The sequence below is a fragment of the Pezoporus wallicus genome, unplaced genomic scaffold (assembly GCF_028554395.1).
Source record: "Pezoporus wallicus isolate ANWC-B61680 ecotype Strahan unplaced genomic scaffold, APGP_CSIRO_Pwel_v1 contig_8333, whole genome shotgun sequence".
NCBI classification, from domain to species: Eukaryota; Metazoa; Chordata; class Aves; order Psittaciformes; family Psittacidae; genus Pezoporus; species Pezoporus wallicus.
The window spans coordinates 2,482,278-2,596,013 of record NW_026637037.1 but is presented as its reverse complement, the minus strand read 5'-3'; the positions used below and the strand labels follow the sequence as shown (position 1 = coordinate 2,596,013).

Sequence of the window (113,736 nt, the reverse complement as noted above, 5' to 3'; positions counted from 1 at the left end):
TATTGATGGAAATGGGAAAAATCCTTTGCTGAGTGTAATGATAAAGCTTTTGGACTGATTATATATTAACATCTGGAAACACACAAGTCCCCTCAATGCTCTTGCATTCAGCTTTTGTGACAGTTATTAGAAACTATGAGAGTGATTCAAATTTACCTTGTTGCTCTAGAAGTATGAGCAGTCTTCAAATGGGTTCATCATACATTTATGTCCTTACGAAATTCCCTCAGCGTTGATATGACAGGGTGGAATGGGTTATGTGTAAATGAATGTATTGGGTTTGCATGGCAAGGGTTGGGGGACACAGAGGTGGCTTCTGTTATAAGCTAAGGCTTCTTCTCTTTCCCATAGAGCCAATGCCAGCTCCGAGATGGACCCGCCACTGACCAAGGCCCACTCCATCAGCAGTGGTGGCAGTGCCTCTGGGGTAATGGGCTGAAGAAGGGAGGAAAAACCAAACAGCAACTTCAGCTGGAGAAAGGAGTGAGAATGTGTAAGAAACAGCCCTGCAGACACCAAGGTCAGTGCAGGAGGAGGCAGGAGGTCCTACAGGCACCGTAGCAGAAATTGCCCTGCAGTCCATGAAGGTTAACAAGGGAGAAGATGTGTACCTGCAGCCCATGGAAGTTAACAAGGGAGCACCTGCAGCCCATGGAGGTTAACAAGGGAGCAGATACCCACCTGCAGCCCATGGAGGACCCTATATACCACCTGGGGCTGTTAGATGTTTGCATTAAGCTGTTGTCCCATTGGAAGCTTGTGCTGGAGCAGGTTTGCTGGTGAGAGTTGGGAGCTGTGCTGGGGTAGCCTGTTCCTGAAGGGTTACCCCCTGCTGAAGGGAAGTACACTGAAGCAGTTCATGAAGAACTGCGGCACATGGGAAGGACTCATGGAAAAGTCCATGGAAGACTGTCTGCTATGGGAGGGACCACACTGGAGATGGGAGGAGTGTAAGGAGTCCTCCCCCAGAGAGGAAGGAGCTGCAGAGACAGCATGAGATGAACTGATGTCAACCCCCATTCCCTATCCCCCTGTGATGCTCAGGTAGGAGGGGGTGGGGAATTTGGGAGTGAAGTTAAGTCTGGAAAGAAGGGGGTGAGGAGATGTATTAAAAGATTTGGTTGTATTTCTCATTCTCTTGTTCTGATTTGACTGGTGATAAATTAATTTCCCTGGGTTGAATCTGTTTGACTGTGACTAATTGTTGAATGATCTCTCTGTCCTTATCTCAGCCCATGAGCCTCTCCTTACATTTTCTCTCCCTTGTCCAGCTGAGGAGGAGGGGTCGTAGAACAGCTTTGGTGGGTGTCTGGCATCCAGCCTGGTCAGCCCACCACAGTGAGTATCTCATCTGTCCCCATCCCCTACAGGGAAATATGTTGGTGATAAAAAAACTCAGGAAATGCCTCCCATCCTTTTTAGTCAAGAGTCTTAGGAGGCAGTGTGGTGCATGATGCACGATTTATGTGTTTAGGGCCAGGCAACCTGCTCTAGGGTGAGGTGTCCATGCCCATGGCAGGGGTTTGGAACTGGATGAGCTTAAGGTCCTTTCCAACCCAAACTAGTCTGTGATTATCTATGTGCAGGACAGTCATGTACAAGATCTGCACTCATGCTGACAGCTCTTATTTTACCCACTTTCAAGCAATCTCTGTAACAGGAAAATGTCATGGAAACATGTTAGCACAAAGCATAAATCCTTTTGGTTATGCTTTCCTTCAGCCAAACCCATCGAGTTTGTGGAAAAATGTAAAGAACTAGAAGCTAAAATACATAGATCTCGAGCACAGGCCTCTTATGACCCATCAGGAATGGGATTTTAAGAAGAGAGATTGGTTCTTCAACAAAACCAAACTGTGGCCATTTGGTGGGTGCCCCTGGTGATTCCAAGTGGATTGCCAAGCTGAGTTCTTAAAGCTTTGCCCCCCCCCCCCCCAAAGAAGTACTATCAGAGGAGCTTCTCTAGGTGAAGATCACCCCTTCCTTTGCACTCGTCAGGCAGACAGCAGCTTCCACAGCTACTAGAAGCATGGTTTGCCATCACTTTCAGCACAGCCCAGTGTGTTGGCAGAGCTGCAATGCATAAAACATGACTGCAGGTCCTTAGCTCTTTACCCAGGTGCTCTCTTCCCCTTGCGGCAAAGTCTGCCTGTATTCCCAGGCTGCGGCAAAGTCTGCCTGTATTCCCAGGCTTTGGCAAATGCTGGGCACAGGCAGTGACTGTGGTTTCACTGTGCCATGGGAACAGAAAGCACACTGCATAAGCAGGGCTGTGTCACTGAATAACCCCCCTTGCAAAAGCAGGGTGGAATCATTTGGGGAAGAACTGGAATTGGCTGAGAGTTGGTGGGTCTGTGGCTGGTCAGAGAGTGGCACTGGGGTTGTAGCAAGCAGAGGCTGCAGCAGCAGCTGCAGTGGCTATTACTGTTGTTTAATAGCATAAGAAAATTCCCTTTCCCCTGGTCGCCACCATTTCCCTCCACAAGTGCCATTTCTGGGAATGTACATGGATGAGAGTTAGTTCTTTCTTATTACATAGATGGATGGTTTGGGTTCATTTTGCCCACTGAGCATGGAATAAATGATGTGAACTCAGCATATTGAAACAGTAATACTCTTCTGGAGAAACAGTGGCATATGGGCACTAGGTTCTGCTGTGTGGAACTGACAGATGATTTTTGTTCTGCTTTGCTTGCCATATCAGAATGTAGAAATGTGGCTCTGTGTGGTGTGTGTGTGTGTATATGTGTATGTATATATATATATTATTATAATTATTATTTATTTCCCCACTCCCTCAGGAAAATAGCTGGCTGGGGGAATTTGGATTTTTTCCTTTTCCATGTTTCCAGTGCAAGTTTTCCTCTTTGACCCATCTGTAGCTCCCGTGTGAGCCGCACAGAGCACGCTTGGATAGATGGCATGTGACAGCACTGGGAGATTCCTAGTAGAACAAGCTCCAAACATACAACAGAGATCCACAGTGCAAATGGGAGGGCTCAATTCTGCTGGGAAGCTGTAATTGCATCGAGCAATTGTTTCCTCACTATGCCTAATCTCCTGTTGCTGTAAAGCTGTGTCTTCTAATGTCTTTGGCTACTAGATATAGGTCACTGCTTTAAAGTAGCAGATGAGTGACTGATTCCTGGCTTTTCTGCTGCCTTTTACACTGCAGTGTTTGGTCTAGAAAATGAATTTTGCATGAGTCATGCTAGGATCATTCTTCTGAATCTGTGGTTTTAAATACTACTTAGGAACACATCTACACAGTGTGTTTCACACACAAGTGCCTGTGCTTTCTGGCCTAGGGCAAGTTTTGGGTTGCAAGCTATGTGGCTGCATAGTGCTGGACTGTGGTTTGTATGAACTGCTTCCTCTTAAGTCAGCATCAGGCTGAATGGCTACATGGCGCTTTAATGAAGCTGCCTCGTGGCTGGCTAATGTAGAATGTGGGAAAAGGAGACTGTTGTGTACTATGCCCACTATGCTTTTATTTTGATGCTGATAATGGTTACCTGGATACATCTGCATTTAAGATTTTAGTCACAGGCATGAAACCAGCAGAATCCCAGACTGTTTCTACAATGCTGGTGCTTATCAATGGTTTAAAGAACCAGTGGCTCTTTTAAAGCAGCTTTGTGGAGATATCAATAAGGCACAAATCTGGATTTTTATGTGGTTAAATGTCACAGAGGTTTTGCTTGAATCTGAAGAACAGAGATTTGCTTGAATCTAGGCCAGCTGCTCATCACCAGCTAATTAAACATCAGCCTCTTGGTGCCTGAGACGAGGCAGAGGTCGAGTGACAAACTGCATCATGCAATTACCAGTAGTACCCATTTGACTCGATGGGAATGCAGAGTTCCCAGCAGGAATCCTGTTTGCCCTGCAGTCTGTATGAAATACCATGTCAGAAAGGGGCTGATGTACATATCTGACATTTTGAGCACTCCTGCTGCAATAGCCTGTTGATATTAATCCATCCTTATCTAACCAGTGCATGTATTTGCTTCTAAACTTAGTTTTGCCGTTTCCAAGTCTGATGTCATGCTTTTTCCTTCTCATTTTTTTAACTTAAAGTAACATGCATGAGCACAACGTGGTTCCATACCTCTTAATGGAAAATATGTACTTCAAATCCTGTGAACAAGACTTTATAGCTTTCAGAGGGGAAGTTAGCAAGTGAATAGCAAAAACACAAGGTGGTGACTTACAGGAAATAGCAAGTAAACTGCTTAAAATACAGAAATATGTATTTTGTGGAGTGTTCTGAGGTGTTTCAAATTCACAATAGACCAAAATGTGTTGGATTTGCAATATTGAAGTCCGATGTTAACTTTCCTACAAGGATAACAATTCTTCTGGAAGTCTATGATCCCAGTGCTAAGGGCGCAAATGAGATGACCTCAGGAGAAGAAAACTTCTGTCCCCCACCATTTTATGCTCATTTTCACTGTTAGTTACTAAAACCAAGGCATAAGAACCTACCCTATGTGTACCTATGCACATAAATATGTTTTTAGTACCTGGGTGATTATTCCTTGGTATAAATAAAGATATAACTGTACAGTTTGCAACATCATGAGTGAGAATAGCTGAGGATTTAGCACTTGATTTTAAAAGATGATGCTTAGCAGTAGTGCCTTAATAGAGGTGAGCCCATCAGGCAGGCTGCTTTGATATCCCTCATTCTCTGGACAGCTCAGAATCTGGCAGAATAGCTTAAAATGTTTCTACAACCTCAGAGAAAGATCTTCTGTGACTCGAACATGTGAAGGTGGCTCAGCAGAGGCTCTCCAGTCAGCCTTGGTATCCTATGCTTTGGTATCCAAATTATCCTATTATTTGGATAATTGCATCCAAATGGGAACAGACAAGAAAGCGGGAAGCCTTAACTCTGCTCCTGGCAAACTCTGTATCTAGAATGGAAGTTAAACTGAACATAGATGTACACAATCAAGAGGCAAAAAAGTGACTTCATCCAACCACTTGTAAATCCATGAAAAGCAAGGCAATCTTCCCTTGAAATACTGCTTTAAAAAGCCCACAGCATTTCTCATACTAGCTTCTCAAATGAATATGAAGTTTAATGAGATACCAGGAACTGTTTAAAATCTCTTTTTCCCCACTGTGGACAGATGGATGTCACCTTACCTGGTTTTCAGCTGTACCCCTGAATCATGCTGGAACAGAGTTATTGATAGTTTTAATCTAACTCGAGTTAAAAAGCACACTGTTGGATTTGGAGGAAGCAAAAGCCTTACAGGAATGTTCTTAATTCCAAATTAACACAAACATACAATAGTGCAGTTTCCTTCATCTTTCCCAAGAGTCCATTTATGCTGATTGAGGGATTTATTTGTTTGGGATTTAAAAGGCTTTGAAAACAGCACATTAACATAAGCACTTATTTGGTAGAGTGTGGTTTTCTTGTGTGTTTCATTAGTATTATTTGCCTTCCTGCCTTAGCACAATGCTCTCAAGATACAAATTCTAATGATAAATAGGGAACTGTGACCAATTGCAAATTACATGTCTAAAAAGAGGGAAGCACATATGAAAGAGGTGATATTTTTTGTTCTGGCTTACTGAATTTTCCTGTTGTTTGGATGTCGTCATCAATCTACTTCATGGCAATAATTTGTTTTTACTGTTTTTTCCCTGCACCTAACCCATCACTTGGACAATAGTAAAGTTTACTGTTTTGATGGAAAATTCTGCATTTAATTGATCATGATTCAATAAGGGTATGGGAATGTGTCCTTTCATTCATACTGAGGTTAAATTCAGCTAGTCTGACCTGCTGTTAGAAGATCCTAATGGTTATGAATGTCACTAGAGTAGAAGTAGGGCAAGTAATCAGCAGACCTTTCTTATTTATGTACATGCCACGTGATGAATATGCAGATGAACTCTGTTACTCTCTTGAATACCAGATGGAAATTGTTTATGACTCTGAGATATGATTGGCTGGTTTAATTATGGTGCAAAAGAAGATGAAGCCCAGTGACTGCATCCATCATCTTAATTGTACACGTTAAAATGCTACATTTTTAATCACTGTGATGTCAAGATTACAACAGCTCTTAAGAGGATAGAAATTATTAACACCTTCCTATGCGTTAAAGTATATCCATTAATCTGTTAATGGATTGGTGGCTGAATCGGGGATTATTGCTTTGTCTTGGGATAGAGATGTAAGGTTTGGAGATTGCAGGAAGGATGTGATGCTCCAGAAGCGGGTATCACTGCCCGTAATACAGGCTACACATTTTTGTTATGTTCTCCTTTCACTTTATGCTCTCCAGATGTGTATCTCTTGTGTCTCTTCCATATAATTTTCCTTGCCATTTCATCATCTCAGTTCTAGAGCTCCATTTTCTACACACTTTATCTTTCTTCTGTCTTCATGCCTTTGCTCCCTCCTACATAGTTTCTTACTTTTCTTGCCTCCTCCCCCATCCTCCTTTCCTTCTCCTTTTCTCTAATCCAGCTCTTTCAGTTTTCCACTTTAATCTTCTCACCCTCTTTCGTTTGCTTTCCCCATGGCTATTTCCAGACTCCCTGCTCCTTTCTCCACAGGGCTCCACTTTGCTTTTGTCTGTCCTGCTCCCTCCTGGGTACTGCCAGCCAACCAGCCTTGCTTAGGGCAAGAGTTCATTGTGTCAGTAAGCAGAAACCAGGAGACTGAGCCTGAAGAGCAATACAACACCTTTCTCTTTACTTTGTGTGCCCTGAGCTCACCATACCCCTCTTGGCGTTACCCGTACCAAGGTCATTGTGACATCGTGCTGTTTGCACAGGCAGAAGAAACGCTGAGGAGCTGTCCAAGGTATGTCTGGTGGTCCCATCTGTCCTGTTCCATCCCATCCTGTCCTACTTTTTCCTGCTTTAGTATTTTAGCACTGAGCCGCTCAGAAGCGTGCCTGCAGACATAGCCAGGAAGACTCTTATCCTAGTAACTCCATTGCAGTTTGTGGGGAGGTATCTGTTGATCCCAAATGGCAGTCACAAGGTGCTGGAGTCAGTAGGATGTTATGTGCAGGCAGCTCAGACCCTGTTTTAGCTGAAGATGAGGGACAGAGTGGAAAGCAGTATCTCTTGTTGCAAAGTGTGGCAGAAAGAGCATGTTTTTACATGGAGATGGAATTACAGATCACCAGTGTCCTGCATCCCTAAACACTTGCCTAGATAGAGTCCTCTGCATATGCAGGTATGTTTTCTTCTATATTCAATTCATATAATTGGATTGTTTTCAAATGTCTGGGAAAACGCATTTAAAATGAGCTTCTGTGTATTGCTGTCAGTGTCATGAACTGACACCTAAGCACAGTCCGTTCACCTTTTGTTTAGAATGTATGTAATGGATATCTGGTGTATCAAAGCTGTGGTGAGAGACATTGGCAGGTACAAAAGATGAACCTTTACCTCTCCCTGCTCCAAGCAATACCTTGTTTTCATGGACGCTCTCAACTAAGTCACCACATTCCTTGCCTGGAATATTTTCAGCATCTGTTTCAGGGAGCAGTATGTCTACCCAGAGGGCTAGAGAGAGTTTGTCTGTGGTCTAGTTTGCTTAATGTGTATATCTGACACTTCTTTGTGTGAAGTGAGCTTGTTTCCCCAGTGACTCAGTTTCCCCACTTATGCTACTCTGTCCAAGAGTTATTGGAGAGGGACTATACCCGAAACGCAGAAAAATGAGCTTATAACATCCCCCTCCAAAAAGCAGGAGGGTGCCACTGGGACAGCGCATTAAACCTGTGTTGTTCTTTCATTAACTTTGTTCCATGCTTTTGTTGGATCTCTCATGAGCTCTCTGTGCCGAAGTTACATGTTGTACCATGAGGACAACATCCCTTTCAGCCGTAGGTGATATAGACGTTCTGTAAACCATAGTTAAACCCAGTGCTGTGAGATCATTACAAGAAAGTCTCTTTGTGCTGTAACTCTGAGGATACCCAGGTGCAATTTCTAACAACGCTGATGGGAATTGGAATTTTTCAGGAACAGCTAAAGATGTGCCATGGGTTAGGGGTGGCCTTGGCAGTGCTGGGGAATGGCTGGACTTAAAGGTCTTTTCTGACCTGGTTGATTCTGTGATTCTATGTTGGAGACCTAGAATGAATACTTAAAATCTCTGCCTCTGTGCATTCTGATTATAGAGAGAGTCCTCTTTGCAGGGGAGCTATCAGAATCCTCTGCTGTCCCTAGAAGTTTTGGAATCAGGTGTGATAATAGGAGGTTCACACTCTACTCCATCTAACCTCTTCCAATCACACTGTCACAAAATAGTTATACAGGAGTTGTTAGCTACTGCTGTGTCTGCAGAGGAAATATCCCTATAATATATAAGGTTCCTCTGGGAGACAGTGAGCCTGAGGTGATGCCTTTAAATAGGTATTTTCCATGGCTGATGTCTTCTTTTTTTTTAATACAGTGACCCTTTTTCAATGACACGAAGGGATTAATGTAGAAACGTCACAGAAAGCCAGAAATCTGGGTTATTATTAGTACTGTGCTAAGAATTCCAGCACAGGTTTTCCTTTTAAATATACACAGAAGATTCCTATATATAAATGTAATGATTTATCATCTGTTGCTATACTTGAATTCTGAAGCACTTTTTTCCTCAGTCTTTTCTGGGGCTCCAAGGAATGTTTTAAAATGTAAAAGGGCAAATAAAAAAACCTGAAGGTTGGCAAAGCATTGCTGAACTCTTCCAGTTTGTTCCCATGCTGGAAATGTGGTGAAACAGTAGTGTGAGGAGTGCAGTGATCAAATGTCATGGCAGTTGGCTCTGAGAAATATCAGCTTTTGTGGTTTGGAGAATTACTGAACAGCAGAGAGATGGAAACTGATTCTTGTGTAGTTTATAACAAAGTGTTATAATCGCCCATGTCCTGGGCTTCATCCCCAGCAGCGTGACCAGCAGGTCAAAGCAGGCGATCCTGCTCCTCTGCTCTGCTCTGGCGAGACCCCACTTGCTGTACTGTGCGCAGTGCTGGTGTCCCCAACATCAGAAGGACATGGAGCTGTTGGAGCAAGTCCAGAGGAGGCCACGAGGATGATGAGGGGCTGGAGCACCTCCTGTATGGAGACAGGCTGAGAACATTGGGGCTGTTCAGCCTGGAGAAGAGAAGCTGCGTGGAAACCTCAGGGTACCTGCCAGTGTCTGAAGGGAGCTACATGGATGCTGGAGAAGGACTCCTCATCAGGGACTGTAATGACAGGACAAGGGGTGATGGGTTCAAACTGAAACAGGGGAAGTTCAGGTTAGATCTAAGGCAGAAGCTCTTCCCTGTGAGGGTGCTGCGGCGCTGGCACAGGGTGCCCAGAGAAGCTGTGTCTGCCCCATCCTTGGCAGTGTTCAAGGCCAGGTTGGACACAGGGGCTTGGAGCAAACTGCTCTAGGGGTTGGAACTGGATGAGCTTAAGGTCCTTTCCAACCCAAACCAGTCTGGGATTCTGTCATTTCTAAAAAGTGCATCTATAAACATACCTCTGACATGTGCAGGAGGGCAAAAAAGAATGTGTATTTGGAAAGGAGTTTGCACTTTATATATAATACTCCTCAGTGGGTTTTTACTTCAGGAGTTGTGTGAACTTCAAGAATAGGATGGAGGAGCACCCGTAGGTGCAAGTTGCATAGATGTTCAGGACAGCCCTGTTACCACAAGTTCTGTAGTGAACAAGCTGCTTCACAAGAAAAGGAAAAGAGAAAGCATTTGTCTGAGTAACTTGCTGCTAGATAATCTCATCTCAGCAAGAACAATTGCAGTAAGATACAGAGCAGAGAGGTGCACTTTATGCCTCATTTAATGTGTCGTCATTGATTTTGCATTCAATGCAAGAGCTTAAAGTATTGATGTGTGTTCCTCACCCCTTCCCTTTCCCACCTCCTTCAAGTAACCTACTCAGCCTCCTGGGAGTGGAATGTTCCTCTAACTGCCACATTGCCCTGAACTAGATTTTGCAGTAATTGGCATAGCAGGACAATAGCTTTCCCTTCAGGAGTCTCCCTGTAAACACTGCTGAAAACTAGCAGCAGTATTTTGTCCTCACTTCCAGCTCTGAGTACTTCACCTTGGATGATGGGAAAATCATGCCAAGTCTTTTCCTCCAAAGAATCCCCACCTGCAATTAAGATGAGGCAGATTAGAATTAGTTACTCACTTATGCCTGGTAACATCAGTGCCTTCAAATGACATTGAGCTGACCCCTGTGCTGTGCCCCTTGCCTTCTGCTTGTCTGTGGGAGAGTGATGAGCATTAGGCCCAAGCAGTTTGCTCTGTATAAGTGACCTGCTCAGCCATGCCTTCTGCTAAGTCTGGCTTGACTTGGCTTGGCTTGCCTTGGTTTATCAACTGGGTTACAGTTTCATGGAATCATAGAATTGTTGGAAAGGACCTTAAGATCATCCAGTTCCAGTCCCTGCTGTGGGCAGGGATGCCTCACACTAGAGCAGGTTGCGCAAGGCTCTGTCCAACCTGACCTTGAACACTGCCAGGGATGGGGCATTCACAGCTTCCTTGGGCAGATTTCCATGGCTAAATGGCTCCAGGAAGACAAAAATGAAGCTTGTCCATGTTCTGGCCTTGCTCCTTTGACCAGTTCCGTTAAGTTGTATTTAATGAGGTGGTGGAGGTTTCACTGAGATAACCCTACCCCCAGACTTTTCAGGCCGTTATATTGTATTTGGGACCTGGGGGACACTAATGGTATTTAGCAAAACAGCCCCAATCTCTTTGAAAATGTGTTGTTTAGCAAACGATTGTGCTGATCCAAACCAGCCAACCAAGCTAAAAGATATTGGCTTCCTTCATGTTTTCTTAGGAGTTAAATAGAAGTAAAGGCAACAGTTTTGTGGCTGTGGTCAACAGAAGTTACCCAGTCCTAGAATCATGGAATCAACTAGGTTGGAAAAGAACCTTAAGATCATCAAGTCCAGCCTTTAGTATTTCAATAGAGATGATATCTACTGCGTAAAAACCCGACTATATTAACATAATCCTCTTTCAGATTAATACTGCACTTAAGAGGGGAAAATTTGGGCCCAACTGAAGTTCATAACTTGAAACAAACTGTAATTTCTGGTATTTCCTGAGGACCTGCACTCCTTTGTCCCTCTAAGGAAATAGCTTCCTGGAATGAAGCTGTATACATTTCTTTTAAGGAGGAAAACTATTAAATGATGCCTCCATAAAGCTCACATTGATCTGTTGTACACACAGGGCAGTCCTGTCCAGAATTGCCCAAGACTTTTTAAGCTACCTTTTGAACAGTCTTTTTAAAGCCTTGACTCATCTTTCAAATCTTCAAACCTTGCTGTACCAATATTGCTATTTCTTGCTGTGCTGCTATGGCTTCCATGCAGCTGCATTCTGAACCAAGGAATAGCCTGATTCTGGCTTCATTCTTATTGCAAGCCAGTAAAACTAGCATATGGCTGAGGTCAATGGATCTAATGAAGCTTTCAAACTATCTGCCTGAGAACATAACCACCTTGTGTGCAAAACCCATCAGAAGCAAATATTACTTCCTGGTGTTTCAGAGGAGTGCCTTTTGTTTTCAGGAGGATTTGGGAACATACCTTAGTGCTTTGGGTTTATGTCTTTCCAAACTTACATGTTACAGAAGGAAAAGGTTGTCAATAAAGCATATTTGTAGAGCTTCACCCAACAAAAGGCCTTGACTTAGTGTATTTGTAATGCATGAAGTCCATTTGGGATGCTTTGTGGGAACAAAATACATGTTCCCTTCCAGTATGGATTTGGGGCATTTATTTACTGTATAAGTCAAGTTGTCTCATATTAATTTTCAAATTGGAAGTAAGCCGAGAGTAGTTCTCTGAATGTCCTGCGTGCTTGTCCCAAACTTTAGAACTGGGAAAACCTGGAGTTGGCCTGAAGATGCAGTGCCAAAGGGAATATGTACTTTAAAACAGAGTTGTCTTCACCTTCCTCTCTGACAGTTTTCCCCTCCTGCTTGGAAAAGCAAGGTTATTTTGGCACCTAGATCATTGCAGTTACCAGGGATATGTGTTGTGGTGAAAATACATGAAGATGCTTGGAGAAAAGCTGGTTTTTGTCAGTTATACAAAGTCTAGCAATTCTGGAAGAAAAATTGTCATTATGGAGTGTCCTGTGGTCAACTGATCATTTTTATTCTGTTGGCAGCTCAGAAGTGCAGTGATCTGCGTTTAATGACAATAGCTGTATAAGGAGAAAAGAACTTGTGGTAAAGGTGTATTAAATGTCTTGCACGGGATTAGAGGGGGTGATTTTGCTACCTCACCAGTGAGCTGGGTAGTGCATTAGCTGCATTCTCATGGTGACTGTGATGTGTCTGTTCTATTATTCTTTGTATGTCAATGCTCTCCCTTAGTGCTGTATTCTTCGATGTCACGTGGAGGCCACAGACAGCTAAGCCAGGTATCTGGGCACAGATTAGTTCTGCCCGTGTAGGCACTCAGTCCCCAGCTTTCCCATGGAGTACATTTGGATAAATCCAGGCCTTGGTATGTATTTTATACCCCTGCTATGCCAGGGAAAAGGCATCTCTTTGAGTACCAGAATTAATTAGAAAAGAATGCATCTTACACATAGAGCATTAAGCTAAGACCCACTGTGAGTTGCATGCTTTAGAATGGACCATCAATAAATGTAACTCCAAGTCATGTTTGTGGTGGAAACATGAAATCACAACCTCGTATTTCATGAAGTGGAGCACTCCTTGTCACAGCAGCTCGTGTTTATCAAGGTCTATCTGTGCTCCAATTGCTAAAGCGCACCAGGCAGGGCTGAACTGATGGTGGTCTTCGCTCCATCATGTAACTGGTAAACCTGGCTCCATGCAGAGACTTCTGCCTTTTCCTAAAATGGAGTCATTTATTCCCCATAGACTTCACTGGGATAAAAGAGGTGCTAAACCTGCAGAGGTTGAGCTTCCTATTTCTTGGTAAGGTCTGTTTTAACTGCGCTCTAACATTAAACTCCCGGTTACTAAATCTCCGCATTCTATGATGCAGGGTTTCAGTGCAGAGCTACATTTGTTCTGAAAGAGCTAATAAACTGTTACATTTCTTTCTCAGTAATAGAGTCATGAAAACGACTAGCTTAGCACTGAGAGTGTTTTATTATTTAATAGGGAGAAGAAACTCTAACTCCCATTAGCTCAGAAACCAAGCAAACCAAAGAGGAGAGCCTGCAAGGAATGGCACTTCTCCTTAGCTCTAAAGTACACATTTTCTATTTCAAATTGCTGGGGGTGTAATTAAAGTAGATAGATAGTTTTACTGAGATTACATACTTTTTTTTTTTACAGTGATAAGGTACTTTAGCAGATGACAGTCTTAAGTCCTGAATGTACTACCTTGTAAAAGCTGTTATGACTATATTCATTCCAACTCCCATTTCTGCGCGCATAACTCACTGCATACACTTCTCCTGGCCTACTCCTGATCTCCCTTGCTGCTTCAGAAAAACAAGTCAGAGAAGGGTAGGGATGCATATTTTAAGAATGGTGTTTTGCAAATCTCTCTGATTTAAAATAGATTTCTTGAAATTAGAGGAATTTTCAGGCAAAAGAGTGAGGATTCCCTGTTTATACTAAATTAGACGTATGGAAGGTGTGCAGTGTTCCCTTAAGGAAGCTCTTTACTGGGAGGGTGGTGAGGCCCTGGCATGGGTTGCTCAGAGAAGTGGTAAATGCTCCATCCCTAGCAGTGGGATGTCTAGTAGATGGCTCCCTGCCCATGGCAGGGGTTGGAACTGGATGAGCTCTAAGGTCCCTTCCAACCCAGACCAGTCTGGGACTCTATGAACTTCACTCTCATCCTGATGCTGCATTTTATCCTTTCTGGATGTTTTTTTCTTTCTGAGCTTTCAAATTCATCAGGGAAATAAATGTACAATCATCATCTACCTATAGTTGAAAAGCAAAGGAATGGTAACAATCCCAGGCATTGCATGGGTACGTACATGGATGGCTGTCCTGAGAAACCCTCATATTTCTGGCTTGTTCCATATTGCAGTTTGCTGGCAATTACAGTTATGAGACCAGGGCATCTACTGTTGGCATGTTCGTGCTTTCCAGCACCACCAGTAGAGTGCTCTCTCATATTACATACAGCATTAGGGCAGTTCTCTCTCCCTTTGGATGTTTCTACTGAGTGAACAAATGAATATTTGTGGCACAGAACATCATGAGAAGCAAAATCTTGGGGTTTTGGCCAACATCTCTACCAAAGCAAACCTTCAACTCCAGGGTACCCGTCATAAATGGAGAGTTTCTGTGATTTCAGCCTTGCTAGAATGTTTGCTCAGCTGGGGAGGGTAGCTTTCTTACAATAAATACTGAGGAATGAAAATCTTACTGATAATAGAGATCCCTTATGCAAAATTCTCTACATTTGGAGAAAGCTGAAAACATTTATTTATCAGTGGACAAGATTTTAGAGAAATGGCATAAAGATCTTAAAGGCCTGAAAAGCAAATAGGAGCATTGCTGTCCTATAGTAACTACTACAGAACAGTACAACACGTGTTGGTGCATGTTAAGGATGTACAGCTGTCCTCTAGTCTACCATGCAAGACCACAAAATCGATGTAGTCTGTACCACTGGGTCAATAGACAGTGCCAAGCACAAAGAAACCTTGCTTTATTTTTTTGACCATTCAAATATGACTGTAATAAAAAGGAAATGATAATTGTATGACTTCTAGACAACGTATGTTAGAAAGCACTACATAAAGGGTGGGTTACAGACTCTGGATCTTTTTGCAAAGAGGGTTTAATTTAGAATAAGAACTGATCTACTGGCAGTGGCATACTTTAGGAGAAGAGCTCTTCTGTGCTGAAAGTAGTTGTTGGTGCTGTTGGTAGTTGACTTCTTCAGTGTTTTCTCTATAGCCTAGAAAGCACTCGGTAAAGGAGAAGGTGGGAGCAGAGACTGACATGTGGTCTGAGACCACACCGGAGTACTGTGTCCTGCTCTGGAGTCCTCGGTACAGGAAAGACCCAGACCTGCTGGAGAGGGTCCAGAGAAAGGCCACAAAAATGATCAGGGGCTGGAGCACCTCTGCTATGAGGAAAGGCTGAGAAGGTTGGGGTTGTTCAGCCTGGACAAGGCTCTGCGGAGACCTTATTGCAGCCTTTCAGCTCTTAAAAGGGGCCTGGGAGAAAGATGGGGAGAGGCTTTTGAGCAGGGCCCATCAGGGGTGATGGGTTTAAATTGACAGAGGGGATTCAGGCTGGATGTGAAGAAGAAATTCTTTACAGTGAGGGTGTTGAAACCCTGGTACAGATAGCCCAGAGAGGTGGTGGATGCCCCATCCCTGGAGACATTCCAGGCCAAGCATGATGTGGTTCTGGGCAAAGGACTTCTGAAGGTTCCTTCCAACCCAAACTGTTCTATGGCACCCAGATGCGTTTTTAAGGATATCTTTAATGAGAGAGAACAAGTATTTTGCTCTGTTGACTCCAGCAGAACAAGTTATGGTATGTCACTAATACAGAGTGCCCGGGCACACAAACCCAGTCATGGTGCCTGCTCTGCTGTCTGCTTTTTAATGTGTGCTGGATGTTTCACAGAAACTAAAAGGATGCGAGGCATTTTATTTCGGTCTTTGCAGCCCTTCAGTGTAGAAACACCATTGATTTTTCTGTTCTGTGAGGAATAACAATAATCTCCAGATAATGGAATAAGCAGAAAACATGAAACCTATTTCTTCTCCTTTTAATCCACCAAATAACTGTTAATTACAAGACAGAGGTTTAAATTCCCTGTGACTGGACAAACTGCAGTTTTCCTCTTGTGTGTGGGTGCCTGCAGTGAACTGTGCATGCAGGGCTGGAGCCCTCTGCTGAGCACTGCTGATGATGGTGAGGACGCTGGTCTCCTCCCTGCACTTATCTGCACGTTTGTTGTCGTCTCAGGCTCTGCTCCTTTTCAGTTCTTTTCATGGTGCCAGAATGTGTCACTAGTATTTTTACCCGGGTTCTCATCTGTGGGATCCATGAGGAAAGAGGGCCACATCCAATTCTAGTCCTGGTATCCCAACAGCAAACCAGGAATTCTGTTATAGGAGATAGAAATGTGTTGTTTTCTGAGCGTAATTGATCTGTAAAAATCAATCAGCAGTGATTTGCTTTGCTTCTTCCTTAGCTGTGAGGGGCTGCCAGTCATGTGTACATAATCCTGATTCAGCTGGCAATCCCTGCTGGGATTTTCCACTTGATCGACACAGTGCAATGTGAAATTCAGCAGTGAATATGCATCAAAGTTGCTTCAAAACTCCCCCAAAACATTTTGGCTTTTCTTTCCTTCAGTGAGTCCATGTAATCTAGAAGCAATCAGAAGCTATCAGAGCTTTTCATTTTTATCTTGTTATTTCTCTTACTGCTGGCAGCAGCTGTAAGGAGGCAGAAAACTCCTCTTACTTTGCACCTGATTCTGCTGATGTTGATTTAACAGGCAGAAAGAGTAAAACTAAGGTTGCTAAGAAGACCAGTTATACTTTTTTAGTTACCTAAATTATCTGTTCTCTGGAAGAAATGAACCAAAGAGACTCAAATATGCAATGTAATGCACTGGGGAACTGAATATATTATAAGAACTCACGTAGATGAAATGCTGATTAGTATTTAGGAATATTAATTACAGTTAAAGACTGCTCTACTGAGCACAGGCTAAAATGTAACCTTTGCTGTGTCTTCAGAATCCATGGGAGTGTATAAGACAAACCAGCCTACCTGGAATCTGGTACATGTGTATTTGTGTGGCTCACATCTGTACGCGCTGAGTGGCGGATTGGCATGTAAATCAGGAAAACGAGCATCTCACAGCTGCAACAGAGCTGGATACAACACCCCTGGAAAAATGGAATCTGATTTCTAGAGGTGTTCATCTAACAGGATGAATCTGTGCAGAGCTTTCAGGATGTGAACAGGGAGGGATTTGCTGATGTCGAGGGCTTACTGGGTGGAGAATAAAGTACTAGAAGGCAATAGCTGGGATTTAAAAATAAACTGCTCTATATTTGCCTGGTTTTTTTTCAGGTTGGTTTTTCTTCTAATACACAATTCCCATCTCACAAATGACTTGTGGATGTTGACAGAAGATATTTTCTGCACTAGAGGTGTTCAGTTCAACCTATGAGGGATATGGTGCTTTTCCATACTGAACTTTACATATGTTAGCTGGGGCGTGCTCTGCATGTGCTGCAGCACCAAGAATGTTGAAGCTTTGGGGCACAAAATGATCAGCTACTCAGAAAGGGAAGAAAGGCATCCTTCTATCAGTGCATTCCTGGAGTTTAATGTTTTGGGGAGTAGTAGTGGTTGTTCAGAAAAGACATAAAACTAGATGGATCTTTGCTCTGTTCCTCTATGGTGCTTCTAATGTTCCTAAATTGCTATGGACAACTAAAATGGAAAGAAATTTTGCAGATGTCCACACAAAACTTTCTTCCTTCACAGTGTTCCACAGAAGCAGTTGTCTGTGTTGCCCAAGTAGTAGTATTTGGTGCAGAATGGGAATGTTTTAATGAAAATGGAGAATATTAAATAGGTGCTGGGCAATATCAGAACAAACTGATCAAGCAGATACCATTCTCCAGCCACCAGAAACCCCCTTGCACGGAAGCTTTTCCTCTGAGAATAGAAGAGAGACAGCAATTCCATTAAATGCAGTGACCAGTTCATGTTAAATGTAAGGCAGAAGTTCTTCGCTTTGAGGGTGGTGAGGTGCTTGATTTCCATGAATCAAGCACAAATTCCTGGTTGTCTTCCAGGAATTATAACCTTCAGTTTCCCATTGTCTTTCTACTACCTATTTACTCTGAGGTTTCTTCTGTGTACGTGAGAAATACTGTTTACATTGGGGCCTATAAGAATGCTGGGGAGAGACCCTTCATTAGGGACTGTAGTGATAGGACAAGGGGTGATGGGTTCACACTGAAACAGGGGAAGTTCAGGTTAGATCTGAGGCAGAAGCTCTTCCCTGTGATGGTGATGAGGCACTGGAATGGGTTGCCCAGGGAAGTTGTGAATGCTCCGAATGTACAGTTATGTACCTTGGGATAGTTTGAAGAGGGGAATTGTAGAAAGAAAAATGGAGAGACTTCTTGTTATGCTTATAGGGTGTGACCAGCAGTGTAAGGTCATCAGAGAACACTCAACCTGGTGGACCAGTGATGTCAGCACTACTTATTCCTGCGTGAGGAGATTCTAATTTCCTTTCTTCTGTCTTTTTAGCCCTATGAGTTGTTTAAAATGAGATGTTAAGTGACAGAGCTTAATGGACTGTAGTTTGCTGTGGTGGTACTCATATACATGTTCGTATAGGTGCTCCTGCCATTGAGTGCTGTAATTGAGCAGCCCAGCTCTCTCTCTAGTCTACCAGTGATATTGCCCAGTAAAATGAGACATAGGCAAATTCACAGTACAAGGAGGTTGAGTGCACTTTAGAAATCACTGGATAGATAAATAATTAGCAGATGCTGAGAGCACCTGAAGCTAGCACTTCACCAACTAGTGAGTCTGGATGCCATCGGTGTCAACAGCTCCAAAGGCCATTTTTAGAAAAGTATAAATGCCATCTCAAGAAATGGTATCATCAGGTATTGGAAGTTATGCACAGAAGGATAAAGTGATAGGCCCAAGGGAAAGGCACAAACCTCTTCAGAAAATAGCAGGATGCTGAGATTTGGTTTTACTGCATATTAAGGCCAAAAGTCCCGTTCATTTCAGCAGAGAAAGGAAGGGTCATTAGTCTTCTTTCTATCCTTTCTTTTTCCTTTTTTTTTTTTTTTTTTGAGCATGGTAAGAACTGAGAACACCAAAAATAAATCTTTCTCAAGAAGCATTAAATGCTCTTCCAGAATCTTTCCAAGAGCACAATTCAAGTGATCCTTCAAATGTCAGTGTCAAATCTCAGTGTCAGGTAGTCACCGCCTGTTCTATTATTACTACTGCTGCCTTTGACAAAAGTCTTTTCACAATAGGTGCCTTTTTAAAGATATGCAGCAAGATGTTAATGTGTCTTTCCATCTATGTCATGTACTGGTTTAATTGCAGTACCATCTGGGCCTCAGGAACAGGCACTATATTAATAATAAAGAGAAACATGGAAGAAAATCTTTGACTGGCTGAGACAACAGGATGCATTTGACCCCTTTTCTGCTATGTTGTGCTTACCTATTTGTGCATTTCTGTAAGGGAAATTAGCCAGAAGCCCAGCAGAACTAGGAGTCATAGCTGTAGCTAAGCTGAAGGCGGATCATGGCTATATCCATAGGCCAAAACTTTTTCAAAGTTCAGTTTTCAATACAGTGTGTGCTAAATAAAGAACTGTGATTGTGCAGAGGTCATTTTTGCTTGCATTCCTCTTTGCCCAAATGGATGTTCTTCCAGAGTATGTCTCTCCCTACAAGAGGGACACTGAGGTGCTGGAGTGGGGCCAGAGAAGGGCAACGGAGCTGGTGCAGGGTCTGGAGCACAAGTGTGATGGGGAATGGCTGAGGGACCTCCTTTCTTAATAAGAAAAAGAAGTAATCCAGGTGAAATAGGTTACCATTGTTTTTTTGCCATAGTGCATGAACTTTGGTTTTCAGTAACTTCTATGAATGATGCATATATTCCAGGATGTTCCTTTAGACTGCACTGTTGCTTCATGGAGTAAAGTCCTGGAAGTAGCCATGGATAAGACTGTAACTTCCATGCACTTTCCAACTCTCAAGTAGTCTTCTGTCCAAGAGTGTGGAGTTGAAGTTATTACCATATCAAACTAAGCCCTCTGGCTCTTTGCCTGCAAAAAGGGTAGGGAGTGAAGGCTCCTCATGTGATCACTGTGTCCCAATCTGTACTCCATAAGATAAAGAAGTCAGACAACCAGTAACAGGGATGCCAAATGTTCTTATTCCCTCTTGTTACATTACAGAGGTATGTTTCAATATCAAACTCGAAGCACAGGTGCAGTGAGTTAGACCAGAGGGCCATCTAGCCTGATTCCTGCTTCTGACTATGACCATTAAAAGATGCTTAAGGAAGAAACAGAAGTAGTAGAGAGTATATCTTAATGATCCTTCCCCTGGAAAGGCATTCCGGATTTAATGCTTTATAACCTGAAGGTTCAGCTGGATCATCATGTTTAAAAGCTGATCACGTCCTCAGTGAATGCATCTGAGCAGGTAACCCTGTATTTTCTGGTAAGTGCTTTGAGCTAAGAACACTTACATGGACGTTTACTGCAACTGATCTCACAACAAAGATCCAAAGAGGCAGTTGAGGGAATCACACACTTCTGACACTACCCAGCAGAACTGATTTTGGCCTACCTAGGTTCTGCTTCAGCCACAGTAGCCCTTCTTACTTCTTTAGAGTCTGTCACACCTTTCCTGTAAAATGACATCTCACTATATTTAAGTTCATATCCCTCTCCTGGCCACCAAGTTCTTTGTGATGCTGGTGTCCTTGTCATAACTGCTATCTCAACATGCTTTCCCCCAGAGGTTCTTCTCATTTATGCACATAGATTTCAAGTTATAAATAACCTGTTTTGGGAGCTATTTTAGCTACTTTTGGAACCTGTGTCACTGACTCAGCTGATGTTTTCTTTAATATTATCCTTTGTATTTCTTTACTGTCCCTTCCTTAAAAAGTCCTCCCTTCTGAAAAGTCCTCTATTTGAGTGGCCAAGCAACCTGAAGTCTTCCTTCTAAGATCAGTCTTTATCTCCCAGTTTATTTAACTTTGTATTTCATGTTTCTTCTCTTGAGGCTGGAATAATTCTATCACAGACTAGATAAGCCAGTCTTTCCCATCTGGCATTGATGGAATTTTGCAGTGACATTTTTCACCATGAAGTAGGATTAGTGGATTCTTCTGGTGTCCCAAACATCAGCAGGACATGGAGCTGTTGGAGCAAGTCCAGAGGAGACCATGAGGATGATTAGGGGCTGGAGCAGCTCCTGTATGGAGACAGGCTGAGAAAGTTGGGGCTGTTCAGCCTAGAGAAGAGAAGCTGCATGGAGACCTCGGAGCAGCTTCCAGTGTCTGAAGGGGGGCTACAAGGATGCTGGGGAGGGACTCTTCATCAGGGACTGTAGCGATAGGACAAGGGGTGATGGGTTCACACTGAAACAGGGGAAGTTCAGGTTAGATCTAAGGCAGAAACTCTTCCCTGTGAGGGTGCTGAGGCACTGGCACAGGGTGCCCAGAGAAGCTGTGGCTGCCCCATCCCTGGCAGTGTTCAAAGCCAGGTTGGACACAGGGGCTTGGAGCAACCTGCTCTAGTATGAGGTGGAACTGGATGAGCTTTAAGGTCCCTTCCAACCAAAACCAGTCTGTGATGATGACTTCTTGTAGTGTATTCTTGCTCACACCACACCACATATCTTTCTTTCCTCCAGATAAGCTCTGACTTGCTTTTTGACTCTAATGGCAATCTTCAGTCATCCACATCTGTCTGGTTTTCATGTTGCAAATGAGCTTTTCCCGTTATCCCTCATCTGTTATTCCCTTATCTGTTATTTTTCTCCTTTTCTGATCTCTGTCATGATCTTTTGTATAATGTAATGCGTTGTCCTCATGATCCAGTCTCTGCTTATTTTCATTGCCCCTCCCTCTCTCATGGAGCTTATTGCTCTTCTTTGCCCCTCACTGCGTCTACCAATTTCTTCTCCTTGTTTCAATGGGCTGTCTTTGCTCTTACCTTGTCTTCATGGCATGAATAGCTACTTTTCTTTCCGGGAACACTGTGTTTCAGATCCTCATTTTCTTCAAGAGATCTGCAATTCCTGAATCTTCCATGCTGCCTTTTCTCCTCTATCGCGTCCTTAAATCCCCTTTAGAAACTTGATTCTATGTACCCATGGCAACAGTCGCCTCAGATTCCGTGACCAAAGCCAGCACTGAATTAATTGTGCAGAGCTTTTCTTGTTTACCAGATCACATAAAAATTGGTTGAGCTGAATTTTCTCATCTGATGACTCATAACTCTCCAATAGAGCTGATGTTAGAACCCTTTTCTGTAGAGCTGAGTGAACGTCTCCTAAGGAACAGCTCCTTTGGGGAAAGTCACCCTTTTTTGTTTCCTTCTTTTCTAGCTCTTGTGAAACAGAATCTGTTGGATTTTGACAAAAAGGGAATCTTGAATGGTTCATTAGGGTGTGCTGAGCTCTGGAATATTCTTCCCAAAACCTTTGGTGAAGAAAGCTAGCAATGGGCTGTACGTTTTTGGAATGGTGAGGGAGGAAGTAGGGTAAACCAACTTTGTTAGCAGCCATCTGTTACTCCCACAGACACTGCCGCCTTGTGCATGAGTGATTAAAAGCAATTCAGTAGTTCAGTCTGAGGGAACAGCTTTGCAAACCTTTGGCAAACACTACTAGGAAGCTACAAGGGCCCCTCAGTCAATAAGAACTGATAAGCTCATCACAACATAGGATTGAAAGCTTCATAGGTTCAGAGCACCAACTAGCATGTTAGGGAAACTGCATGGCTGCTACATGTGTAACATGCACGTTGTCCACTACAAACGAGCAGTGAAATGCCAAGGTGGCTGTGACACGTAGAAGGATGCTTAATAGTGAAACAGGGATGTAGCTGTATATAGGTTGATGGATCTTGTAAGATAAGGTACTGGTGTGGTTTCTCATGTCAGTAATACTAGAAAGAAGCTGCTTATCTGATTATACAGATTGTGGAAAGAACTAGTTCTTTAGCAGAAGACTCTCCTACAGATAAGATGCATCTTGACCATCTGTTGCCAGATGGAAGTGTTCTACTTCTGAATCACTGGCTGCAATGGCATATTTAGAAAATGAATCTGTCATGGGTAGATCCGCAGCACAAACTGTTTGTGATGAGCCTCCCATACACATACCGAGGTTATATTTTCTGTTTACTTGGCCTTCAGTTATAGTATGGGATTTAGCAGAACCCTGCAGCTCACACCCACCCTTTGTGCGGTATCCCGGTTGCCTGAATAAGAAGGATATAATTTATCATCAGAAGATGCAAACACAACCTGGAAGTCCTGTTTCACTTGGATTTTGAAATCTATACCTGTATTTGAGGAGTCTGTAGGATTCAGCAGATGTCCTCAGGTGGCCAGTGTGGGCAGAACACAGCCAGTCAACTCCTGTACCTTCACCTATGGGTCTGTACTTTAATATATCCTGTGGGGGAAAAAACCCTCATGTTTTCTTTCTTCTGCTTTTTTTTCCTCCAAGATGTTTACTATGATTATTTTTAGTGAATAGAGGGAAAGAAGAAAAAAAAACCCATACATCAACTAATGGAGATCTTTACAATTCTGCAGGAAAATGTGAAGTCATTACTGGTTTAATGAAGTAGAAAGATGATTATCATGCTGAAGTTCTTTGAAGTTTAATTGTGGCTTTTTACAGTCATTATTAGGCATAAATTAGGTCTTAGCAGAAGCTGAGAACTGTCAGTGAATTTGATCTTAACAGAAATAATGCCAGGTTTTAGTCTTCCATGAGCTGAAATGATCTGACTTTATTTGGCCAGAAGGAAATAGGACAAATAAGTAGAAACTGAAGAAACAGCATATAGAGATGTATCCATGCCAGCTTCCATCACGCTGGACTAAGGGAGAAATGGTTGGTAAGCAGACTGTTGCCGTATCATGGGGACCCTCTCACCAGTGACATGGTGACCTCTGGTTTTGAGGAAAGAATCGGATCCGCTCCCATCTGGGAAAAGATCCAACACATTTTTTTGGCAATACAGAATTTGCTCAGAGAGACATGTGAGGAAAGTCCTTAACCTATGAAAGAAAGGCAGGGAATAAAACCATTCCAGTGTGTTCAGCCCAGCTGCCCAAAAATCAGCATTGGGAATCCTGCAGATCAGCAGTTCAAGACAACTTGAAATGCAGCTGTTAACTACAAACTAGTTCTGATATGCATGTTCCTGCAGTGGCTTCTGCTGCTTCTTTGTGTGTACTTTTGGTGAACATCAGCACTGCTCATTTCTTTCTTTTTCTGGCCAAAAAAAAAAAAAATTTAGAAATAGCAGATTTCACAGGTTGAGTTTTAACTTTGAACACAAGCTGAAATTGGTCTTTAACAGAAGCAGTAATGAATGATATTTGCATCTACCAAAACTAATCAGCACCTCTCAAAATTTGGATATTTGGCAATAATGAGAATTAAAAAATCAGAAGAGAAATGTTAATACTGAATAAAGAAGAGGAAATCACAATCTGACCCTGCTTAGTTGTTGTTTTGCTCTAATAATGCTGTTAATGCTGTGAAGCACACGCAAAGTACATCAGTCACTTGGGTAAGTTTTATCAGTAGCAGTTTCAGATCAGAGACTCACAGGATCATCGGTGTTGGCAGGACCCTCTGTAGATCATCCAGTCCAACCCCTGACAAGGCAGGGCCACCCAGAGCAGGGCACACAGGAACATGTCCATGGTGGGTTTGGGATGGCTCCAGAAAGGGAGACTCCACACCCCCCTGGGCAGCCTGTGCCAGGGCTCTGACACCCTCACGTAAAGCAGCTCTTCCTCATGTTGAGGTGACACTTGTTGTGTTTCAGTTTATGGTCATTGCTCCTCGTCCTGTCACTGGGCACCACTGGAAAGAGTCTGGCACCATCCTCCTGGCACTCACCTTTGAGCTATTGATCTGCATTGATGAGATCCCCTCACAGGCTGCTCTTCTCCAGGTCAGACAGGCCCAGCTCCTGCAACTCTACTGAGCATTGAGTGAGGCAGTGAAAAGTGGGACAAAAGATGCTTCTTATCTGTAGATCCAATCATGGATGTGTCACACAAGCTTGACTCACCCCCTGCCTCCACAGCCCTACCAGCCTTGACTGTGTGGGGCTCTTGGCAGCAGCACTGTAGTGTCATCAAGAAGTTTAAAATCACATAATTATGTTTTATTTGTGAGTTATTTGTTCAGAGCTTTAAGGACTCAATGCTTAATTACGCTGGGTTTAAAACATACCCAGTATTGCTACCCCATCGCATTGCCTGTGTCATTCATAGTCCAGCTCACTACAACCTCCTGTCAGGTAAGCTGTAGAGAGCAATAGAAGACAATGAGGTTCCACAATCCATATGGGAATTACTCGCTGTACGGGCCATTTCAGTGAGTATCTCTGCAGAGATTCCCCAGTCAGCTGCCCGGCTGTGGGAAGGTGCCTTTGTAGGTACCTTCTGAGTGGCAGGGGCTTCCTGTTGGTGTTATAAGAAGGTTGTTGTTGTATCTGTGTTGGATGGGATTTCACGTCAGAGCTAGGATTTTGCTCCTTCACTTCAGTGGGGACTTGTTTTAAATACAAAACTAGGATTAAATTTGCCTTGATTTCACAACTGAAGTAATTGTGTGGAATTCTTTTATTGGTTAATCCCATATTAATTTGCCTGCTTGCAAAAGAAGTTCATTCTTCCCTCATCTTCTTAATGTAAAAATGACCTTGTTATTTCTGATAATGCAGCTTGTTGGGCAAAACTTAATCCCGTTGCTACAGACGTAATCCAGTGAATCCTCTTCTTGCTGCTAACAGTTTCTACTGTTTGAACTCCTGTGGGGAGCTTTTGATCTGGTGTTTGACAGGCTTCCAGGTCCTCCTCATGTTAATCTTCAGAAAATGAGTAATCTAAGAAAGAGAAGGATAGTTTCTCTGATTCTTAGCTTTCATCTTTCCTGCTAATAAGATTGTTTCTTTATAAAATTTCAGCTGGTTTATGTTTAATTCCAAGACAGGAGAGCATGAATTAGCTTTCAATATCATCCCAGATGTGCAGCCATCAGAAGGGCAGCAAAGAATGAAGAACCAAGAAAGATTTGTGCAATGTATGTGGAAATCACTGGGGAAAATAGCGTGTTGGTAAATGTTTCAGTGCCTCCAACCCGCTGGTAACATTCTCCTCCACGTTGCACTTACTCTTAACATAGATGTTGCTGTCTGTTGGCAGTCACTGATGGCGCAGGGGGTATTTGTTGGCTGGGGTTAATACACTTGTCAGGTGAAGTGGTATTTGGAGGGAGTGGCAAAGTGAGTGACTGCCCTGGGCTTCAGAGGGAAAGAGCATCGGAGCTCATTACTGAGGTTCACCAGTTAGTGGCACTCTTGAATTTTCAGGTAGCAAAAGCAGCCAAGCCTTTTCCTGTTCTCATCAGGGCAATTTGCAGTTGTGCTTCTCTTATGTGTGTCTCAGCTGATAGCAACCTATTCTTGCAGTTTGTATTTCACTGGCTTCACACTTTGCTTTTCAATATACATGAAAACGTTGACTTTGATCTGTACAGTCTGTACCCAGGTTATCTTACACAGTAATTTCTCCTGCAGCATCTTTACTATCTTTATGAGCTGTGTTACTTCTGTACCTTATCCCTGTTATGTGCATAAGAGAGACGTTCTCTCTCCTGTTTGGGAGAATTGGCTCTCATGTATTTCTTTCCATACTCTGACAGATCTGGAGCCTGAAAGGATCATCAGTCCTATTTTCTAATCGTACAGGATTTTTATTGAAGAAAAGCAATTTGAAAGAATGTCACACACTTGGCTGAGAGCAAACTCCTAGAATTTACACCAAAAAGGTATCAATTTTAGCATACAAAATTCCCTATTTTATCACTCCTATCAAAGATGAGTTCTTTGTTATTCTGCAGTTCAGTTTGATATTCAGGTTATATTAGATATCAGGCTTATCTCTATTCTGTCAGTTATTCAAAGCACCCGTTTATTGTTAGAGTTTAGTTTCCCCTTGCTTTAACTGTCCTCTCTTCTCTCACCCCAACCTCATCACTAATATCAGCATCAGGAAAAAAGAGACTTTTAATTCCGGCAGCACCAAAGCTTAGTCAGAGAAATCCCATTGAAGAAAGAGGAAGAATAGTGTGAAAATGTGGCAAACCCAATGAACTGTGGTGTTCTTCAGATTTCTCTGTATTTCCACCACAAATATGGTTCAGGTTATTACAGTGGTTTTCTGTGATGAGTTTCCTCAGCCTTAGAGAAGTTAAAATATCAGCTGAAGCTGATTTTTCTCAGCTTTATATCATGTTCTTTCTGATAGAACAGAGACTTCATTCTGTGGAAGCCTGAGGAGAGGTTGAAAAAGCAGCTGCCTCTGTGCAGATGCATGGAGCAGAGAGGTAGCTAGAACATAGTGAATATTTCTCCTGTTTTCAACCTATCCGGTGATAAATAGGATAGATGCAAATGGTTGATATTGAATGTCAGTGTCTCGGATTAAAGTATCTTCATTGTTTTTCTCTTTTTCTTCATTAAAATGTTATTCTCTCCATTCTCCATTCCCTCTATGAAGACTACATAGATTTGGCACATAAAAATGGGTTCCTATCACACAAATCTGTTTTCTTCATAGCACAGTGACCTTATTTTCCTGTTTTCTTGACAAATCCAACATTCCCCAGACAGATTCTCTCTTTACCTTCTGGCAAGCCTCTTCATTTTTACCACACTGGGGAGTCTGAGTGCTACAGATAGTTCCAGTGAGCTTTATTTGCATTTTAGAAGGATTTTTTTAGTTCAGAGCATATCTTTACATCTCCTGAATTATTGATAAGTACTTTTTACTTGGTAGGTGTAGGTGAACTTCACCCATAGCTGGAAAGAGACAAATGAAATAGAATATGCTATTTGCATTTCTAGGTGAATCCTCGGTTACAGGGAAACCTGTAATGGAATACCCATAATGATACAGAACTGTCTTAGATCTGCTTGGCACTTGCATAGCAAGATACGGAAGATGGGCAGCACCAGATTCTCTTCAAACTGGCTTTCACCAACAAAGGGACATAGGCAGTCATACAAATGGCAAGCGTGGGTAATACAAGTAGTAAAATAATGAGAAGATCAGGGGATGCCCTTTCAGAACTAAGGCTATTTGAGTTCATTTTGTGGCTCTGGTAGAAATGTGATATTAAGGAAATCACTTGAAGTCGTATTCAAGCTGTGAGCCTGAGTACTTCTGTTTCTGAGTAACTCTGGAAGTGCGTAAACTCCAGGCATCTTACATGGTTTACATTAAAAGCTTTTGTAGAGTTTCCCCAGCTTCTTGCTGATGTCTCATCCAAAGGGGAGGTCTCCCTGTGAACTGAAGTACTGGAGCTGGTAGGCATGCCTAGAAACCACCCGCAGGATGTAAAAACATTCTGCTGTTTTGGCCATGGTCTTGCCACCAAGAATACACAGAAACGAAAAGCTAACAAACCCACTAAAAAATCCACCAACAAACATGAATGCAATTCTTTCCTGTTGAGAAGTGCTGAGACTTCTTCTCTTGAACAGATCTTGGTCCAAATGGGATCAGAAGCATTGAGAGCATGTTTGCAACAGCTGTATGCATTGAGGATGTTCACCCCACAGCTGCCAAGTGTAAAATCCAGCTGTGGCTTATCACCAGCCATCCCTCAGAGGTTAAGGGGGTACCACTGCTCAGTCACACACTGTTGCCCAAGCTCCTCCTGGAGGTGTGTGCAGGCTGCCTCGTGCATGCAGTGGTGTACTGCCAGAGGAGCTGTCTCATAGGCTGCCTAGTTACTGGTTACAGAAAAAGACTTCATATTGCTAAAACAGAGCCAGTTCTCTACCAACAGCTTTTTATAGGGATGCTTGTAGCATTTCAGCTATGCCCTTGCAGATGGCTTCTTCATGCCGCACTCCAGCTCACTCATCTTCCTCCAAACTCATAGCAGCAACCTCTGGAAAGGCAATTTCACACGACATGTATTTACCCTGTGTAATGGGTGTTCCTGGCTCTAACCAATGTCTGTCTCCATGTTATGGAAAAGGGAATTCTGGGGGACACCTCAGGTTCTCCAGTTCATCCCCATTTTGGTGCATGGAGGGCTTTAAGCATTGGCAGACACCCATCTGCAGTACTTATAACAATGTGGTTCTGGGCAGCCTGATCCGGTTGAAGGTGTCCCTGCTCATTGTGGGGGGTTGAATTGGATGAGCTTTGAAAGTCCCTCCCAACCTCTAGGATTCTGTGATTAATAAGACCATGTCTCTCCATGAAGAAGACAAGTCTTAGGCCCTTTTTTGAGCTAACAGCTGAAGAGGGGTCATGTATTGGTCCTGGATAAACACAAGCTGAATGCAGGTAACTACTGCTGTGCTTCATAGCACCAAAGACTGGGTCTGAAACTGCCCAGAGTGACAAAGTCCCAGCAGAGAAGCAGTTTGTCTGCTATTCCTCAGAAGCATCTGCTTTATCTTCTCTCTTCAGCATCCTGCTAACCGGCCTGGTCAGCCTCAAGCCCTGTATGAGACATGCACGTGCACAGGAGGGAGAGAGAGAGAGAGGTGTCAGCTGCAGCGTACTAAAGCATTAGAGGAAGAAAGGGAGTCAAAGATAGATTTGGGAACCATGGAAGAGACAGAGAAGGAGATGCAGGATGTTGGAAGAGGCGCTACATCAGCGAAGCTGAAGTAGGGAAAGGGATGATGTGAAAAGGATAAAGAGAAACTGGCAGAAGAACACAGGAAGAGCAGGAGGAGAGAACACAAAGGAGGGAATGGTGAGATGAGGAAGAGTAAGGGCACAGTTGAGAAAGAAGAGAGCTAAAGGGCTCTTTGTGAATCTTTTTGGAAGGGCCTAGAGAAAAGCTTTGAAAACCAGAGCTTTACAAATGAAATAAGCAAAGCAATAGTGTTGGGGTTTGAGGTTTTTAGAAGGAAGAAGAGAGCAATCTAGAGAGGATTTCCAGCATTTAGAAGTTTCCTAATTCTTAGAGATGCAAAGTCCTCTATAGATTTGAGTCAGTTGCAGTGATGGGCTGATTTCTGGCATCATTGCACCCAGTGTGTTGTTTTCTGCTCTTCTTTTCCTATGGCAGAGATGAGAAGTGCAGGTTTTTATTCCAGGTGGTTATTACTCTTCTGGTTTGTCTTAGTTTTAACAACAGATCTTGGTATTCTTGCAAGGGATTAGGAAAGTGGTTGTAGCTGTGATGCTGAGAGCAAACATTCCTTGGAGCCTTCAGAACCAGGCATCTACGGTACTGTGAGTGCAAGACACAACTTCTAAGCCTTCAACTAATGCCCCTTCAGCAGAGCCCTCTAACATAAGCTGTAGAACATGCTAAAGCTTCTTTGAAGTCATTAGAAAAGTTCTGAAAAGAGAGCAAGGATTTGTTTTGTTGAAGTATGGAGGGATAGAGTGAAAACAAATCGTTGCATAAATACTGTTGTTTGGAACAAAAATCAATTTAACAAAATAAGAAAGCTTAAATTAACGTGAAATTCTTTCATAATGGAATGAAGGAGGACACGTGACCAGTCCTCATCCCTCCTGTAATTTTCACCATTCCTTATTCTGATACAAATATATGTTTTAAGTATGCCTTAAACAATCGGTACTTCTTACAGATGGACACAGTCGACTTTGTTTCTGTCATAGGTGAACATGATTTCAAAGAGCAGGCATCAGTCTCGGAGAAGCTACGCATCATTGCTGTGCTTCGTGTTAGCTGAGGTAAGAAAACACCGTAGGTGAACTGATAAGTTTTGATTTCTATTTTCCCAACATGTTTCTGTTTGTCTCCCCATGGGGTGCTGTGCTTGGTGGCAATCCCGTATGGCAGCACTCATGAACATTGCTGTCCCCATACTGTGTTTTATTTCCCCAGTTCTTTCATGAGAAGGGATGAAGGGGGTCCCTGTGCCTGCAATTTCATTGTAAGCAGATGTGATGTTCTGAAGGGCAAAGGGCCAGGATCCAGGAGAGTGAAGCTGTGGCTGCCCCATCCCTGGCAGTGCTCAAGGCCAGGCTGGTGGGGGCTTGGAGCAACCTGCTCTAGTGTAAGGTGTCCCTGCCTGTGGCAGGGGTTGGAGCTGGATGAGCTTAAGGCCCCTTCCAACACAAACCAGTCTGGGGTTCTGTGATTCTATTATCTCTGAGCTGGACCCATAGAGATATTGGTGATTAAATCTTGATAATACTGTGCCATCAGTCTAGAATTCTTTCTGTTCATCAGTCTTACTCCACCTTTCACTTGAAAGTGAAGATCATAATTTTAATTATAAAGACAAGGACAGTGGAGCAGAAAGTTGCTTTAGTTGTTCAAGGTCGTTCAGTCTGTCAGGAACAGAAGGCATTTTGTAATAATACATATTGAGTAACTTAAGCACCACCCAAAGCAGTTTGCATCTCTTTTGCTTATATTTTTGAGCCTCTTCTGAGGCCCCATAAAAAATTTCCATTTCTTTATCCTGATGCTTATAGATTGTGCTCATAAGAGAACTGACCCTAGTTATGACCCAAGTACAGCAGAACTGACCCCAGCTCCAGCCCTGCAGTGGAGCTGGAGCTGCAGCACAGCAGGGATCACTTTGGCTCTGTTTAATATGACTTTAAGGTGGGTTGCTTCAGCCCCACCATGAACTCAGCAGAACTTGCCACCTTGCAGGGGTTTTGGAGGGCCTGGATGCTGTGGCTGTATCCCCATTTTGGTTAACCTCATTATGGCTGTGTGGAAATGCTCCATTTCCTGCTAGGTGCAAGCTCACTTCTGGAGAATGGACTAAACTGTATTGTAACAAATAATATAACACATAACAACATATATCTTGTGGAACCTGATAAAATCTTGGTGTGAAGGAAACAAAGCTTCCTCATAGGGCAGGTTTTGCTCAACTCAGTTTAGGGTAGTTGTGCCCATTTATATTGGCAGAGGTTTAGTTTCTCTTAAGGCATTTCTACATCCAAAGCATTTGGATCACGTATGAAATGGTAGAATCCCCGACTGGTTTGGGTTGGAAAGGACCTTAAGATAATCCAGCTCCAACCCCCTGCCACGGGCAGGGACACCTCACACTAGAGCAGGTTGCTCCAAGCCCTTGTGTCCAACCTGGCCTTGAACACTGCCAGGGATGGGGCAGCCACAGCTTCTCTGGGCACCCTGTGCCAGCGCCTCAGCACCCTCACAGGGAAGAGCTTCTGCCTTAGATCTAACCTGAACTTCCCCTGGTTCAGTGTGAACCCATCACCCCTTGTCCTGTTGCTACAGTCCCTGATGCAGAGTCCCTCTCCAGCATCCTTGTAGCCCCCTTCAGACACTGGAAGCTGCCCTGAGGTCTCTATCAGCTTCTCTTCTCCAGGCTGAACAGCCCCAGTGTTCTCTGCCTGCCTCCATACGGGAAGGCACCATTTTGCTTATCTTTTAATGCATGCTACTTATAATGAAGTGTTCTAATGGTTCTCCCTGGGTTGCCAGCTGGGTTGGTGTAAGGGAACCTGAGGGGCGATGATTGAGTTATATTTTGAGCACGGTCTTTCCTGACTTGTGCACATTGGTATCAACTGGATTCTGTGGACTGCAGATGGAAGCAGAACATCCTCAGATGCATATTGTTTAGGCTGAGGGAGAGTGGGGGATTTGCATTCAGTTTTCTGCTCAGCCAGACTTGCCACTTGAACCTTACTGCACAGGCAACTGGTCATTTTTACACTGGATTTTAGGCCATCTCTTTGGTAGCAGTTTTTCTGGGGGCGGGGGTCAGTGGTGCTTGGCATTGGACTTCAGAAGTAAAAGTTGAGGAGCATTAGGATTCCCCTGTGGATCTAGTTCCTGGACTCACTGTGTCTTGGTACCCACCTCCTTACCTCACACTGGGCCTGGGAAACCAGCATTTTGGTCACTGTAGGATGCTTAGATCCTCCTGTGATAACATTTAGAGATACCTGATAATTGCAGAGCCTCATAAATTGAAGGAGAATATAGCAACATGCCCAAGAAAAGTTATTTATGGTGTAAACATCATGATTTGAGTGCCCTTTCCTGAAGAAAATTATTACCCTCCTTGGTGTCTTTCTCTTTGCCTTTTAAATGACAGTGGGGTTTTATCAGCACATTTCAGAAGTTGCTTCCAAGTGGATAGAAATGTGCTTCATTGTCTGGCATGATTTCTGTCACACTGTTTTAGCTAGCTGTGTAACTTGCCAATTCAGGTTCATTGCTTTCAGGTCATGTTGGTGATCGACAGCGACACACATAGCTGCAGATCCACTGTCTTTCCTTGCTTGTGCTGTGTCACACTGAGACAGCATCAAGATACGTGACCTCTGTATCATCACAACTCATGGCATTGGGGATCCAGAACTCTGATGATGTCGTGATACTGTTGTATGAATTTATGTCTTGGAATCCACTATGGACATTGCATATAGCCCCTGGAGATGTAGATGGGGATCAGGAGACATGATTCCTGTGCCTGAATATTGGGGAAATCATAGAATGGTTTGCTTTGGAAAGGACCTTAAGACCACGGGCAGGGACACCTTCCACTAGAGCAGGTTGCTTAAAGCCTTGAACGCTGCCAGGGGTGGGGCTGAGCCATATTCAGCTTCTGGGTCATTTGTTTGTAAAGCCTGAATAACAATTCTATGCTCACATTTGATAAGATCCACGGATAGAACCACAGAGTGGTTGAAGCTGGAAGGGGCCACTGGAGGTCCAACCTCCCCACTAAGGCAGCGTCACCTATGGTACGTTGATCAGAATTGTGTCCACACAGCTCTTGAATACCTCCAGGGAAGGAGACTCTGCAACCTCTCTGGGCAACCTCTTCCAATGCTCAGTCATCCTCACAGTAAAGGAGTTTTTGCTCATGTTCAGGTGGAACATCCTGACAGCAGACATGTTGCAGTAACACTGTGTTCTGTAATCACTTGTTATTGTCGTTGCTCTCCAGTATCAAAAGGTGATTCAAATGTTCTAAGAGCTGTAATTCTTTGTTAAAGCAACTGGGTGAGAGAAGTCTGCAGTATTTGAGTATCTGGGTGGTGAAAAGGGCCATGAGCTTTCTCAGCCTTCCTTTAAAAGTCTCATTGTACATTATATCTCTGGAAGAAGAAATCAGTCCACTCCTATACATAAAAGACATGATAAGGCAACAGTTTTGCTTACACTTAGGTTGTAAGTGGAGAGCAAAAGAAGATACCAGGTAAAGGTTCAAGGATCTGCAGCCACACAGCCACAAAACCAAGTCCTCCATACTGATAAAAGGGAATGGAAATGATGAGGTACCAGTGGCAGTAGTGGTGATTGTCATTTGGTGGTGATTGGCTGTAGAGACCTGGCTTATCCACATAGTTCATTGGACTGGGCTGTCAGCTGTTTATTTCTAGAGGCACAGTGAATAGTTACATACATGTTAGGTTCTGTTTCGCCCTCTCCAGGAAAATGTGCCTTTATCATGAGCAGCCTGCAGGTTAGCAGCAAAAGAAAAGGTGGAGATTGGAGGCATTTACATTAGGGGAATGCCAAGAGTAGTTTCACTCTTGCAACAAGAGATACTGAGGTTTCCTTCGCTTCCTAGAGCTTGCTCCCAAGCATGGACTTGATACTGCTAAGCAATGAGATGTGTTACATCACATTTATTTGGTAGATGTAGGTTCTCTGCTCTTGGCCTTTCTTGCAGTATTTAGCAGAGGTTTTTTCCTAACTTACTTCTAACCTTGTGAGAAAAATGGTCTGAACAGATGAAATGCACATAAACTTCCACAATAAGAACACCAGGGTATCTGCAGATGTCATCCTTCTGGTGACACTGAGCTCTCTGCCTTCCCAAATGTCAGCTTTTCCCTACCGAGCAGCCTTGTAAGCTATTGCTGTCAGCCTTTGCAAAAACCTCTGTCCCCTTCAATCCAGAACTGAGAGCAAAGATGCACCTGGGTGTTCTGTCACCTGCTCCAGATACTTTCATCAGTCTAATTCAAAGAGATAAACACCTTTTTATCTGTCAGTCCTAGGGGATGGAACCAGGAGCTTGCACATGACTACCCGTGGACCAAAACGTGTGAAATCTGTAAGACTTTGAAAGCTCCAAACCTGAATCTGCTTGGCAGAACTTGAGCTGTGCCAGCATCTGTTACATGCTACTGCTGTCAAGAGCCTCTGCTGGTTCAAGGCATCATTTACACTTTGTTTTCTGCAGCAGACATTGAATTCTGCACTTGTTTCTGTATTGTTTTCCTGCTAGTACCTTTAGGTGTTTGAACCCATTTCTTGTTTAGTGGTTTTAGTATCTTTCTAATGTGTGCTGAAAACAGCTATGAGGTAACCTCAGCTGTCTCTCTTGGACTGAGATACTCTGCACATGGCAGTTAGCTGTCAAAAATGCCTGTGGGACTTAGTCTTAACTAACCTAAACCTAACTGTACTGATCTTGTAACTGGTTAATATCACCAGCTGCGCACTTTCTGTAATCTTGCACAGTTGTGCAGTTGTAGGCTTAGGCATTCTCCTACTAAAAGCATTATGTGGTACTATTTAAATGATCTGTTTAATCTGTTTTTTCTGCTTTGCTTTTCTTTTTGCCCCCCTTGTACACATAAATATCCTCACTGGAATCTCTAGAGAACTTTTAGAAATTGCTAAACTTACCTTTTTTGAATGCAGGAATCAGAACATTACTGACTCTGGCAGTGGGCACATCCCTTAATGTATAGAATCATAGAATAGTTTGGGTTGGAAAGGACCTTAAGGTAATCCAGTTCCAACCCCCTGCCACAGGCAGGGACACCTCACACTAGAGCAGGTTGCTCCAAGCCCCTGTGTCCAACCTGACCTTGAACACTGCCAGGGATGGGGCAGCCACAGCTTCTCTGGGCACCCTGTGCCAGCGCCTCAGCACCCTCACAGGGAAGAACTTCTGCCTTAGATCTAACCTGAACTTCCCCTGTTTCAGTTTGAACCCATCACCCCTTGTCCAACCGCTGCAGTCCCTTATAAAGAGTCCCCTTCCAGCATCCTTGTAGGCCCCAAAGACTTCTTCTTTCTTAGCACAGAGCTCTAAATTGTGCTCCCAGGCTTTGTTCTTTCTTAGTTTTGGTTGGGCATATGTTTTGTAGCAACACAGCACTGGCTTTTTTTCATGCTTCTCAGGAGATCCTGGCTGACATTTATCTCTGCCTTGGTTCTGACTCTGCAGAGCTCTTTATGCAATTTATTCTCCATTGAGTTGTGAGCTTTCTCATAGCTGAAAATGAAGATGACTCAGACAATTTACAGCTGATTCAACAGTAGAAGGTCAATTTTAGCTTCTCCTTTACCCTTTGGGTGCTAAGGATTTATTTTCTGCCCAAGAAGGACATTATTTGTAATCTCTCTCTTGTGTCATTTTCTCAGCTTCCCATTTTCTTCTCCTCTTTTTATTTGTTTGGTTTCCAGTATCAAAGAGTAGCTTGTCAGAAGTCTTAAAAACTGGCCAGGAAGGCATTTACTATTAGTATGTAGGATGCAGAAACTGGTTGCATGTGAATGACTGAACTGCAGTTGTTCGAATTTATAGTGAGACTGAAAAGCCAGCAAGGAAGTAAGTAAAAAGTATTTCACATCTCCCATCAAAACATCCATTCTTCACATCTCAACTTGTCAGACAATCTTTAGTGTCATTTCTAACTCTCAAAATACGTTCTTTCTTTAAATCTAGGCTTTTTCGTGGTTTTATTTCAATGAATCTTAAAGATACTGCACTGAGGTGAAACACTAGATGTGGATCCTGGAGTCTGCTCTTAGATGAATAGAATGTGGTTTCTGCTTTTACTAACTATATATGTTGAAATTCCCCTGTTTCAGTGTGAACCCATCACCCCTTGTCCTGTCGCTACAGTCCCTGATGCAGAGTCCCTCTCCAGCATCCTTGGAGCCCCCTTCAGATACTGGAAGCTGCTCTGAGGTCTCCATGCAACTTCTCTTCTCCAGGCCCCAATGTTCTCAGCCTGTCTTTCTGCATAAATAATACAGAAATAAACAAAGCGTAGCTGAAACCCCCGCTCCATAGCGTTCAGTGCCTTTGGCTGTCCTTGGCTTGCTGCTTGGTGGAAAGCTGTTCCTTCCATTCCTTCCTTTTGACTCATTTTCACATAGGGAAAATAGACTTGTGACTGTCCTGTGTATTTCTTGGAGCATCTAGACTGGGAGAGACAATTGTTTTTACTAATCTTGCATCCCATTAACTACTCCTGGCTTATGACCTCAGATACAAATACAATCCTAACAGGAGGCACAAAGATTTATTGCTTTAGGGTAATAACATGAGCTTTGAACTAGGAAGGGAATTGCTTAGGCAGTCTTTGTCATTGAATTTGTCCAGGATGTTATGGATAGATCATCTTCCAGAGCAGTTGTCATGGCTGACTGTTCTCTAACCCCATTCCAAAAACAGGAAGAAAAAAGTTGGTCCCTTTAAAATCTTGCTGAATTAGATATATTAATTATTTGACAAAGAGCATGGAGGGAAATGCACCTCTACAAATGGTGTGTCGGGGTCTCATTCCAGTAGATTCTTCTCTTCCTTTGTGAAAAGAGAAAACTATCTGCTCGGAATCTGAGCCTTATGGATGTTATTGCCATGTATTGATTAACCTGCATTTACTGTTCTGATCATTCAAATAGCTTGTGGAAAAGCAGTTCTTTCACAGTTCTTTTCAGTTGCTAATTTCTGTAATTCATTTTGGTAACACTTTGCAATGGAAAATGTATGTGCCACAATACCTCTCTGTTCTGTCTTTGCTAGGCAGGAATAGTCCACTGTTAGCCAGAGACCCCTGTGGGCTGTTTCTATCTGTGTAGTATTTTACTTTCAAGAACAGGAACATGTTTTACTTGACAATGCCCTGAAAAATTCAACTTCCAACCATATCTAACAGGATGCTAAACATTTATAGAAAAGATTTCCACACTAATCATTCACTGAGAGCAATGCAACAGAGAGAGAAGCGACCAATGCAGATGAAAAACACTAATTGTGCTAATGAAACTTTTTAATGTCTTCTACTGACAAGGCAAGCATTGGAAAGCTGCTGCCTCTTTGAAATGGATAAAGCACTGTCATTCAATAAATGTTCCTTATTTGTCATGGCATCTTTCCAAGCAGTTTCTGAGCTTAGTTCTCAAAGCCAGGAACACCCTAGTAAGCAGTTTCAGTGTAGCAGGTAATAATAGAGAACCAGATGCAAGTAAACATAAGGGTTGTGTTAGTCTCCCCTGGCAGTGCAGGAATGAGCCACATCCCCTTCTTTGTTCATTTTCACCTGCTGGTACTGACCAGGATTGTGATAGTCGATACCAGGAACCAGGTACCGTTCCTCCTCGTTTTCCTGATGCCTGTTTCACACAGAAGAAAAGTCAAAGCACAAGGCAGCAGGAAGAGAAGATACCAAAGCCAGCAGGAGCCATGGAAGCTATGATCTGAGTGAAACTAATCCATCAATGATGATTTTTTTCTGCCATTGTCTTGAAGTCTAAAGAGATTTCCAGAATTTCGGCTCTTCTCTGTGCTGTAATGACTTTTCCAGCCCCGACTGTGAGAAACTCGGGGAGAAGAAAACCACCTGGCATCCAGTGAAAAGGTTGTGGTTTACCTTTCCTGCTGACTATCCTAGAGGAAGGGAGGGCATCGTGAGTTCTGGACCTACTGGGCATGAACAAGGAGTTGAACTTCCCTTTCTCTGTGGGATATTTTCAGTATGCTTAAGGGTATTTTTAGGCAGTGAGAGTCTTTTCTAAGAGCTTGTATAGAATAACTATCCTCATTGGTTTCTAAGCTTTAATACTCTGTCTTGAAAATACCCACACTGGTGATATTTTTCTTGAGAACTGAAATGAAAAGATGATGTAGAAGTACCTATTCATTTCATAAAACTAGTAAGATCCAGCTACTGGTGCAGGATTCAATTGCTGTGTATCAACTGCAATGAAAATTTCTACTTCCAAGGGTTTTTTTCTACCTTTGGGGAAGATTCTATGACCTAAGCTGCTCTGCAGCCCCATTTCAATGAACCTGCTTTCTGGAATTGCTACATGCAACATTATTGTAAGGCAGGTGGGATGCTCAGTGGAGAGTGCATGATGAAAACCTGTGTGGATGCTATGCAGTTTTTAGATTCCTACATAATACGCCATAGGTAGTTTCATGGTTTTCCTAATATTTGGCTGTGTAATGTCAAGGTCAGCTGCTGTTGTTCCCGTTTCTGTAAGATGACCTTTCTTTTCTTTTTAAATGTTCCTAATGGAATTAAACACTGGACATGAGCATAATAATAAGCTAAATAATTTGCTTACATCCAATTTGGAGACTGGCCTAGTTACTGTAAAAGTGGTATTAAGCATGCTGGCTACTGGCATTGCTCTATGAAGAAAAGGTTAATGCCATAAAAATTATGCGTCCTCAGATGGTTGTATCCTGTTAGCAACTGCTCACACCATTTCCCAAAGGTCAGGTTTCGTGCTGCTGAGTGAGAATCTGCTTCTGCAGCCCTTACGTTCTGTACTCGGAGCTCCTACTGATTTTAATCTCTCTAAATCAACAGAAATTTTATGGGAGGGAGAGGGAGGGGAGAGCAACCACTACTAATGTTTTAATGCCTCTCTATTTCGGAGGTAGTTGTACTTCATATTTACAACATGAGCACACGGCAGTCAGTTCAAAGGAAATGAGCCTTATGTGCTTCTAAGAACAATAGCTTCTGGCAACGTGAAGAGTATAAAAGTCTGCATGATGCTTGCAGGGACGGTGACTCCAGCCCTGCCCTGGGCAGCCTGTTCCAATGCCTGAGCACCCTCTGGGGAAGGAATTGTTCCTCAGCTCCATCTAAACCTGCCCTGGTGCAGCTTGAGGCTGTTTCCTCTTGTCCCATCCCTTGTTCCTTGGGAACTTCTCTCCATTGAACCACTTGCTGAAGGTATCCTGAACTTGCTCATTCTATGCTTTTCATCTTAATTTTATGAAGCAATGGATAACACCCAACTTGGGAATGGGATTTCAGGTGTAATGCTAATGAGAAATGTCTGGTATCATTTGTAAGAACATAAGTAGTTCTGCTGCACAACTGTGTGAGCTTATCCAGCAGAAAATACAGAGTTACAGAGGATGTACTGGACTCCTGCCAGGATGAGCTGCATACATTAAGTGATAACCAGAGCTTGAATATGCAGTGATTATGGTGCATAATTTATGATATTAGCCTATTTGTCTTTCCCTTTTGAGAGGAAGGCTAGTAAGTGGCTTAATTTCGTCTTATGTAGAGACGTGCTTCAAAGTATCTTTGGGGTCTTGTATACCTTACCTGTTTGTGATACAATTGCTTAAGGGCCAAGCTTGGTTATGGAAAGAGATGACTGCAGGTTTTACTATGCAGCTGCCCCTGAATTGAGGAATCCTCAGTCTTTGAAGGAAGACCTCAGAATTCCATGCAGAATGCCATGTCAAAGTGACAATCTGGTATCTTTTACACACCTGGGGATGGCTTTGCCTTTCACCTCCTCAGTATCCCAGGATAGTTTACTCACCAGTCATGGTAGAAGCAAAAGATAATGATGGCAAATGTGCAGAGCTAAGAATCAGTCTCTCTTCTGTTTAAGTGTGGAGTTTAAAAATGAGAGGGTGGATCCATCCAGATAGAGACCACATGGTAAAACAACAGCCCTGCAAGTAGACAGGGAATGGTTTTTCACACAGGTTTTCCTGCTAACGGCAAAGGTTTCCTTCAGTTAAAACTAAGCTTATCACCATCTCTCTGGTACCTTCAACTGTTGCTCATGGATCTTAGAGCAATGTGTTCCCAGCATGCATGAAAGCACTGGAGAATGCTGGAACCCAGCTTCTATAGATGGTAGCCACAGAAAGGGCTGGCCATATACTTCCTTCATACTTCTGTGCTTTTAGATTGGTGACAGTTTTATACTGAAAACATAGAATCTTGAGGAGTGGGCAAGTGCATGCCCTTAATGGCTAAATACAGAATATTTAGCTGATAAGTTGTATGTCCTCAACATAAAAAGGACATGGAGCTGTTGGAGCAAGTCCAGAGGAGGCCATGAGGATGATCAGGGGTTGGAGCACCTCCTGTATGGAGACAGGCTGAGAACATTGGGGCTGTTCAGCCTGGAGAAGAGAAGGCTGCGTGGAGACCTCAGAGCAGCTTCCAGTGTCTGAAGGGGGTCTATAGGGATGCTGGGGATGAATTCCTTAGTAGGGACTGTAGTGACAGGACAAGGGGTAATGGGTTAAAACTTAAACAGGGGAAGTTTAGATTGGATATAAGGAGGAAATTCTTTCCTGTTAGGGTGGTGAGGCACTGGAATGGGTTGCCCAGGGAAGCTGTGAATGCTCCATCCCTGGCAGTGTTCAAGGCCGGGTTGGACAGAGCCTTGGGTGACACGGTTTAGTGTGAGGTGTCCCTGCCCATGGCATGTGGGCTGGAACTAGCTGATCTTAAGGTCCTTTCCAACCCTAACTATTCTATGATTCTGTAAGTTGTATTATTAGCCTCACTCTTTGTAATGAAAAGGTACAAAAAAGAAGGCAAACTACAACACAGAAAACCACTGTATTCAAATGATTGAAATTAATTCAGTAAAGGGAGTTTCAGGATTGGGCTGTAAAACCTTCAGGCGTTCTACAAATGTCTGAGCTAATGTTGGATTATGTACAAAATGGGCTGCACAGATACATACACTTTACTGCACAGGGCAGGTCTTTGTGACTCCACTTGCCTACCGTACATAGGAAAGGCAGCAGTGCTCTGCTGCTGTTCAGTGTCTGTTGCATCAGTCTTCCAAGGAATCACTGATTACCTTGGAAAGGAGTTTTCTTTCATCAAAAGCAAGGATAACAATGCTGGTATTTTTGGTGAATGAGATGAGGAAATTTATTCCAAAATCCTGAGTTTAGTCAGACCCTTTCCAGTGGTGCCCTGCGGCAACACGAGGAGCACTGGCCATAAACTAACACACACCAAGTGTCACCTCAACATGAGGACGAACTTCTTTACGTGAGTGTGTCAGAGCCTTGGCACAGGCTGCCCAGGGGGTTGGACTGGGTGATCTCCAGAGGCCCCTTCAGTCACTCCTGTGAGTCTGTGGTTTTTATTGAGCCAGTTATGCCAAAGGTTCCAAGTTTTCTGTCAGTTTGTACAGCGCTGCAGTTGCTGAAGATGTGTCTACCAATGAAGATAACCTCAGAGCTGCAGTGATCATTTTCCAAATAGGCTGTTTTCCTAAGTTTATCTTGGGTAAGATTAAATAATCACTATTTGAGGTTTCAGATGTGAATGTTTCATTTCGATTGACAAAACTGTGTTCTGTAGCATTTTATTTTGGCTATGTCGTGGTAGATGTGCGTGTATAGGTTTTAGTTCTGAGGATATACAGCCCAGAGGTACATGGTGTCCCTCTGGCATAGCAAATTTCAGTTCTCACCTATAAAGAACTCCCTGCAAGAATACTTAATCTGAAGATAGCAAGCAGATTTAAGAAGATTAATTCTCTTATTGATGTAAACACTAAGTAACTAATGTGCTATAACTGCTGTTCATTATATCAAACTCAATCATTTCATTGTTGCCTTGTTCCCCTCCTCCTCCTTTATTTCATCTCCATCTGCTCACTCTCTCTGGTATTTGCACTGTGTCGTATGAGGGGCCCAAGCTTACTAGGGCAAAATGTTACCTTCTGTGGAAACAGGGTTTAGCTGCACATAAAACTGCAATACAAATGTAATGTTAATGCTTGTGCTGCCGCTATTTTGACTGTTTTTCTTCTCTCTGTGTAACTCTTGAAAAGTACCGTTCCTATTATGGAGCTAGTTGAGCTACGTGCCAGTGAATGTTAAGGGTAAAATTGATCATATCTCACTAGAGCCCTTTAAAAGAAGAGTGCTAGTCAAAGCCAGTCATCAGCACTCAATTCGTTATTGTTGCAAGTGCTATCTTCAGAAATTGGTATTTCTTAGGATGGATTGAATGACATTTTCAGAGGATGACTCATCCTGCCCCAATGTAGTGGCGCTTAGTCACCTACTAGAGTTGTCTCTCTCCATCAACTAGGTATTAAGACCATATGAAAAGCTTCTATTTGGTGCCTAACTTGTTTGAATCATACTGCAAGTGTTCTGGGCACAGCCCCCATTTCTGACTCTGTCCTGCTTCTGCTCCAACTGCTAGAAAGTGATTTTTCTCTTGCATTATGATGGTACTACAAGCATAGATCTTAGCATTTACATGCCCTGGCCTTTAGGACTTAAATCACTGCATATCATGAAACAATTTAATTAAACAAATGTCCTTTTAGTTATCTCTTAACAGTATCTGCCATTAAATATATTAAATACGTTGTGTATTGGCAGAGTAAAGCCAAATTTTATCAAATAACGAAGTACTACCTTGCCTGCTGTTTGCCAAATTAGGGGGCTTTTCCCAGTTTCCTTCCTGGATAAAGCCAGGAGGTATCTAGAGATTTTGGTTCATTCTGTTTCTTCCTTGCTTCTGTGCCATCAACACGGATGCAGCATTCCCTTCAGAAATGCTTGGTTTATTGTAGTAGTGTGGAGATGTAGCAGGGAAGCAGCCACGGCGTTCCCATGACAGCTGCTGGCACTCTGGGAAAGCATGAAAGAGGTAAATAGAAAGGGAAAAGCAGTGGATTATTTGATACCAGTTCTTAGTTTCCTTCCCATTGAGGAGGTTTTCTTGGATTGTCTTTGTTGCTTTATTCCCTTTTGCCATAGCAATATAGAACTAGAAAATTCTGTGAAAGGTGCTGATGTAAGCACATGAAAGGGTAGTGAATGTGGTTTGAAATTGGAAAGATCCCCTTGTAATGAAGGTCATTATTTCAAAGTATTGTGGAACAGTGCACCTAAGGTTTCCCTTTGTCTGCACTGCTTACACTTGTGTCTCTTGAGCTGGTATTTCACTTAAAATTAGGTAGGAAATGAAAAGAACAAGATAAATCCATGAGGAATATCAGGAGGACTCCCGCTCTGAGATCAATGGTGGTCTTCCCAAAAAAGGTGCTTTCCAAACCCTGTCTGTCACTTGAGTTTCAACTGACAATTCTACCGATAGCCTTCTGAAACAGAACTTGTGGGTTCTGGGCTTTTCTCTGCCATTCTGCTGTCATTGCATAGAACGGACATAAAGCAGCAGGGAATACTGTGATATTATTTAGCAGAATATATTTAGCTGGCTGCATTAGTCACTGGGGACTGTGTTCTTGCTTCTGTTTGTTTGATTTAATACATGATTGCGTATTGAACCATGCAGCAGATAAACATCATGTTCATTATAATAAAAAGTAAAGCTCTGGTTTTACTTGATCAGGCACCTGCATGTCCAGGAAGGCAAGAGCAGGCCTTGTGTAAAAGTATTAAAAAAAAGCAATATGATTGTCTTTTTGCTTTCGTCTAAGCAGCTTGGAGCTTTGACCTGCCTCCCCTATGCATTGCCAAGCATTTCTGCCCCTCTTTGTTGAAACAAATAGCAGCCTACATCGTGCAACAGTCAACTTCTATGAGGAGAGCAGCAGCAAGGATCAAGTGCATGTATGTTTTTCAAGTGGGGCAAGTCAGATAGGAGGAATCCAGGTTTGAACTTCATCACCTGCAAGAAACCAAGCCTTGCAGACTTGTCCTAAGGCAAGAAAATGCTTTAAATGGGAGTGGAGGAAGAAGGGGCTGAGAAAGAATAGGACAGGAGGTGATAGGTTCACACTGAAACGGGGAGTTCAGGTTAGATCTAAGGCAGAAGCTCTTCCCTGTGAGGGTGCTGAGACGCTGGCACAGGGTGCCCAGAGAAGCTGTGGCTGCCCCATCCCTGGCAGTGTTCAAGGCCAGGTTGGACACAGGGGCTTGGAGCAACCGGCTCTAGTGTGAGGTGTCCCTGCTCTGGCAGGAGTTGGAACTGGGTGATATTAAGGTCCTTTCCAACCCAGACCAGTCTAGGATTCTATGACTCTGTAGGGGATGACAGTACCAGGGCAGGTCTTACCTCTATAAAAAGAAATAAAAGTCCACCAGTATTTTCAGAAACAGTAAGTTTACAGGGCTTTCAAAGAAAGAAAATACAGATTTGTTTTTTTTATATATATACCTTCTGCTTTAAAGCTTTTTGGCGTCTGCTCATTTACTCCATAGTTGAGCCCCTCGCTACTCAATAAGGTGACCTCATTGCTTTTCTCACCTAATGATCTTTACTCTAAAACCTGGAGGTTTGAGAAGGGGAATAATTAATTACCTTAATTCCTCAGTGAAGCACCAAGTTGATAATCAATCCATTTCCCATGGAGCACCACTTTTTTGGGGATGAAAACCAGAGCCTGACATTTTGGTGCCTTATTTTTTTTTTCCGCAGTGACCTGTGTTGACTCAGATAGCTCTGAGATGACTACCAAGGAAGGTGACTTTAAACCTCCTCTTGGCCTTATATCCTGTATTCTTTGGTTTGTAACTCTACTAAATGGCCAGTCCACCTGGAGTATTTGAAGCATGGGAACCAGACTGAGCCAAATAATACAAGTGAATCTTGTATCCAATAGATTGTTAGTTGCACACCATGTTTTTAAATGCTTTCAAGTTAAATATTAGAGGCTAAATAGTGCCAGCGTTGTAGAGTAACAGAAAAGCATAAAGACAAACTCTCTTCTTTGTCATGCCCCTTAATAATTCCTTTAAGTCTTGTGCTTCACTTAGTGGCAGCCAACATACACTTGCTAACGTTTGTGTCTCAAGTACAAAGCAAAACTGCTCTCTCCATGTCAGTGGTTGGACATTCAGGGTGGTTCTGGGATCTCCATCCTTTGAGCTACTTGGCAGTTGACTGGACTGAGCACCAGCAGGAGCTGTGTTGAGCAGGTGGTTGGACTATGTGACCTGCAGAGATTCCTTCCGAAACCTGCCATCCCAAATCCATCAGAGGTTCTGACAGCAGCTTCAAACAGGTTTTGTAAAACCAGGACTTTTATACCCTCTAACTCCTACGTGCAGTAGCTCCATTGGTGTAGTTGTAATAGCAGTTGGCTTGTAATAGCAAAGTGCAGGAGTACTTTATTAGCTGGTTACTGGGAAAGGTTCGATTCCTTCCAGTGCCTGTTTTTGACAGAAACGCCAGTTTCTCTGGTCCATCCACTCAAACAGAACAGAAGAGCTGAGCCTAGTGCTCACTGCAGTCCTGCTGTTGACTTTGGTCTTTGGATCAGGCCTTAGGTCCTAACACTTGAGGGGGGGGGGTTGGTTTCTGTTCAATCTCTGGGATGAAATTTAGGTTTTTATGTGTATGGTAATGGCTACCGGGCTGTGCTAAAGAAATAAGGACGATAAGCTCTGTGCTAGGCAGAGTTGACCACCAGATGTCTCATGTCTCACTACATACTGTTCACAGTGTAAGGGAGCTACCCAAGGAAGTCTGGAGAGTGCCATGTAAATGGAACACTTTGGCTGCTTCTGGGGAGTATGTTAAGAACACATAAAAATAGCCTGGATGTGGAATCCAGGCATGAAGAGTGTGTTCTGCTAGGCCTGGTTAAAAATAAATGCAGAGAGACTAGCATCACTGAATGGGAACAGGATTCTTCAGAGGGGAGAGGGAAATGAACACTTAAAGGCCAAGTACAGCACTGGAAGAACGATTACACATTACGAACCATTTGATTATAAATCAGGTCTCATTTGTTGTTTCTAACAGCCTTTGCTAAGTAGCCAAATGGAATCTTTAAGGTGAAGGTGTCCCTTTGAAGACTGTTTCCTGGCCATATAATGTTTTGGGGCAGGCGGGGATGACCTTTAAGTGACTTTTTAACTCTTGGCTTTGGGAATCCAGAATAAAGCCTGCACACAGTGAAGCTGTACAAGCATTGGGCACAGCCGACTATCCCTAAGTGTATATGTATGAGCTATAGACGTATTTTCAAATGGAACTCTTTTGTGTTTGTATATACTCCCACTTGCAGCACTGTGTGCAGTTCTGGTGTCTTCAACATAAGAAGGACATGGAGCTGTTGGGGCAAGTCCAGAGGAGGCCACAAGGATGAGCAGGTGCTGGAGCACCTCCTGTATAGAGACAGGCTGAGAACATGGGGGCTGTTGAGCCTGGAGAAGAGAAGCTGTGTGGAGATCTCAGAGCAGCTTCCAGTGTCTGAAGGGATGCTGGAGAGGGACTTTTCATCAGGGCCTGTAGCGATAGGACAAGGGGTGATGGGTTCAAAGTTAAACAGGGGAAGTTCAGGTTAGACCTAAGGCAGAAGCTCTTCCCTGTGAGGGTGCTGAGGCGCTGGCACAGGGTGCCCAGAGAAGCTGTGGCTGCCCCATCCCTGGCAGTGTTCAAGGCCAGGTTGGACACAGGGGCTTGGAGCAACCTGCTCTGGTGTGAGGTGTCCCTGCCCAGGGCAGGGAGTTGGGACTGGATGATCTTAAGGTCCTTTCCAACCCAGACCAGTCTGGGATTCTGTGATTCTATGCATAATTCTTCCCAGCCCTGGAGCAGACTACCCTCTTACTCTGGGACGTCACTTGGCTGAGGATAGCTTCATGTCCAGCTACCCGTTTTCTTTACAGCTCTTACATGAAGGCTTTAAACATCGCTTCCTTTCATAGCTACCCATATATTTCAGAGTCTGTATTTCCAGTTGGAGCCATTTACAAACAGCCACGATCCGGGTACATCCCAGTGCTCCGGGAGCATCCTTTGCCCCTCGCACGGGCTCGTGCACGTCGGTGTCCAGCGAAGAACCCGCAGCAGGGTGGGGGGGGGTCCTTAACCACGTCCTCCGGGTGGGGCTGCTCCGACTCTGCCCCCGGCCGCCCCTTCCCTCCTCCTCCTCCTCTTCCTCCTCCCGCCCGGGCCGGGGTCCGGCTGCCGCGGCTGCTCCGGGGCGGGGCGAAGCCGCCTCCTCCCGCCGCCGCGCTCCGCCCGCTGCAGGAGCCGGAGCCGGTGGCGGAGCGGCGGGCAGGGCCCCCGCTGCCCTGTGCCCAGCGCTGCCGACCGCCGCCGTGGATGCCGCCGGGGAGCGGGCGGAGCGCGGCGGCCGCCGGAGCCCACGTACATGCGAGTGCCCTCTCCGCTCAGCAGCATGCTTTACTTCCAGATGGTGATCATGGCAGGGACCGTGATGCTGGCTTACTACTTCGAGTACACGGACACCTTCGCCGTCAACGTGCAAGGCTTCTTCTGCTACGACGGCGCGTACCGGAAGCCCTACCCGGGCCCGGAGGACCGCAGCGCCGTGCCCCCGGTGCTGCTCTACTCGCTCACCGCAGGCGTGCCCGTGCTGGTGGTAAGAAGGGGCCAACCGCGACCCACTCGGGCGACTTGTTGGGCTCCGGAGCGGCTGCGGCCGGTGGGGACCCGACCCCGGCCCCGCTGCCCACCCCGCGCCTCCGGAGGTTATTTTTAGCACGGTTTATGTAACTGCTGGTGTCGGGATTTCCAGCCCCGTTTGGGGCTTTTTGGTGAAAATAACGTTTTCAAAACCGTGTGTCGGTGGTCGGTGGGTGCGCTGGAGGGGACGCGGTTGTGAGCAGCCGCTTTGCTGATATTTCACCCAGTGCTGACCAGAAAACCCCTTCTCAGCCTGGGCTTTTGAGGGTGAAGTGGTACGTGCGAGGCGCAGGGAGCAGTTCTGCTGGATTGAGTTGTCTCCGTATGTCACGGTTACTGATGTGTGTGCGAACTAAACCTGTGTGTCTCTAATGGAATGTGATCGTCTGTCAGTCAGGTTTAAGTAGGTGTAGCTAAAAGGAGATCTGTTTCATTGATTTTCTTTGGGGCTTGGGGAAAATAGCCAAGAGGGAAAAGCAGCGAGATGTGTTCCCTTTGAGTCTCTGTATGCGCTGGTTGTGTGGTCAGATAACAAGGACATGAGCATCGTTTAATAATCCTTGACCATACTGTGGAGTAAAGGCTAAGAGAGGGAATGAGATGGGAATGTTTAACCATCAGGAATGGGTTATATATAGACTGTCCAGGTGCATACACAGTTACATGTATAGAAACTCTTTGTAAAGAGTTTATTTTAATCAGCTGTAAGCATTAGAATGATAAAAAAAAAAAGATAAAATAAGGCCTCTTAAGAGAGTAAGTATTAGTTTCACAGATTAATTCCTTTTCAGGAAAATATAACAAATACAAGAAGAAAAAGCTTCAGGGTGATCCCAGCCACAGTTCCCTTCTGCATCGTAGTACCATGAGGTCTCAGATGGTATCCAACGTAAAACCTCATGGTCAGGCTCAGCCTTGGCATTTCAGACTTGGTTCTTTTTTCCTAAGGGTTAAAGGGCATCATTTGGCAAACCATGTTCTGTAGCCGTTTGATTTCCTTTTTATTTTAACGTCAATTAGTTGACCATTTGATTGACCTGTTTGTTCTTTGGAACCCCCAGTAGCACTGAGATGTTAAAGGTTTGCTTTGGGTGGTGATGTTTTTCCTGTCATTCCCATATGATGTTTGTTCTGCTTTTAATTCTATTTCTTTTGTTTGGCTCAGGAAGCCATAAAGATTATGTCAGCTATTCATGATGAGCACCTTCTTTTCCTAATCTGTGTCACCAGAATGGATTGGGAGTTTCCATTCATTTCCTAGGTGCCTGATGATTACATCAGAGAAATCACCATGACATTTTGGGTTGGCTGTCTCGTAATGAGCCTTGCTGGAAAGAGAAGAATGTAATGCCATAGAAGTGTGCTTGCTCCCCCAGTCAGACAGATGGCATGCACGGGGAGGTCAGTGCGTAGCAGACCATGATGCTGGTGCCTGTGTTGCACTTTCTTCTTTTAATTATAATTTTATGAACTGGAGAATTCAGCCCCATGGAATCTCATGGGTTCAACAGCATTAAAGCCTCATCATTCATGTTACTTAATAACGGCAACATGTTTCAGGCTTCAGGTAGGATTCTGCTCTGATTCTCCTTGGCCAATGCTCCTGGACTTAGTGTTTGCATGGGACAGCTCGTGCTTGGTTGTGCCAGATATAGACATTGCCTTTGCTTGTTCTTTTCATTGGAAGAAATGCTGAAGGCAACATTCCTTCACCAGAGTAACTTGTCTGCTTTTAGCAGTTGTTCAGCATCCTTCCCAAGATTACAGGGATTAATTAGGTTCTCTTAATTTCATTTTTCTGCTCTGTGATGGCTTGAATATAGCTGTTTTGTGTAACTTGAGTTCTTTTCCTATAACTATTGTATCCAGATGAACCATGTAACAAAGCCGAATTTCTGCCTGTAAAGATACAAACATTGACCAGTGGAGGAAATGGATCTCTATGAATGAAATTGGGTGGGACTTAAGTGAATTGTCATGGAATAGAGTTTATTAAATGCTATGATTGTGAGAGCTTTTTTTTACCACCTCCCTTTCCTTTTTTTTCTTTCTTTCTGTTAGTTTGGTGCATGAGGTTAATGTTGTTTCTGGAGTTTTGAGATAGAGCAACAAAGAGGTTTTACTGTGGGCTTTGGAGGAACTCGGGTTTGTTTTGGCTTTCTAAGGGATGTTGATTTGGAGCCAAGTGCTTCAAGGACATTCACGTTCTTTTAATGCAACTCAACTGATGGCTCCGTTGCATTGAGTTTAAATGAAGTTGCTCTTAAATCAGAGACTAAATTAGTTCTTTTCAGTTACTTTCCTCCTTCCACAACTAAAGTACCAGTAGCTGGATCTGTCTTGACTATCATCTCGTCAGCAGTGGGTCTCTTGCTGCTGGGAGGCTGTCACAGAGCTGGCTATGCAAAGGACTTGTGCCACCCCAGAGCCACAGTGGCATACCCGAGTGTCAAGCCATGATGTAGAGCTGAGTGTGTCTGGTCACAGGGCAGCAACTGGGCCAGGTTGAACACAGGGGCTTGGAGCAACCTGCTCTAGTGGAAGGTGTCCCTGCCTGTGGCAGGAGGTTGGAACTGGATGAGCTTTAAGGTCCTTTCCAGCCCAACCCAAACCTTTCTATGATTCACAAATAGCATCTGTAGGAAACCCCTATAGGCAGCCATTCTGTAGTATGAGAAGAGCTTCATCTTTTCCCTTTTTCCAGTTAGTTTCCCAGCTTTTTAATGCAGGTTCCATGAATGAAGCAGCATACATTAAAACATTGGTTTTCTGTGTTCTGTGGATATCTCTAAAGGGTGTATGCACTGTTTCTTATCTGCTAAATCTGAGTAGCTTCTGAGTTCTTCCACTGGGGAATTTTGAGGGCCCAAATGTTTGGGTTGGTTTGTGGGGGTTTGGTGGGGTTTTTTGTTGTTTGGTTGGGGTTTGTTTATTAAACAAAAGCTGAAACCAACAGCATATTAACATATAACAAAATACATGGTTCATTCCAATGTTAGACTATTATTTATGGGAGGTCTCCTAAGTCATAGGAGACTTTAGGCATAGGTAAAGTAATGCCTTAGGTGAGTGGATGTATTTGCTTAGGAGCAGCCTAAGAGTAAAGTGCTCTACAAAATGTAGATGAGGTTGAAATTGCCATTGGAAAAATGTAAAAGCCCTAAGTAGGAGATGCTGTGATGGAAAAATGAGCCTCCTGCAGAGGCAGAACCCTGTGGGCTCACTTCCTTGCATTTGTCTTTGTGACTCAGGATTGAAAGTGTACTGCTGGCTTTGCACTCCCATCCTTTTACTCTCCATAGCACTAATGTCCAGAAATCCCTGGTGTACTGAGGAATTCTCAAGTCACTTTTTCTCACCCCCTTTTTTTTTTGTCTTCCTTTTTCTATTTCATTCTTTGAGCCAAATGTGAAAGTGAGAAGAAACACACTCGATTTGAGTCTATTCAGATATGTAAGAAGCATAGAAGTGCTAGTTGAGAGCTCAGAGCTATTTAAGCCATTTCCCAAAGTGCCAGTTCTTGCTCAGTGGGCTGGTTGCTTTTTTAGACTCGTGATGACAGATGTAGCTTGGGAAATATACGTCAGTCAAATCCTTTAGCTTCCAGTAGAAGTGATTTGTAGATCTGTGAGGCCCATTTCTTGTGTTCTCAGAATCTACAGGGTGATCAGGTTTGCATTATTTCTTTCTGGTAGATCCTAATAAGTTTGATAGCTCTAAAATACTGTTAACTGTATTTAAGGATTCTTTTAATGAGTCCAGTGCTAATATGGATTACTTAAAATGTCAGAAGTGTTTAAGCAATGACTGGTGTAAAGCTCAATGTATTGGACCTAAGATGTACACTGACTGTGTAGGAAAGCCAGGAGGGGATAATGGCACACGTTCATTAAGATCTGCAAACAGTTTTATTATGCAAATGTTGTTTGTTCTTATTTTAAAGTAACAAGTGGATGATTACGGTATTTATGCATAAAATAGACACTGTTTGCTTAAGTGAATTCTTAGCATATTCCTGTTTTCTCTGTAAACCAATTAAAGACTAATTTGGTTGAGGCTAATCCTCTTAATATCATCATAGAAAAAAAAAGCTGCCATTCAGACATAAAGTAGCGTAGTCTGTTGGTTTTTAGTAGACTGGATGAATCTTTAAATGGGCACAGCCAACCAAAGAGTGGATGTGTGAAATCAGGCATTCTGCTTCGGCTTAGCTTTAGTCAGTCACTTTCTCCTTTCTGATGGAATCATAAGATCCACCAGGTTGGAAAAGCCCTTTAAGCTCATCCAGTCCAACCCCTACCCCAGCATTGCCAAGGCCACCACTAATCCATGGCACTGAGGCCTCGTCTCCACGGTGTGTGAGCACTTGCAGGGACGGTGACTCCACCAATATTTGAGGAAGGAATTTTGATACCTGGTAGAAAACACTGTAGAGTGAGAGATGCACTATCATTGTGCAGGTATCAAACTTGCTCTACACTCATGCTTTAAGAAAACCAGGCTCATTCTGTGAATAGTGAGAAAGAGAAGCTGCCTTTCGAAGGATCAGCACAGATTTCATAAGCCCCTTTCTTCTTTAGTGCTGGTCTCTTGATAGTTCCAGGTCTGAGCAGCTCACGAGTTGTTGAAGGATATGCAGAGACCTGGAAGAGGTGCTCTGCTGGTTTCCAGCACATAGATCTGGCTGATGTGATTGGGCATGCTCCTATCTTGTTTTCCTTCTGGCACCTATGATTCCTTGTGCTGTGGCATCAGGGACTGACTGGCTTTTATCAGGTTGAGTTTTCCAAATGCTCTTGTCAGCATAGCTTTTAGTTAACCTGTAGTTCACTGAAACTGTTCTACTCTGGTATAACTTAGTGCTGTACATGAAAAAGGGTGCTGGGTTGTGATCTGTTTCTGGGACATCCCAGTATTCTGTTATCTGTTTGTCATATCTTCAGGAGAAACACAATCTGGAATTAAAGTTCTGAGAAATAAGTATCTCTGGAAATGTCCTTTCTGAAGTTGCCATGCCAGGAATATGTCAATTTACCTCATACCTGAGGGCTCGAGATGCTTTTCATTCCTTAGTCAGAACAAAGCACTGCCTTCACCAATGCATCTTCCATCTATTTTAGGCTGATTATTTTCTTTCTACCTGCCAGGAGGTTGCAGTGAGGTGGGATTGGTCTCTGGTCCCAAGGAGCAAGGGATGGGACAAGAGGAAACGGCCTCAAGCTGCACCAGGGGAGGTTTAGATGGAGCTGAGGAACAATTCCTTCCCCACAGGGTGCTCAGGCATTGGAACAGGCTGCCCAGGGCAGGGCTGGAGTCACCGTCCCTGCAAGTGTTCACACACTGTGGAGACGAGGCCTCAGTGCCATGGGTTAGTGGTGGCCTTGGCAGTGCTGGGGAACGGTTGGACTGGATGAGCTTAAAGGGCTTTTCCAGCCCTCCTAATTCCATGATTCTGTGGTTGATATTCAAATGGAAATTCCTGTGTTTCAACTTGTGCCCATTCCCCATGAGAACCAGGGCCTGTGATTGTGAGGCTACTTCCAGCTGTCTGCAGAAGGTCTCATTGACTTCCTGACCACAACAGTGTCACCCATGTTTAGCTGTTACTTAATCCTTACCCAGGAGCTCTTGGCTTGCTCTTCCTCCACCCCTAGTCAGAGCTTGATGTATTCCAGCTGCTCTCTCACCTAAAAAGCAATTCCACCACCTCACCTTGCTGGCCTGTGTCTCCTAAAAAGTAGATAGCTGTCCATGGCAGCACTGCAGTCATGCGAGCTATCCCACCATGTCTAATTGCAGTGAGGTCACGGCCCTGTGACTGTACTCACATCTGTAATTCTCTGTGTTTAGTCCCCATGTTGTGTGTGTTGGCGTATTCCCCAATTGGATGTGATGGTGTGAGCATTGCCACTTTGGACCCTGCTCCCCAAGCCCTTCACTTTAAAGCCCATCTCACCAAGTTGGCCATCCTGCTGCCAAAGATTCCCTTGCTTCTTCTATGCAGGTGGATCCCATCCTTCCCTAACAGGCTGTAGTCATCAAAGAATGGCCGCTTGTCATACAAGCCATGACATGGCTGGTACTGAGTTGCTTTAGCTTCTGTAGGCAGTTTGATACTTCAAGGCCAGGTTGGACACAGCCTTGGGCAACATGGTCTAGTGTGAGGTGTCCCTGCCCATTGCAGGGGGTTGGAACTGGGTGATGTTAAGGTCCTTTCCACCCCAAACTAGTCAGGGATTCTATACTGTTGGAAAAAACTAAAGCACAGGGGCAAAGTCAACCAGACATTTCTCGTGCTCTGCTGCTTGAAATAGAAATGGCCTCGGTGCATCCTGGAGGAGACTGAGCTGTTTTGTCACTTTTGCCACAAAGAAATCAAGGCAACTTGATAATAATACAAGGGTGCAGAGTTGCCAGTAGCTTGCTGTTACAAGGCAAAGCAATTCCAAGTGTATGTAGTGCAGTATTCATTTTTCCTTTTTTATGTCCATCTTCTAGAGCAAGTTAAAGGAATCATCCAGCAAAGTGTTCAGGCTGTGCTGTTGCTCTTTTTTGGAGAGCCAGTAAGCTTCTTTGGCTAGGTAGTCAAATCTTGCAGCTGCCTATCTCCCAATACTCTTTTGGAAATGACAATGGCAATGCAACAGAAGATTAGAACTGCACATCAATACACTTTGCCTTCTTGATTTATGACCTATTTCAGTAATCTGGGAGCATCTTTGATTAGCTAAAGTGTCTTTCTGTGTCCTTCTCTTGTTGGCACATTTACAGCTTTTATGACTACCTGAAGAAGGAATTGCCAGAGTGGTTTGCTCTGTGATCGCGCTGTTCTTGAGGAGCCCATTTGGCCTTTGTCTTCATAGTTTCAACCAGTTGGTGCAGCTGCAACTTCTTTTCCTTGGTCCTTCTTTTTCCTTGCTTGTTTTTTTTCTTCCATTCTCACATTTAGGGGGGAGGGACAAGAGAAAAAAGACAAAAGATGTGTAAAAATTGCTGCCCTTCTCTTTGGATGTGCAGGTGCTGGGGGCTCCAGCAAGGGGGGAGTGCCAGCAGGAGGTATGAAAGCTAAGAGCCAATTTATGTCCCGTCCTTCCTTTGAGAAGGGATAATTGCATTGTGGCTTTATTGAAGAATGAGAACTAAATCACACTGTTAAAGTCTGCAGCGACTTTGTGTACCAGATGTCACGATTGGCCTGTTGGGACACATAGCAAGATAAATACATGGTTTAATAGTCTGATGGTGTTTTCATCCCAGCATAAAACCACTAATCCAAGAGAGCTGTAACTAGGAGGAATGATAAAAGATTCAGAACCACTGTGGGTTTTCTTGGGAATTCTTTGGCTGTCTTCCTCTTGTGCTGTGATGGTTGATATGAACAGGGCCTGCAGAAGTTATGTCTGCACTTCAAACTGAATGTATAACTTCTGCTGTGCTTCCTATGATGCTATTTACAAACACCAGCGCTATTGAGGCCATATGCTTCATCTCTTGATGGCCTCTCTGGAAGGAAAGTGGCAAGCAGATGTGAACAAGGCTGTTTGCAGCAGCTGAATGCCTGCTTGTCCTCTAAACGATGCACTTAATGTTGAAGTGAGAAGTTGTTAATCCACCTAATCCTGCATGATGGGGGCATTTGTCTGCATCGTTTGTAATCTGAAAGAGCAGGCTTGGAGTAAGAATGGGTTTTTCAAGCAAACAATTCTTGTACATCATGCAGGACTGGGGAGATGGGGGTCCATATGATACATAATGAATGACAGCCAAAGCAGAACTGTAAGTAGCTTTAGCTGTTATGTTTTTCAGCCTTAAAAGCAGTGTGATGTTTAAAGAGCTTTACAGTGCCCTTGCAGCATCTCTGGGATGGACTGGAGTGAGTGATGGCCCAGCTGTCATCATAAATGGTGCTTATTTAGCTCACCCATCGCATATAAAAAGCCTAGCTGAGGTGGATGTACCCCATCACCAACACATGTACAAGTGGTGTGCTGCTTCAGTGATTAAGATCTGTTGTAAATATACTAGTGCTTAATATTCACCCATGGTACAGTGAACATGGTAGTGGAGAGGGCCCAGGAAAGCCGAAGTTACAGCACCTGCTATCTCTGATCAGCAACGGGGCTTTGCTAAGGTCACTTCTGTTCATCTGCAAGTGAGAATATATTTATTTTCAGTGGAAAACACTAAGAAATCTGCTGTAGAAAACTTACTATGTGTGTGTATATATATAAAAAATATATATTATCTGCTGTTAATCTAATAAATCATTTAGTACTGCTTCCCAGTTGACTTCCAATCCTGGATGCCATTTCCTGGGGTATGAAGCACCATAAAACTCCTCTCTGGTTATACTCGGTCAACTGTGGATTACACTTCTGCTTCCCATGCTGGACCACGTACACTGTTCCCTGTCATTTTGCATGTACTGTATAAATGTATCGTAATTACCTATTGTATAATTATGATCCATTATATATTTCTATGAAAATGTCATTAACCTTACGTACTTACTAATGTACAACCAGTTATAAATGCAGTAGAGCTCTATTTTCATAGAATCACAGAATGGTTTGGGTTGGAAGGGACCTTCAAAGCTCATCCAGTCCAACCCCCTGCAATGTGTAGGGACACCTTCAACTAGATCAGGTTGCCCAGAACCACATTTAAGGGCTTTTTCTTTACAAATAGTATTATTCCTTCCTGCATCTCACCCATGTAAGAGTTAGAGTATGGCTGAAGGCATTCATTCCAAAACTAGAGGCTTTTGTTTTCTAAATGATATATAGAAAACCTGTCATGATCAGAAGTCAGCTCAGTAGTATCCTGCTGTTCTGATTCTTTTTTCCTTTCTCTGTATAACATTTTGAAATACCCCTTGGTTTAGGCTGGTAGGTCTCATGCTGGCTCTAAGAGGGATCTGAATCATACTTTGTTGTTGTTCAAACTCTGAATAATATTATGAGGACTTTCTTTGGTCAATTTGTAGTTTGCCTCTTTATAAATTAAGTATTAAATATGAGAACGAGTAAGTGGAACCCAGCTTCCCAGCACACTTATTTTGGGTGGTACGAGGCATTTCTGTGACCTATCCATAGCGAGTTAGGGCTCAGACATGACTGAATTAATTCTGCTTGAAGATTTGTTAATCATGGGTCAGCAGAGTTGCAGTAACCATGTGCAACTTATAGCCTGTGGGGGGCACGAGGTGAAGTATTTGAGCTTGACCTGCTTTAATTATGGCTCAGGATAATATGTGGTACCTTACTTCACACAGTGGGTGCACAGATTGTCCGTAACATGGCTCTACTGACTGATGGGACCTCATATGGTCACACTGCTCCCGGCTGATGTCTGAAGTGCAGAAGTTCTTCTCTATACAGAACAACATGTGGACACGCCGGAGTTTCAGCATATACTCATCAGTAGTTTGATCATATTTACACAGATTGATTTTAGCGTCCAGAACCTCTTCACTGCTTAGTTCCTGCTTCTCCTGTTCCTGGGGGGGGGGGGGGGGGGTTTGTCCTTGGACCTGTTGGGGCATATCTGGGCTTGGCCAGGCTTGAGGCTGCTGCCTTGGTGCTTTCAAACTGCGCAGAGTCTGAGCATCCAAAGGGCCCGAGGGAGGAATGAGGAGCTTGTGCTGCATTTGACTGAAGGACATGAGCGGGCTCATGTGAATGGTGGTGAGGACAGTCTGGCTGTTACAATGGTTCTTTTTGCCCTCTTTGCCGAACGCTCACACTTGACTGAAGTCAGTGCTTCATTGCAGGAGCCCTTTCCAGAGCATTTAGCAAAGGCAGATGAGATCTGTAGGCAGACTGGCCTTGGGGTATGTGAGGAGTTCGTGGACATCTGCAGCTGGCAGGATAAATGCATGGAGCTCTGTCAGGCTTTGCCTTGATAAAAGGATGTGGCCACCCAAGCAGGATGTTCATTTAGCCTTTACTGCCTAGCTGTCATGTGGCAATTGTGAAACCAGGCTTCTCTGTAAAGCACTGGGAGATTTGGGCGTGAAAAGAGTTAAACAAGAGCTAGGTATGTAGTAATTTTGAATTGATTATCTCGGTGCTGGGGAGTTCTAATCGCAAGCTTCAGTGCTACTTGAACCAGCAAGGCTTTCCTGAGGTGGAACAGTATATGGGAATGAGCGTGATGCTGATTGAATCTTTGTATTGTGATGCTGACTGATCCTTTGTATGGAGCCATGTTCATTTCAAAGAGTCAGTATTGCAGTTGTACTCTGAATTTCTTTTGCTTCTGTATGGACTGTGATTGCTGCATGATCAGAAGTAGAAGGAAATCATAAAGCAGAACCTATTCCTTTAAAAACTCAAGATGTGGGTACGCACAACACCCTGCCCCAAAATAGTCACGTTTCCATGGTCAGTTTGTAGCTCACCTGTGTTGTTAACCTCAAATGCAATGGCAAAAAAGTAATGCCTGAAAGAATGAGTTCACACACCAGAGTATCTAAACAGGGGTCATATCGCTGAGCTTGTGAAGGCACCTTTCAACACAGCGTGCTTTGAACTTCTCTTTCTAGTAATAACTTCAATTGCTCCAATAATGAGAGATTACATCCACCGCTAATTAAAAGCCAGTGTTCACGCATTTACATAATGATCATGTATTTTATGTAATACCCCTTTACTGTCTTCACAGAGAAGACCAAATGCCAGCTCTTCTCAAGTCTGCCTTGAAGACAGCCAGTGTCAAAGCTTCCCAAGATCTGAAATTCTTAAATAGCCTCATTCATCCTTAAAACACTTTTCTCACCACTTGAGCTTTTCTTAAGGTATTTTATTAAACCAGCAGCATGTTTGCTAGTATTTTACAGTGCGAAGGAGGTGATCCTTTGGTAAGCTTTAAGGTAAAGCGTTACACCCTAGTTTATGAGTGGAAGGAGATACAGTCACATAGTGAAGAAGAGTAGCTGGGCTTACTTCAGCCTGTAGTCTTCACAATTAGTTTTCAGAATACCACTGCATGCCTAAAAGAGCTGTTTTTATGCTCTGCTGTCTTCACAGCAAAGCGTACAATCTCCCCTCTGTCTTGGAGGCATTTCCTGTACAAGGGATTTTTTGCTAAGATTTCCCACTCTTGCTGCTCCTATTTCAGCTCATTGGCTGCTGTGCTAATGAGGGCACTTGGGACTTCCTCTCCATTCAAGCACTACATTGTGTAAACTCCTAACCAGGGTCAGACAACATAGTGTTGCCAGCTGCACATCTGCAGCCATCTGGATTCGTGGCAGGAGCAGTAAAATGGACAGTGTGTAGCAGAGTTGAAAGAGTGATGAGAGTGGTACAGATCATATTTGCAGAAAACCATAAAATAAATGCCCCATATTTGATCTGCAGGATGTACAGAATCATTCCTGAAGCAGTCTTTCAACGTGTAGAGATGTCAAATAAAGACAAATGGGACATGCTGCGGCTCCAAAGTGTTCTGTGAAGAAGCTGCTTAATTCAGTGCCGTTGCATTGTTAAGAGGCAAGCAATTATTAAAACTTGTGATGCTCATAAACAGTTCTCTGCTCCCACTTCTGTGCCTTCATTAAGATTCTGTTTCTAATAAACACCACTTCAGTGTCTTAATTAATTATAATAACATTCTTAAGGAGAAATAATTGCACACTGTGAAAGTACAGTTTTCGAGTCTGAGGGAATAGGTGCAGGTGAATGGTCACACGTTGGTTCGCATCTGGGCTGCTTGGGGCAGGCCTGGAAGAGGAACTTCTGATCTCTTTTTCTCTCTCATCCTTTCTCACTGACCAGCGTCTCTAGTGACCATGCCAGGAATAACATCAGGGAAGTCAGGGAAGCTTCGGAAGTTACTTTTGGTAGAGCCGTAGATTCATTGCTTTGACTGTGTTACTGTCAATACAAGTCACGGTCTCTGCTTTTTCTTTTAAAGCTTTTATTTGGTCATTTGCTTTCTGGCTTTCACGGGCACCAGAAATGTGGGTTAAGGCTCTCAGGGTTTGTTACTCAGTAGTTTTTCTGCTGGTTTTATGCTGAGTGTACATATTACGCACAAGTAACCCCAGTGTGAGATGGCTCAGATTAAAGTCAGAGTTCTAGATCAGATCCCTTGTGGTAATGCTTGCAATGTGAAGATGAGAAAGTATTCGCTAAGAATAATATTATGGTAATACAGTCAGCAGTAAGCATTACAGTTGTAGACTTTTCTGTCTGATTTATTGGACCTGTTAAACCTCTTTCCTAACTATTTAGTACTACTCCCTTGTAAAATTGGTTTAGCTTTCCAGTTTTGTTTTCTTATCTTCTTGGGATGGCATTCATCGCTAAGATGCATTTCCCCACTTTGGCTGAAGTGTTGGTTTTAACCTGGAGTGCCATAGGTTTTCACAGCTAATCCAGCCCCTTTGCATTTAGTGGGGATATTACCTTTGATTTCAACTAGAAGATGATAATGACCTTAGTGTATGTGATGGGTTGGCAGTTAGCCTAAGAGAATTGTAAAGGTAGAGATGCTTGTACAGAGGCCATTATAGGAGTTGAGCTAGTTATGTGCTTTCAATGAAAGCTATTGTACTGTGAAGATTATTTTTAATAGAAAAGTGTAGAATTGTTTCATTGAGCTACCTACTTAGCATCATGAATCCAATCCTAATTGACAGTAACAAATATGAGTGAAAACCAATCCCGTGTGTATGTTTTGCAGACATGTTTTGCGACAAAAATCCAGATTTCATTTTTGTGGCATTAATCATATGTGCAACATGGTTTTCTCATGATTATATTAAAACACAGGGTGCTTACGCTGATACAATGGCCCTTCAGTTTCAGTTGTTTGGTGGGGATGGCATTCCTGATTGCAAGGAGTAGTGTATCTCCAAAACGCGTGTGGCCTGGAGTAGAAGTGAGATAGAAGTAAAACAGTGTGAAAAGCAGGAAAGGATCTTCTCCTTCCTCTGAGCCTCTGGGAACAGTTGGCTCCAGTCACATGCTGACTGTAAAATCACTACTTTGTGAGCAGAATCTTTAAGAGATGCCTTTTATGTGATCAGTTTTTATTCAAACAGGGATGAAAGCCCGTTTATATTGAATTTTGCAACTGAATGTTCATGCTGGGTAGAAAAGTGCAGTTGTGCAGATCATTTAAGGTTTAAAGCATTAAGTAACATTTCTATTGGAGGTGATTGTTGCTATGGGTATCATAAGCATTGGGATTGTGCTCATCAAGGAATGATGTTTTCAAGATGTGCAGAAGAGTTAAGAAACCAATCTCTCTCAACAGACAGAACAAAGTACTGCTTTCTTGGACTGGCAAGAAACAAAGGGGTTTACCAAGGCCAGGCCATAAGGAACTGCAGTCTTTTTCACATGGATCACTTGATGTCCAATAGAAGACTTCCTTAATACAGCTGAGTGCAGAGCTGAGCATGCCATATGGAATTCATCTTCTGATGGGGGAGATAAGTGGTAGTAGGGCTTGGAATGTTTTGTTTCTCCTTCTCCAACATTATGGTGTTTTAAAGGTTGAAGCTAAGCACCTGCAAAAAACCTCCACATTTGATAAATAGTTCTCTTTCAAAATCCTTAATGAAATACTTGTATGTAACAACAGCCCTTTTCAGGTATCATTCAGAGATCAGTAGACTGAAATCAGTAGATCTCTGGTCATATTACAGTCCATCTTCGTGTTTGTAGCGTGAATTGTGGAGCTTGGAAACTGGATAATGGCATCCTTGTTTTTGTAAAAAGAAAATGAGAACAACTTCAAACCTATTCGAAGAACCTTGTGTGGAGTCTTTCAGCCTGAAGTAACTTTATCTTCTGAAACATGAATTGATGCTTTTTGAATGCAGGTTTGAATTCATTCTTTACTCTTCCTCTCACCATTTTCAGATCAAAATTACTTGATTTGGGGTTGGTTTTTTAGGTTGTGTTTTTTTTTTTTTAATGTGAAGGATTTTCTCCAGATTAATAATTTTTTTCCCTAGCTTTTGGATGTTAGTTTCTAAAATGAGAAAAGCCCAAAGTTCTCACCACAATCTGTTACCCACTGCCTCTTGGAATGTGCTCACTGAGAATACTTGTCTCAGCATCGTGAAGCCATGCCAGCAGTTAGATAATTTTGGAGTCAGGTACCAGACACTTCGTTTTCCCAGACATGTTAGCATTACTGAGGCTTATTTTCCTAGTGTCCAGGCCATTTCTAACCCCCTGGAGAACTGCAGTGGATACTCCTTGTCTCACAGCAATATAAAAGGTTTAGGAGACATGAGGAGGGGATGGGATGACAAGCACAGTGGGTAAAGTGGGCTGAATCTGGAGCAAATGGTCCCATCAAGGCAGGGCCAGAGCACCCCATGGGGCTGCTTGCTTGTCCCTCAGCTGCTGTTGCAGATCATCAGTTGGTCCAGAGAAGGGCCACAACATGATCAGGGGCTGGAGCACATCTGTTGTGAGGAAAGGCTGAGAGGGTTGGGGTTGTTCAGCCTGGAGAGGGCTTTGGGGAGACCTTATTGCAGCCTTTCACCTCTTAAAAGGGGCCTGAAGAAAGATGGGGAGAGACTTTTGAGCAGGGCCCATCAGGGGTGATGGGTTTAAATTGACAGGGGATTCAGGCTGGATGTGAGGAAGAAATTCTCCACCATGAGGGTGCTGAAACCCTGGCACAGGTTGCTCAGAGAGGTGGTGGATGCCCCATCCCTGGAGACATTCCAGGCCAGGCTGGATGTGGTTCTGGGCAACCTGCTCTGGTTGAAGGTGTCCCTGCTCATTGCAGGAGGTTGGGCAAAATGAGCTTTGAGGGTCCATCCGACCCAAACTAGTCTGTGATGCTGCTCTATGTTTCAAATTAAGGACCTGCTGTCACATGCCAGCATTCGCCCTCTGTGGTGATGGCACAAGGCCCTTCTCTTAGATACTCACAATAGCAGGGTCCTGGTAACTGCTTCTCTAAATGATCTTTTAGATAACCAGGTTTTGCTCTAGCACTGTGTGATTCCAGCCCTGGAGGCAGTGTGCTGCTGTACAGAGGCTTTGCTTGCTGGGTAAGGCAGGCATGTTCTGAAGGAGATGCTGTTTACATACACGAGCAACTGCTCGGTTAGGAAAAAATAAAAAGAAGGGAGAAAAAGACAAAAGGACTGTTTCTGAGACACTGGACTTAAAAATATTTAATTTTTTTCTGTTATATGGTAGTGAATTAAGTTAATTCGGTGAATGATGCGGTTGTCTATGTTTCTGTGATTGTCACAGAACCCCAGCCTCGTTTTTGTTGGAAGGGACCTTAAAGCTCATCCAGCTCCAGCCCCTGCCACGGGCAGGGACACCTCACACTAGAGCAGGTTGCTCCAAGCCCCTGTGTCCAACCTGGCCTTGAACACTGCCAGGGATGGGGCAGCCACAGCTTCCTCACAGGGAAGAGCTTCTGCCTTGTATGTGCTTGAAGCTCCCTGGTTATCTAGTGCTTGGGGTTTATGTGCCTTTTGTTTTCAGATAGCAACAAAGGCTTCATGAAGTGAGCAACCTTTACTGTTGTTATGTACTCACTACATGTGCTCTGTATGGCAAAGAGCAGTAAAGAATATTTCTCCCTGTCAGAAGTAATATTAGTGTTCAGTAATGTATAGCCATAGTCTGCAACACAGAGAAAGCAGCAGATAATATTTGACTATTAGATGTGGAACCTTATATTGCTGTTTTTCTTTTGTAAATGGCCATGACCAAATATATACCAACAAAAAAGGTGTATGTATTTTGAAAACAGAATTGATTGGAAAAAAAGGCTGAGTATTTTACCCCATCTTTCTCTAGAAAAGCAATTTTCTTTTCAGAACTCTTCTCCAGACCTTCAGAAGCTGCTATGCCACATGGTCCTATACGTCCATGCTGAATGCAAGGGGGGATATTTTGTATTTCATCAATAGCAGACAGATTTCTCCAGGATTTATTTTTTCATTTTCCTCAAAACTACAGGTCATTTTTTTTTCCCATAGAAAAATGCAGTTCTGTGAAAATCAACCAGGGCACTTGCTGTCAGCTTTAAGCAAGCAAGAAGCAATGGGAACAAGAAAAACACAAAGAAAATGGCCTCGAGGGAAAGCTTCGCATAATGAACTTGAAATTGCTACTGCTGTGAATACTGTTACTGCTTTTCCTGCCAGAGCTGTCACCTCACACAGCAATTTTAGCTTAAAGCAGACTGCGGAGCTTAGCTACACATCACTAAAGACCAAGGTTTCTCCTGCTCCGTTCTCCAAACTCTTGAGACCACTGTGCTCTGGGGTATCTTGGTGGCATTTTTCAAGGAGAAACAGGCCAGAAATAGCCCATTGCTTAAAGTTAAGAAGGGAAAATAAAGACCAGGAACCACAAAGCCTGTGGAAACCAGATTTGACAAAGAAATCTACACCACGCTTTCACAATGAGACCTTGTAAGTGAAATGAGTGGGGCGCCCATGCAACTGAAATGATAACGATTTGCCTAGAGATGCAGAGAGCATCCCCCAGATTTTTAGCTCCAGTTCCCAGCTTCCCTTCCTGACTGTTAAGGAAGCATGAGGAAGTTCATCCTAGAAAGAAAGGCAGCACTGTGGACTGCCCAAGATGCACATTCCCCAAAGCAACAATCCCTTGCCATGTTGTTTCTTGACAATGGCCTCACAAAACCCTTGTTTAGGGTTCAAGTCATGCCAATACGAGAGAGACACAATAAATGACAAGTCCAAAGAGAAGTTGCAGTGCACAGTATTGTCAGCTCTTCTTAACTTGGATAAATTCAGAACATGGATGAGTATTTAGTGGCCTTTTTAGCGCAAGAGCTGTTTTTCAGCGTTACTCATCCAAGTGGTTGCTGTAGCTACAGCATAACCCTGAGAATTGGCAGAGAGGGAGTCGTGTGCTCTACCACGTTCCTTGGCCCCTATGAACGTTTGTATGCCCAAATCTTTAGGTGTTATCTGGGAAGATCTGTGAATGTTTGTGCAGAAATTTCATTGCTCATCCCAAGCAGAGATTATCAACCTTAAACTTCTGGATTGATCTTGTTTAAATGCATGCCTGTGCCCTCAGATAGCTTATCACCCAAATGAATGTTTGATTTTTCACTTGAATCCCGCATTTTGATAGGCAGTAACATCATGCATGAGAAGGCAATCCATACAATAAATCTTATTAGGATTTCAGAAGTACAGATTTTAGGTCATATATTTATATAGGTGCTAGCTGTTGTAAACCATGCTTGACACGAGGGGAAGTTTGTTCAGGGAGCCAGTTCACTGGAAAATCAACAAGGTCAGAGTTGCTCTGGCGCTGAGGTTTGGGATGAGTCAGGGTTGACATTTCAAGTTGAAAAAGAGCTTGGAATTTCGAACCCAGTTAAGAGCATACTTGATAGATGATTTTGGGAAGGACAGATTCGGTTTCCGAATTGACACGCAGTGTTAAAACTAAGAACAGCTTGCCTGAATTCAGGAAAATGACTAATACAGAGAAAACCTGAACTTATTTGGGAGGAAGGAATCAGTGTAGGGAATGAGTGCTCAACGCTGTAAGTATCCTGCGTGGAAAACAAGGAAAGGGGGACCGGCATTGGGTGGTTGGCAGTGAATGTATTATTACTGCAGAACCACCATGGAAATCACTCAGCTCATATATGAATCAGGAGCTAAGAGGTGAAATAAGAAGAAATATTAATTTTAGATCCCATTCCTCCCACTGTTCCTGACTGTTGAATGGGTTGTCACATCGCAGACAGGATGCGATTGCCATGGAGATGGATACGAGAACTTTTCCTGGAATTTAGATTCTGCTGCGTTAATATTTCTTTTCTGTGCTTCCATGAAAAGAAATGATTATCTAAAGGCTAGTTATGAAGGATGTATTAACAATAAATATCGTTATATAGGGTGATTTTTATGGTGTTCCTGTTACGCTTTATACTGTGTACCAGGTCTAAGGGCCTTCCCTGCTGCTATAGAGGGAAGCTGTAGTAGATCAAGGGCCTGATCATCACCCATCAGAGCTTAGGCCAGTGCTTGTAGGGTGATCATTCTTGTCTTATTCCTTCTTGTAACAGTTATATACACTGTATTTTTATCTAAGGACTGTGAATATAATTCATATGTATGGTCTTTAGAAAATCAAAAAGCCTGCAACTTGTATTGTTAGTCTTCAGGTGAAAATTGCTCTTTTCATTATACTTTACATGCTATAATTATATATGAGAAGGTTTTTTCAGCCTTGGGGATAGATGGCCTCTGCTTTTAACAGCTGTTAAAATATCTGTTAAGCTAGGGATTTTCATACAGATAATGCTTCAGGAGATACATACAGTGATCTAAAGTAGTATGACCGTGTTAGAATAAGGTAACAGACGCTTCTAATACCTTCACTTCTTCCATTGCAAATTCTGTTTCTGTAGCTGAGCTTGTGTAGCTCTGTCCAAAAGTTGATATTGTCAGAGCTGTCAGATTCTCCATAGCAATTCTTCACTGTCAGGTTTGGCATACTGCAAAAACTTGTTGCCCCAAGACTTGGTCAAGAGGCATACAAGTAATCCTGTTCTATTAAATGGCATTTGTTGACTGGCTGCAACTTGCGTATGTAGTGGAAGGGGTTAATGGTGGTCCCTGTGCTGGGGGAATGCAGAAATTGTTCCTTCCTGGAATATAGCAGGCACATGGATTATGTTAATGGGCAAGAAGGAGATTGCTGTCCCTTTCTGCTGCCCTGTAGAGCTGATTATTGCCAGTAGTGCCGGAAAGAAGAATTGCGCTAGGAAACAGAACCTCTCCTGGGACTTAGGAGATTGAAAAAGATTTTCCTTTCATTTCTGAAGCCTCAATAGGCTGATGACTGAGATAAGCAGTGCTTGTGCTGAAGGATGGAGGAGGAACAGTTGCCAGTGCAGAAAAACACAGAACCTGTATGTATTGCCAAATTCCAGAAGGATTCTATCAAAGCCAAGCCACAAAATGATAGAGATGAATACCTGTTGTGCTCAGTGGCATATCCCACTCTGATTACTGCTGAGGGTAGAGCACTAGGCCTAATATAGCAACGATTTTGTCTTTAGCCAAGTTCTGCATCGTTCTGACCCTTGCACCTCCGTATCCACTCTGAGGGTATTTTTGCTCCACTCAGAACTTGAACACTGCTCCCTCCTGTTCCCTGCAGCAGAGCGTTTCCTTCATCCAGCTCCCCATCAAAGACAGCGGACTGTAAGGAAGGACTGCTGCCAGCAGCACAGACCTGCTGAAGGTGGGTTGCTGCAGGTTTGGAAGTGAGGATCTCCTTTCCTATAGCTGAATGAACAGTTCTCCTAACTTCCCCACCTGCCAACAAGAAGACCTGTATTCCTAGATCAGCAGATCCGGACTCCACTCAGAGCTGGAGAGCTGAGCTTCCTGGCACACTTGCTCTTGGTGTTCTTGCCTAGGTTGAGCACTGTATATCACAGATGCTTGACGGTTCATTATTCCAGAGGAAAGGAGGGTGTTCCTATGACTCTCAGTGAAAACAGTAGTATTTCAGTTCTCACCTATATGAATCTTACTGGAACTGGGCTTGTGTTTATTTGTTTTCATGAAAGCTGAAGGGATCATTGGGCTGAATTCTCCTTATTAGTGTCAGAATGATGACCGTGATTTCAAGGTTATGTTTCATACATGTACCCATCATTTGCTGATAATAGATGAAGGAATGTACTTCAGTATGCTAAAATTTGCTTGTACTAAAGTAGAAGGAGGATAGTTGTTACTTCAGGTATTGACATTTGGTTTTCATCTAAAAATGCCACTAGGATCTAAAGCCGGTCTGAAGTAATGGATGATGCCTGGTTCTGTAACAAACTGGCTTTTGCTTTGCACATGCTTGCCACCACAGTGATTTTTGCTATTTGTGCCTTGTTATGTGTAAGAAGCACTTTCTTCCTCTGTGTGTCACGATTTAGCCCAAAGTCATCTGTGTAGATCTACAAATAAGTAAGGCCATTAATCATATTCTTCCTGTTGACAACAATCTGTGCTTATGAGCCATCACCCATAGTTGTTCTACATCTTGGTTTTGGGGGTTTTGTTGGGGTTTTGTTTTTGTAACCAGTGCTGTGTGTAGAACTGTTCAGACCTATTGTCATCTATGCAAAGGTTTCTCATTTCCTGCTAGGTCAAAGGGTTAGGAAAACCTGGGCACTGAATGAAATTTGATGGCATTATTTCTTGTATAATATGTATAATATGAAGACTTTCAGTTTGATGGTCTTCATTACTGTTCATCACAGTGTGATGTACCTAGCAATAAGCTTTCCTGGTTACTGGAAGAGCCTTGCCTTTAAGTCCCACAGTGCATCAGAGTTGGAATAAAGTGGTCAGTATCTGACCCTTCTGGTCCTTTTAATCATGCCTACTGTAAAGCTTCATTGTCATGGGTTTAGGTAGATCCATGCTTAGGGCTTGCCTTTGGCTAATGAATCTCAATACCGTAACTATCATAAGGAAATTAAAGGTCATGTTTTCTTGCACATCTTAGAGGGGATATTTTACATTCAAATTCTGTACTTTTCCATTTCTTTTCTTTTTTGACAACTGGAATGTGAATGATCTACAGAGAACTTTATTCATTTTGGTGTCGTGAATGTGAACCAGGCCATGCTTAACGTTAAAATATCAGTGGTGACACTTTGCTCAAGCGTGAGGAACAAAGCTAAAGCCAGACCTGATAAACTGAGCTGACAAAATCTGCATCAAACCCTGTTAAACACCTCCTGGCAAACCAGTCCTCTGATGTGAACAGGAACTCTGTTGTGATTTGCTCCTGTAGACCCTATGGTTCAGAATTCAGAGCCCTGTGAAGTGCTGGGTGTCAGTGAAAGCCATGTGGGAACTGAAATGTTCACCATTTCCCAGGGTGAGGCCTTTGCTTTGGTCCACATCTTGTGTGTTGTGTGATCTGATGGTGTTGAACCGACAGATTTCTTTCTCTTTCCCCTCATTCTGGAAACTCATTTATGTTAATTCCAAGTCTTGGTTATAGAAGTTTATTCTCTTCTAATGCAAATAAAGTAAAGCCATAATGCATGTTTTCCTCATAAGAAGATTAACATTTGGTTCACTTATGTTATCTTTTTGTGCTGGTTTGGTCTTGTTTCTGTAAGATGCGATAGCTATCTCTGTAACACCAGTATGTTTGACTTGCTGTAACCTGATGTACCATTTCTCTCCCCTTTTTTCTCCTTCCCTAAGATTATCGTTGGAGAAACTGCAGTGTTTTGTCTACAGTTAGCTACAAAGGATTTTGAAAACCAAGAGAAAACAATATTAACTGGAGACTGTTGTTATATAAATCCACTGGTGCGCAGGACCATCAGATTCCTTGGTATGAGCAAAACTAATGCTTTCCTTTTCTGAATGCTGACAGTGATCGGTTGTGTCGTAATTTTGACCCAGGGAGAATATTCACATAGCCATACACCATTTCATGTGTAGTCTTAACTCAGGTGCAGCGAGTTCTCTCCTTTTGGGTAGCAACTGAAGCTTCTTGGAAGTTGGGATAAAGACCAGTTGCAGAAGCAGCAGTAAAAAGAGAAGAAATTGGGATCACAAGGAGGAGTAACAACCAGCAGGCCCAGAGAAAGGAGATATCCTTGTGCCATAGCTATAGTTGATAGTTTTCTTTTGGTTATGCACACACATAGCAGACAAAGTTGAAGACATGGGGGTGTTTGAAGCACAGTTTAGGTACTTTCTGAGCCTAGAGATTATTTTACAGTCCCTAGTAGAAAACTGAACAAAGTCTGTGCTCCACTGAAGTTGGCTGTAACTCTCCCCTTGACCTTAGTATATATGTCATCCTTTCAACTTAGCTCATTGTAAATGTGTTCAGAGGGAGAAGTACTGCTGCTCCAAATGGCTGTTGAACATTCCCGGATGCTGCTTTTCAGTACGTGCAGGGCTGCCATAGCAGGGCTCACTGATGTTTGCTGATGGTTGTATCTAAGCAAAGCAGCTGGAGGAAGGAAGCCTTGGGGCATCTAATCCTCCTGCGTGCCCCAGTCGCAGGGGAAAGGAGGGGATGGGCAGCTGTGTCTGTATTTGCAGTGTTTGTGTAACAGCTGGGCCTGCCTTTGAGAGCCCATTGCTTGCTGGACTGCTAAAAGTCATTAAGAATCAGACTGTCTTGCATAGGTCCAGAGGAGGTGGGGGGTGATGATGAGGAGCTCCTCCTGCCCCATTTGTTCTGTGTGCAATCAGTGCCCTCGTTTCCTTCCCATTTGGTGGGCTCTCCTTGCTCACAGGAGTTAAAGCACTGTTGTACGAGATGAGGCATCACCACCCATTGCGCTCACACCAAGTGATGGATGTGGCCACCTATGGTGGGGCAGTGCACACCCTCAGGGCTTGCTGAAAGGGCCCTTCTGTGCAGCCACTTGGCCAGGCACAGTCCGCTGCTCACCAGTGTCAAGCAGCTCAAAGTGAATTAATGTAAGTGTGATGCTGCTGACCAGCCAGGATCTCGGAGCTCATCCACAGTCCACCCTCCCTTTGCTGAGGGAAACAACTGGCCTGTTAGAAACATGCATGTTTCTGTGGGATCATGTCTGCTGTGGTGTACCTCTTGGAAGAGCCCTCATGGTGCCCTGTGTAGTTGGGAATGGCCAGAATTTACAGTGAGTTGAAATATGGGAAAGGTAAAGTGATTTGCCCATGGAAATCCATGAGGAAATCTGTAGCTCAGGTGGGATTTGAGCACGGAGCTGCTGACTTTGCCTCCCAGTCAGGGTGCTGTGTTTGCATTTTGTTCTAGAGCTCATTTTCTGCTTCCAAAAGAGTAGGAAGGGACCTCATCTGTTTTCTTTTAAGTGATCAGATACATTCATTTCCATTCTAATGAATGACTACATGTGTTTAATGTCTTGCTGATAGGTCTCAGAAAACAAACCCTCTTTAGCATAAGTAGCTCCTCCGATATACAGATCTTTAGCTCGCTGTGTTGATCTTGTGATTAATATGCTCTGCATAGAGATGTACCCCGTAGCAGGCAAGATGAAGACAACTCATGCATGGCACTATTAAATTATTCAGTACTTCAGCTTCTTTACAGCTGCAGGGGAAGAGAAAATGATGTCCAGTCTGTGTTGTGACTTTTCAGGTTACTTCTCCATCGTGGCCTGGCTTCCTTGGTTCTCCAGCAGATTTATAGGGTGAAGAATTTGCCTCTGTCACTCTTGTTCAGTGAACATGGGTGAAAATTAGATACCAGTATAGCTAGCTATCCTGAACAAGGGAGATCCGTGCCTATGAGGCCTGGGGAAGCAGGCTGCTTGTACAAGAGCTGAGCATGCTCCTCTGAAGGGTGCAGAGACATCAGGTGTGTAGGTACATGCAGTGTGGTTGCTGTGGTTGTGAAGGTACATCTCCAACATGAGCCGGGATCTTTAGGGTATGGTACGTGTGAGGGGTTTTCGTGTTCTTAAATGGAGGGAGCTGGTCTTTACAATGATAAATCCTATAATATGTTGCCCTGGAGTGAAATTGTCACTAAATGTAACTCTTTGTTTCCCTCCTTAGGAATTTACGCATTTGGACTGTTTGCTACGGACATCTTTGTAAATGCTGGACAAGTAGTAACAGGGAATCTTGCACCACATTTTCTTGCACTTTGTAAACCCAACTATACAGCACTTGGATGTAAACAGTATACACAGTTCATCAGTAGCGTACATGCCTGTACTGGAAATCCAGACCTTATCATGAAAGCCAGAAAGACATTCCCATCCAAAGAAGCAGCACTAAGCGTATATGCAGCTATGTATCTGGCTGTAAGTATATTGTACTATTTAATATCACTGTATTTGTTGGGAGCAAACAGCTCACAGTGAGGGGAGGAGGGAGGAATGGGGAGAAGATGCAACAGCTGTTGGCTGATTTTATGTGTGCAAACCTGCTATGAGTTACTGTGAGGCCTTGGAGAACTTGATTCGTTGGACTTCATTCTGAGCATCACACACGTAGTGGTTCTCTGAGCTTTGAAAGCTAAGGCAATGCTGAGAGAGAGATAATTGTCCAAAAGGGGTGAGAGATTTAGGATAACCAGGTTTGTTGGGTGGTAAAGAATAAGGGTGAGGATTGCTTGTGACTGGTAGTTGTACCTCTCCAATTTTAAATCAGTACAGATTAGTAGAATTGCACATTCTTTGGTGGGGTAAAGCAGAAGAGTGGGTGTATGTAAGTGTCTGATCTCTGGAGGTTTCCCCAGATCCGTGTATGTCTCTGCATGCCAGAATTGGTATTTACAGGTACCTCAGTGCTCATGCAAAGTCCGTTTGGCTCTTATTCTGCAACGAGGTGGGCTACAAGACAATACAGCTCTTCTTCTCTCTGATACAGGGAGTGATGAGCAGGGATGGGATAGAAGGTGTTTACTAGCTGGTATTAGAAGTGGTTTAGAGGCTACTGAGAACTGTGGGGAGGCAGAGTGACTAATGAATCCCACAGAAGTAGCTCTGTGCCTGGCTCAGTTGGGAGTGCATGTCATTCTAGTCTTAGGCAGAAGCATGACTTGTTCTCAAGTAAACAGCACGTGCCTGTGGGAGTCTGTTCCCTGACCTGTGCTTCTCATTGTAGCCCTTTGGATGGGCTGAGGGCTGCCCTAATAGTGTCAGTGGGAAATGAGACAGTGCGTAACTCTGGCCAGCCTTATCCTCTCACTCAGTTCATAGAATCATGGACTGGTTTGGATTGGAAAGGAACTTAAGATCGTTCAGTTCCAACCCCCTGCCACAGGCAGGGACACCTCACACTAGAGCAGGTTGCTCCAAGCCCCTGTGTCCAACCTGGCCTTGAACACTGCCAGGGATGGGGCAGCCACAGCTTCTCTGGGCACCCTGTGCCAGCGCCTCAGCACCCTCACAGGGAAGAGCTTCTGCCTTAGATCTAACCTGAACTTCCCCTGGTTCAGTTTGAACCCATCACCCCTTGTCCTATCGCTACATTGGCCACCTCTCCGGTGTGTTCAGTTTCCTCTGGATCCCATCCCTTCCCTCCAGCGTCTTGACCGCACCACACGGCTCGGTGCCATTACAGACACCTTAATCCCACTGTCCACGTCTCCGACCAAGATGTTGACCAGGATTGTACAGTTATTGCATGATGAGCAGAAAGGTCACCACAAACAGCATTCCATGTTATTGCAACACAGAAGATGAACTACCAGAACAACACTGATGCCATCTTCAACCAGCTGGTTTTAATGTAAACCAGAACATAAACTGAGTATGTTATTCTGGATTACTGCAATAGTTGTTGCCTTTAAGGAAGGCTAATTGCTCTTCAAATTGGGTTGAAGAATTTAAATGTTACCTCATGCTCCTGTTTAGTCATCTTCCATATAGCTTTGTACCAGCTTTGGGATCTTTAGTGCCCTTTGGCCAGATGCTGAAAGGAGCAAAACTTGGAAGTAATTAGTTTTGAAATACTGCCTTTTTATTAACCCAACATGTATGAATTCTTTAGCCTGGCAGACAAGTCAGGATTTTAAACCAGAAAATATATGACCAGGAAAAAACCCCAAACATAACCACAAGCAAGATCCAAGTTTCTAGAGTGTGTATTTCTACCTCTGATTGTTCCAAACCCAGTTCTCTGATCCAAGTGTGGAGAAGCAATAAAGAGTAATAGGAGGAAATACAAAGCAGGAGATACAGAGAAGTCAAGGTTTTGTAGGTAATCACAAGAAGAACTTTTTATTGCTTTCACTCTTGGCAGGGTGGGAAGAGACAGAATGGTTCCTTGTTAACGTTTGAAAGGTTGGATGGGGCTTAGAGCAACCTGCTCTAGTGGAAGGTGTCCCTGCCCGTGGCAGGGGTTGGAACTGGATGAGCTTTAAGGTCCTTTCCAACCCAAGCCATTCTATGATTCTATATATGGATGTGTGCATATATATATGCATATATATATATGTGTGTGTGTGTTGCTTTTGAACATATATTTAATGAGCTGACTTTTAATTCCTGATCAATCTGGAAACTGATCCTTGGCAACATGGCAAAGATCCCAACCCCATCCACAGACTGCCAACTCCATGAACTTCCGAATATGGTCTTAGAACCACTTGCTTCAAATCTGCAGTACTGACAGTAACATTTACCAAAGGTTCCTTGTGAGCAATGTCTATTTAAGAGATTTGGATCTTGAGTTAATACAAGCAAGTGCTATCTGCAAATAAGAGATGAGCAATGAACTTCTAACTTGAGGCAAGTGTAAGACTCCTCATAGTATTGTCTTTATTTGGGGAGATATCTAAGGCTTTGCTTCACTGAAACATACCTCTAAATTTGGCAAAAACTATTTTAGACAATATCCAGCATTCTTCATTTTAGTTGCTCCTATTTTTCTCATCCATCTGTAAAGTTGGATTTCCACTGTTGCCATGAATCATAGTAACCGAAGGAAACCAACTGTTCAGCTACTGCAAAGCAGGAAGGAAAAGAGTATTAATGCATTTTAAAAATAAGAAGTAGGCATTATCTGTCAGTGGTAATCAATGCCTATAGTATCTACAGCTTTTGACATGAACAAGAGTATGCAAACCTTATGCTGTCTGTAGTCATTGTAGTTAGCAGCATCAACCATTAGAACTGTTGTGATCTGTCTCGTGACTTTATACACAACACTGTCATAATTTAACTAAAGCGCTAGAAACTGCTCTCAGGACTTATGAATTCTTATACGCTGCTTAATAACTGCTATTATGTATTAGCTGGGTTGTAGCCTGCAAAATAGGTCCTTGATGCAATATTGGCAGTCCTTAAGATTTTTAATCCTATTGCATGGTTGAAGCTAAAAATCAGGGAAGGAAGTTCCATGTTCCTATATTTGGGGTCATGTCCTTACACTGTCATTTTATCAGGATAGCTGGCCCTGAATAACAGCTTCCTCATCACTGTTCTCTTGAGTAGAAGTTTTAAAGAGTACCCTGCTCATTGTGTGAGCCGTGGTACAACAGTTACTGAGAGCACAGTCACATATTAGCTAGGATTTCATGAACATGGAATCTCTGGTACAAAATGCATGTTCTTTTCGGTTAGCAGAAATGTTTGGAAGAGAGGGAGGGATTGTTCCTGAATCCTCCCTGGGCGTTTCAGCCAGCTGTGCACAAAACACCAGCTTAGAGCCATAAACAGGCAACAAGCTGATCTTGCTGGGAGTAAACAATGTCAGACTTATGTGTTTTCACTCATCAACCCATTTAGAAGCAAAGCCTATACTTTATCTACTAATTCCCCTATCTCGTTCCATCTAAGTGCAGCCAGGTCCTTATCTCCTGGCATCTGTGCACATTGTCTTGTTAACAATAAGCTCCTTTTTTTTCATCTAAGTTCTTGAGTCTTCCCCTTTTTCCCCCTCCCTCCTTTCAAGAGTGGGTGGCTGCTATGGTAACTCTGAATTCCTCTCTTGCTCAAAGTACAGCCTTTTGCCAACAATTGTATTCCTGTCTTCTTCAGGCTTTCAGGATTATTTTTCACAGGGTACCACAGTCTTCAAAATGAAATGTTTTAAATCTCTCCCAGAATGTCCAACTGGGCTGGATGCTACTTGGATTTCTCCTTAGGTGGCTGCCCAACTCATCTTAGGTCTTCTGTTTGCTCTGTTTTGCTTGAGTCGGGTTAATAACTTGAGTGCATCTGCTTTCATTTCCTCTCAGCATTGCAGTTCACCCTTTCTCAGCTGGAACAACATCTGCTAACATAGGTATTAAGGAAAATACTGCAAGTTTATAACATAGAATATAATTGGATGTGCCACACTTTGATAGACGTAAGCGGACACAGCCTGGACAGTTAGAGGTCTATTCTGAAGCAGCCAATTATGCACATACTTGTTTTTTTTCCACAACTGAGACATAGAAATGAGAAGTCATGAGTCTTTTTTTTTAGTAGGATTTCTAAAGTGATATATGAAGATTTAGTCACTCTATTCCCATGGATTGAATTACAAGACTTGCGACTAACAGCAGCCCTTTGTTGTTGCAGACCTAGGGGATTGCTACTTGGAGTTTAGGACAAATCTCAATTCATTCTATGAAATCTTGCTCTTTTGTTGTTTTATTCTTATTGCAATGGACAAGAGAAGTTGGCAGCCAACCTCTGTAGGCTGATGTTCGAACTCAGTGCTACTGCCTACATTTCAGTCCTGCTTTGGATTTGTAATGACAGAGGGGTAGGTTTAATGTCTTCATAATTGACATAGCCCTTAGCTCTGTAGCCTGCTTATGTGGCTTTGTAAATGTGAACCCTTTCTTCAGCTGCAGCCTCAGGCAGGGCTAGCAGGTAAAGCTGACATTTTCCTCACTGCAGAGCTCTTGTTGGGGCTGTGATCATCTTTCTGCAAGGTTCTAGCTCCTGGCATTCTGCTGTATCATATTTGCTGTTTACTGTGTTTATAGGTCACTGGGAAAAGACAGCAAGGCAGTGTGGGTCACAGTGCTGGCAGCCTGGTGGCATTCTGCTCCCTGTCACTCCTTCATCCAGCCTTGTCTCACCTCTCCTTCATCTTGAAGTGCCTGTTTGGGCAGCTGGTGGAGAGGCATGACAGGCCTTTCTTTGATAAGCTTTAGGGAGTGTTCAGGAGGAAAAGGAGCAGCAGAGGCACCTTATTGTAGAGTCAGCTTTGTTGTCCATTTCCTTCAATTTCCAGGAAATTGAAGAATTAACGGATTCTCTTGGCTGCTTTTCAGGGGCAGTGTTAGGAATGGGGAATTTCTTTGCAGTGTCTGCCACAGCAAATGAAAGTGTCCCTCGACACTGCTTGTACAGCATATATCATGGGCTTCATGTATTGGATGTATTAGTTACTTGCCAGCTGGATAGTAAACTAACATTGCAGGGATTTATCTAAAGACATTGGGGTATTCCCTGTCAGTCAATTCTTCATTACAATTCAGTTTTGCTCAAGATAATGACCTCTGGAGACTGAATTAGCTTTAATTAGTATTTGGATGTATCTTACAGTCCTGGTACATTGAAGGATGCTTCTTTCCTTCTCCAGTTGTTTAGAGTTACAGCTGTGGGGAACTCCTAGTGGGAAACTTTATAGTAAGGTCCAGCATTTATAGAGCTTTCTTTTCCCTTTGCCAACCCTGACATTGAAAGCACATCATAAAAGCAAAACAAAACACGACAGACCTTATATTTGTAGCGCTGCCGGGGATAGGTGCCTGGACCGTGATTCCTTCCTCTTCCTGCTTGTGGCTTCATGAGTCACTGTTCTCTGCCCACTAATGGACTGGTCTGTCTCTTTGACAGTCCCCCAGACCATCTGCTTCAGGGAGGACTGAAATAGCAAGCACAGAGGGCATCTTTGTACCTGCATCCCTGGGCTCCAGGCTGTTGGAATCATCTAGGAAAACTAACCTCCCTCCTGACTGGGGCAGCCAGCCTGACAACTAGCACTGCTCTAACTAGAACAGGGCTCTGGGACCTGTTACTTGTGTGTTTGTGGGCACAGGCATTTGTGTTGGTGAGCATACTTGACATACACGTCCTGTTCTCCTCTTAACAAGTTTTGGAATGATTTTGGTTGCACTAGGTTTAGGACATACTTCATGTGAGTCAGACGTGCAACATGACGCTTCGAGAAGCTTTCCCACTACAAGCTAAATTCCAACACTGCGATTATTCCTTAAATTGTGACCTGAGACAGTCATGTCAGCAGCCTCAAGTTAAGGGTAGCTTTATCTTTGGGGTGCTGGTGGTGATTCTGACTCTTTCAAATACCTGTTTTCAAACACACTTCCAGTAAAATTGTTCTTTCGGTTTATGAGGTTCTCTGAAGATTTCACTTTCCATCACCTTGAGGATTGAAGGACAAATGTGTTTTCCTGAAAATCCAGTTAATATTGGTATATAGATGATCTTAAGGTCTTTCCAACCCTAACCATTCTGACTCTATGCCCCTATAGACAGATCAGATAACATGCACCTCCTTACATGGCTCTCTGCCACTGTCTGCTTGCTGTTATCACCTTTTATATCTATTCATACTAAAATCTTACTTCAGGAAGAAGGAAAAGCAATAGCAGAAGTTCGTCAAGAGAAGCTTCACCACTGACCTGATGTCACAGGACAATGTGCAGACTGCAAAATCAATTCCAACTACTGTATCGATCCTTGACTTTACATACAAAATCTCTGCTGTTGGTCTTGCATTGGCTAATTCCAACAATTTCTTTGATTAGATTCTTCCTCTCCCAGTTTCTGTCCTTAAAAGGAACTGAGACAGATTTGTAAAGATGGACTTGTAATGATGGACTTGTAACAATGGACTTGCCATTCCTTCTCACTCATATTTTAAATCACTGAGCTACTTTCTTTTGTTGATACTGCATTTAATATTTATGAAAAGTAAGAGAGGAAAAATGCTGTCATCTTTCAAGATGTTTCTTTGCCGTCAGTTACTGATTGTGCTGGTTTATAGCTTTCCTTCCAGCATCAAGAAGAAAATAGCTGCTTACTTATATTTTATTCTTAGTGCAAATCAGATCTTTGAATGAATTGACAGTGTTAATGTATTGTACTAGAGCTGCAAGGGGTGAAGTTTAAGAATAGACATCTATGAATCCTGCCTTGGAAAAGTCTGCATTTGCTGTGTAGAGTTTTGCAAATGTACAGAATTTTCACTTTCAGGAAAAGTTTACCCTGTTTCTATTGATTCTTTAATAATATCTTAATTTAATACTATTATTACTGTCAGTGGTGTCTGTTCTTTGAAGAAAAGAACTGAGACAGGGGAAGTTCAGGTTAGATCTAAAGCAGAAGCTCTTCCCTGTGAGGGTGCTGAGGCGCTGGCACAGGGTGCCCAGAGAAGCTGTGGCAGCCCCATCCCTGGCAGTGTTCAAAGCCAGGTTGGACACAGGGGCTTGGAGCAACCTGCTCTAGTGTGAGGTGTCCCTGCCCATGGCAGGGGGTTGGAACTGGATGAGCTTTAAGGTCTCTTCCAACCCAAACCATTCTGTGTTTCTATAAAAGAAATGTTACCTGTGCTGACAGAACTCCCAGGTTATTTTCAGTAGTGGGTTGGGCATGACAATCTTGACTGCACATATAGGAAGGGAGTCAGCAAATGGAGGTCTTTACTACTCATATGAGGCACAGCCTAAGTCTGCTGTTGTTTCTGCTCACTCAGTGCTTTGAGTAGGCATTTGAGAGACGTGATTGACAGTAAAAAGATCGTGAGGATTTTCTGCAGAGCACTTTCCAGGTTAGCTTTGAATGAGAACTGCTGAAGTTTGGCTGGATTACTGCAGAATCAGTGCTTCACACACATCTGGTTTGACTTCATGAGAACTGAGATCATCTTCTTGGGTGATGAGCAGTTGTTAGAGATAACTGAAATGCATCACTGAGGCCACTTAAAGTGTCAGCCTCCCCAAACTGGATTTGAAACTGGGTCGTCTTGCTGCATATTCAGGATATTAGACTATTTTCCCTAGCACCAGATGTTCTAGGAGGTTGTGTGAATGTGAATAATAGTGGTAGTATCCAGGGATACAAGGAGACTCACTAAAATAGAGGGTTGCTGAGTAACTTGGTGTTCACTGCTCTGTGCCACGTAGAAAACCAGCTGCAGTTCTCTTACCAGCGTTCCACATGATAAGAGTAACTTACTGAGGACAGCCTGAGAAAATATGAGGAGCTAAGATAAAAGGATAGTCAGTGAATGGAGAAATGCTGTTTCTGAAATACTCTAGGAAGAACAGAGGAGCTGTGGCTTGGACACCCACCCCAAAACTCACCCCCAGCCCCAGCTTTGCTCTGTCTGCATTAGTTGAAACCTTGCTGCTAGTTCGCTGACTATCACGTAAGGTGCATTGAAGGTGTTTGTATTGCAGTAGTGGGTGATTATAAGCTAAAGCTGTGATTTTAAGCTTAAGCATTGATTTGTCCTCTAAAACATGGAGCTTCTGAACAAAAATTGCTGTCAGACGTTACTTCTTTCAGACAGCTTCCTGCCTCCTTCGCTTAGTTTATGATAACTGTAACCATGCTTCCCAGACTTCTTCTTGACTGGATTATTGCAGCACCTCATAATTCATTACCCAGGAAATGCAGCTGCGTTTCGGACAGTACAGAAAAAGAAAGCATTGGCCGTTTGTTGGCCCAAAAGGTACTGATTCTTCATTGCAGATTTATAGAATCATAGAATAGTTAGGGTTGGAAAGGACCTTAAGATCATCCAGTTCCAACCCCCCTGCCATGGGCAGGGACACCCTGTACTAAACCATGCCACCCAAGGCACTCCGTATCTGTTTCCCTTTGCAGTTCAAAGGCACAGCATTCCACACTTGGGAGCATCCAGTGAAACTCCAGAGAAAATATTTACATTCTTCGATCTAAAAACTTCAACTCTGTGAAGGTTTTAGGGATTTCAGGGGTCTAATTGCAGAAACATCTTTTTTTTTTCCCTCAAAATCTTGTTAGTTGAAGTATAATTCATCAAAAGGGGCAACTTTCAAGCAGTTGTAATGCCAAGATAGAAGAAAATGGAAATTAAAGATTTGGTTTTCATGCGTGTTCAGCCTGGAGAAGAGAAGCTGCGTGGAGATCTCAGAGCAGCTTCCAGTGTCTGAAGAGGGCTCCAAGGATGCTGGAGAGGGACTCATCATTAGGGACTGTAGTGACAGGACAAGGGGTGATGGGTTCAAACTGAAACAGGGCAAGTTCAGGTTAGATCTAAGGCAGAAGCTCTTCCCTGTGAGGGTGCTGAGGCGCTGGCACAGGGTGCCCAGAGAAGCTGTGGCTGCCCCATCCCTGGCAGTGTTCAAGGCCAGGCTGGACACAGGGGCTTGGAGCAACCTGCTCTAGTGTGGGGTGTCCCTGCCCATGGCAGGGGGCTGGAACTGCATGAGCTTTAAGGTTTTTTCCAAGTCAAACCAGTCTGGGATTCTATGATTTCTTCCATTGGCCCATCAGAGCTTGGAAAGTGCTGGCTAGTAGTCACTAATGCACCCTTAGGGCAGAAGAGCTGCTCTGTCATCAGGCAGTGCTTTTAGTTCAGGAGTATTGCACAGGGAGAGTTAGAGTGCAGGCAGGGCACATTGATTTCTCAGTTTGATGCATAAAAGTTTCTGCCTATAGATTGGGTTGTGTGCCGGGAGGGACTGGTACTAAACATCCTCATCGCCATCTGTGAAGCACAGGGCTCTATTGGTTCAGTGCTGGTTGGAGCTATTACATGTTATTTATAAAAGCAGATGCTGGCATTTAGCTCCATTTTCACTGCTCTTTGACAGATCTCTAGTTAATCACTTGAAGAAGTTGTATATGAGGAAGAAAGGCATTTCCTAATGATAACAAGGCCTTGACATAGCCACTTTCAGGGTAGTTTGCTATTATTGTCAACACTGTGCCATGAAAAATCAGTCACTTTACCTCTCTTCATAAATAAATACAAAGATTGAGAGTAATAGCTTAGGATTGACTCATTTGCCTGTTCTTTTGGGGGCTTTTTAGATTCACATGAAATGTAATTTTGCTGTTATGATCTAATTCTTGTTCTATATCCCTCAGGAAAGGGCGTGATGTTAGTGCTTGATTTCTTGTTTCTTTACCAAAAGAAAAGATAAATACAAACAGTGTATTCAAACAAAATACAGAGTTTTTATTCACCACTTAGTGGGAGCTATCGATCAGGCGTTATAATGTCTTCCTTTCTAATTTTCAGATGTATATCACCAACACAGTAAAAGCCAGAGGAACAAGGCTTGCAAAACCTGTTCTGTGTTTGGGCTTGATGTGCATGGCTTTCCTTACTGGAATCAACAGAGTAGCAGAGTATCGAAATCACTGGTCAGATGTAATAGCAGGATTTGTTATCGGAATATCTATAGCAGTATTTTTGGTAAGTGTGTATCTGTGTCACTTCTGTGTGAAAACAGTCCGTGCATAGCTTTGTATCTCTTAAAACTGGGGGCCTTGGCGGAAGAGGGTTTTCTGGTTCTCGTTTTTAATGTCTTAACCAGTTTCCTCAGTTATATTTGCCCCAACTCGGGAATGTGAAGAAAGGACTGATCCAGTGAGCTTTTTGTTCACTTCCTTACAAACCAGATTGTAGCATTTCCATCAAGCTCCACTTTAAAAAACTGCAGATCCTCCAGAAGAACCTCTAGTTATGATTTCATGTATGAAGTATGAATTTCAGTACAGCGATACCTACACTGATCAGGGAATAAGCAATCAGTGAAGGTCTCTACACTGGATATAAGACAGGCAATTCTAGCGATAAGATAAGCATTTCTTTTCTGGCTTTAAAGTAAGCCTGTTGAATTTCTTTCATACTAATTCAGGTTTACATTGACCTTTTATGTTATTTTGTATCAGAAAAATCCTTGTTTAGCCTTTTCCTGTTCTGGAACGGTGTTCCAAAAGCAGATTGTTAGTCACAGTTCCCAATGACTAGGATCTGTGTCAGAAAGCTGCTGCTAATCTATAAATGATCTTCCCTGATAACTTCACTGCGAGGCTATTGCACAGAATAGTCACTGCTGTTCCCTGCCTGCAGGTTTGTCTGCCTGGCAGCTTGGAATAGTCATAAATACACCTTTGATTTTTCCCCATAAAAACACCTTTGAGCTTGACTCTGGGATCTCAAGGTCTTGATCTTAAGATCTTGGATCTGAAGACTTGGCTTGGCTGAGAACTCTCACCAGGATGGCTGAAGTGGGTGTTAGCTCCTCTGAGAAATGTGAGGGCGGCTTTAGGTATCCTTTAAAGTAGATCTGCTCGCACTTCCAAACGTTCACTTCCATAGAAGGTATCCAGGAGTTATATCTGGTTGTTCACTTTTAAGTTTTTCCTTTCTGTTTGTGCCCCTGAAGTCAGAAAAAACCCTAAAAATCTGTCCCAGAGTATTTTCTCACAGTCTCTGATGTATATTGCATTAGTCCCTGAGTAGCATCCAATTTACTTGAGTTTTGAGGAAAACCAAATGTGCAAACATTGCTGCTTAGATGAGTGTCTGAATTAATAGAAACACTAACAAACTGGTCTAGATCACATTCTGATATTCCTGTGTGAGAGGGACCGCTGCCCTAAGAAAGTTTACAGCTTAGCTCAAACTTAGAGATGGTCTTTGTCTTCTTATTCTCCTTTCTCACTCTCCATTTGAGAAGGTCTTTGCTGGACAAAACTTAGATGGTACTTGGCCCTTCATAGGAATTTAAGTTCATATTCTGCTGCACACACTCTGGACATCTATTCATGATATTGTTCATGATTGCTATTATTCAGCTTTGGTAATAGATTTGCTTTTAGATAAGATGGGTTTTTGGTTCTCAGATGATGCACATAACACTGAATTGGTTGGAAATCTTTTGTCTTGAAATGTTAATTCAGGATTTTCTGTAAACCATGAACTTCCCATTTCTGTGTTTCTACTGTGACGAAAGCTGGTGTCAGTTCTGCCTAGTTACGGATGTCAGGATCAAAGCTTCAAGAAATGAGTTGTTCCTTAGCTATTCTATTTATCTTCTAATCCCTTCTAGGTTGTTTGTGTGGTAAATAACTTCAGAGGACGTCAGCCAGAACATGAACATTCTCATATGGATAATCTGGCCCAGATGCCCACGATCAGCATACCCCGAGTAGAAAGCCCTTTAGAAAAGGTAATGTCTGACTTACTTAAAAACAATGATATAAAATGTAGCTTTCCTGGAAGGATGGCCCCAAACTATCTTGACAAGAGAGTTAATCAGAGTTCAAGTAAGGAGCCATGGCCGTGAAGGAGAAAGAAGGGAAAAATTAATTCAGAGGCATTCCTTGCGGGACTTTTCATGTCACCTTCAAGAACAGTCACTACATACCAGTCCAGTTTGCTGCTGTAGCCACAGCTAAGTTAGTGGAGTCAGGCTTAACAGATCTGAGGCCCTGTTTCCTTGTGTTCCTCAGGTGAGTTTGATTAATGCTTTGGCTGAGAGTCCACAGAGCTTGAAATACTTAGAGGAAAATTGAGCCCCTGAGCCCAAGGGGTTGTGCAATTCAGGTGTGAGTGGCATTTATCCTGTTTCTTCAGGATATGTCCTCATGGTCGTGCAGGGAACTTATGGGGCTGTGGTTCTTTTCTCATGCTAGCCTCAGGACAGGGCATCCACCTTGTGATGTGGGGGATCTGACATCTGCTCTAGCAGGGCAAACAATGTAGTGAATAATAATAGGGAGTGATAATAGGGAGTAACATGGGGCATACAGTGACTGCACAGAAGCCATGGTCTCCAGCCAAGGCAAATGGGATTTTGGACTAGGACGTGTTAGTGGTAGCCTCCTGTGTACGCCAGGAATTTTTGCATGAGTATTGTGGTGTGTTAAAAATCTGGTTTCCTATAATAAAAGTTTATGATCTTGAAGATGTTAGTGGTAAGACAAGGGGTGATGGGTTCCAACTGAAACAGGGGAAGTTCAGGTTAGATCTAAGGCAGAAGCTCTTCCCTGTGAAGGTGATGAGGTGTTGGCACAGGGTGCCCAAGTAAGTGATAAATGCTTCATCCCTGGCAGTGTTCAAGGCCAGGTTGGAAGGAGCTTTGGGTGACAATGGTCTGGTGTGAGGTGTCCCTGCCCATGGCAGGGGGTGGAAATGGATGATCTTAAGGTCCTTTCCAACCCCAACCTTAACTATGATTCTATGGTGTTGTACTATGCAAGTGTTAGGTAAGATTGTCTGAACAATTTCATGAACCAACAAGCACTGAAATAGCATAACCAAATAAAACATTTTAGGCATTTTTACTAGGGGAGTGTTTGAGCTACTAAAATAAAGCTTGAAAGCAATTCTTCATTTTCCAATGACTGTATTTGTCATTATTTCTTACAATCTCTTCTGTTATGCCCATGTTTGAAGATAGTAAACAATTCTACACTGGGTTGGGCACTGAAAGTATGTTTCTGTGGCATTCTTTCCAATCCAAATTATTCCTAATATTTTATTAATATTAAACATATGTTTAATATGAATAAAAATGTTTAATATGAATAAATTTTCTTTTTAACCATTTCCATTCTGTCTTAGTCACTGGAAGTGGTGGAAGTTGTCCTTCAGTAAGCAGTGCTGCTAGCTCTTGAGTTTCTTTTCCCTTTCCTTGAAGGGAAAGAAGGTTTCTTTGCAGAATGATCTAATGTGCTTTTTGAACCAGATGTGTCTAAGCTCCTTCTGCTGATACCTTGTCATAAGGAGGTCAGAGTCTCATTTGCTTGAACAAGCATTTAGAAGATGAATGTGTATCTTCCAAATCACCCATTCAGTAAGCTTTCTGTAACATGTCAAAACAAAACAAGCTGTCAGTTGGACTAGGACATACCGCATTAAGAAGAGCATGTCTTATTTACGTGCTAGGCTCTCCTGCAATAGCAGCCGTTTCTGAGGCTCAAAAGCCAGCAGAAGTAATAGATGTACATTCTCTTGCTGTTTAATTGTATTTTTGGGAGGATTGGCATACAGACCTTGCATTAACTTAGTATTTCTACCTAATTTGATGCGGTTTTGCTCATGGTGAGCAAGATCTTTTCCTGAGCCTTTGCCTAGGCAAGATTGAGGCATTGTGAGGAAACCTATGGGTGTGGGAAGGTGGTGCAGGAATAGTGCTTGGTCTGCTTGAGGATGATGGCTGTTCAGCCTGAAGAAAAGAAGCTGCGTGGAGACCTCAGAGCAGCTTCCAGTGTCTGAAGGGGGCTCCAAGGATGCTGGAGAGGGACTCTTCGTCAGGGACTGTAGCGATAGGACAAGGGGTGATGGGTTCACACTGAAACAGGGGAAGTTCAGGTTAGATCTAAGGCAGAAGCTCTTCCCTGTGAGGGTGCTGAGGCGCTGGCACAGGGTGCCCAGAGAAGCTGTGGCTGCCCCATCCCTGGCAGTGTTCAAGGCCAGGTTGGACACAGGGGCTTGGAGCAGCCTGCTCTAGTGTGAGGTGTCCCTGCTCATGGCAGGGGGTTGAAACTGGATGAGCTGAAGGTCCTTTTCAAGTCAAACCACTCTGGGATTCTATGATTTGTGAACTGCCCAGGAACTCCATTATGTGAATGAGCTTCTTTCCTTCCAAACATATATTCCTGTGGCAGCAGAGGGTAGCTGTTGGCTGCCATGGAACTTTTCTGTGTAGAATTAAAGTGGGGGCTATCATCAGGGTGTTGCACTTGGTGAGATCTCAGTGTTAGGGGTTCATCTTTTTTCCATATTGCAAAGCCTTTCTCCTTTCCAAATAGAGAGAGTGAGATGGGAAGTTGATAGCATGGAGACTTTGCTGGTTGTTGGAAAATGCTTTCTGCTGTTTCCACTCTCAGAAATCAGCACATAACTGATGAAAAGGTTACTTGATGTGAGTGATTCGGGTGTTGAGGCTTTGTGGAATGTTTCCTTTTCCCCCAGTGCTGCTTCTAAAGTTTTAGATAGAAGCCAGACCCTGTTAAATAAAAGGCACTAAGAATAACACTTATGTAGGCCTAAGGTCTAAATGGAGCCATCTCCATTAACTACCATCACTACGAGAGTTATTAACTTAGTCTTTACTTTTTTAGCTTCCTTCTTTTTTTACATCCTTTTTTCTCCTCTGGAGAGAGAAGGGTGCTAAATAATTCATGTGCTACTTGCCTTTGCTGACTTTAGCCGTGTGGAAGTTACTTTTCACTACATTTCAGTTAGGGCTGTTCCAGTTCCGTATTCTGAATGCACATACATTTACATTTGGCTTACTGAAGCTCTTGTTTTTTCTTACTCTCAGCCTGCAAGTTCCTGTGCCAGTATCAAAGGCAGCTTTCTGTCAGAAATCAGCTACTAAGAGTAGCACAGATCCTGACTGACGGAAGTTATCATGTGCAAAGCAGTGCTAGCATGAGGCAATACAGCTCTTATTGGTATTTAATAACCATATGGGCATCTGGGAGCAAGCAAGTCAAAGATGCTGCCTTAATGAAAGACTTCATTAGATACCAGATGGGACCTCACTCATTGCAGTTTTGTAATAAGTTCACCTGTAAATGAATATAAACACATGGTACCTCACACAGACCTGGAAGCGCCTTACTGTTGTGTTGCTAGATCTGATACTTGCTATTCCAGTGCTTCTTCCTGCTGGAAAATGAATGCTCTTGGCATGCTTGTCATGCTGACCGTGCTGCCACTGTCTGAGTTCTGGTGGAGGTCAAGAGCTACATTTGAAGTGCACTGAAATAGGAATAAGTGTACTTGTAATATTTTGAATTGAGCTGCTGCTGGCTGATGACATGGGTAGATCACTGTTTGCATGACACTTGTCTTTAATTGTGGTGCATGCAGATGATGAAGCTGTTCTGCATGGGTACCCGCTTCTCATGCACTCAAGCCATAGTTACAGAGTGTCTCCTTGAAGAAGCCTTGCCAGAGCTGGCTCAGCAAGGCAGACGCATTCAGAATTAATGAAAAGAATGAAAGCCAAGCAGCCTCATCACTCATCCATCTGCTCCTTTTTCTCCTTTGTCTCTGACCTTCTTAATCTCTTATAAGCCAACTTGTGTTTCAGTTAGCTGGTATCCTACGAAGCGGAGGCGCTCTTGTTACCTCAGTCAAGGTTAGAGACTCCTGTTCTTTTGCAAGAGTTACTGGGAAATATGGATATTCTGGGTGGTTCCTGGAAGAGGTGAAACTTCAGCTTCATCCAGTGCAGTCGTAACCTGTTTTTTCTGGGTTTTGTTCCAGGGCAGACTGACATTAGTTCATACTGAAGTCACTTGAAGTTAGCCAGGGGTTACAGAGGGCTCATGCACATCTTGTCATAGCTGCTGACTCTCTTAGCCTTTGGGTTTTTTGTTTTTAAATACTCTAGCTTTGAAAAAATCAAATACAAAGGGAATATGGAGCTGTTTAGGACCGGTTGAGGCAGTAGGTGGAATACTGGGGTGAGAGGTTGGGTTAGGAGGGGCACTATGGTTCTTCTCCTGTAGGGTGATGGCACATTACTGTGTCTGATCATCAGTGCTTTCTGTAGCTGCTCAGTATTACTTACTTGCACAGTTGGGCTCTTCGCAGTGTTCTGTTTGACAGCTAAGCTGCGTTTATCCCCAGAGTCTCTGCTTGGCATTCCTTCTAAGTGCTGCTTCTCTCAGCAGTGCCCAAACCGCATTCCCAAACACACTCACTGTTCCTTGTTACAATGAGGTGTCTTACACTGCACCTATAGCACTGACTCCAGGATCACTGTGAACTAGAAGCAGAAGACAGTTTAGGTGCTCTCTCTATGTTTTTTTCCATGTCTCTCTCAACCATTTCCAACTTCTAATGATGGTAAGCATTTGGAATTCCTCATATGACATTCTTATTGCCTATCATAGCAATTGCTAGTGACTGTCAGGGTTGGCTTGTTGAGTTTGACACTATAATCCATGTTTTACTGTGCACATGCCAAAGGCAACAGTGGTGATAAAACATTTTAACAATACGAGGTATCAATATTGCAATGGATTCTGGTAATATTTTATGACTGGTGAAGCTTTACCCTTCTGTTTTTAAGGTACAATGTTTTTTCCATTTACTCCATCTCGATTATGCATAAGACACAGAACAATTTCATCACAGTGTCAGAAAAGGGTATTTTTAACTTAAATCTCAGTGTTGCCTGCTTTTTCCTTAGTCTTAACCAGTTTGGTACTAAGTCTTTCACTGGTATGCGCACGTGTGTACACACAGTGGGACCTCTTTAGTCCAGTCTGGTCCCTGGGGCTCTTCATGAGCTCACAGCCTAAAAGCAAAACACAAAAGATGTTTTAGCTCTTCATACTGTGGGCAAATGGGGGAGAGGTGTTGTGTCTGTTTCTGTTGCTTCAAAATAGTTGAGAAGCATCTAAATACTGTTGTATGTATATAGGTATCCATGCAGTGGTATAGTGCATGTATGTGTATCCTCAGGACTGCTTGGCTAGCATCTGTGTGCTTGTAAGCAGGCTTCTGTTGTCATAATGGTTCTCTCTTGAGAATAAGTCTGTTAAAGGAGATACAGTACAGCATTGTTTCACACACAGAAACACATACCCAGGAGAGGCAGCTCAGAAAAGACCATAAGCAATTTTGTTTTGTTGTCAAGCGTTTGAAATTGCATTCATGTCTTACACTTCTGCTTAAATCTGCTTATGTGGGATTGTACAAGAATTACTTCTGTTTGAATGCAAACTGTGGTCACCACATCTAATGTTCAAATGGAAAAAAACATAGAAAATGGAACGATATATTTAGTGTGACATCCTCAAATGTACATGTTGTAGGTATTACAGAATCAAGGCATTAGTAACAATCAAGAAGATCCTTTGCAACGAAATCCCCTCAAAGCACGCATCCTTAAGTTCTTCTCCTGGATATCAGGAATGGACCATTTTGAACATCTTCATATAAGGCAATAAACGTATGAGTGTGTGTGTGGAATTGAAGCAGAGGCAGTTGCGGTGTGGGGCAGCATTCAGTGCAGGTCTGCCACCTTTTAAATGGGGAATTTCACTGGAACTCATTCTCTTCCCTAAAAATGTGATTTGTCCACTAAAATTATCAAATATACTTTGTTGACACAGAGAATTTTATAACATGATTATTGTCCTATGATAAATTAGCATTTAAGATCTTATCAGAAGATGTACAGGTCTGGATCATTAACCCCCAGAAACCTGCACTGAAGGCTTAGCCTTTAGCTTTCCTTTTTAATGATGGTGATGTGAGAGCATGGCTTTGAAGCATGTTTTGTTCACATGGGTGCTGACTCCAAGCTGATCCTGTCCATTTGCTATATTATTTCTCATTCATTGTCGTGGTTTATTAAAGCTGGAGTGCCTGGAAACTGCTGCCATTGAGCAAATCCTCAGCACAGCCCAATTCTTTCGAATACTATAAGGAAAATAATTTTTGACGGAGTTGGAGCAGCTGAGGTCTTGTGCATGGGGTTTGTTGCTTGTCCCCTGCATCTGTGTGAATCTGCTGATGCTGGTTCCTCTCTCACACTGAACTTTGCCACAGTAAATCCAAGCAGAAGCAAAATAGCATAGTAAGAGAGGTGAAATGCAGTTGTTACTCAAGGGGGATGGTGTTAGTTTGAGGTTTTGCCTGTGAAGAGTCTCAGCAAAGCTTAGTTGTAGCTTTGCTGGAGGTAACAGCTGCAAAAAAGCACCATTTTCAGACAGTTGCATGACTCTGTAACAGTGATTCTTGCCATTAGCAACTGATTAATTCTGACCTACTTATGCATTGCCCTGCTGAGTCCATTGGAAATGAATTGACAAGTGTTCACAAGGGTCCAAATTAATAGCTCTATGAGCAGCAGCTTAAGCAGTTCTTCCTGGGGGTTATTGAGCTTTATTGTGGTGTTATAGCCCATGCTCTGCATGTCCTTCCAAGGATGGCGTCCTGCTTATTTTGGAAGTATAGCTGGCAGGAGTATGCACCACATTCTCCTTTCCTAAGTAATAGTTATCTAGTCCTGCATTAATGCTACATGAAGGAGCATTTGGTTCACTGCATCACAGACAAATGTGTGTTGTTTAAAGAGCATGCAGCAGGGCATGCAAGAATTGGTTCGAATAAATAAGGAGGACTTCTTATTCCTCCAGTTCCTCATTTGTAAACCATCTTATTTATCAGCACAGTGGCTACTTTTAGACTGATGCTGGTTTAAGCTGACAGGAGGATTTTCAGGTCTAAATAAGGAGAAAAAGAAAGTAAATACTATGAAGAAAACATCCTAATAGCCTCAGAGGCACTCTGGAGGCATTGAGGTTGACCAATGTGTCGTCTTCCCTGTACTGAAAGCGGAAGATGGCCAGCCAGCTAAAATGCTTTGAAATGTGAATGGTTTGGTTTCTAGTTAGGAAATCTAATTTTGCTTTTCTTCTGCAGAATCAAAACCTGGAAACAATGACGTTTGTCACCACTGCAACCATTTGAACTGAAAGTCTTTTATCTGGTGCTTTTTGATGAGTCTGCTAGCTGTGGTTTAATCATAAGGATTCATTTAGAATACATTAATTCTCTCTTGGAGAAGAATGTACGTAGATGTTTGCTATTTAGTAGTGTTCTCTTAGGACAGGTGACAGAAAATACCCAGACAGGTTGAAGAAGAACTGAGAAATAGAAACGTGTGTGGTGGCTGCTGCTTCTCCCCAGCATTTTCTATGAGGAGTGATAAGGGATTTTCTGAAGGACTTTGAACAACTGCCCTTAAGTAAAAAAGGGAGATCTTTCCCACTCCCCCTGGGTTATCTACATCCCCCCTCATCTTCACCTTACGCTTCCTCTTTTCTGACTTTGGTCAGCTCCAGGAGGGGAGGTGATGACAGAAATCAGTGTTTTGCATGGTATTATTTCCCTGTGTGTGTTTTTGTGCTGGGAAACAAACACATGTCTTAACATCAAGATTCCATTGATTCATTTCATCCATTGCATGTTTAATCAAAGATGGTGGCAGTCAAGGTCACTGTGTGCCTAACCGAAATACCTAGTTCTTATGGATCCTGCATGTCACTGGACGGTTGAATCTTCACCTACCAAATGTTTGCAGAGGCACTTGGCTTAGGTTAGAGCATGGCAAATAGCACAGGATGCTGCACCTTTGCTGTGTAGCTGCTCGTAGTATATTGCACATTCTTTGTGTTCGTAAGAATTGTCCAGTTGAAGGAAAGAGGAGAGAACAACGTTGCAAAGGAAGAGGACACTGTAGTGATTCTGGAATAGGAATTTTGAGTATGAGTCCTCAATGGCTTAATGCAATAGGACAAGGGGTGATGGATTCACACTGAGACAGGGGAGGTTCAGGTTAGATCTAAGCAGAAGCTCTTCCCTGTGAGGGTGCTGAGGCGCTGGCACAGGGTGCCCAGAGAAGCTGTGGCTGCCCCATCCCTGGCAGTGTTCAAGGCCAGGCTGGACACAGGGGCTTGGCGCAACCTTCTCTACTGGAAGGTGTCCCTGCCTGTGGCAGGGGGTTTGGAACTGGGTAGTCTCAAGGTCTCTTCCAACCCAAACCAGTCTGGGGTGCCATGATTTTATTAATACTGGAATAGAATATTATAATCTGTCAGAACCTGTCATTTTAATTTCTAGGGATTTTGCTATAAATGGTGACTAAGGTAGCAGTACAAGTCCAGCCAACTCTGTTATTCATATTGTTACTTAATTTAAAAAAAAAGCTATCTAAAATTAAAATCCTGTAGAACCATTGCACCCGATGACTTTGTTGAGCACACTTCCCTAGCCAGCCTTTCAACAGTTAACAAAGAGCTGCAGTGGGACGGAGTGAGAGTATGTAGTGAGAACCAGTTTAATTTCCATCCTCCTGTAATAGTTCTGAAGCATAAAGCTGTCCCTGAAGAGGTAAAAGGATTGTCACAATGGCAACTGCTGCCTGCCTGTGGGATTACTGGGGCTTATCTCTTTGTTTCTTCTTTAACCCGTAGAACCACATCACGGCCTTTGCAGAAGTTACATGATGTTGATGCTGAGGTCTATTCCCTCCATTGGACTTCATCTCTTTTCACAGCCCACCCACGATAATTGCGGTGTTACCCAAAACCAGAAGTTTTTAGAAGTCCTGTCTCTGACTTGGTTTCTCCATTATTCAAACAATACCGGCATCTCGAAGAGGTCTGAAATCTCAGAGCGTCATTTTACTTCCTAGCAAAAAGATGAACTGTTTACTTTGGGATGGGACAACCTGAGCACTAATTCTCTTTTGGCTTCTCATTGTTTTTAATGTACCTATTCCAGCAGCACTTCATGTTTTGGTTTGACTTTGGTTTTTCAACTCTACATTTTTAATTCAGCATGAACTTGTTTCCATTTGAGGCGATTTCAGTGTATAAACTAGACAGATATTATGTTCTGTATGAAAATGCTGTTTGCACATTGTATTCCACTGTATTCCATGTAAGATATCATTCCAACAGTATGTTATATGTAAGACTGGTGCTTCTGCTTTTGAAGAAAAAAAGAAAAATTGCCAATTTTTACTGTAGTAAGTATTGTATCATAATTAAAAGTTTATTTATTTGGATATTTTCCTGACATAATTGTAGTTGAATTGTTGTTTTGTAGTTCTTGAATGTCTTGGGTGGTATATATGTATCTAGGTTAAAAGAAATGACAATAATATAGGAAGTTTGATCATTGATATCTATTTTATTACTAATTCTAGCCCATGAAAGGTTAAGGGCTCCATTCTTAGCTCAGCGTATCTGACGGGATAAAAAATTTCAACAAACGATCAAGGAAGGCTGCATCTTCTCGTATCTGTTGTACACCCTGATACTGTGCTGGGATAATGGGTATTAAGATGAGTGTCACTGGCTTAGTGAGAAGCATGCAGATGAGTTTCTGTTCTCCATTTTCCTGTTGGAGAAGTCATGGAAAAACCAAACTGGTTTCGTTCATTTCCTTCAGCCTCAGTGGCCAGGACAGGCAGATTTTCTCTCTATAAATCTTTCTATCTCTGTTTGTGTTTCAGGGCCAGATTCTTGCAAAACCATCCTGTCGGTCTGTGCAATTGGTTTTTCTTCCAATTCAGGCAATGCTGTTAGATCTCTGTTCTGGTTGTGAATAAGCAAATTGAGCCTTCCCTCCAAAAGACAGCCTTGCTTGACTATTCATAGTGAAGTTGTCCTAGAAAACTGGAGCACCGAATGGATCTGAATATTGTAGATGCTGAAGATGCTCTCAACATCTTCCAGGAAGTTTTCCAACAGCTGGTACAGTGCGGGCACTTGGAGACACATTGAGAACAGGAATGTTCAGTGCAGGCTCTTGGGTATTCTAGGCCTTAAATTTTCCATAAGGCAGTGTATTTCCTGGGCATTCCTTATTGTTAGAAGATGTTTGCAGCATAAGGCTGTAGAATCAGGTATAGATTTTTTTATGATGGATTTTAATGCGTTCCCACATAGTCATCCAGGTAAGACTTGCTTTTTGAATTCTTCTTTGAACCTCTGCTTTCATGAAAATGCAGCTACCTAAATAGTGCTTGGCAAACAGAGCAAGGCCAAGTCACCTTTGAGTGCAATAGAGCGTTATCTCACAAAGTCATTGTGCTGAGCTGAGAATTAGAGAAGGAAGGAGCACATCAGTGGTGAGAAAAGTCCTAGAATAGAGCCCTTAGCTACAACAGTGTTACTTAGGTGATTGAGACCCTACCTTTATTAGACTATCAACTGTGTTTACACAATTGTAGTAGGTCCAAAGTTTGTAGCACCACGTTAGGCGCACTTACCCTTCTCTTAGTCTAGCTATTTAGGGTCCAAGGTACTAATGATTTCTCCATGTGCAGATTTAAATGAAATCTTCACTCATTTTTGCATGGTAGTAAACCTGCATTTTTTTAGATCTGATTTATAAGATTACCAAGAGATTCTTTTATGTTAAAAGAGATGACTCTTTTTTCAGTGTACTGTATATCATCAGCTTGTAACTGGTCTCTTTCTCAGGATCTTTCCCAGTCAAATATTTGGGTTCAATTTATCATATGATCTCTGTGAACCAGCAGTGAGAAAACAAAATGAGAGACACTCTGCTGTATAATGTATTTTTAAATAAAATAATTTTTCATTCCTATGTAGTGGGTGGGGGTGTTTTTTGAGATCTCTGCTCTAGAATCGTTTTGGTTCTAGTGCACAGGGAATGGTTCTTGTCAACTGCTTCTGTTTTCACAATTAACCAGGAATCCCCACAGTTCACTCCCTTCCCTTAGAGGTGGTTCTGCTGGAACTGAAAAGCAGGAGAGGAAGAGCTGTGTTGCAGAAACATCCACAGACTGTTGGTGAAGGACTCTCCCCACCACGGACCAGCCAAGCTCAGACCCTACTTTGGTGTTCAGAAGTGGCAAGAACTCACCTCTCCACTGCTCTGGCACTCGGGCCATCTCTTTTCCATTCTGGACCCAAAAAAGCTTTTGGTAGGAGCAGTTTGCCAAAGCAAAGGTAAGTTGGCATTTTCTGACTGCAGTGGCTTTTTAGTGGTTGCATTTAAAAACCGCATCAGTAAGGAGCCTATGGCAAACAAGCATTATCCCTCCTTCAGGGAATATTCTGGTGCAGAGTGGTTCCTGATCAAAGCACTGCAGTGGAATCACGTCACTGGGTTTGGATGCAGCTGGTTTTGTGCTCCTTGTGGACCTTTTCTGTGCATTCTTCAGTGAAACAGCTCCACTCTATAAATGAGATGGTTAAGAAGTATCTCTAATGCTATGTGCTGCTGTGTCCCTAAAAATGGAATTCATAAGGCATATGGGGACACCAGCTGGGCTCATATCCCTACCATTTCAGATTCCCTTATATGAATGCTGCTGTTTGTTCGTAATCAGGAATTGCATAAAACATACAGTGCTAGCATCTGGGCTCACATCTCTTCAGCTTTGAAAACGTTCATTTTAACAATATGTATTAAAAGAGGATAATGTGGGCATTTTTCAGCTGCAGTTTTCTTTGCTGCTGCCTTCTGATTCTGTTGCTGTCCAAGATCACAGTGAGTGCGACAGTCCTTTTGCACATTCTTTAGCAGGCAGCTTTTTATACTCTTCTGAAGTCTAATTTGGGTATTTCTGAGGCTTGCCACACAGGAAATGGTGCACTGCATTTTAGAAACAGATCATAGTCTGGTTTTGATCATCTCCATCCCTGGCCATCTGCATAGCCTTGGCCTTGGGGACACATGGGAGCATTTGCAGGCAGAAGGGCTGAGCAGACCTCCAGACCTCTTGGTCCTACAGCGCCTCCCTCCAGGCACAGCAAGAGCATTGTCACCAAGAGCTGCCTCTGAAGACTGATTTGACACCAACAGACCAGACTTTCCTGCTGTACGCCAGCACTTTTCACTTAGATAAGTGGAAAGCCAAATGGAGGGGGACCTGTCGTGGGTTCAGCTTTTCACATCCTCCTCTTTCTAGGCCTTTTGGTTTTCAGGGACGTCCACAAAGGAAGGGAAAGCTTCACAGTCTTTCTGCCCACTTGAACCACTGCTGCATGCTTAGGGTTGTGTAAGGTTTACTCTTGCTATTAACTTTCCACTGAAGCACAGTGTTGCCTTTTTGCCATCTCCTGTGTGAGGGTGGCTGAAAATAGGATTTTCAGGCTTGACCTGATGTTTTGGGAAGAGGACACTGTCAGCACCCCAGAAATACCCCTGTGGGGGTGTGAATTGGAGGCCTTAGTGTGCCTGTGTGATAAACCCCATTGTTTCCTCAGCACTTGCTGAGTTGCCAAGCCAGGGTACAACTCTTAGGTTTACTCTTGATACTAAACTGCCCAGATTTGCTTCATCATGAAGCCCCAGTCAACTTTAACAGAGAGGATTAGGTACTTGGTTCCCTACTCAATACTGGAGCTTGTTCTTTCTCTGTAGAGATTCCTAGGAAGTGCACCATGTCCTGTAAGGAACCTGACATGAGGCATAAGGGGAGAGCGGCTGTGTTCAACAGCAGACCTTTACATGTCTTCAGCTCTTGGTCTGTTCTCACTAGCTGTGCAAAGCATTTGGAAGTAAGTTATTGTAAATTGAATTAAGACAATTTAATTCCAAATCCAAGTATACACCCAAGAGGTTTTATATGGTTCTAACTAATCCACAGCAAATCTCTAGCTAATTCACATAAACCGTCCTGAATTGTCCCTTGTGTGGACAAGTCGTAAGCCTTTTCCCAGAAGAGCTCTGCTGTTGTAGTACCTTCCCCTAGTGACCACAGCCAGAACAGCATGTAGAGACAGCTCCCTGGAGTGAGAACATCAGCAGAATCATCAGCTCGACATTATCTCCATACCAGTGGGCCGGGTGCAGAGGACTCCTCCTGTGCTCTCAAAGTGATTAGCAATGGGCACGATGCTAATCTCCAACTGGAACATTACTGAATCCATCCTCTAAGGTGTGAGCTTCATTAGAAGCCCCAGTAAAGAGTTTAGCCCCCAAACCCCATTTCTTGGCACTAGTGCTCTCATCTGACAATGTTCAGATCTAAATAAATACAAATAAGAAACCAAGCCTTTTCTTCCTCACAAGTCTATCCCTAAATACCAGTGTTCTACCTAAATCCATACTCTGCAGCTACAGGGAGCTTGTAGCCTTGCTGCCAATCTTTAATGTGGTTCTGAATTCTTACAACTCCACGAGGTTTTGAGGTTTCCCCCACAGATGAGCACTTTTACGTGTCATGAAATAACTAGTATCGAAAATTAAAGGGGGGACTTTAGTGGTGGCCTTGGCAGTCCCAGGGTAAAGGTTGGACTTGATGATCTTAAAGGTCTTTTCCAGCCTAGCTGATTCTGTGATTCTGTGATTCTATGAATGTGAGATCCTTGAGTTGTGAACTCCTGAGATTGCTCTGAAGCCAGCAAATAACCCTAAAAAGAGAGAGTGAAGATGTCTTCCACTGTAAAAGAGAAACTAGAGATGCACATGGAGAAGAGGCTGAATTTCAGAAGCAGGAAAAATGCCTTCTTACGCTTGGCAGCAAATGTGCCAGTTTGAGGTGGATTTGCTCTGTTGGTCTAATGTGAAATAGCAATACTTTAGTGAATGGCATTTCTGCATCTTTGGAATACTGCAGAAGAAGAGAACTGCTGTCTCTGCTAAGAAATCATCTGCTGTTCCATCCTCTTTACCTACTGTTGCTTAAGGAAGCAGCTACTGTGCCTTCCTTAGCAACCTCTATTTATACAGTAGCAACTGACAGCTTAAAGATATGCTATTCAAATAGTCTAAAAATAGGTCTGATGTGACGAGGATGAAGTGCTTATTTAGGAAAACAAAAGAAAAGCCCCTTTGGCTTTCGCTGAAGATGGGGGACTTGAAGCTAATCCTAATAGGAAACACCAGGAGCAAAACAAGACCTTTGCCTTCTGGCAAGACTTGCATTATTGTCAAGGCAAGGTGCTAGATCCTTTTGGAGATTAATACCTCTTTTCTTTCTTCTGAAACATTACAAGGATGCAGCTTGGAGCATCTGGTCCTCCAGAGAGAAACAGAGAATGCCCTTGGTTTTGTATTCTATTGATTCTGTGGATTCACACTCAAAGACAGTGGACACCAATGCAGAAGAGGGGGAACAGAAAGAATAAACAAACTCTATCTTGTCAATGGAGGTTGGGAGCTTTCCCACACGGAGTCTATTTGGGAATGACACCAAGTGATGAGGGACTTGATGTCAGCTGAGTGCGTGACAGAATTACATCATCCTGGGTGTCCAGTGGGAATGTTGCCTGCTTATAATGTATATGTTTTAGTCAATTGCCATTTTGCTTACGGGAGCAGATAACTGTGAGATATTTGCTCTTTGGTTCTTTGTCAGATTAAGGCAAGTCGATACTCACATGGCACTGGACCCGATGCTGCTGGTTTTAATTTGCTGCCTGTTGACCTGCCACCCCTGCACATTTAAGGTAAAAGGCTGTATTCTGCATTTTTTTATTAATAAGCCATTTTTTCTTCAGGAATCTGGTGATCCGCATGGAGAGGTTAAGGAAATCTCCCCCACAGATGGGATTTCTTCTGGAAATTGGGATTGTAAACTCACTTCTACCTCGATACCGCTATAAACCTGAAACCAGAAGCTTCTAAACCTGAAAGTTTTAAAGCAACTAGAAGCTGAGGGGAAGAGCCACCTCTACAGGCTCAATGGAAGAGCCAGCTTCTGCATGTCTTGAGCACTGTGGTGGGAGATACCATATGGGTTTGGTCTCCTACAAGGCTCTTTATGACCTGCTTGGTCTCATGTGTGCAATGTGGTTTTCAAATGTACTGCTCACTTCACTATGGTTGTGGTTTCAGCTGGGAAAAAGATTGGTGAGAAGCATAGATGTTAACACAACAGAGAGCAGTACGAAAGCTTCCCTCTTCATCCTCACTGGCATTTAGTATACCTAGATAGCCTTTTTTACATGAGTCTGTGTTCTGTCCTCTCTTTTCCACTCTACTTCTGGCATTTGGCTTTCCCATTAGATGTTACATATTGCTGTGTCACACTGTGTAATAACCAACAGATGCAGTTGGACTTAGGCCTTTGCCAACATAAAATGGATTTTTCAGGTGCACAAAGTAGAAAAAATGTGGGGAGGTACCAGTTATTTTAATGGGAGAAGAACAACAGCAGAATATGAGATTGTTCCAGAAAAAACAGTGTGCAATAGAGCAGCAAATCGGGATTGCTCAAAAAAGTACTAGGTACTGCTCTTTTCCCTCCTTGTGGGAGTCAGGGGACTTGTTCCAGATTCAAACAGGAGACATAGTGGAGGGTGGGAAGGGTGGGTTTGTATCTTGCTGTCGTTTACAAATCAGACTGTATGTTTGCTAATTCTCTCAAATAGAATCATAGAATCAACTAGATTGGAAAAGACCTTTAAGATCATCAAGTCATACATGTGGTACTTTGGAGCAGGACTCTAGACAGGAGAAAATGGCCCTTTCCAAAGCACGCTTCTTGTGTGGAGCTACTCAAAGAAAATCACCAATAAAGATGTATGGGAGACAACAGGAAAATCCCAATCATGATCACTTCCCTTCAGCCACCTTGCGTCCTGCTTTGAGCGGTCCCCTCTCTAAAACTCACACCCAACCCTGATCAGGCTGTGAATTAGACCTCAAATGTAGGTCACACGATGCGCATCAGTACCTCTCCTGTGCATCTCGCCTCTGCTCTCACCCCTGTTCCAGCCTGCATCACACACCATTAGCAAGGCTTCAAACACAGCTTTTGCATTAGCTGTGAGGAGAGCTGCAGCTTCCCCTGTCACTGCTGTTGCATAGCTAGAGCTGAGATACACAGCCGTGCTCCCTCCTCTTAGGGTAAAAGGGTACCAGACGTCTTCATCAGGAAACAGGGGAAGTTCAGGTTAGATCTAAGGCAGAAGCTCTTCCCTGTGAGGGTGCTGAGGCGCTGGCACAGGGTGCCCAGAGAAGCTGTGGCTGCCCCATCCCTGGCAGTGTTCAAGGCCAGGCTGGACACAGGGGCTTGGAGCAACCTGCTCTAGTGTGAGGTGTCCCTGCCCGGGGCAGGGAGTTGGGACTGGATGATCTTAAGGTCCTTTCCAACCCAAACCATTCTTTGACAGCATGCTGGGGGGGAAAGGGCTGTGGTCTTAGTTGCTGATGAGTATTTGCACGTTTGTATTGTTACATTGGTGGTGTTCTTCCTGACACAGTTGTGAGAGGAGGCTGCAGGCTCGCGTAAAGCAGCAGTTAGCTCTGGAACAGGGAAGGGCTCTTTCACCTGCCAGATGGAGACTGGAATTACCATGGGAATTTATCAGCTGTGTCTCCTGGAAGCTTTAAGACATCCTGGCCTAGCCCTTTTCCAGGACATTATGTTACTGGAATAGGCTTTCAGTTTGTCATTTCTTCTTCCTTTAGTCTAAGACAAAAGTGATTTCCATTCATCCTCTGTAACAGATGCCGTCTTTTTTTTTACATGCCAATTTCTTGATTACTTTTTTGACTTATTCAGTCTTCCATATTGGTCTTTTATTGCTCCTCTTACCAGATGGCTTAAAGGGCTTTGCAGCATACATTAATCTGGCTTTAACAATGTTCAGTGTTCCATTTCCCTTCAGTGCTGTACCTCTCTGCTGAGTTTTACACTTAGGCAGTGTGTGTGTCCTCTTCTTCATCGTTTGATGTTGGTTTGCAGCTTAGCATTTGGCTTAGGGTATGTGATAGACAAAAAGATAGCTTTGCCGTGCACTTTTCAACGCCTAAGCTCCTGTCTCCTTGCTGGAGTGGTGCAACAGTGATGTTCTGCCAGTTTGTGTATTAGTGGATGTGGTTCCAGCAGTACAGGCAAGGAGAAGTTGAGACTTACCAAAAGCAGGGAGAGATCTCCTGGTCCAGGCAGTGGTGTCGTCATGGCTCTGCTGGCACAGCCACTCATGAGACAGGACTTGTCACAGGCAGCTGTGGTTCTTTTGGAGTCCTGCTCTTGTATTCAGTGCTGCTGTTATGAGAACACCTGTATTCTGCTGTTTGCCCACGTCCTTCTGTTTCTGTATCAGCAGGCTCAAAGCAGATTAAGTGATGTCAGGAATGCATGGGCTTCCTGACACTTTCTCACTTGCTGTTGCCTACCCCTTCATGCCAGTAGGCAACACACTGATATGTCAGTGCAAGTAGCACCTCATCTGTTTTCTCACCATCCTTCAGATACGACTGACCATGTTTTTACCAAGGAAGCAACACCATATTGACTCCCTTCCCTCATCTTACTCTCTTCCACTAGTGACTCGCCCACTACTGTTAGTCCCTTTAACTTTGATTTTATTTTAGCACACACCAGTACCCACGGAAGCAGTGCTGTGTATATGTGTATTTGTCTCATACCACATAATCTGTGGTACAACATATCCTGGACTGCATCAAAAGCAGCGTGAGCAGAAGGTTGAGGGAGGTGATCCTGCCCCTCTGCTCTGCTCTCGTGAGACCCCACTTGCAACACTGTGTGCAGTGCTGGTGTCCTCAACATCAGAAGGACATGGAGCTGTTGGAGCAAGTCCAGAGGAGGCCATGAGGATGATCAGGGGCTGGAGCAGCTCCTGTATGGAGAAAGGCTGAGAACATTGGGGCTGTTCAGCCTGGAGAAGAGAAGCTGCGTGGAGACCTCAGAGCAGCTTCCAGTGTCTGAAGGGGGCTCCAAGGATGCTGGAGAGGGACTCTGCATCAGGGTCTGTAGCAATAGGACAAGTGGTGATGGGTTCAAACTGAAACAGGGGAAGTTCAGGTTAGATCTAAGGCAGAAGCTCTTCCCTGTGAGGGTGCTGAGGTGCTGGCACAGGGTGCCCAGAGAAGCTGTGGCTTCCCCATCCCTGGCAGTGTCCCTGTCCATGGCAGGGGGTTGGAACTGGATGAGCTTTAAGGTCCTTTCCAAATCAAACCAGGCTGGGATTTTATGATCTGGTCACATGTATGGTGTGATTGATCTCTATTAGACTGCAGATTGTTTGAACTGTGAATTATCTGTATTTGTGCCTGCCAGGCACCATATCAAATGTAGCTTTCATCCCAAATGGGACCATTAAATGTCACCTGTAATATTCCATAGACACTTTTATATGTCCAGGAAACATTTGGGATCCCGCTGCTGAGCACAGTATCTGGAGACCTACAGCTGTGGACTCCAGGTTCTGAGATGCTCCAGGCAGCCGGTGACCATGAAAGAATAGGCCAGCTATAAGTTTACTGTATTTACAGATGGTATTTATGCAACAGGGATTTGTTTCCTGAGCTGCTGTTCCCTGAATGGAGCTCCTCAGGATCACTATGTGCTGAATATGCGTGTGCAGCCAGGACTTGTGTCAGCTAGTTAACAGCAGCTTAGGAGCTGGAGGTGACGGCTACTGAATCCATTATTCACTGTTTCCCTTATCACACACCCATGCTCTTACAAAGAGAGATTGTAACCAAATCACTCCATTTACAACCTTAGCAATAGGACCTGCCACTGTTGGTAACAGCATGACAGTTTCTAATCCCAGCAGTTAAAGAGGGTTCTAGACAAATGTATAGGCAGTTTAGGTGCAGTGTGACTCTAGGTATCAGAGTCCTGATGTTCATCACTGCTCATTTACTTCTAGAGAGGCTTAGGAGAAGGATTTGTCAGGCAGAGGCTGGGGACTCATGAGGAAAGCAGTTGCACAGCTGTGCAAGTGCTAACTCAGCATTTTGAGTAAGGATGTAGGGTTCCATTTATCAGACAGGGACTCTGCCTTGAAGGACTCTTTAGCTAGGAGAAGGTTCTTTAGGATGGATTCACTCATCAGCTGTTAAAGCAATTGGTCTCTGAGGTATCTAAAAGCAAAATTATGGTGAAATTCCTTTTTTTCCATCCTAGTATAGTCACAGAACATGGTGCAGTTTGACCAGATTTTTCAGGCAAAACAGGCAATTCGATGCTCATGCATTAGTTTTGATAGCAAAGAGCCTGATCCCTTGGCTGGTCTTAACCTAACTCTAATTAAAAACTGCTTATTGCCCTGGGGAATCCACTCCTCAGGAAACTTGCTCTTTCCAGCAGCAAAGCAGCAGCTCTTAGAAGTGAGCATTGCTCCTGTTTCCATTTCTCTGGTCTCCTGGTCCTTATGTCTCAGCTCCTATCAAAGAAGCAGGATGTACCAGACAACAGCAAAAATAAGGTCTGAGCCCATCTTTCTCTTCCTCTCTTCTTTAAAAATGGCATTGTAGAGGTCGCCCCTTGGTGCAGATGTAAGTTTGTAGCTATATCTTTTTTCCTTTTCTCAGTGGAGTTCAGTCTTAGTTGTAGTCCAAGATAGACTCATAGAATCATAGAATAGTTAGGGTTGGAAAGGACCTTAAGATCATCCGGTTCCAATCCCCCTGCCATGGGCAGGGACACCTCACACTAAACCATGTCACCCAAGGCTTCGTCCAACCTGGCCTTGAACACTGCCAGGGATGAAGCATTCACAACCTCCCTGGGCAACCCATTCCAGTGCCTCACCACCCTAACGGGAAAGAATTTCTTCCTTATATCCAGTCTAAACTTCCCCTGTTTAAGTTTTAACCCATTACCCCTTGTCCTGTCACTGCAGTCCCTAATGAAGAGTCCTTCCCCAGCATCCCTATAGGCCCCCTTCAGATACTGGAAGGCTGCTATGAGGTCTCCACGCAGCTTCTCTTCTCCAGGCTAAACAGACCCAACTTCCTCAGCCTGTCTTCATACGGGAGGTGCTCCAGTCCCCTGATCATCCTCGTGGCCTCCTCTGGACTTGTTCCAACAGTTCCATGTCTTTTTTTATGTTGAGGACACCAGAACTGCACACAATACTCCAGGTGAGGTCTCACGAGAGCAGAGTAGAGGGGCAGGATCACCTCCGTTCGACCTGCTGGTCATGCTCCTTTTGATGCAGCCCAGGATACGGTTGACTTTCTGGGCTCAAGCACACACTGAAGCCAGCTCATGTTCATTTTCTCATTGACCAGCACCCCCAAGTCCTTCTCCACCGGGCTGCTCTGAATCTCTTCTCTGCCCAACCTGTAGCTGTGCCTGGGATTGCTCCGACCCAGCTGTAGGACCTTGAGCTTGTCATGGTTAAACTTCATGAGGTTGTCATCAGCCCAGCTCACAAGTGTGTCAAGGTCCCTCTGGATGGCATTCCTTCCCTCCAGCGCATCAACTGAACCACACAGCTTGGTGTCATCGGCAAACTTGCTGAGGGTGCACTCAATCCCACTGTCCATGTCAGCGACAAAGATGTTCAACAAGACCAGTCCCAACAACGATCCCTGAGGGACACCAGCCGGACATGGAGCCATTGACCACAACTCTTTGTGTGCGGCCATCCAGCCAGTTCTTTTTCCACCGAGTGGTCCACCTATCAAATTGATGTCTCTCCAATTTACAGACAAGGATCTCGTGTGGGACAGTGTCAAATGCTTTGCACAAGTCCAGTAGATGACATCAACTGCTCTACCCCGTCCATCAGTTCTGTAGCCCCATCATAGAAGGCCACCCAATTGGTCAGGCAGGATTTCCCCTTAGTGAAGCCATGCTGGCTGTCCCCAAGCACCTTGTTGTTTTTCATGTGCCTCAGAATGCCTTCCAGGAGAATCTGCTCCAAGATTTTGCCAGGCACAGAGGTGAGACTGACTGGTCTGTAATTCCCTGGGTCATCCATTTTCCCCTTCTTGAAAATGGGGGTTATATTTCCCTTTTTCCAGTCCTCGGGAACTTCACCTGACTGCCATGATTTCTCAAATATGATGGCCAGCAGCTTTGCAACTTCATTCACCAGCTCCTTCAGGATCCGCGGATGGATTTCATCAGGTCCCAGGGACTTGTGCATGTTCAGATTTTCAAGATGGTCTTGAACCAGTTCCTCTCCTGAAGTGGGCCCAAGGTCTTCATTCTCACAGTCCCTGCATCTGCCTTCCAAGACTTGGGTGGTGAGGTCAGAGCCTTTGCCAGTGAAGACCGAGGCAAAGAAGTCATTCAGAACCTCAGCCTTCTCCAAGTCCTGTGTAGCCAGTTCTCCCGAGAGCTTCCAGAGGTGGCCTACGTTCTCCCTAGTCTGTTTTTTATTTGCTATGTACCTGTAGAATCCCTTCCTGTTACACTTAACATCCCTAGCCAAGTTTAATTCTAACTGGGCCTTAGCTTTCCTAACCTGGTCCCTAGCTTCCCGGACAACATCCCTGTACTCTTCCCACGCTGCCTGTCCTTGCTTCCGCCTTTTATAAGCCTCTTTTTTCATTTGAATTTTCCTCAGCAGCTCCTTATCCATCCACGGAGGTCTCCTGGCCCTCCTGCTGCACTTCTTTCTAGATCTTGTCCATTGTGATGGGAAGATCTGTAGCCTGTTCTGTTTTCAGGATAACCCCCAGGGATGTTCTGGCTTAATTTGCTGAGTGCCACCAAGAGGCTGATCACAGTTTTCACTCCCTGTTCTTCAATTTGGCTCAGTGTTGCTGTGCATCAGTAAACAGCCAACCCGTGGTAGTCACTGGGCCAAACTGATAGTGACTGAAGAGGCTGGCTGTTCTGAGGCCAGTGATGCAGTGACAGTGGTGTCTTGGGTTCATTTTGGAAGGTGGTTGTTTACTAGGCTTTGTATTTGCATCCTCTGTAGCCTGGTTAGCAGTGCCTTTCAGGGGTCAGTTGAAGTCTGGGGCAGAGATTGGTGGCTCAGATTTCTCACATCTTACCATAGAAAACAGAATTAACTGAAGGATGGTGAAATAAATGCATGAATCATTATTGTAAGGTGGGAAAGCACAAGAGGAGAGATGGGGAGTTGGGAATATGTTGGGAATATGGAAAGTGCGTTTTAAGCAGAGCATTCAGTCTAGAAAGCACCAAATATAAGAATTAGTAGCCTGTGCTTTGGAAGTCATTCTTCATAGAAAAATTGTATTCTAATTTGTACTTTTAATGGATTTGTTCTTTATTATTCTGTAAACTTGAGGGAGTTCTCTGAATACCTATTGGCAGAAACTTAATAACTTCTGAAAGTGCGCAGTTTTACTCGGTAGCTATTTTCATATTGATGGGTCTCTTTCTGACTACTGTAAGCTTGGATTTAGGCCTAAACAGGTGCTAGTACAGCTATCTTAGAGCTATCTTAGTAAAGCTATCTTAGTAGAGTTATCTTGGTAGAGCTATCTTAGTAGAGCTATGTGATCAAAGCTGTCTTAGTAGAGCTATCTTAATAAAGCTATCTTAGTAGACCTATCTTAGTAAAGCTATCTTAGTACAGCCGTCTTAGTAAAGCTATCATAGTAAAGCCATCTTAGTAAAGCTGTCTTACTAGAACTATCTTAATAAAGCTATCTTAGTAGAGCTATCTTAGAAAAGCTATCATAGTAAAGCCATCTTAGTAAAGCTATCTTAGCAGAGCTATCTTAGAGCTACCCTAGTAAAGCTATCCTAGTAAAGCTATCTTAGTAGAGCTATCTTAGAGCTATCTTAGTAGAGCTATCTTAGAGCTATCCTAGTAAAGCTATCTTAGTAGAGCTATCCTAGTAGAGGTATCCTAGTAAAGCTATCTTAGTAAAGCTATCTTGGCAGAGCTATCTTAGTTGAGCTATCTTAGAGCTATCCTAGTAAAGCTATCTTAGTAGAGCTATCCTAGTAGAGCTATCCTAGTAAAGCTATCCTAGTAGAGCTATCTTAGTAAAGCTATCTTAGCAAAGCTATCTTAGCAGAGCTATCTTAGTAGAGCTATCCTAGTAAAGCTATCCTAGTAGAGCTATCTTAGTAAAGCTATCTTAGCAGAGCTATCTTAGTAGAGCTATCCTAGTAAAGCTATCCTAGTAGAGCTATCTTAGTAAAGCTATCTTAGCAGAGCTATCTTAGTAGAGCTATCCTAGTAAAGCTATCTTAGTAAAGCTATGTTAGGAGAGCTATCCTAGTAAAGCTATCTTAGTAGAGCTATCTTAGTAAAGCTATGTTAGTAGAGCTATCCTAGTAAAGCTTTCTTAGTAAAGCTATGTTAGTAGAGCTATCCTAGTAAAGCTGTCTTAGTAGAGCTATCTTTTTAAAGCTCTCTTAGTAGAGCTGTCTTAGTAAAGCTATCTTAGTAAAGCTGTGTTAGTAGATCTATCCTAGTAAAGTTATCTTAGTAAATCTATCTTAGTAGAGCTATCCTAGTAAAGTTATCTTAGTAGAGCTATCTTCGTTGAGCTATCCTGGTAAAGCTATCTTAGTAGAGCTATCTTAGTAAAGCTATCCTAATAGAGCTATCCTAGTAAAGCTTTCTTAGTAAAGCTATGTTAGTAGAGCTATCCTAGTAAAGCTGTCTTAGTAGAGCTATCCTAGTAGGGCTATCTTAGTAAATCTATCTTAGTAAATCTATCTTAGTAGAGCTATCTTAGAGCTATCTTAGTTGAGCTATCTTAGTAGAGCTGTCTTAATAAAGCTATCTTTGTAGAGCTATCTTTGTAGAGCTATCTTAGAGCTATCTTAATTGAGCTGTCTTAGTAAAGCTATCTTAGTAGAGATAGCTTGAATCCACAGCTGACTTGAGCTTTTTCAAACCGTTGGTAGCAATTTTATTTTTCTGTGTCCTTGAGCCAAGGTTTCCAAATGCATTTTATCATTCAAATGTTAGTATTTTTTCAAAGGCATTAACTGACCACATTTACCAGTGTGTGCCTATTTCTGGATGGAGGAGTCTAATATTAGGCTGAACACTTAGATTTGTCCTTAATATGCTGGCAGTGCTGAGTTGATGCTGGAGTGAACCTACAAGAGTCAGCTTGCAAGTCTCAGTTTGTTGGCTCCACACAGAGAAATATGATTGCATAGGATGCTGAGCTGCGGAAACACATTACTGTGGGACAGACACAGCAAAGGGCTTCCAGTCATTCTGAGGAGCTCAGCTTGAGATTTGCCTCAAGCTCTTGATGGGCTCATTGGACACAGCCAGCAGGGACTGAAAGCAATGAGTGCCTCATCACTGATTTAGCAGGGGCAGAGGCAGCCCACATAGTCTATGCAGAACAGATTATCCTGGAAGGAATCCCAGGAATGAAAAGTACAAAAGCAGAGATTAGAACTCATTCCAGCAGGGTGGTGGAAAAGGCAGACCACAGGTGCACCCTGAGCAGGGACATGGCAAGAAGTGCTCACCCTATGAAGTAGCCTTGCTTCTTCCCCCTGGGGCATTTGTGCTGGCTGGGAAGCCATGAAACAGTCTGCAGGTGGCAGTTTCTTTTTGGCCAAGAAAAGATGCTTATATACCATAGCTGAGGGATTTGCCAAAGAGAGAAAGCAAATGTCATATGCTTTAGCTTGCAGTGGGAGTTCTGTGGATTAGCTTTTGGGTGCCTTTGAAAAGCACAGCCTGTGCTATTCATTTGAGGATATCAGGTGGTGGATTCGGGGATTCTGAAGAGCCCTTTCTTGAAGTCATAGTTTCTGGCTTTTTTAAATCTATTTAAACTCCATATTGGAATATTGCATCTGAAACAAAGAAATCTCCACTTTGCCTCTACTGTTTATTCAGAGATTTCCCATGCTTACAGGGCAGCAGGAAAGAGCTATGCAGAGTTCAAGCTGGGAAGCCCAGTTCTGAAGCATATAGCACATGTGATGTAGTAGTATTTCTGTCCCTACTTGTCTTAGAGTAAACCAGAAAAAAAAAAGAAGCACAAAGCTTAATTTGCCAATACCTCTGAGGTTGGTGCAAAGCTTCCAGTTTAGCTTAACATCTTTTGGAAGGAGGAGAGAAGAGAGAAGAAAACGTTTAGGGAGCTGAATTGTTCTTTGGCTTGTAGGCTGAGTGCTGGAGAGTTTGGTTTGGAGCGATAGGACAAGGGGTGATGGGTTCACACTGAAACAGGGGAAATTCAGGTGAGCTCTTAGGCAGAAGCTCTTCCCTGTGAGGGTGCTGAGGCGCTGGCACAGGGTGCCCAGAGAAGCTGTGGCTGCCCCATCCCTGGCAGTGTTCAAGGCCAGGTTGGACACAGGGGCTTGGAGCAACCTGCTCTAGTGTGAGGTGTCCCTACCCATGGCAGGGGTTGGAACTGAATGAGCTTTAAGGTCCTTTCAACCCAAACCATTCTATGATTCTTAAGTATAAAAATCCCAATCATGTGATTGCATCTTCTGTAATGCAGTAAATACAGTGAAATGCCTTCTGAGATCAAGGGTATATATGTATCATTTTTGTCATTTTTTCAGGTAGCAAATTAAACTGTATAAACTTATTAAACTGGTTTAACTACAGGCTTATCCTGGTTATCCTTTCCTGGTTTCTATGCAGCGTACCCACTGTGCTGTATCATAATAGCAGGAATACATGACTATTTTATTTGGTAATGTGTATACTTTTAAGATAATGGAAGACAAATTCTCCAGCAATCACTGACTGAGTCCAAAGTGTACTTGCAGTTCAGTTTTCTTAATAGCATCTGCAGCTGCTATAATGGTGCCTTGTACATTCGGATGCTGAGATCAGTTGGAAATAAAAACAAGGCTTAAACTACTCCTAAGTAGTAAATAAGCAAAGAATTATGTTCTCCGTGCTCTTTACTGCAGGTGCTTTTGCCTTTTACAGGCTATTTCAGAACACCTCAGCGCTTACATAGTAGATTATAGGTAATAATTCCCAATGAAACTGTAGAGTTTTCCTCCACACATCACCTCCCTGCAACAGAGGAACCAAATGGAGCATGTGAAGGTTTTGTTCTTCTTGATTTGGTGTCAACAAATGCTCTTGAGCATCAATTGAGTGTTTTTATTTCTTCTTTCCCCCTTGAGGAGCTGGAAAACAAAATTCACTTTTTCAGGGAGCTGGGAGTACAGAGCACCTTATGTGCAAGAAATGAGATGGGGAAATGATCCTTACTCATGCACCTTGCACACTGCTTACAGCTATTTCCAACCTATTACTGAGTCATTACATCAATGGTTATAGCTGACACTTGTGAGTACCATAAACTGTTCCCAACCACTCCTGTCTGCAGTGTACCCATGGCTTCTGAGAGCTGATTTGTCCTGTGCTGATTTCCTACCCTCAACTCCTGCTGGGTTGGAAGCTGCTGTGTGCCCTGCCTGGTGCTGTCCTGGTGTATGGACACCCTCCAAAGGACACCCTCCAACCGCTCCTCAGGCCTTGGAGCATCCTGGCATGGGCACTTGCTGAGGGAGGAGTTCTCATTTCAGCAGGAATCGTGGCCCCCGTCGCATTCATTAGACATTGCATTGGGAAGCTCTGAAATGATTGCATTGCACAATCCCAGTCCTTTGGGAGGAAGGATGGTTCAGAACAGCTTCTGATGGAATTGCAAGCTGAGGTTCACCCTTTTCATTTTTGAACTCAGAACTGGGCCCTTTAGAGCTGCCACTCCCCTTTGTGAGCATTTCAGGACAAATGGCTTTGCTTTCTGAGGCTTTTCTCACTAGGGACTTGTTTTAATGTTCAGCACCACTGCAAGGGGCTTGGCACTGTGCATATGTCCTAACAACTGCATCTCCTTTAGATGAGACAGCACTGCTGAAATAGTGTTTTCCTCATGAGCAGCAGCATCTTCCACCTTCCTGATGTCTCATGGGTGAGGAGTGAGGTACATCAGACCTTGTATCCTGTGGCTTTGCATAGTGCACTGATTGACACTGAAACTTGGCCTAAGTGAAAGCAACGCAAGGCTGTGGTGAATCAGGTTTCCAGGCACTGGTAAACCCCAGTGTTAAAACCAAGCTTTTAGCATCACCATGCTGTGCTCAGTTTCACAGTCGTAATGTGACTATGGTGTTACCTGATGTGCATCCCTTGCTCAGCAAACGAGGCTATAGAAAAGTCACCCTCATTAAGGTGTTTGGGGTTTACTTCAAGGCAACAGCAGCAAAATGGTTTAATTGAGAAAACTGAATGTATCAGAGAAAAGGAAGAATATTGAGAGAATAAATAGTGTGTGTTGAGTAGGAAGGATTTTGCAAAATAGATGTTTTCTTCCAGCGAAGCCTGAACCCAGTTCTGTGTGGCAACAAGCAAGCAAGCGAGAGAAGTAAAGCTCCAGCTCCTCAGGAGCTGTTACTGTGTGTGACAAAGGTGTTTTTGCCTAGGAGACAAGCTTAAAACTGGTGCCCTTTAAAATTAACTCAAGGCATCTCTTACCAGAGGGTTGTGCTGAAGCGAAGAGCTTAGGAAGAGTCAGGAACTGAATTAGATGAATAGATGATGGAAATGTTCATGATTATTGTATGTAAGATTACAAGCCATTTACAATAGAATTAAACCAATAGGCTAAGGAAGCAATCTTAGTCCTGAAGAGAGGACTTCTCATATAAGGATTTTTTACTTCATCTTTGCTCTTACCCAGTGTCTTGCGGAAAAATCCCATGTGATACCTACCAGAGACTGCATACCGGGCTAAATGGATCTCAGTTGAGTCTACGCTTACAAATGCTCTCTCAGATGGTTTGTATCTGTGAATTGGCTACAAATAACTTAATCAGCATGCTTAGTATTTGCAGTTTGACCTGTTCAGATGAGAAAGGAATAAATCAGTGATGTGGCTAAATACACAAACACTTCAGAAAGGCAGACCTTTGGTTTGGGTTGTTTTGGCAAAGTGGTTTGGTTACTAATAAAATACAAGGTGAAATCTTACTGTAATGGAGCAGTAATGTTGCAAATTTGATTTGTGTAGCTAGCAAACACTGTGTAGATGAGAAACAGCCAAGGAAATAGCATAAATCATAGCATAAATCATAGCATAAATCATAGCTGGGCGTAATGTACGAGTAGATGTTGGTGCTATTCTCATGGTGTTTCAGTACCCTCTGCCTTGACTTTTGTTTAAGTACACGAGACACAGTTGCTGTACATGTAGAAACAAGACATGCAAATCCCCTCTGGATTTCTATTGAAGGTATAATTCAAGTATGCATTTAATAATAGGAAATAATAAATTGTTAATAATAGGAAAGTCATAAGTTAAATATGACAGGTCAGGAAAGAACCTGTAAAGGAGTCAGGTGTGGTCATCACCTACAGTACCTCATTCAGCATTAGTTTAATGTGTTAGTCCTTTGCATATATTGCAAAGGCTATCTTTTCTCTCTGCCCTGTGGGATAAGCAAGTGCAGGAGCATGCTGCAGGCTCGACACAGGCTTCTTTGAGTTACTGTGAAGGTTTTGTTGTTTAGCATTGCTGCATCTGAAGGTTTGTTTTCATTGCAGACAGGATGCCTGAACACACTGTGTGTGAACTTAGCAGAGCTGGTTCTGGAACGTTTTAGGCTTATTGCATGACAGACAGTTTGCCACAAGACCCAAGAGAATGATGTTTTGAGGCAGTCTCCTGAATTCCCATGGGTCATCGTTTTGATGTAGTTAACTACACACACAGTTGTAAGCTGAAGGAATTCTGTTCCTTTTGGCAAAGATTCATCAGCGCATGAAATGGTACAAAACGCGCTAGATTTTCATACATGAGATTTCCTGAGTTCCTGCGTTTCAAAAAGCTTTCCTCACTTGTATTTCCCTTTGTAATTGTCTTTGCTATAGGAAAAGTAGGTTCTTCAAAGGCAGTCATTTAACTTTGCTAACATCAGAGCTGTGAGAGTTTTGTTTCATCCCGATCACATCTGTCTGCTTCTCTTAGGTTTATGACAAAGCCCATTCCCATCACAAACGCCACAGGCTGCAGAATCCTTGATGTTAAGATGATGTTGCTCTGATTAAGGCATAGGCAGCCAGCAAATTAGAAATGCTGATCCTCACCTGCTGAGCTGGAGCTTTGATTAATCATTAGCAGTAAATAGAAAAGTCCTATCAAAATATCTTCCTCACTCATAGATAAACAGTATGTGTCGTGCCTGTCTCTTTTGCAGGGATCCCTCCTGTTCTCTGCGACAGTGACCAACAGCCCAATATGGCACAGTGGCCGCAAGCAGTGGAGTGGTCCATGAAGTACAGTAGTCATGTAAGGATGAAGGACATAACACATCCAGGAAGTGGCTTCCACAGACAGCAGTAGCTGCAGCTTCATCTGTGTAATATTAATTGTCTCACACTATGTACTGCTTCAGAATGGCTGATCAGAGGTAGGAAATCACTGGGGTGTGAGGGCCATAATAGCTAGGCCCAGATGTCTGTTTAAATAGGCTATTGCCCTCTTCTGAGTTGGAGTACTGTGGCATGGAGAGCTGTAACCTGGAATACTGTGGCAATGTGCCAGGAAGGAGGGATGATAGAGTGCGTAAGCTTTGGTGCTATAATAGTCCCTATAAATGAGCTGTTCATCATACAATTATATACACATTGCTTAATTTTTTTCATAGTGGTTTTCAGCTACTTCTCCCATTGTATAACTGAGGTTTAACAGTGATAACAATGTGAAAAGATCAGTAGTTTTCTGAACAAAATCTGATTCTGTAAGAGATCTATTTCACAGTTGAATTTTAACCATCAACTGCTTGATCTGCTTTCTAGCTAGTAGGAAATCCATTATGTGCTCATAGAGCAAGTGCTGTAAATCTCAAGACAAGAGGGAAAACAGAAAGGAAACCACATCATCCACATAAATAATGAAGTTGACCCCTGATTTAAATTCAAAGCTCAATTCACCCTTAACTATAGAGCTGCAGCTGGCACCTCATAATATAAACCCCTCAGTACCCTTCAGACTTTATCCTCAGTGTCCACAAATGAAGTTATGAACTTACTTT

The 113,736-nt window shown here is 43.3% G+C and overlaps 1 protein-coding gene across 6 annotated transcripts; it reads left to right on the top strand.

Annotated features, from left to right (window-relative positions):
• The first annotated feature begins 30,421 nt into the window (after positions 1-30,421).
• Positions 30,422-113,062, top strand: PLPPR5 (phospholipid phosphatase related 5). 6 transcript variants are annotated; one of them, XM_057402778.1, is made up of 7 exons: positions 30,422-30,496; positions 47,886-48,074; positions 69,339-69,471; positions 71,664-71,914; positions 81,816-81,992; positions 83,635-83,754; positions 112,900-113,062. In XM_057402778.1, exons 1-7 carry the CDS (start codon positions 30,428-30,430, stop codon positions 112,975-112,977), a joined length of 1,017 nt encoding a protein of 338 aa, XP_057258761.1. In that variant the 5' UTR covers positions 30,422-30,427; the 3' UTR covers positions 112,978-113,062. The 6 variants fall into 6 exon arrangements, with proteins under 6 accessions (XP_057258761.1, XP_057258764.1, XP_057258766.1 ...); XM_057402781.1 differs by lacking the exon at positions 112,900-113,062 and adding an exon at positions 92,537-94,682; XM_057402779.1 differs by lacking the exons at positions 30,422-30,496; positions 112,900-113,062 and adding exons at positions 44,222-44,349; positions 92,537-94,682.
• Positions 113,063-113,736: the final 674 nt, after the last annotated feature.

Bases quoted from the DNA above. Each gene is read 5' to 3' on its own strand.
- PLPPR5 (XM_057402778.1), top strand. From the start codon at position 30,428: ATGATTTCAAAGAGCAGGCATCAGTCTCGGAGAAGCTACGCATCATTG. The intron at 81,993-83,634 runs GTAAGTGTGTAT...AATCCCTTCTAG, and splicing joins TATCTATAGCAGTATTTTTG to GTTGTTTGTGTGGTAAATAA. The intron at 83,755-112,899 runs GTAATGTCTGAC...TCTCTTTTGCAG, and splicing joins TAGAAAGCCCTTTAGAAAAG to GGATCCCTCCTGTTCTCTGC.